We start from the raw sequence: 137,543 nt of genomic DNA, 5'->3' as shown, positions 1-137,543 counted from the left end.
GGTGTGCTTTTCAGGTTACCTGGGTAGCCTTACTTGATACTTGATATGAATATAACCTAACCTAACCAGAAGAACAAACTGGAAGTATTAAGACATGCCTTTAAAGCTGCCTTTTAATACATTTTGGTGAAGAGCAATTGAACGATTGGTAATGGTTGTGAACATTATCTTCATTTTTTACTTTTAAATTTGTGTTGCGGGTTTTCTTCTGTATTTTATTATTAATATGAGACAGTTTATTTTTCACAGTCAAGTCATTGTAAGTAACTCACTCTTCTCTAAAAAGACACTAGGGTGATGTTTTTCTTTTACAAGTATCAATTGCAGACATAAACAGGGAATACTGGTTAAAATGTTTATTTAACTCTATAAGTTTTGCTTTCGCTTTCTAATAGAGAAGACTCTCTTCTGGGCTCTTATTGATTTTTAGTTTTAAGGCTTCTCTGATTATTGATTAGTAACCAATTTCCAGCAATGAAAGTTGAAATATGATCCTTCTCAGAGAAGATATAAAGCACTGAAATTATTTTTCAACTTTTATCTGCAGAAAGGCACTTAAGAAATTTGTAATGGTGTATTGTAATTTTGTTAATATTGTATATTATTTTAACTGAGTTCAGTGTAACTGTTTCAACACAATCATGTAGAGCTTCATATATCATAAACAGTATTTTTTAATACATACTGAACTTGACTGGAGACCACCAGATGTGTCCCAATGCATTGGTAATATGTTCAAATGTCATGGTTGTTAAAATTCATTAACTAAAAAACATTTTTACAAGATACAATCATGAGATCAAAGGACTAGCGGTATCAGAGGAAAGTACAGTACATTACGATTATCTATCCTTGATATCACAAAAACATGGATTAGTCCCACAATGACTGCCAGAGAATATATTTGATCTTGTCGATGTTTTGTAGGTAAAGAAAAGATACCTTAGTGGGATTTCTAATATGTTGCTCTAAGGACATAAAACGTTTAAAATTAACACCTACATTCTCATTTCAGTCTTCCAGTTCAGGAAACTATTGTCATCTGTTTTTTCAGAATTTTAAAACATCTATTCATTAGTGACTTGTGTTCTGCATTTTCAACTTGCTTGACCTGAGGTTAAAGTTTTAACAAACCACTAACTCACCAGGAGACTACATCCTGTCCCAAGAGCTCTTAGCTTTTCCTTTTTGTGCTCTCTAAAACATATTGTATTAAACCTAGCCAGTGTTCTCTAGGCTGCACGGCTGTCTTGAATGTCTCTCACTTTGCCCAAGCCCTTTTCTGCTTTATCTACCTGTCACTGTTATCGACGTATCTCCACCAGTCGCATTATAATATTGCTAATCTCATGATTAAGTTCTCCGTGCCACTTTCTACTGTGGACAGTATTATTCCAGATCTGGAACATTTTTCAGCTTGCCCTAACTTTCTCAGACCATCCATTTAAAAGATGCTCTTAGGGGCCATTTACAACCATGGCCTTTTGGGATAGAAAGTGAAAAGCTCTCTTCCACTCCACTAGTCCTCTGTCAAGGTTTCTTTTCTCTCATACAGATTATAAGGATGGCTGCAGACAATCTACTTTACTCTTTCTCTGCCAGTACCCAGTGTTTAGGAGAACTACACCCTTTCTCATTCCACCACTGCCAACCTGACAGAATCCTCATCTATCAACTCTTTTTTGGTGCTTTTTCGGCAGGGATGCCTAACCATAAAGAGATTCAGCCTATCTTGCATCACAGTGACACAGTGGCAGCAGGCATTATGAACCACTGGAGCTTTATCTCTTATTTCCTAGAAATAGTTCTAGCTGAGCTGCTTTTTTAACTTTTTAAACGAATAAGTAAGGGATTTCCACATGAGGAGTTTCTCTCACTGAATTCTCTCTGCAGAAAGAGATTAAAAAGCCAAACTCTACAGAAAGCATTAGTATCTTTATGTGACTTAAGGCAGGGCTACAGGTCTCTAGGCCTCTTCTGATGCAGTCTTACTACAATAAATATAACAAATACAATTTGTATGAGAGTACACAGTTTCCTAACAGCAACCTTAGCAGAGTTGCAAATATACAGTATGTATATTGATGACTTATTATGGATCACTTTCACTTTCTTTGCTGTTACCTGGAACAGTGATACACAGCTACTGTATACTGTTTTTTCAGCCAGAAGTAACACTAAACTCTTGCTCTATTTTAGAAAGTTAAAAAAGTATACAATCACAGATCTTCAGAAATAATTATGTTTTCCTATATGTGAGATGTTTCCTGTATGTTTGTGGTTATACTGTAGGTGAGGTGAAGAATCTAATAATTCTAACTAAAAAAACTGAGAAGTCAATAGACAGTGCAAACAGACAGTGATGCCATTTAGCAGGTTATGTTCACTAGATCTGTACTGTGCTATGCTTTTAAGGTGTTTCTTTGTTACAAGCTAAAATTTCACTCTTCCATCCTGTTAAAGAATTAAGAATCACAGTAAATTATCAAGGACTAAAATAAGTTGCAATTTCCTTACTTCTGTTGAAGCCAATAAGCTTTCAGCTGCATACATCGCTCATGATTATGAATACTTTTGTACAGTAGGAGGGTAAATGTGAGATATTGTGGCTGTTGAGAACAATTTTATTGAAGGACAAGGCTAATAAACATTTTCCTAGGTGGAATAGCTGGAGGACTGTTGCAAGGCCAGGGATTGGGAAGGGGAACATGTCAAATCATAGGCAGTGGTTAAAGGGTGCTTTATAGATAGAGGGCAAATTCATGTCGAAGGGTCTTATTTCCAAAAGTTTGAATACGATTAAGTGTATTACCTGCATTAAATGCTTATTGTACAAAAAGCAGTTGAAATGTGCTGAAATGATACTATCATGTGGCACACAGTATTTATTTGAATGTGGAAGCACTCATTAAACACAAAGAAACTAGCAGCCTATTATTAAATGAATGTTAAAGAAGAAAGGTCCAAAGCATGAGTGCACTGGTACTGTCAGGATGGCCAGTTGTTAATTCAGAGAACCTGCAAAATAAGACACAGCTGCTCTTCATGAGTAAGAAGTTCTCAGAGGGAGTGAAATACCGCATGAACAAAGTGAGTTGGAATAGGCTCTGTGTGGAATTAGCCACACACCTGAGCTAATGAAGAAGAGCTACTGTAGAAGGAAAATAATTTCAGTCTATTTAGACCTCCAGGTGTTAGGAGAGGGTGAGAGAGAGCTGAACTGTGGGGGAATTCATTAGTAATGGACTGTGCTACTGTTGTGACCTGTAGGACTCGGTGACCTAGGGATTCTCATGGAAATACAGCTTAGGGCTGTACTGAGGGGCATCAATCATGGCTTTGCCAGGCTCAATAAGCGTGAAGTGTGCTGCAGAGGAACAGTGTGGATCAGCTGAATCAGGTCTGACAGGAGGCATTAGGACCTGAAGGAATTGGGCATCGCTTGTCAGTGAAGCAGCATACTTTCCTCTCATACTGTAGGTAAAAGAAGCCTAGATGAGTTTGAAACATGTTTTAACATCAGCAGATGTTGAAAAGTGTGATGGGTGAAAACAGACCGGCTGCTGCTGTGTCAGGGGGCACATGTTTTGATTATACAGGTCCCTGGCCAAACAGGATGGGATCCCTCATTATAAGAAAAAATAGTGTTTGGCAATGAAGATCAAGAGCATTTTCTTGTTGACAAGTGAGAAAGAAATTGTAGTGTAAAGTGAATATCAAAATCTGGGCATTAAGGATTAAATGAAGTTTGTAACAAATTTTCCACACAAAGAAAATGAGATGTCCATTAAAATCAAAAAAGGTCACAAGAACATTTTTCCTAATGGAATTCTCAAATGACACTTAAACAGTCTTTGCCTCCGTTGGTGCTTATTACTTTGAAAGTGATACAAAATCTTTTTTTTTTCCCCAACAAGGACATTGCGGTCCACACTATTTTTAGTTTTCCTCATATTGAGACTGAAATCTAAACTGCTGTAAATTGGTTTAATTGGCAATGCCTCAATTCAATCCATGCCTCTTATTTGTTTCCTTAAGAAATATACATTATATTGTGTAGTGTTGTACTCAGGCAACACATTAACACCACAAATTTACCAGTTTACCTCATACTATGGAAACCTTCCCAAAATGCATTGACTGTTCCAACTCTAGCACTATTAAAAAAATAAAATTTAGGAGCAAATCGCTAAGGACTGAGCTATTGTTTCCACATGGCAAAGACCCCTGACAGTACCTTGGTGAAAAGGTACAATAGGGGGTGATTTTTGGTACAGTCCATGTCATAGATTTAAGAATTAATTTGTTATATTGTTTCACACTTTTTGAAAGCTTTTTTAATATGGAAAGTTGCACATAGATTTTCCCCAAATTACAGGATTCTCCACACGTTTAAGGATGATGTTGAGACTAATGTAGCAAAGATTTAAAAATGGTTATATAAAAAAACTATTAAGCTTCCTATCAATCAGTATTTCACAGATCCCCCTTTGGCCTTGATAACATAAAAAAGTACTTAATGTAAACATTCATGTACAGTACATACTGTACAAACTATGATTATTATTATTTTTATGGCACATAAAAGAAGCATGGTCAGGCTAAATCATTACTTATAAAATGTAAATAATTATATTTAAAATAATACTAACAAGCAAAGATTACATGAAAAATTTGCTGCTAAAGAAATGGGACCATTTCATCTAAATGACACATTTGCAACATAGTTTTATTACTTTTGTGCCATGTGTCCACAGTAATGCTGCTCCCTTGCACACGAAGAGGAGCATAGCTGCAACTGTATGCTGTATGTATGTATGCTATATGTATGCAGTACTGTATGCTACTGTATCTTCTTCATATGTTCCCAGTATCAGTGAGCCTCTTATTTTCCAAAGGACATTCCATACTGTGACTGCACAAGAAAATCAGGAATGCCAAGTAGGGATAAGTGATGTTTCATACTTTATTTTTTATGTAATTCAACATAGAACAATATAATTTATATGGTACTGAATCCTATCTAATTTACAGTATGTGAACATATGAAGTTCCTTTCCCAAGGGTACAGCAGCAGTGTCACACCTGGGTTGTGGTCTGTAGCCATGACCTCTACTCTGCTCCTCTGTCTTACTTTAGTTTTATCAGCCTTATTCCCTGAAACCATTCTTTCCCCCTGCAGTCAAGAAAAGCTAACTAAATGGATATAAGGTCAATGTGGATGCAATAGTGCTGTACACCTGAGACTCTGACCCTTTTTTAAGCGAAGACTGGGCCTTCAGGCCTTCAAGGTTAGTCTTGCTGTTTGTGGGTTTGCAATGTTGGTCCATCCTCTGTTGCACCATTGTAACTTTACAGCTACATTATTTCAAGTGCAGTAAAAGACATAAAAAAATGTGGGTTTTCAATAAAGGTTAAAATCCAATAAGATGACAAACCATGACCTTACAGTATATTATTCAGAGCTTGCTGGGAGCTTGTATTGCTGTGTGTCTCTGACAAGTGCAAACTCTTGGTAGGCAATATGTTGGGAAGCAGTTTAACAGTGAATGGGTCAGAGGAAACTGCACATACTGTAGTAGTGGTTCCTACCCTGTTGGTGAACGTGTTGTAGCAGAGAACTAGGATGAGAAACAACTGGGAAAAAAGTATAAAATAAGACACACAGAATAAAAAAATAACCAAATTAATTTCCTGACTTCAGAGTTGGGGTGCCAGAACAAAGAGATACAGTATAATTGGTGGCAACAAATAAGCTACGGATAAACATAATTTAATAAACAACAAAAATAAATAACTGCAACAAATGAAGTATCCATACATTTGCCCGCAAAACAAACAAAAATAGTCTACATTTTGTGTGCTTCATGGGATAAACCTTTTGATTTTTTAGGGTTTTATAGTGTAACAGGAAACGTCTACCTATACTGTAGGTAGTGAACCATTACAAAAATAACAGACAAACTCCAAATCCTGGCAAGACTTTTATAATACCACAAACAAGTGAAGATGAAGTATTTACTATCTGAAATGGACAGGTGTTTTTTAGTGAGGAAAGGAAATAAGGTACTGCAACATTGTGATGCACAAGGTGCTGTGATTTTTGTTTGATAATTGAGACTGAGTTTATCTCTTATCTTAACCATACAGTAAATTCTGAGAACATATTCTATAATACAGGGAAGGCCGGTAGGAAGCTGGGACTCTGCTCTAAGCTGTTTCTTATACTAACCTACAACATGCTATAGATTTATTTTTCCTTCTTGTTAAACATGTTATTGTTATTTGCTGACAGAACAACAACCACTTTGAGAGCAATGATACAGGTACCCATATAATATAGCTGTTAAGAATTTAAAATATAAACGGATAGACTACATTTCCATAAATGTTGTTCATGTCATTTTTGATTTTTTTCTGTCTCTGTCACAGCTTGTTTTTATCTGTTTCTAAAACTATTAGGACACAAGATGCGCTCATTCATAACTAGCTTTAGGCAGATATTGTTGAACTATTAAGAAAGGATGAGAACTCAAAAATAATAAGAATGACAATTGAATAACAACATTAAATTAAAATAAAATAGCAAAGATATTAGTGTGAGTTGTGTTGATCACTGTACAATGGATGAGTGCTGATGACATCCCATCACCTTCATCCAAACTTACCCACACTCAAAGTGCAAGAAAATGGAGAATGCTGTCTGTAGTCACTACATTAAAACTGACCTTTGGTGGACACCCCTCATTTGATGTTTAAATACATTGCTGACTAATGTGAATTTCATATTTCATTTACAATACTTTTTACTGCTGTTAACCACCAATTTAGACAAGACTTCACTAAAACAGGCAATATGAATAAACATACTTGTTAATCTTTCCTATATACAGTAGACTAACTAAAACATTTTTGTTGTTTGTTCACAGGTGCAAACAGGAGGTTAAAAGGCATAAGATAAGTGTTTTGTTGCTTAAACTACAGTAGTTCTGTTAACAGTTGTAACCCAGAGACTGTCTGTATCCCTGTCTTTTAATGCTTTATGACTAATTCAATTACAATACATACTGTACTTGACTACAATAATCCCAAACTCTCTTGGCTCTGTGCCACATTTCTCAATTCATTTCAAGACGTTGTCTCTGTGTTATTATTTATTGAATTAATTAGTAGGATGTTCCCCGAACAGTAAGTTTTATTTGGAGCTTTACATTGGAGCTCATATTAACATGTACATTGGGACAGAAAAGAATATTGGAAAAAGGCCATTCCATAAAAGCCAAAATGGAGCCTTGTAGGCACAACAATTATGCACTACAGCTTGTAAAGCTGCCCAGAACTATTATAGTTGCTGAAAGGATCCCCAAAGACTTAAATAACCATTAAATTGAGTCAAGGCTTTTTTTCTGGACTGATGGTTAATGGTGCTGGCTGACTCATGTTTTAGTGAAAGCTGGCAGCACGTAGAGATTAATATGATCTTAGAAAGGTAGTTTTCAACATCACTTACAGAGACAGGATGTTAGCATCTTAAAATATCCTGCATTTCTAAATATTTTATATCAATCAGCTCAGAGCAGGGATCTTTATGTTGCTTTTACTCTCTCCTTTTCTGCTTCTTCTTTGTTACCTCTCCATTCTAACCCCCTTTCAGATCATGGGACTAATCTGGGATTCTATGAACCACATTCTTCAACCACTTTGAAAATGATAGGGTAAAATTGTGGAAATTGTATGTGGAAAACCCGATTACACATAAGCACCTGGGTCAAAAATAAAAGTTCAACTCTCTACATCACTGTACACCATGCTTTTGTAGGCACAAAGAAATGAAAACAATAAATCCCCATATTGGCCCTCAAGCAGGTGATTAGCAGTTCTTGCAACATCTGTGAAAACTGACAAAAATGTCAATTCTAGTTGAAAATTACATGCAGAGGGACCCAAGGAGCACTTCATAATAAAAAGAAACTGTCAAATTCCACTTTCCCTAACTGTTAGAACACCAACAAACAGAAGGACAGAGAAGTTGTTCATTTTGTCAATGGAGGCAAGATTCAGCAGTTTGTCATTATAATGCCTCCAAATATCATATCGAAAACAAGTTTGCTCTATTTAAAGACCTTGTAGTGCAGGGCAAGTCACTAGTCACAACATCCTAAATAAGTAATAATGCCACCAAGAATGTGAGAAAAGGGGAAAGTGGAGGTCATTTGATTCTTTGTTCTAAGGATCACCACAAGTGAAATAGACTTCAAGGACTCTGAAGTAGCATGCTGTCTCCTAGGGCTGAGCTGTCAGCCACTTTCCAGAGCAGTTCAGGTGGGTAGCTGCGTCAGCATGCGTAGGCTGCAAAGGAACAAGTAATATGTTTATTCCATGATGGAAAAAAAGAAGAAAGAAAACACAACGTTTCGACCGTGGAGCCTTCTTCAGGTGTGAGAAAGACAAGGCAGTAAGCAAAGGTAATGTAGCAGGAGAACAAAGGCTGGGAGAGAGGAGGAGCGCGAGGCGGGAGCAGGGGACAGAAAGAGAGGCCAATTAAGAGGTGTGAAGTCAGAATAGGTGTAGAGGTGTGAAATGAAACTTTCAATAAATGGAGAAAATGTAGAAGAAAAGTAGTCTGTCGTTAAGAGAAGGGGAAGGTGTGATCCTAGCTGCAGGATAATTTTGGTTTCTGTAGTCTTTCTGATGTATGAGTTCGGAAGACCGTCTTTGAGAACACAGACGGAGAGATTAGAGTGGTCAAATTTTCTAAATTTTCTCCATTCATTGGAAATTTCATTTCACACCTATTCTGACTTCACACCTCTTGACTGGTCTCTCTTTCTGTCCCCTGCTCCCGCCTCGCGCTCCTCCTCCCTCCCAACCTTTGTTCTCCTGCTACATTACCTTTGCCTACTGCCTTGTCTTTTTCACACCTGAAGAAGGCTCTATAGCCAAAACGTTGTGTTTTCTTTCTTCTTTTTTTCCAGCATGGAATAAACCTATTACTTGTTACTTTCCAGAGTAGACAGGTTCCTGGCATAAAGGACAGGTGAAGACCCAGTTGTACTTGTTCTTGTTCGGACACATGAAGATTGTTTAAACAACTAACTTTCCATAAGAAACACATTGAAAGACTTTTGTTAGACTAGATAAAAACCACTAAATGACTTGGTCTTGATGGGAATTTCTCAGTGATACCGAAGAGAATAAGAAATTATTCAAAGACCCCAGCTAGGACATTGCATCTTACACTTAGAATGGGATCTGCACCCATAGATTGGAGAACAGCACGTTTAACACCAGTTTATGAAAAGGAAGACAAAATTGAACCAGGAAATTACAAGACAAATAGTCTTCTGTTAGAGGTAAAGTTTTAGACACAATAAATTAATCTACATTAGAAATTAGATTAAATTAGAAATCTGAAAACAACATTTTAAGAGTCAAACAACATGGATTTAGAAAAAGTTCCTGTCAAACTCACTGAAGTCTTAGAACAGGCATCGGAGATAAAATTAAAGCAAATAATGAATATATTGTAAACTGCTGGAAAGCTTTTGATAGAGCTCTCAAAAAAGTCTGATTCTTTAATCAATCTAAAGTAATTTATGCATGTGGATCTTGCAGCTTAAGAAATAATTCAAAGAAGTGAAATAAGACTGGTGGCTGATTTCAAGGGATTGTCATATCCAGACAGGTTAAGGGAAATTAATCTCTTTGGTCTAAGACAAAGGAGATTTAGAGAAGATTTGATTTAACCATATAAAACTATAAAGATTATAGGTAGGGTTAACCCAGGGGGCTATTTCACACTCAATAATGAAACAGAGACAAAGGAGCACAATTGCAATCTAAAAGGAATTTCATTTAGAATTATTAAGGAAGATTAAGGAAATAGAGATTAATGAAACTATTCCTTGTAGAAAGAATTGTGTGCATCTGCACCATGTTTCACAGCCAGGAGGCTGAGGCTCAAACTATGAGCACTTTTAAGAAACCTCTAAATGAAATTTCAGTTTAATTTTCAGTTTCACATAGCTACTAAACTATCAAACATGCAAGGGGCTCTGGAAGCACCTTGTACCCTTGAGCAAGGCCACCAACTGGATTGTTCCAGTCAAATGACCTACTGTACAAAAGTGTGCAAATTATTTTGGTGTACCAAATAAATTAATAATGATCGCACAGGTTGTGCGTAAAACACTAGGGAGATCAGAAAATTAACTTATAGACATGCCTAATGATTCCTTTCGTACTCAATTTGTCAGAGCACCTGTAAGAGAGAATGAGTCTATTGAGCTAGTCTTTTCAAATTACAGTATCAACACAGAATAAATAAAACAGGCCAGAGAACCATTAGGGAACTGTGATTATGATGTGGCATGCTTCAGAAAGCAGAAGGAATGAGACAGATTAAGATACATTATTTGAAATAGAACAGATATATCCCGCATAGAATAGATAGAATAGAATGGAATCAGCAGAGATACTTCCCTAGTGTAAGTAAATCAAAGGCTAGAACACTAGAGGCCCAAATAGGTTAGGGCCTTTGTTAGGAAAGGTATAAGGAGAAGGAAAGCATTGTATAAAATGACTAAAAAAGAAGAGCATCCAGTTAAAGAAATTAACTGCAGTAAATTGAAGGCATATTTTAAAATGCCAAGAGAGAAAGAATAGAATATGGCAGTGAAGACTGAAAAAATTAATAAAAGGTTTCTGTATTATACACAGCTAAAGAACAATAATGGATGAGGTGACTCAGAGAAAACAGTAGGAATGTTTTTGATGAAAGGAAAATAAAGGAAAATATCTAAAATATTAAATTAATATTTCACTTGGATATTTACCAATAAAGATGTTGAAAGCCTGTCAGAAACAGAAAGATAATTAATGTAGCATGCATCCATAACAAATGACATTGTAATGTATTTACAGACTTTGACAGATCATTAGTTCAGAACAGTAACAATTTTTTCCCTTGACTTGCATTTCAGAGCCTGCATCATATGGTCTCATATATGCTGTATCATGACAACATCTACTGGTTTGTGTATAATGTAAGCATACTGTTCTGACAACTGATTGTGTTTCACAACTTCGATGCCCACTCTTGTCCTGTGCAGCACTAACAAGGCTCTTCACTCCACTATAACTCTCAGATTCCATAGGAAAATACCCTTTTTATAAGTTTTTTGTAAATGTCCAAACATGTAACCCCTTAGTCAAAGCTAACAACATGCTGGAGGAGAGGCTTAAAATACAATAATATCTTCCAGGACAACTATAAAAATATCCATTCATCCATTTTCTTTCTCCAATTCAAGGTTGTGGGGGAACTGCTGTCAGTGATATTCTCCATGTTGCATCTCTGCTGGAGTCTTGCTGTAATTTAAGTAGAATATAGCATAGATCTCTATGTAGAGTGATGAACCTTTTTCAAAAAAAGAATCTACCTGCGTACCCAAAAAATTAAAAATAAACACCTAAAGCTACATTTGGAATCCAGAAATCCTGTAAATCTCTCAATAAATGTCATTGTGCCAAATATGGGAAGTGCTTGTTGTTCAAGATTCAGACTGGATAGTCCTGCTTAGATCCTTTCAGTAAACTTACAGTTTTTCAGCTTCATTGGTTTGTGCTCCTCATTTTCACTTTTCAGTTTTGGTGCATGTACTGTATGTGGCACCATCTTTTGTGCCTATTGGTCACCTTGCCTAAGCGGCTCTTCCACAATTGTTGTTGAGTGTTTAAATCCAACTCTTAAAGATTCTTACAATCGTATTTATTTGCTTTAAGATTAATCCATTGGCAATTTATATAAATCTGCTGGCGCAAATTTAATTGCGTTAATAGCCTGTGAATTCCAGGAAAACAAATGAACGTCTAATCATGTAAGCAAACATTGAGTGGAATGTGTTTGCTCGACACCCTAATCAAAAAGTATGTTTTTTCTGAAGACTCCCGAGTGGCTCCAGTCGGTAGAGGTGTTAATGGATTAACCTCTAAAGTACAGACATTGCCCATTGTCCTCGAACCTAGACTAAACACCTTGATTTATGATACAAAAAGGACCATTGCAACTTACTAGATGTCTGTGAGCTTGTACAGATATCAATGAGAGCCACTTCACTCCTCACAGCTAAAGACATGAAAACTGGAAAGTTGCTCAGAGGAGTTTGCACAGGTAACATCTTTCCAGTGCTTGAGATTTGGGACAGTTAAACAAAAATGATGTGGAAATATAAACAGGGAGTGGCAAGCTGAACTAGATTTCTCTATCAAAAGATGGGAAGGATAGATCATAGCATTCTCAGCCACACGTTGTCCTAGAATATACAGCTGAGTATGGAACACTAAAAACGTGTTTCAAAAGTTATCAGAACATCTTTGGAAGAGGCTCATATTATTGCATTTCTTCAATCGGGATCAATTAAATCTCTGCTCCAGAAGTAAGTAACAGCAGCCTTATTGTACTTTCTTAATCAAATCAGTCTGAGCACTATAGCTTGCCCTTTCAGATATAATGACTGTGGTGGGATAATGCCTCCCATATGCTTTTAACACATTATGGCATGTCTATCCTCAGATAGGATTACCACCTCTGTCTAGCACTTAAAGGCATTTGAAGGGAGCAAGAGTTACAGGTGGAGACATGTAAACTGATTACCAGAATAATATTTAATAAGTTAGTATCTGAAGTGTTTTTTGTAACATAAGGCTCAGTCTACAGTCTTCCAAGTGCTTATTGTTATACTGTATATAAGCATGTGGGGGATGAGATAAAGTAGTCAGATCAAAAAACAAATGGATAGAAATGGCCAGTGTGTTGCAAAACGTGGATTATTATAAGGTAGTGCAGAGAAATCAAATGAATTTCTATCTTTATCCAATGCTTTATCCAATGCAGGGTCATAAGTGAGCCAGAACCTTTCCAGTAAGCAACAAAAAAGTACAAGGCATGATGCGCCTTGGATGGGCCGCCAGTCCATCGCAGGGCATAAACAGACACACACTCACTCACATTAGGGCCAGTTTTCCCAGAAGCCAATTAAGTATTAAATGTCTTGGGAATGTGGGTAGAAACTGGAGCACCTGGAAGAAACTCAGGAGAGAACATACAAACTCAACAGCCATGCAGATAACACCTCAGGAAGCCCAGGGCCCCAGAACTGCAAAGCAGCAGTGCAAACCACTGAGCCACCATGCCACCTGAAAAAAACTCTAATTAATCACCCTGTCTTTTTCTCTCTTTTCATCTCTGATGGTCTATCTCTTAACTCAGTGAATCTGCTTACTGTCCCTAGACAGCAGATAAACATTAATTACCACACCAAGAAGTCTTCGATTCCTGCTTCTATGTATAATACTTAGCTGAGCTTTTGTTTCCCTCCAACAACTTCAGTGAGAACAGGTGACAGATCATCCCCATGGATTTAGGGAATACATGAGATTGTAAAGGAAGAGGTAAAGAAGAAGAAGGCTCCACAGCCGAAACATTGTGTCTCTTTTCTTTTCCTTTCAGCATGGAATAAACCTTTATCTGTTCCTTTGTTGCCTATGCATGCTGACGCAGCTACTGTACTTACTTGAACAGGGGATTGTAGTTGAGGCAAAGACTTCCAACTTGCCTTGCCACTTTAACCTTCTACATATCCCTCATGTTCCTGAGAGAGACCATTTATTGTCTCCCTCAGCAATTAAACTCTCTCCAACAAGCTCCCCACTCCAGAATGAATGCATTAAAACAGAGGGGACTGGGCAGGAGCACCTCCATTCCCTCTGGGTAGTGAGCCCACCTTATCAGCTGGTCTATTCCCCATAAGTCTGGCTGTAGGATCATAAGCTTCCGACATCAAACTTTCTCAGGCAGCCTCAACAAGATAATCCATCCTTTTAGGATTCAAGGACAGCAGCACCATCCCCATGTTTTACTGATGAAGATACTCTTTCTGTGTAGTTGGGGAGTAGCATCCCATTAGCTAGGTGTGGTAGCGACTCCGTGTTGACCTCAGGCCTTTCCTCCAGTTAAGGCCCAGTCAGCAGTGCCCTCTCATCCCTTCCAGCCTCTTATTGCAATTCTGCAATTCTCATTGCAACAGTGGTGATGACACCTTCTCTCTTATGTGGGACTCTTTGTAAAACTTTATTTACATTTTCTTCCCCAGAATCCCCTGATGTCTTCTTTTACTGTTGTCGTCTTTTTCAAAGGGACCTCTGGAGGTTGTGCTTTGATTGTGCTTGATCCTGCCAAGGTTTGTTTAATAGCTAGTGACATACTGTACCTCCTTAAAAAACAAATAATTACAACTGACTTGTGAAGAATGACTTACTTAACTTTCAAGCAAGCATCATATAATTGATTTGAATAGCATATGTTGTATTTAATCTAATGGCCATTCACAAATCTCAACAGCTCTAAATACATCTATGGGCATGTGTCACAGATTTTGCTAAGAAATCCAAAGTAATAGACACAATAAATTCATAGGGACACATCATATAGATAATTATATTTGAAAACATGAAAACATGAAATCGTGTATGAATTGGCTTCATCACTCTGTTCTCCTCCCCACTGATGATGTGTGGTGAGTGCACTGTCGCACTATGGCTGCCGCTGCATCATCCAGGTGGGTGCTGCACATTTTTGGTGGTGAAGGTGAGTCCACATTATCGGTTGTAACGGAGGCCTTCTTTCCAGACCCTATGCAGACGACACAATCCGGCATAGAGCGAGTAAAACACAGGGGGGGAAAGCATGCAGGAGTCGGGAATGAAAACAGGGGGCGTGTCCAAGGTGCGCAGGTGTTCTCGGGGGTGAATCCAAGGCAAACTGTCCAAAAGGGAGTCCAAAGGGAAATCCAAGACGTAGCAAATGTCCAGAGCCAGGGGGTCCATCAGAGACAAAGACAAACGGAATTAAAAACCAGAGTGGGATCCGGTGGAGGGTCAGGGGGGAAGGGGACCAGACGCTACAGGTCCCGGACTCGTCTGGTACAGGAACCAATGCAGAGCCCAGAACAGAGTGAGCGTCTGGCGTTTAAGGTGGACTGGACAGCAGGCTGGAACAGGGGGCAGGTGCACAAAATCAAAACAGAAGTGAAAGAGCCAGAGCGCCCTTAAGGGGGAGGGACTACAATAGTGACACCTGTAAAGCGCTTTGAGTGGAGTGTCCAGAAAAGCACTACTGTATATAAGTATAAGAAATTATTAATTATTATTTAAAAAACAGAAAACATAATGTTACATTCATATTTGCAGGACATGTACAGTATTCAGTTCCAGAAGATATACACAATATCAACAAACTACTACAGTACATGTAGTTCATTTAAAAAGAAATGCACCATATTTCAGACTGAAATACAATCAATAGCATAAGCTTTAGTTGTGCTTCCTGTTAACAATTATCAAAATAATTTGTTTTAATGATTATTATATAATTATTTTCCCATTACTTGCTGTACCTTTAGTCATCACTGACTAACAAAGACAGACTCCTTTATTATTTGGATTTGCATGAGCTGATTCAGGTAGCTACAGCTTTTCAACTTTTCACCAAGCCTTCATTTCACAGGAGCCTCATAAATAAACAAGGAATAAAAGCATTTAGCTCAGATACAAACTTTCAATCTGATTTATCCTAATTTATGAACTACATAACTTTTTACTGTTTCATTGTGGTTAATGTGCTGATAAATCATGCTGAAATAAAAAGAAGAATGTTCATTAAGCAAAATACAGTTATCTCAATGACCAACTAGGAAGCAAGTGAGAAATGTAGGATTTTCATATATGTGCTTACTGTATGTGTTTCTTTTGACACCTGTCTAAATATGTTTTTTTCATTTGCTGTTATGCTGAGAAACCATGTGTGACAATGTGGATTGTGGGTACAGGGGTACTAGTAAAGGTTACTTTTATCCTGAAAGCAGAAAGCCTTCTTCAGGTGTGAGTCCAGAAGCCTTGACAGCTGAAAGGTTGTGTTTCTTCTTTCTACTTTTCACTGTGACATTAAGATGTACTTGTCTCTCTACAGTCAATGCACACTAATGGCACTCCCCACCCAAACCACCAAAGTCTGTATTCCTTAGATGATAACTTAAGGCCTGATCTCTCTCTGCAGCAAACTCAAGGTCAAATCTCATATTTTTGCTTTTCCTCTCCAGCCCTTTTATTTCTAAATTATCTCTGGCACATGCTGTATTCTAACACTGTTCTTTATGCATGGCCTATTTTTGCTGCTCTATGGGGAAATGTGTTCTCTGTTCTCCGTGCTGCACAAGACCATATCTGGACAAACAGTTCTAAAATTTTCAAAAGCTTCTTTCCATTTGCTAATTTCAGGCTTCTATTAATTTATTTTTTATGTAAAGGGTAACAGACCATACCTGAAAATTAAGTAGTTCAGTTCTCCTTCTCTAGGTGAAACACACCTGATATTGCATACAATGAGATATGACTTGCTAGTGCCAATTGTAGTTCAGAATTAATAAAAATGCATTTCTTTCAGAGTGCTGAAAATCTCCACCTATATTCTTTCTACTTTTCCCCAATGGTTTATTTTTACTTCCTGCAAAGTGCCTTCCAATTTAATGGCTACTGTGGCTTGCAATAAACAGTTGCACACTACAGCTTTACCATTCTGGAGCAGTCTTGTTCTCTTTTTCCTCAGATTGTAATCGATTGTTAGCAACCCAAGTTCATTCATTTTGTGTTGTTAAAGTCATCTCTACTATATTCTTTGCATTAAGGGAAATTCCTTATTTTCCTTGTGAATAATATGTGCCACTCATTGCTTTTTGCACAGACCAGAGAAAACGTCTGTGCTTGATGTGCAGGTGTAGTTGATGTGCTTGGGGGACAACGAATAGTGAAAGAGGCTGATTTCATAGTTTCTGCAACTAAAGAAGTAACTTTAGGTGCTGTGCACTGGTACACATGCCATGCAATAGAGCTGTAGTAGTAGTCCAGCAATTGTCTAATATTGGAAGGATTTATTTAATTAATATGCTGCTTGTTCCGTGCCACACATGGTTAGAACTATCATACTTGACATATACAAACACCACATACAATTAGTCACCTGTTTTCAGCAGGGAAAGATTTTAGTTGAGGTTCATGCACAATCCTGAATAATAATAATAATAATAATAATAATAATAATAATAATAATAATAATAATAATAATAATAATAATAATAAAATTATGGATAATTGTTATCTTTACACTTATATAGCAGTTTTCCACAAAACTATCACTATACAGGTAATGGGGACTCCCTACCACCACCAATGTGTAGCCCCACCTGGATGATGCAACAGCAGCCAAAATGCGCCAGTAGACTCACCACATATCAGCTATCTGTATGTATCTGTTGTTGAGATAAGAACAAACTAATGAAGCCAATTCATTTGGGATTATTAGGAGACCATGAATGGCGGTGTTATACCCCCACTCCTTTCAAGAAATGCCCAGGAATTTTTCATGACCACTGAGAGTCAGGACAATGGTTTTACGTCTCATCTGAAAGATAGAACCTTTTTTACAGTATAGTGTCCCTGTCACCATACTGGGAAATTAGGACTCACACAGACTGCAGGGTGAGCGCCCCCTACTGGTCCCACTAACACCTCCTCCAGCAGCAATCTTAGTTTTCCTAGGTCTCCCATCCAGGTATGCAGGCCAGGCTCACACCTGCTGAGCTTCAGTGGCTGCTGGCAACTATCCTTAAGGTTGTGGTATTTCTGTCCAGGGTTTAATGAAAGTGTTGCAGGGTCACTTTAAAAAGTGCAGACATAATTTATGAATCAACAAAATGGACATTGCTTGAAAGAGAAGAATACTTAGGAGAAGGTAATTCTGTTACCTGAAGGTAATGCTTTGTGTTTAAATTTAATTTGTCAAGTGTCTGTTTATTTGTATCTATGTTTATTTACTTTGTTTAGAACAGTATTTTTATTTCAGATTCAACAGGTTTGCTATGCCATTTTTTATTCAGTTATTACAGTTATTCAGTTATTGCATTATTCACCAGGGCTCATCAAGCAGGAGCAGTGACTCTGTAGCTAAGGGTCTGTGCCTGTAGTGGAAAGGTTGCTGGTTCAAATCCCATGGTTGGCTGAGGATTCCTACTCATGTGGACTCCTGAGCAGGGCCCTTAACCCCAACTGGTCCAGGGATGCTGTATAATGGCTGGCCCAGTGTTCTTACCCCAAGCTTCTCTCTGTCTGTGTGTGTATCATAGAGAGCAAAGAATTCCTAATGCAAGCAATTGTATATGGCTAATAAAGTTATCTTATCTTTACTCAGGAATTCTATTTTTCAGTTTCAGAATTAATCTTCTTTTTAGAAGTCAATGAAAGACCTGCTTGTTGAAAAGAAAACTAAGATGTTGGACATCCTTTCCTACTGTACATCCTTGCTTATTCCTAGAATACCATAAATGTCTAGTTTAGTTCCTATTTTTTCATAGTTTACTATATATTTACTAAAAGTGAAATTTGTTAGTTATTGTTTAGTTTGTATCACCATTTTTATAGCTTTGTGTTATATTGCCATTTTTGTTTTCTATTTGTTGTAATGAAGTGCCAACTGAAACATCCTAATTTAATACAAGCCTTCTTTTCATTGAGGACAATTGGGAAAACCAGGCCAAAAGCATTTGTTGTTAAGTATTCCTATATCTTGGTTATTCCTACCTCCTTTTCAATTATTATGACATTGATCGGGATGGAGTAAAATCCATTTTTAGCCAGAGACATTAAGTTTCTTCTTTATTAAACACCCATGAAAACTCTTTCATTGGTCTGCCATTTTTTTGCATCCCTTACAAATTGCATTCACTCATAACTCCTTGACATAATACTATGTGTTACTTCTTTGTCATTGGCTAATGTGGCTGGTTTTAAAAACAGAAGATTAATAACAATGGATCATCTCAACTGGAGACGTTGTTACTAAAGTGCGTTCTGTAAAAATAATATTTAAAAGTGTTTATGAGTTGTGAAACATTTTACCTCTAGTCTTTTAAGGCAGCAATATGATTGATCTCTAGGGGGCGTAAGAAGGCTACAGCAATTTGCTACAGAAAAGACAAGCACTGGAACTTTGATGCACATTGAAAGTAAACAGCAGATCGTGATTTACAGTTCCTACTGAATTGCAGTACACAATCACATATGTGACAGGAAACTAATAAAGAAGCTGTTGTTTGTTTACATGATTAGACGTTCATTTGTTTTCCTGGAATTTACAGGCTATTAACACACCTAAATTCGGGCCAGCAGATTTATATGATTTGCCAATGGATTAATATTAAAGCAAACAAATACAATGTAGTTATAGTTTCCCCCTTATAATTCAAATGGAATCAAAAGAAAAACAACAAATTTAGCATTGTTATTAAAATAACAGATAATGTTTATACATACAGATAATTATAATTACAAACACAACAGCCATATACTGTACAGTATGTGCAAAACGTCATTCTGCATTCTGGTCATGTAATATTTTTTGGTTTGGTTTCAGTTTTAAATCAGAATATATGAAAACTGTACTGTGTATTATTCTCTTCATTATGTTTTAAATGTCTTGTGAAATTGCAGTTTTTTATCTAAAAAATATTTTGTTGGTCCTTGTTTTCCTAGTTTTAAAAGCAAAACCATTTTCTTGTAACTGTTATATTTCAAACTGTATAAAAGCAAAGTTGATAAGGCAAACAGGTGGCACAGTGGCTTGCATTTGCTGCTTCTTAGTGTTGGTGCCCCGGGTTTAGTTCTGGATCTGAGGTGCTATGTGCATGGCGTTTGTACAGTATATTCTCCCCAGGTATGTGTGGGCTTCCTCCAGATGCTCTGGTTTTCTCCCACAGTCCCAAAACATACTGGTAGGTTAAGTAGCTTCAGGGAAAAGTGGTCCTGGGTTTCAGTGTTTGTATGTCTGTGTACAGTATGTGTTTATATGACTCCCTTGTGATGGATAGGCCCCCATCCAGGGCATACCCTGCCTTGTGCCCATTGATTACCAGGCTCTGGCTCCTCCACAAATTGCGATAAGCGGTTAGAAAATGGATGGATGGTTATAGCAAATATTAGTTAAATAATATAAATTAAATAATGTATTTCTGGAATCTTGGGCTTGGTTAAAAAGGGTATTTTAGCAGTATGGGTCCATTGCAATGGGTGCTTTGCAAGATTACTTACTGTATCTTGCAATGGGCTTACTGAGTTTCCTGTGAAAATCCATAGGCTTGAGATTCAGCCTATGCCTTATCTTTTCTGCAGTGCAAATTCAGAACAACTAAAGAAGCATTCTTTAGAAAGATTTTTTTGCTGGGGTTCTGGCTTGAGTCCTGAGAGAGGGAGATATTGTAACTTGTTGACCATAGAGCAGTTCACAAAGTGAAGAGTTTGCATCCCGCAGAAGGACAATACCTTGGGGATCTCTTAAAGGGAGGTAACAATAAGTGTTGACTGTAAGGTATCCAGGGTGTAGAAATCCCTACAAGAGAGGACAGGCTCCCTGCCAGGAGCCAGATGCCTTGGTCTACATTGAAACAAATGACGTACTGTACAGTAGGTAAGGGTAGGATTATTCCATTAGACAAAAATACGTATTTACTGTAGCTTGCAAGTGCAGAAGCAGTTGTCCTCTCACACTTTCTAGCAGTTTGGTGGTAGAAAGTCAGACAGAGAAGAAGGACTTAGGTTCAGGGGATATTTGCAGTCTTTCTGGACTAAATGAGACCTGTGCAAGCAGGGCACTTGTTTTTGATGGGTAACCCCAGAAGTAGGAAAGTGTTTGCACAGAATACTTGACAAATATTTCAACTAGGAAACAGGGGGGCAGTGATTACAATAGGACAATTCAGGTGGGATCAGGAAAGCCCATGGCAACACTAAGGCCATTCTTAAACCAAATAATATACTGTACCCATACTTTATACAGTATATTGATGTGGGAAGCATAACAAGGAAACTTTGACATTATGTGAGTAACTGAAAAAAAACTAGGGGAAGATGACCATAAAATGGTGTCTGGTACAGGCTTTTCTGCCAGGTGTTCTGGGCTCAAACTCTGGATTCCTTAAAGGCACTCAGCTGAACAAAAGTTTAAATTACAGTATTTGCTAAACTACCAAATGAGCAAGATTAGCAAAATGGACTTCTCTTGTTTATAACGATTCTAGTGGGCATAATTTCAAAGCTTAAGAGAAATATGGACAATTTGTTGTATCCGATTTCTTAGTTAAATGAAAATTATAATTTTTTTGGGACCATTTAACACTTGTCAAAGATCGTCAGCTGCAAACTATTTAAAAGACTTAAGTTGTCTGCACCACAGATGTTGGATATGAATATTACATTTTCACAGATTTATTGTGCCTGTTGGTATCGAAAAATGATTCTGAACAATTTAGTAGTGTTCTGCAGAGATCTCATTTTATATAATTTGTGTGTGTGTGGGGGTTACACGTAATTTTGTTTTATTTTCCACCGTTCTCATTAATCCTGGAAAGCATGATGCATATCAAAGCAAGTTAAAAAGCGCATTTGTAGATATAAACGCCATGGTGAAGTTAAGAAACGTATTTTTCTTCAGTGCTTTCAATCATTTTTAATCAATCATTGATTAACAACTTGTTTGCATTACATTTATTCCTATTTCTGATAACCATGACCTGCAATACATTTAAATCACCTGCTGTATTGTGGCTCATCTCGTACAATACTGTTGATAAAAAGTACCTTAAATTAACAGATGTAAGAGTAAAATAGTGATTTACGCAGTATCTGATGGCACACATTGTTGTTAACTGCACGCAACACTATTGGCTGCCAGCAAAGCAATGGAGGTATTTAAGCCAAAAGAGGGAATTGGCCAAATTAAACGTAACAATATTGGTACTGTTATATCATAAACACGTGCCTGCTCCGTTGATTGAGCGGACAGTTGGTGGCCTCATTCTTTTGCGTTTGTACGCTTGGGGTTTACATCCCGGAGTTAACTTTTATTCTGCACAATTCAAAATGAAAGAAAGCTGAAGTACCGTTGATGGACATATTCGTGGGACTTTAAAAGGAAATGCTAAAGTTCAGCTCTTAAGGTACACTATTGTACTAATTTACTAATTTAATCCCTGGCTATGACCTTATCCCCTACGTGGTGAACCTTTGTGTTGTGAATAATTTTGTCGAAAGACTCTCCTCCTCTCGTTTTCTTAACCTGCTGTTATACAGTAGTTGCTGGCTAGGATAATAAACAGCCCTCGGTGTTCCCACGCGTACAATTGTGTACACAATTGTGATACATTATAACTCTAAATTGTAGTCTGATTCATTCTTTATTCTGAGAAGGTCCTGGAAATGATTTCAGCAACAAATGTATTGGACATTCTTGGTTACCACAATAAATCCTTGAGGTGTTTCTGTCTTGCACTAGGACTGCAGTAAGAGTACATCTTTTTTTTTTGTCTCAGTGGAATAAAATGTGAATTTCTTTTTTAAACACCGTTTAAAAATGTTAAGTGTTCGTGTGAGATTTACATGTATGTTTTGAAACCTCAATACATTCAGGAGAGTTGGTTTTATTTTAGTGATTGGAGCGCGACGTCCTAAATGCTTGGTGAAGTCCAAGAATGCATTTAGCCAAGGTCTCCGTCTTAAAATTTGCGGCACAGAGTAGAACTATTAGGTTCACACATGCTGAATGGTACACAAACACTCTTTTCCATTATACACTTAGTCCTAATTAAATTGCTAATTAGCAGTCCAGACGGTCGGTAATAAGGCAATCGGTATTATTTTAGAAGAAAATTGTTATCGCGAGTAATCTTTAGCAAATCATTCTAAAGGTAGAGCAGGCCTAGTAGTAGTGAAACTTGAAGTCATAAATTGTGGGGGAAAAATTAATACTCCTATTTTCATGATTAAATGAAGTAATAGAAGTGGACAGCATGTGTCAAGTAACATTTATAAAACAATCTGAGAATTTTTAAATTTACACTGTGGAATATTCTGTTAAGTTTACAATATGAAAATAGAGGGAGTCCAATAAACATGGAAATCAGGATTGACATAGTGGTGGTTGGACAGGAATCAGTAATGATGTGGCACTCACATTTTGTTTATTCATTAATTTAAAAAGCAATTGGGAGCTGGAAAGGATCAACTCAATTTTCTATTGAGACATGGTTTCTGATTCATAAAACATGGTTTCGGATAAACATAAAAAATACTGATTTTTTAACTTCCACCACATTTTGTGATATCACCATAGAAAGAAGTTTTTTTTATTACAGAACATGTTATTAAATAGAATTTGCAAAACCCGAAACAGACTGACCTTTAGTCTGATTTTGTTTCAAAGCAACACATCGATGCCTTACTCATTTGTTCGTAATTTTGTAAAGCATCAGTGACAGAGCTAGTAATCTCCTACCCACTGGGATGTGAAATGACATTTTGCAAATTGCTTTTTACATGGGGAATATTAAAAAAAAGAGCTTGATTTAAAAATATAAATAGGTTGTTGATTCTTTAAAATTAAAAATATTTTTGCTACAGTACATTACTTAAAGTTGTGAGACTTTAGTTGTCAAGGTATGAGACTTGATTAATGATACTGCTGAATAGATGTCAAAGCATAATCTTTTATGTTGATGTAGATGTTTTTTTTTTGTAGATCTGCTTTGCAAATGTTGCCCTTAACATTAGTTTTGAGCTCAGGTTTTACTTTGATCACAGTGTTCTAACTTGCTTCTTACATTATTTACCATAACATTGTGATGATGCACAATTCTGGAAGGCAAAACTGACTGCTAAAGTTTGCTGTTTTGTGAAACCTACATTCCACTGAGGCTTACTCATTCAATACAGTACTGTCAGGTATCAAACCTCTGTATCTGGACATGCAGTGCTTTGTTTTTTACTGATTTTACCTAACTATTTTCCACAAAAATAGCATATCCTCAAATTCTCGACTGATGTGGAGAATTGTGAAGACGAATGGTTGAAATTCATGATACATTCATGTTGTATGTATTACCTTACAGATTAGTTAGGGACTACATACTGTATGCCATCCATATACTGTAAATGCATTGTGATTTTTGAAATTATTAGGATTTTACAAAATCTAATTTATTAATGTATCTATATACACTTTGTATATATTATTTATCATTATTATTATCTATTTATATATTCATTTCATTCATTATTTATGTATAGTCTTCTTTTACTTTCACAGGTGCTAGCAAGGATTTGCGTATCAAGTAGCACAGTACAGAACATGGTCTCAGTTGAAATGCCCTGCCTGAGTTTTAGATTATCCCAGTGAATCGAAAGCAACTAGAATAATTGGTGGTCAGCGCAAAGTCACTGTCACTGAAAATGAATTAAACAAAAGTGTTTAAAATATTAATTTGAATATTCTTATAATTCTACTTATCAATACGTACAGTATACTGTTTATAAATATTAGTTTGTATTAAATTATTGGACATTGTGCATGTCGGAGCTTTGAAACAGATGGCCATTTTTTTTAAACCGCATGATGTAAAAAAGCTTCTAAAAATGAAATGTAATATTCCTGTAAATGAGAATGAGTTTTAATCTGGTGTGAAGGGGGGTTTCTCTGTGCTGCCTGCTGTGCCCGGTGTGTTGTGCCCTTGTAGCAGCCTGGCAGTGAATCATGGTGCATTGGCAGGCTAGCACAGCCCTACTCTGTCGGGCTACGTTGTGTTGCGCAGCCGCTGAGACATATTGTAGCATAAGGGAGCGCGACTGGACGAGCGCTAAAAATAGCTCGGAGTGAAAACATTCGCAGCAGCTCTGACTAATGAAGTTGCTCGTCTCGCCGGCGCTTCACGGGAAACATTAATTAAGAAAGGAAGAAAACACTCTGAAGGAAGCCACCTTCCTGCAGTGAAGGAGAGACTCCTCGCAGTCTGCGTGAGTCAGCTGGGCATTAGATTTCAGCTCCATCCCGGAGAGTTAAAGGGTCGCCTGAGATCAAGAAGATAATAAGCTCTGGCACGTTTTTGTTATTAAGTACTGGAAATGGTCAACACGATTCAAATACTGTATGTCGAAAGAGCAGAGTTTTTTTTCCCTTAAAAAGCATTGCTAATGTAAAGCAGGATATTAAATTGGTTTATGATAATTTAGTTGCTCACCACATTAGAGAAATTGACAATTGTGATGTGTTTTTTTTTCTGAAAATATTTTTTCAAGACATGCAGTTTATAATTATTAGTATCTTTTCATCTTGCATTTCCAGCATGCTGGGTAATTGCACAAAGTGTATTTGGCAGGGATGGCAGAAAGTAGTAAAAAAAAAAAGTTAAAATATGTTTGCCCCTAGTAGAAATGGGTAAACTGTGATTTCTGGACCTGAATGATTCAGGGGACATAGGTGGTCAAAACAGATCCATTTAGGACCCCCTAAATTCTCTCTCTTTCCTAGCGTTAATCCCACATCAGCAGGGTCCACTTGTCGGCACACCAGTCTCCATTTGGTGGTTTGAACCAAATCTTTGAGCTGACATTGCCATTAACTGCGACCGAGAAATACTCCAACCCACGTCGGAGTGGGAGGAGAACAAAGTAATGTAGCCAATTCATAGAGGGGGATTATTAGGAGGCATGGGCCTCCTAATTTGGCCAGGATGCCGGGGTTACCCCTACTCTTTTCGAGAAACACCCTGGGATTTTTAATGACCACAGAATGTCAGGATCTCGGTTTTACGTCTCATCCGAAGGACAGCACTTATTTACAGTATAGTGTCCCCGTCACTATACTGGGGCATTAGGTCCCACATGGACCGCAGGGTGAGCGCCCCCTGCTGGCCTCACTAACACCTCTTCCAGCAGCAACCTTAGTTTTTCCCAGGAGGTCTACATCCAGGTACTGACCAGGCTCACACCTGCTTAGCTTCAGTGGGTTGCCAGTTGTGAGTTGCAGGGTGATATGGCTAGTGGCTTCAAACAACCTTCCTATTTCTAATGATTTAGGGTGGGACTGCTGCCTTACAGCACTGAGGCCCTGGGTTCAATCCCTGACCTGGGTGCTGTTTCTGGGGAGTTTTTACTGTTTGTTCTCTTTATGTTCATGTGGGTTTCCTCCCACAGTCCACAGACTTCCAGTCCATCAGGTTCCAGGAAAATGGGCCCCGGTGTGAGTGGTTGTGTGATTGTGTTTGTGTGTGCCCTGTGATGGACTGGCATCCCGTCCAGAGTTTATTCTGCCTTGTGCCTGTTGCTTCAGCTACCCCATGACACCATATTGGATGACGAGGCTAGAAAACGTATGGATAAAAAATGATTTGTTTTTACCTCCATTATCTCAAAATGTCTAAACTCAGATAATCATTTTTACATACTCATAGATTCAATTCTTGTTTCCTTCCCCAGAAGTTGAATGTGTCACCATTGTTTGAGACACTGCAGATGCTTGAGTATAGAGTGTGGGATCAGGTGTTTGTTCAGGTCAGATGAAGTTATGTGACTGTATGACTAACTCTTTAACCCATCCCTTTGCTTTGGACCCACTGTTCCAGAGATTTTAATGCTCTGCTCAACTCTTTTGGAGTCACACTGTATGACCTGCCTAATGCTATGTCTTGTTCCACTGATTTTAGACATTTCCCAAGTTTATAATGATTTCATTAGGACAAGTGGGGAAAGTCAGTTATCTTGAAGGTGCTTTTGGCTATAGGAAGTCCACCTCTATTGCATGTTACCTTAGATTAATAGCCATCAACCCAAGCCACCAATCCAATCCAAATCTCTGCGATACATTTACAGTCCTGTCCGAACAAATTTGGAGGGCACTATAGTTCTAATTTGCACCTTATGAGAATATAAAAGGTTCATATAGGGCTTCTGTTCAATTCTTAGCAAAGACAAAAGTCATAAGATCTTCGAAGCTCTCAAATATTTGGGCAGCACTGAAAACCATTTAACACTTGATGATGTAATGGTTTGATTTTAATTACCATTTGTCTTTTTTATTCTATCTTCTCAAAATTAGGTCTTATATTTTAGAAAGAACTAGCTTGTGTTATTTTGTTTTGTAGCTTCAGCATGGTATTGCCATCAAACCATGGGTGTTGGGGAAATGATAGAAGCTCCTCTCTATAATGTTGAAGGAGCCTACAACCGCAGGTAACACAGACCAACAGACCAACAAACAACTCTTTCTAGCAAGCAGACTTGGAATTTCACAGTTGTCATTTTTTATGACGTGTATTTTTTGTGGCATTTAATTGTGAGTATCTGCTCCTGTTTGAATCATAAACGTCAGCCTTGTGCCCAGACTAACTGGATCAGCTCCCTCTTGAGCGTCTTGAAGAGAACTGGACTGGAAGAGTTACGAGCTTACTTTTCAAATGGTAAAAAAAATTAAGACAACCTAGTCTTGATAACATAAAAATATGCAAGGTATTGTGTGATGGCAAATTCTGTCCACTTGTAATGGACAAGTCAAAAACAGAAGTACATTTGTGTTGTATATACTGTAGCTCATACCCAGTTGGTGCTGCTCACTGTGTGAGGCACCCACCCAGATCTGATTAGGATCCCGTGTGCAGCTGCCTTCTCTCCTGTCTCCTTCCCTGCTCTGCTCTGCCAGGCTCTGTCCTTCACATGGCCTTGAGTGCCAGAAAGCACAGATGTCAGTTGCATGTGGCTCAGCAGGAGAAGGGCACGTTTGTCATCAGGCATCGAGAACCAGTTGAAAGGCGATGGCATTGATTTGCTGCCCAGGCACCGGGAACCTTTTCAATTCCCATGCTTGTGAATGACAGCACTTTAAAAAGGTTTTTAGAAATTATGAAGGCCCTGCTTAGCTGTGTCTACACTGAGTGGCACCCACAACTTTCCATCTCAATAGTGTAGACACAACCTCACCAAAATCTCATGTACTGTAGGCAACAAACTGACAAATAATAATGAAAAACACAACCCCTCCCTCTCTGAGCTATGCCCATTTAATTTTCAGGCAGGTTGTGGCATTCCAGCAGAATAAAGTAAGCAAAGTGAAAATAACAGAGATCAACAGCAGTGTCACCTCCCTGCTCTGACAATTCGCTCCATTAAGAAAGCTATTAGCAATCTAGCTACTTCTGCAATCCCCCTACAGCCAACTTCTGTTAGCACAAATTGTCCATTAGACACATTATGCAAGGTCCCACCTTGTTGCTACCATACATAATTAATAATTAAAAAAACTGACAGGGAACAGCCGTGGAGTAATTGTTAAGGGAGTTGGATGTTTATGTGAGAAAACAAACAATATGCCAGAAATCCTATTAGATGTTTTTAATATAGTTATGTGGTTGTAAGGTTTGTTCTACCAATCCTGCTCATTGTTTTATTTCAAGGAATCAGTTTAGTTAAGATCTTCAATGAGAAGAATTTCAGGTTTTATTGTAGCATTTTTACAACATATTGTACTGTAGATGTACAGCTAAAACTAATCACGTTTGACAACCAATTAAATATGGAATAAGGTTATATCAACTGCTTTAGCAAATTGCAAGACATTTTTGTTATAAAATAGCAAATACTGTACATTTGGGATTTTATAAGATGTAAAAAATAAAACAAAATTTGAGAATACAAGCTTTTGCTACAGGATGTAAGATTTTAAGTGATTTAAAAACCTTGTAAATGAATTATTTTAATAGAATCACACCTTTTCCTTGCCTTAATTAAGCCACTTCCATGCATCTCAAACAATACTTAGAAGATCTTCCTTTACAGGTGAGCAGTTCATTTTACTGTCAATCTGAGTCATCTTGTTGGGTGTGAAATTTCAGCTCAGCAGTCTCAGGTGCAGGAAAGAGGCTGATAGAGGTCCCAGTGAAGGCTCCTTCCACATCAAGAATGACTTTCACTACAGTTGTCATGATAAAGTACTTTTCCATAATAAATAAATTTACCTTAAACTTCAGAATAACATTTCAAACTCTCACCTAAAACTATATTTCAGTTCCTGTTTTTGAAAAGCTGGGTTGCATGTTCAAAGCACTGAACTCCTCATTGTTTTCTAAAGGGATTAAAACAAGTCATAAGTGTTTTAAATATAGACCCCAACATGTTCAATTAATATCTCTAGTCCCTGTAGATGTTACACTGACACTGCTGAAAGTAAATACTTTTTTGTATCAAATGTGAAATGTTTTCTGCGCATTAGAAAGGTTACAAATGAGACGAGGCCATGTTGTCCATTTAAACCATTTGGTAACTAGTAGTTGATAGGCTTGAGGATCTTGTCCAGCCATTTCTTGAAAGACACCGGGGTTTCAGCTTTGACAACGTGGCCGACTGCTTGTTCCAGACTCCTACAACCCACTGCTTAAATACGTGCCTCCTGTTCTCAGTTTTACATTAACTTTCATAGTCTCCACTTGTTTCATTGTTGATTCCCACTGTTGTGTCCACTGGGTTGTCTTTTTCAGTGGCATATGGATAAGGTGCTGACATAGTCAGACTGAATAAATGATTTCCCATAGGCTGAAAACAAGGCATTTGCCCATGATAACAGTCAATTAGTCAGTCAGCATGAAGGCCGCTTGACCTGCTACTGTACATAACCTGTTGGCTTCTATGTCAAATAGTTCTCATGGATTTTTTCTTTTAATGGTGGTCTGGGCATTTTTATACATGCTGAGCTTCAGCATAAATTGCAATCTAAATTAATATGCATTTATATCTTGGGGATGCTTACAGTATATTATTTTGAATGCCCTTAGTAACCTCCTAGCATAGTTTTGTTTCTTTATGAATCCCAATCTTTGTGATTTAATTTTTTGTATAGCATAAAGCATATGACAAGATGCTTGTTTAACCTGTGAAATAATTGGAAAGTTTTCTGTAAAAATCACATGTGAGACAATTGTAAGCATTTTATCATTTTCTTTAATCAAGAAATTGGACTATAGTACTGTATCGTGTTGGAGATCTTGTTGAAGAGCTACATTGTACCTGAAGATGAGAATTGCATTTATGGCACAATCACCTAAATGTTCTTAATAAAACCATAAACAATTAGTAGTAATACATTTATTTAAAAATGGATATTGACAAACACATGCTCATCTTTCCTACCAAGCTGTTTAATTTTAGCATTCAACAGTCTTTCACTTCTAATCAGACTTGTATAATCAGACTTCTTTATGGGACCACTCTTGACGGTTCTTGTTCAGATTTGAAGCTGGTCTTACTTGATGTTTTGGACTCGTCCCAGCTATATTAATTGCACCTGTGATCTATTGCTTATCACATTCAGCTGCTAGTAGTAATCCTCTGGGTTTATATCACTGAGCTGCTACCAGCAGATTAATCTTCCTAATAGGGTCATCCATGCCTGCCACACTAAAACACCTGCTCCTGAGCCATCAAGACTATTGGCTGCTTCCTGCACGGGGTGACAGTGTCAAAAGTCAAGGGCATCCACGGCCAAAACCCTCCACTCAGACCCACGAGTCCCATCGGTGTACAAGTAGGCTGGGGAACCTCTGACAAGGGATTCCAAGAATGATACATTCTGGAGCCTTAGTGGCCACTTAAAAGCTGCAGGAATCCAAGGTAATTTGGTTTAAAAGCAGATAACAGAAGGAACATAATGATAAGGAGAATTTCCTCTGGAACCAGGAAATTAGTGGGGTCCCACAGGGATCAGTTCTAGACACCCTGCTCTTCTTCATACAGTATACATCCATGGTCTAAACCCTGGTGTAGACATTAAATTGTCATTCACAGATATACAGATGGTACGAACATCGGTAGAGATGCACACAATTTAACAATTACAGAATACATACAAGGGGACTTGCGCCACATTTGACATAAGTAAATTCAAGATACTACATGCAAGATGCAAAACTGTGAGATTTGAATATCACATGGATTAAATTAAACTAGAAGAGGCAACAGATGACTGAAGGAAATGAATCATTTTAGTCTAGAACAGAGGAGATTATGTGGGGAGTTGATACAGGCATTCAAACCTGGAATTCTTCTAAAATGAGCAGAGCTATAAACACCCAGGAATACAAGTGGAAATGAATTTTAGGGGCATTCAAGATCCCAAACAGGAAATATTGTTTCAGACAAAATTGTGGGAGTCATTGATTGAAGCTGACTTAGGGGAATCCTTTACAAAAGGAACAGATAGAACATTAAGCTACTAGCAGCCATATGAGCTAGATGGGCTATATCAAACTTTGAGTAGCAAATTCTGACACCTTCAGAAAGAGCAGGAAACACCAACAGGAAACAACTTCTAAATCCTCACACAGCATCAATGACACACCATGTATTTAGGAGGCACCATTCTGCAGATGAGACATTAAAAAGGTTCTGAAAGATCCCTCATGTTACAGTTCATAAGAATTGGTACTGTACTGTAGGTTATCCTCTGTGTCTTGGCTTAATTTCAGTCTAAAAGTTACCCCAGAATCCTCCATAATTCAGGTGGTCATTTAGTTTCTCCATTCAGATTGCAACCAACAAACATTGGAATGAATCTGGCCTTCAGGAGCCTACATCTGAACACGGAATACATACTGTAGGACACTCACAGTGTCAGTAAGTCATTTACTATATACTGTATGTCCAGAATAACTGAAACCAAGAAACTTCAATAAGAAGTTTCTTTAATAAGAACAGATTCATAATATTCATAATACTGGATCAAGTCTAACAGTCTGTTAATATAAGCAACAACCAACCTGTAATTTTAAGTAGGTATACTTCCATCACATGCTTTTTGGGTTTTTACCTGGTTACATTGGACTTGCATTTTACGGAAACTTTTCTAATCTAATCTGGATTGACTATTAAAGATGACACAAGTGCTTATTAAGCAAGTAACTCCTGACATGGCTTAATTACCCCTCCTTTTATGGATAATTGGTAAATCAATATACAGGTAAATATATAATTAAATATTTATTTATGGATATTTGAAGACAGTTTTAAAGTCAACATATTGAAGTTTATTTCTTCTGTTCATGTTTTTCCCGATTGTGTCAAGCTTGGTAGTAGGTACCTGATATTAGAAGGACTTTGAATCATTGTGAAAGATTAGTGTGAGGGTTTTGTAGTTTTAACACTTACAGCAACCACTGTATCTGATATGCTACAGAGTTAGTTTGATCAAGTAACGTGACCGATGTTGAAAAGAAAAATCATGTTTTCTAGAATATCAAATTTGAAATTAATAGTTACTGAGAGGCATTGTTTATACTTGACTGGTTTTTCCAGTTTTGCTCATGGCATTGTAATGCCATTGCAATTATTAATTGTGTGAACAAAAAATAAATCTAATCGACAAATTTAACTGCTTCTATTCCGATGTGGACCATGACAGTTTTTGTGGGCTCACAAACAGTTTGCATATTTGAGTGGTGTTTCTAGGACAGCAGATAGTGTGCCCTGGTTATGTTTCTTTACTGATCAGAGATAGTGTCTCGTAGTTTCTCCTCTTTGATTCCATGGCTGTGCGCAGGGAAAGAAAATACCTCTGCATCTTGACATAGAACACAAGAGGTGCTTTTCCAGAGGCGAGTATTACTTACCGTCTTCTTTCATTGTGGTGTTATCTTCATCTTCATTCCTGTTAAGTGGGGACTGCCCTGATTCCTCTGTTTTGATGAGCTTTGTTTTTTCCTTCTCTAAAAATGTCAACATCAGGACGACTGACAGCTCATGTTTCATATTAATTGAGGACAGTCCCATCCTCCTCCTGTCATATATTTTTTTAGGGACCGTCTTGTGCTTATATTAATTACCTTCATGTTTAGTTATCTGGTTAATCTCCAGAAAAATTGAGCAACAAGTATCTTTTTTTCCAGCACAATACTACCTCTTTTACTGTACATCTGTGCTACTAAATCTTAGAGCTTTTAACCTCTGGGTTTAAAGTCTGTAGTTTTGTGCCCTTTAATCTAGTGTGAAAGAGTGAAATGGTTAAACACATTATTTGTGTTACTGTTTTGTAAAGGGACCACTTGAGGTTTCATGCTTCAGTTATTCTTGTGTTTTGGTAGCCTCGGTATTTGAACTCACTAAGTAAGTTAGATTTTAAATATGATTTTCAATTTATTGTATATTTTGCAAATCAGAATTTGTTTTAGAATAGATTGTGAAAAGGACTAATTAGTAGTTTTTTAATAGTAAATTAATATTTTGATTTTCAAAATAGTGTAAATGCAACATACATTTGCAACATGGGTTCGTTTATTTCATATAATGTGACCACTTATAAAGAAAGAAGGTCTAGAACTATTGGATAAGGAATACAGCCAATTTATAAATGTATAAATAAATACAGTTAAATGTTGCAATATAGCATTTAAAAGCTTTATACTTGTTATACGTTTCATATTTTAAACAAATATATCAACAACTTGTATTATAGAAGGCAAAAGATAGAAGGATAGTGTGTTCTTATTAATTATAACACATTGTATGTTAATGACATTCTCACAATTCTTGTGAAATATTTTTAATAGTTTGAGCTTAAATATTTGAATATCTGTGGGGTCTTTTAAGAGCTTTATGTCTGACAGAATGTTCTAGTGTTCATCATTAAGGGAGCAAAGCATGGTCTGAGTGCTAATTATAAAGGTGGCAGTGTTCTACTTCTTATTAAGCAGCAGTATTAAAGATCTGAGTGGATTTTATTAGGGCTAAGAAAATAGAGAAAGGAATTTAGAATGGATGTTTTAGTATTTACAATTAAGACAATAGTGATTAGTAATTGGTAATGGAGACCCTTAATTTTTACTGCTGTTTAAGCAGTGCCAAATGACTGAGAAAGTAGTGTTTAAGTGCTTATCCATTCATAGGTTTTAGGTGAGATGACAGATCTTTAACAAATTGTATATAATACTGCCAATACTTCAAACATGAAATGAGAGAGTAGGGTGCATTTTGTGTTCATTATACAGTTGAGATGATAGTGCTTGAATTTTAAAGGCTGATTTTGTTTCATTGATGAATAATTGGTATATGTGAATGCCTGTACACAAGCGTTTGGATCAGGCTGAAATGTTTTTCATATTTCATATTTGATTTCGACTGAGAAAAAAAGGGACTCAGCTGGCCTCCTGTGGACATCCTAGGAAATACAGCATCAAAGTAGATCAGGACACCACAGTGCTACAGGTATTAAAGACACAGTATTACACAGCACTGCCCTGTGTAATTTTCCATTTGTCACTCACACAGGGTTTTCTGGATAGGGGCACCCCTTTCTAAAATATGTTTTTTTTTATTTAAAAAAGCCCCAAGGACAAATACATGCATCAAACTGTAATAGGTGAGGGTGGAACAGTGGTGCAGTGGTTGCCATTACTACCTCACAGAGCTGTGGCCCCGGGTTCAATTCTGCAGTTAGGATGTTATCTGCATACTGTATGTTCTCCCTGTGTTTGCATGGGTTTTCTCCAGGTGCACCAGTTTCCTCCCAGAGTCCAAAGACATACTTCTACTGTAGGTTCTGAAAAAATAGGCTCTGGTGGGTCATTGTTCATGTTCGTGCCTGCGATGGACTGGAGTCCCATCCAGGGTGTACCCTGCCTTGTACCTGTTGCTTGCCGGCATAAGCTCTGGCTCCCCTGTCTCCCCTGAAATGGAAGAAGCTGTTAGTAAATGGATGCAAGGATGAAATATGTGATTAATCCTTCAATGTTAGTATTAAACTTAAAAATGCTGAAAGTAAAACTGCACATGAATATTCATCACAACTAAACAGAATATCCTAACCTAACAAATCTATTATATCTTTACACTTAACACCATATAATACATCAAAATACTGTACATCAAAGTATTTTATAAGCTTATTGTATCTGTACACTTTCTAGTTGAAGAAAGGATCAAGTCTGCTTAAGCTTCAAGATCATTCTTATTTGCCACTTCTAGCTCTATGAATTTTGTTTTCTATTTGAAAGATACATTATTGTTTCCTGCATGTATTGTTATGTATGTTACAGTATGTATGTACTGTTAATATGTATTGTTTCCTGCAGGAGCTTGCACTTTAAATTTAAATGGCCAAGTGTTTGTCTAGTTCTGAAATTTGTATAAGCCATTTTCTGTTTGGAGACAAAGATCACAAGCTATTAGGTTTTTATAAATCAGCACAATAGCCTAACCAAATCTACTATCCTATTCAAAAAGCACAAGATTAAGAATTTTCTTATAAAAAGAGAACTATGCAGAAATCCAGAAAACTGAACTAACAACAAAGCAAATTATATATCACAATGTCTGGCTTGTCTGGCGCCTTCAGTTAGTAAACATGTCTGCTTAGGCAATACTGACTGGCAATTTATCTAAATATCTAATAAAGATTAAATTGAATAAAACAATGTACACATTTAGGATATGCAGGTACCTTCAGGTTTAATCTTTTAATGTTTATTTCAAAATGTGTATTGGAAAATATTTGCTCTGCAGGCATACTGCCTAAATCATTAAAACTTTATTTTTAATGTTTTGGTATAATAACATTAAACAGGTATAATAATGCTAGTTTGTTAACATAACCAGTGCAACCATGTTAGACTGAGCAATCACATTTTCACTTCTGTATTCTTTATCATGTACGTACAGTACTTTCCAGTCCAGAGACATTACTGAATATAGTTTATTGATTGCTTTTTGTGGGTGGAATCCTATCCTATCTAATCCAATTTTTTAAGCTTAGAGTTCAAGTCATTGGTGACATTTGGAAATCTAACACAGTGCGAATGCTTTGGTGGAAAAAAAAACAGGTATAGAACTGAATGCTGGTCCTTCATTATTTATGGTGACTTACCCATAGCCTCTTCAGCATAATATACAGCATCCTTTTCAAATGAAAAAAAACTCCTCCATAATTGTGAAGTAAAAATAAGCTGTATGATCTTTTTCCTAATCTTTCATGGACAGTGATACAACTGAACTCAGAATGATGGTAAAACAAGGGTGCATTTGAAAATAGAGAATAGAAACCACACATTATGCGAGCCAAATGAAATGCTGAAATCTACCTCCTAAAATGAAGAACCCAAGTCTGACAGTTTGTCTACAGAGGTAGAATGTCAAGACCAAAGGACAAATACATTTTTACTGAAATAGCAGAATGTCTTTCATTTTCTATTTGAAAAAAGATTTCCCGAAGTTACACATTGCCATTTAACCATTTGCAATGCTAACATGTCATAGCATATTGTGTAATATCTCTTGCACTGACTCTACTGTTAAGTCAAAGTATGGGTAATACTTTTTAAACATAATCAAAAACATTGTTTTCTTCAAATGATACAAGACATGTTAAAAGAGCTGTATCTCATTAGAAATGCCCATCTTAAGATTTCATTGTTTTTGACATTAAGCAATAAACCATAAAAACAGTCAAACATTTTCCAGTCAGAAAGGTTTCAACGACAAGGTAGCTGATCTGCAAGGTGTAAGTGTAGTTAACTAGATAATGTACATATTTTTGGTTTTACAGGGCAAAAAAAAACTTTGAAAAGGTGCAGAAAGGTTTTGAAATGTGAAACATTAAAAAATAACCATGTTAGACGCAGTATATCAGGCCTTTAAAGATAAGATGTATCATGACTAAGTTAAACTAAACACACTTTATGCTAACTTGATCTAAAAAAATAAACTAAAGTAGCAGCTTAAAACCATCAAAGAGGTGCTCATTTCCTCAATTCTGTGTGCCAAATATGAAAAAGTATTTACAAATACTGTGTTGCAATATGAATTTACTATTATAAACTATTATTTGCTTGTATAGTAAATGTATACTATTATAGTAAGCATAAAAGTTTCATAACTTGCATATAGTTACTGAACAATAAATGTATAAAGCGATAAGATTCATTTTTAAAGTGATGAACTCTAACATATGCTACTCTCTGTTCAGTCTGAAGAAGATGGATGAAGATAAGGTTCACCTGTTCAGTCCATGTGCAAATTGAGGAGCCCACAAACAATACATCTCCAATCAGCATGATCAGGGTCAACTCAGGCAACAGGCAAGCCAGCCTTCACTCCTATCTTGCTTTTAAACACTGCCACGGGTATGAGGTGTGTGTCTCTCTGCGTAAGAGTATGGCTCTGGTTACGCTCCAGCATAGGGTTACCAAATCGAAGCTTTAATAGAGCCTTAGCCATTCTGATCTACTGATTATCATCCTGAATCACAAGGGAGCAGTAAGGTCTGTGCTACAGTTGTCTCAGGATTGTTAGGATTGTTTGTCAAGGTGGTCATTTCAGGAGTTTTCCCAAAGACTCAGGTAAGCCAGGAGAAGTGTAGAGATAACAGACTTTGCATGGATGGTCATTGGATTATTACAAGTGCTTTGTAGTAATTATTGGCTTCATCTTGTATGCAAAGTTTTCTACAACCAATACTGCAGCATAGCTATCTTATGCTGTTTTATGCTGTCACTGTAAATGAGTTTTTGCCCTTCCCATTGATGTTTTAGATAAATAGCAAAGCATTTGTTACCAATATATGGCTTTACAGATGTCAACTATCTTTTTACACATGATGTCCATTAAGCATGCAGAAGAAAGATACAGCGTAACTTCAATATATGGTATGTTTTACAAATTATATGTTCCAAAGATAATGCAATGCTTATGTCTTGTTTATTTATTAAAGAGAGCTGTTTTTAATTTATATTCCAAATTAATTATTTAACTCTGCAGAAATCCTATCTTTGCTTATTGCAAACAACAACACAAACTTCGGTTGTTGATAGATGATGTCATGCTGTTCATTACAAATAACTGCTTAAATATGTATGCTTAAACATTACAAGCTTAATCTGCATTGCAGACATAATTAACTGCAAATTAAGGGAATTGCATTGTGTACTGATGATTCCAGATCATAGTTTAGAATGTGATACATTTGAGTTCATAATAAAGAGAGAGTATACCAGTCTGTCACTTTCACTGATTAATTCTTCTCTTTGCAATAATTGCCTGTAATATGCCATACAAATTTGTCAAGTTGTCTTTCAAGATTATGTATAAAATGTAATTATTCACAACCATAAATCAAATACATGGTTATAGGGTATACAACGTACCAGTGTGAAATAATTTTTGCTTTACAATAAAAAACCATTTAAATATTCAGAGATATGTGTAAAAGGCAAAACAAACAAAAATGTAAGTTATATAAAATGTATGACTAAAGTGACACAGTGAAACTACAAATGTTGAACCTTTATAGTTGTGATTATGACAGTTCATGGTATGTGGATAATGTTTAGAGCAGGTCCTAAACACATGTTTGAGAACATAAAATTATCTGAAATCTGGCCTTTTATTATTGCATGGTCAAACATATTTTTCTCAATGCATCACTGAGATATTTTATATCAAAAATGTAAATTGAGGGCAGCATGGTGAAGCAGTGCTTAACATTGCTGCCTCACAGCCCTGGGGCCTTGGGTCACTATCTGTGGAGTTTGTATGTTCTTGCCCTGTTTTCTGGTGTTTCCACCAAGGCGCTCCGGTCTTTAGGTCTGAGTGTGTGTGTGTCTGTGTTTGTGTGTGTGCCCTGTGGTGGACTGGCATTGTGCCTTGTGCCCCTTGCTTGCCAATAGGCAGATATGAAGTGACTGGATGGATGAAATGTAAATTGATCACTCACTTCACAAATATATTTCCAAAATTCACAAGCATGCATTTGAAAGGAAATGACATTTAAACAAATAAATCAATTTCATTTTTCAGGTCTTATTTTGATACTTGAAACATGTTTTTTTGTCATGATTTTAGATTTGTTTTTATTTCTGATCGTTTTTCTTAATACCTATGCATCATGCTAAGATTTTGAACACACAGTACAGTATATGATTAGTTGTAATGCCTCAGTGCCTACTGTATGTTCATGTGCGTGTTTTCTGAGTGCTTTGATTTCGTCCCACCTTCAAGAAACTAGTGTCTGTATATGTGCGTATGGGGGTGTGTATCTTTATATGTATGTTCGAGGTGTAGCTCTCCATTGCCTCGTCTGAAGACAGATCCAGGCTTCACTGTTACCTTTCTGATAACAGATGGTTGGTAAGATGGGTCTGTATATTAATGTTTCCAGAATGACATCAACATGAAAGTACAGTATGAGATTTGCCTTGAAACAACAGGAAGGTGTCCTAAAAAGTGAGCAAACTACCAGGATGAATGCAAATTAAGTATTATTGTAGGTGACACTGTTTTATATAGAAGTGTTTCAGTGTTTCTAGTGTTGAGTTAAATTTACCTCAGGCTGTCTGAACAGGACTGATTGCAGTGAGTGTATGACAGTGTATGTGTGTTTCACCCACATGTACAGTATATGTATTTTGTTTCCACTAAGTGGCCTTCCTATGTGCTAATGACATACAGTATGGAGAGAAATAAATCACTCTGCACAACTCATATGGACAAAACCGCACAGTCACGAGTTGCACAAAGAGCAGAGGCCCAGGGCCCTGGGTTTACACTGAGTTGGCTTGATAGCTCCTACAATCCAGGCCGAAAGCTTCTGCTGTCAAGTTAACACTTGTTTTTTTTTTCCCAAGAGTAAACATTACAAAAAATGGGGAGTGGTAAGTCTTCCCTTTCCTATTTGTAAAGTCAGTAGTTTTCAGTTTCTGTTGAAATGAATGGGTGGAATTCAGAAGTCCTGTGAGGCCCATCAGTCTGTGTATGTTTCAGTCCAGACTGAGCATAAGTTATATTCTCACTCCTCTTCCTCTGTCACATCACTTCCTCTCTTTCTCTGTGCTGGAAGTCCCACACCACTTGACTGCATCTGAATGATGGATGATGACTCACTTGGTTTCTTTAATTAAACACCTGCACGCATCTCCTTACAGCTTTCATAGTGTGAGGTATGGTTACTGCCTTCAGCCAACCCTGAAATGTACCTTTTTTCTGCTCTATCACACATGTCACACATAAAATACAATGCGTTTAATAAGCCAAATTGCCTCAGAATGCAGAAGAGAAATTAAATAATCATTTCAAATATGAAAAGGGATACAAAAATAACAGCACATCCCCAAACTGTAAACTTGGCACAGTTCTGAAAGAACTGCAAAATAAAAACCATATGTAAAAAAAGAAAATAAGCTAATCAGCCGTATACCAACAATTTATGGTTATCAATACAGCCGTTCTAAAGACAGCTCTCAAAATGCAATTCTAATCTTAAAGAGAAACAGAAGGAGCCTCTTGCATCATCTTATCAATACTGGAGTTTACATTAAAGTTGTAACAGCAAAATTCTGTGCAAATTGTTATCAGGAATAATATAACCTAAAGTATAGGAACTAGAGAGAAATACTGTACATCACAACATGATTAATTCTGAATTTCACTAGGAGCTAGGACAACTTATAGACAGGTTACGCAAGTTGTAAATTATGCAGATTATTATTATTATGTTGTTATATATCTTAATATAAGTTACAAGTAATATGTTTATTCCATGCTGAAAAGAGAAGAAAGAAAACACAACGTTTCAGCTGTGGAGCCTTCATCGGGTGTGAGAAAGACTCCACAGCTGAAACGTTGTGTTTTCTTTCTTCTCGTTTCAGAATGGAATAAACCTATTACTTGTTCCTATGCATGCTGACGCAGCTACCCACCTGATCTACTTAATATAAGTTATATGTTAAATTAGAGAATGTTCCTGTAGAATTCTAGAAGCTTATTTTTAACTTAACTATAAAAACTCTAAATATGTTTTTATAGTAGTCTAGCTAAAATGTATTGCTATTTCAGAATTATGGTTAGAACAAGGATCAATAATACCTAAGTGACAATGCAAATAAAGGTAACAGATTTGTAGTTCTTGGGTACTTAGATTAATTGCAGACTGTGTTGCCTTCTGCATGGATTTTTCATGTTCTCTCCCTGTCTGCATTTTTGTTCTTTAATGGTTTCCTATATGTGTACTCTTTGATGGACTGACAGTGTAACTCAACCAGTAATAAGCAGATTGCTTATAATGGATGGATGGAGGACTAGAGATCACTTTCTCTGTAACTCTAAATAGAATTGAGAAATTGGAAACTGGACTAAAATATTTATTAGAATGGAATCTCAGATAACATTTTATTAAATTTTATTAATAGCAACCTTAAGAGAGTTGGGCATTTTACATTGACATCTATGGACAACCACCAATAACTGTACTGTATACAAATGAAGTAATCTCTGTTGTAAATGGAATAGATGCTGAAATAGAGTCTCAAACAGGGGCACTCAAATTGAAGCACTTCTGATCCATTCCCCTTTAGTACTTTGATACAACCTGTTCCTTCGTTTTTAATTATCTAATAATCGAGGAGTTGATGCAACACTGTGTAAAGGGAGTAAATTAGAGAATTGAAGCAGATAAAGTTTGTAAGTTTGCCACATGATTTGATCATGATTCACATCACATCAAAATATAATCACAAAAAAAGATTGTTCCCGATTCAGGAAATTCTCAATATAGAAGTGATTTTAATACATTTTCACACAGATTATAGCCCTATAATATTTGTACTGTATGCTACTGTAACTCTACAAATTCAGGTGAGAGGCTACTAATTTGAGTATTTTTTACTGCCTAATGATTTTGTGAATAAATCCACTCGTCAACAGATTATCTCACAGAGGACCAGGGGATCTTTTTTTTCCTTTTGCATTAAAAACACTACATAAATCAAATATTTAAAGTTATATACTGCTTGTGCATAAAATCTCTAGGATTTGAATACACACGGCTGATTTTCAAACATTTCATGGGAAAGACCACCATTTCCTTTACACCATCCTCCACACAGCTGTGCCATACTTTCTCAAACATGCAGTACATATTTTTCCTCTTAGAACGCTAGCATGTACAGTAGGTTGAAGGAGAAGCGTCATGTTAGCAATAGTGTTTTTATCATACGTCTTCCTATTGGGCGATCACAAAAGTACAAACAAAGCATGTTAATTCTTGACATCTAGTATGTGCTGGATTCTACATTTATACCTGCCACTATGCTTTTAAGCTTTCCATCATAAATCTCTTGGGAATTTTGTCGGCCATTTCCCAAAATTATGAGACACTAGGGTCTCTTTAATGCTTCACATTTATCATTTTAAACACATTTTAAACAAAATCCATAGGTATATCGCTCTCAGTTTCTGTTACTTTTTTCACATTCAATCTCTCTTGTGCTTTTGTTTATAAAGTATGTGATTTGATGCCTACTTCATTGCTTACATTAAAACTGATTGAGTGATTGTTTTGTTAGTTGGATTTTGTCATCTTTATTCCACTTTTGTTCTCTTAAACTACATACCACCTGATGTTTGCAGATAGAAAACATCTTAAAGGTTATACACAAGAAGTCATTTGGCCCTATTTGCTAATTTGACTGCTGGTAGATATTCCAAAATCTTATCAAGATGCCTATTTAATTTCCTTTACTGTTGTTACGGTTTTAATCACTCTTCATGTTTCTTTCCATCACCTGAAAATTTAGCATGTTTACTGTAAGTATTCAGGAATCTAGATTATTATTATGAATGAGAAAGAGCAGTGGCACTAAAAGAAATCTCAAAGAGTCAGTTTCCACAGCTTGCCTGGTCCCTTTCTTTTAGATAGCCACTACACTTTGTTTAGACATGTGTCTCCTGTCTCAGCACCCATAATCTCCAGATCTAACTCCTCTCTGGATTTTGATGTTTGATTCTTTCTAATCCATCAGGTTGACTTTATCACTACCATTCAGGATTTTGAAAATTATAATAAAAAACTTCTCAAGCTCTTCACTACAAACAGATTCAGTTCCTTTAGCTTTCCTGAATCTGTGTAGGAATTTATGCATATTTTTGCTTTAAAAATTCACCTTCCAGTAGTAAGACATTCCAAAGCACAAGGCAGAAGCTACTGTGGAATAAGAAAGTAAATGTCCAATGAGTTGCCCAATCAAAGTCCTGACTTGAATCCTATTGAAAATCTGGGGAAACACTTATGTATGCATTAAAATGGGTGTACATTAAATTATACATACCTTAATGCAAAAATAATTAGATTTAAATGTCTTTTGTTTTAGTTTGATTAAACGGGTCTCATTGCAGCATGTTCTTTTCACCAGTGTCTCTTAGGCTTCAGTGTTAAGTGCCGACAGCCACTCCTATTTTATAGAGGCACTGTTTGCCCCACTGTTGTGTCAAACACAAAGTTACACTTTCCACTGTTGTCACCACCCTGCCACACCTCTACTCAGTATTACTGAGAGATCAGATGATCAGAAAGCTAACCCTTTCAAGAACCTGTCTGTGTAAACCAGTAACAAATACTGCGTGGTGGACTGTAGATAATTGGGAAGACTAAAACAAAGAATGGATTTTGGTAGAGTAGTGTTAAATATAGTTTGACTTCAGCCTCTTATCCCCAGATAAAAGCTTCTCAGGAATGCTGGTTTTCTCTAGTCATGCCAGCTCAAGCAGATTCCATGTTTAAATAATGAAATAATTCTGATGCGCACAGCCAGGAACCCAGACAGATTATTGCCGTGATGTACAGGATAACAAAAAAGAGGAAAACAGTAGTGCTATTATTAGCACACAGGGAAACTCCCTGTGGGGCCACAAAATCAGATCTCATCTGGCTCTTAAAAGCACAAATGGAAAAAGGCAAGTTGCCAATTTCATTCTAGTCTCTGAAATTCCCTCTCAGTCCCTATCAAACCAACTAGGGCTGTCTAAATCCTTTGCCCTTTCTTGAAATTTGTGTGATGACACACATTTTGAAAAGGCATCATGTCTCTTTACGAGAAGGTGGAACCCATTATTGTAGACTTGTAGTCATTGTAGAATTTTCCTTTCCATTATACCTTCTTAAAAAAACATTTTTTTAAATGAAAATACATATCCTGGAATATATCTTAATATTAACAAAGTTCTCAGAAATCCTTTAAAAGATAAAGGAATGATCAATACATAACCCCCTTTGTGAGGATGTATAACAAGAAATAAAAGGGCAAAATAGAAAGTGCATTGAGAAAGGGATATAGAATCTAAAAAACCTGAACTGGAAAAATCATAAAATAAAAACATGCTGCACAGATTTTAAGGCATTTCCTTTTCTGCATTCAATTGCCAAGAATGGCAATATCTCTCACTTTCAGTGAATGAAAGCTGGTTTCCTCTGCTGTTTTAAACAAACTACACAGCTCTTACCCATGTAAGTTTGTGTGCTTGTAATGTATAACAGGTTGAGCTGACAGTAGCTCCAAGGCTCTGGGGACATCCTGGGTGATGTAGTAATTGACTGCGGTCTCACTCCCACAGATTAATGACAGGCTGAAGTGCTAAAATTGTACTCTGCTTTTCTGATGCAATGTGTTAGCTGCACCCAGTGTTGCTCTGAATGGTTATTTTCTGTCCTTTTATATTTAATATGAAGGTACTATTCTTGTCCCAAAGCTGTCAGCCAATATACCTTTTTCATATTTCTATACACTGTTTAATTCATGTAAGTCTAAATATATAACTGATACTTAAAGACAAATACATATGTTTAATAGCATAACTGTGACGTTACGTAGATAATGCAGGTTCTTTGTATGTTATTTTTAACATGATTCTCTTTGGACAGATTCTTAAATAGCTTAAGGACGTTTCGTTTGATTTTATTAAACAGGTTTATTTTTATGTAAACTGGAATTCTCGAATTACGGTTTAGCAAAATATATATATACAGTACCACAACAATAACGTTCAACATATAACAAACCTAAATAATTCCTACTTTGTATTTCTGTTTTCAACCAACTTAATGCATAATTAAATCATAAAAATTATTTTTACAATCGCTTTTTGTAAGAGAATGCCACTGTAAAAATCTTGTATATTCTTGGCTAATATTGAAATTGTAAACCCCTCAGCTCACCAGAAGATACTGTGATGGTAGCGTCATAAGAAGGCTGCACACTGGTGACCGACAGGTGATCTCTGAGTCATCCGGATAATGTACCACTTTCCATCATACATCCTTAAAGCAGCAAATTTAAGATACCCGTGGTTCCCAATGAGGCTTCAAGTCACTGATTCTGGTGATCTCATGTGTTGCCTGTCTCAATCAGGGTCCAGAAGGGTTTTTTTTTGCATATAAAGAAATGCATTTAATGGTTGAGTATCAATAAATTACATCTAAGCTGCAAATCCCCAATTATGTTTTACCTTAAATTAAGTGGAAGCTTTTCTATAATGTGGATTTCAAGTGATACCTTAATGAAAGAAGACAGTCCAACAGGACCTTACTGTCCTTTGGTCATTTTAGGAAAATTAATAAAATGAGAAAAACATAAACTGGTAAAATGATTGTATCTCATTCACCAACAATACTGAAATAGATCCTTAATGTTTTGTAACTCTCTTAACCCTCATATTTTCAACCGTGTATTGTTTTGGAGGACTAAAAGAAAGTGCATTTGAGACTATGAATAAGTAGAAGAAGGAAATTTGAGGAAAAAATCTACTTAAAGTGATGAGACAAGGATGGCAGCAAAGGCCAAAGGATGATCAAACAGACAATGTGAAACAAGCAGGACACATTGACATAGTGGCTGAGACGTTATTAATTATTCAGTTCCCAGTTCTGTACTAGCCACTGGGAGCTGGTCCTGACAATAAAGTGGAGAAAGCAGGCAAAGGGTAAGACTTGCCACAGGACTATGGACCATTCTTGGAAAACATACAAGGAAATTAGATGACAGATCTTCACTGTGCCGTTTCCCCTTCTTTTCTTCTAAGCCACTCTTCACTGTCACAGTGGGCTCTTTCGATTTATGCTCAAGGACCCATGGAGACCAGCATGCTGCAGTTCCTATGAATTACCATCAGGGTTAAGTTTCTTTGTTTGGAAACTTGTCTTGATTACATAAACCCTCAATTAATTCTTTATCCATGTTTTAAATCCACAAAAACAAACCTCATGGGTCATCCTGATACTTCCTCTTCCTCTGTGTGAGAGTTTGTCTAAGTGTTCAGAATGTGACTCAACTTACAGTAGTTTTGATATTTTGAGTGGGTCAAGTATCTAAACTGAGCAGAACAGCATTCTACACAAAACCAGGCTCAACCTGGTAGATACTTGGATGGGTGACCTTAAAGGAAAACCAGTTTACTTCTATGGGTGATGTTGATACAGTATGTGGCACTCTTCCTTTTGGAACACAATTTCCAAACCACTCTCCCACTATAAAAACAGCTTTGTAGGAGGTGGTATCCTGTAATGTTAAATCAAACTCTCTCTATAAGAGTAGAGGTATTAAACCTGTCTAAATTCCATTTTTTGCTTTCACAAGTGGTCTATGTAAAATTTATTTTTAATTTATATGATAAAGGCACTTCTAACTTACTAAGATAAACCACTGATACTCTCCTATGAAATGATTTGGGTTTCTTTAAAATCACAAGCACTATATAAATGCATTAAGGAAATGTAGGTAATAGGGAGTATCTGTAATTCCACTCTCTATATTACTCTGGTTGCGCTATTTATTTTGACTTTTGTTTCAGACAGACTAACAATCCTACTTACAAATTCTGTTCTGCTTTAAAACAAATTTCTACCACTACTTTGTGCTTCTCCAGCTAAAAATAATTACTACTGGTTCAGGTTAACTATAGTCTATATAAACTTGTCCGTTCTGCTTATGTCCATTGGTTTTAACTTCCCCTTTTTGACTTGTATGCAATGTGTTCTTCTGTGGCACTTTTATGTCTAAAATCTCAAATCGTTTGCACCTTTCTGCCACATTCATAAATTACATTCAAGCCCTGCTTTTTATAACCTGGCTTTTAATTGGTCTTATGTTTTACCCCTGCCAAAACCTTCTTCTTTTGTTCTCTTTCAGTTTAAGTGTGCTATACTGAGCTACAGCTCTCTGGTTTAAATTTATGAACAACAACCTTCTGCATTCCACACCTTACCTATTAACGTAAGGTATTTATTTTTAGGGCTGACATTCACAGTCTTACACAAGCTCACACAGAACACACATATATTGTCTCACCACTGCTGCCTCCTGATTATTTCTGAAGAGACCTTGGTATCTAAGGAACGAGTTATTGGGCACATAAGCATCTGTGTACGTCACATCTTCAAGCACACCAGTGCCTTTCTCTGCCAAACAGTCAAAAAACAAATCCTTACGTAGAGCTTACACATGTATCCTGAATCTTTTTCTTCTCTTTGTTTGCAGTTCTAAGGGAGAGACGATCAGAGCTCTGGATTTCTCCTCACTGGTGCTCAGTTTTATCATATTGCTTCTCTTCTGTGGAGCTTTGGATCACTCGCTTTTTTATATATTTTTAGACACTTTTTTGCTGTTTTCTTTACTGATTCTGCCACCCTGGGCTGGGTAGGGCAGCTGATATGTGCAGCTGGAGGGTGATGGAGGTTGCACTCGTAAACTTTGAGAACACCGATGATATCGAAATTGGGATGGGTGATTCTGGGGATCCAGAGTACTCTGGCTACATGAGTGAGAAGACGGCTCTAACCACTAGCATCCCGGATCAGAGCCATGGAAACAACCATCTACCTAACCAGCAACCTCAGTCATCACAAACCACGCAGTCAAGGAGGGGGCGACCCAGCAGCGCCAGCCTCATGTCCAACTGGAAACTTCTCTTAAATAGTGAAGGCACACAAAATGAAACCATCTTTAGCAGGCTGGCCAAGGAGTGTGGTGAAGACTTCCTAGACAAGGGTGGGTTGGATGATGGAGATCAGAAAGTCATTATCAACATTGCTGGCTTGCGTTTTGAGACACAGCTCAAAACTCTAGACCAGTTCCCAGAGACCCTGCTTGGAGACCCCCAGAAAAGGATGGAGTACTTTGACCCCATGAGAAATGAATACTTCTTTGACCGCAACCGACCCAGTTTTGATGGAATTCTATACTATTATCAATCTGGGGGGAAAATTCGCAGACCTGCCAATGTCCCAATAGATGTTTTTGCAGATGAAATAATTTTCTATGAGTTAGGTAATGAAGCCATGGATCAATTCCGGGAAGATGAAGGTTTCATCAAAGATGTAGAGGTAGCTTTACCCACCAATGAGATTTATCGTCAGTTTTGGCTCCTGTTTGAGTACCCGGAGAGCTCGAATGCAGCCAGGGCTGTTGCTTTGGTGTCTGTTTTTGTCATTATTATTTCTATAGTGATCTTCTGCCTGGAGACCCTCCCCGAGTTCCGTGAAGATCTGGAGTTTATACCCAGAGTTGTGCAGTTGCTCAATCAGACCCAAGAGGAGTCTACCTCTGCTCCGTTCCCCAGTGCCACTCCTAAAACCATCTCAAAGGCTTTGTCAGATCCCTTCTTTGTCATCGAAACAGCATGCATCGTCTGGTTTTTCTTTGAACTTTGTGTGCGCTTTCTGGTCTGCCCCAGCAGGCAGGAGTTCTTCCGCAACATCATGAACATCATTGATATTATTTCCATCATCCCGTACTTTGTCACCCTCATCACAGAACTTCTAACAGATCCAGATGCCAGTGCAGGTCAAAACATGTCCCTTGCTATTCTTCGCATTATCAGACTGGTTAGAGTCTTCCGTATCTTCAAGCTGTCACGACACTCCAAGGGGCTTCAGATTTTAGGACAGACCCTAAAGGCCAGCATGAGGGAGCTGGGTTTGCTTATCTTCTTCCTCTTTATTGGAGTTATCCTTTTCTCCAGCGCTGCCTACTTTGCTGAAGTAGACGAGCCCCAGACTCAGTTTACCAGCATCCCTGAAGGCTTCTGGTGGGCTGTGGTTACTATGACCACAGTGGGTTATGGTGACATGTGCCCCATAACTTTGGGGGGTAAGATGGTGGGCACCCTGTGTGCCATTGCTGGTGTTTTGACCATTGCTCTGCCTGTTCCTGTCATTGTCTCCAACTTCAATTACTTCTACCATCGTGAGACAGAGAATGAGGACAAACCATCCCTTCCTTCTGAGCTAGAAGCCTCCCTGAAATCATCCGTGACCGCCAAGCAAGGGAGCACCACCTCCCTCAATAAACCCAACGGCACCTGGATGAATGATAAATCTAAAAATGGCAAACCATGACTAACACTCTGTGGATGTCTGATGACGGACACATAAAACCTATATAATCTAACCTCCATGTGGTTCTATTTGTATCTTTGAGTCCCCTCTAGAGACTATCTAGAGAAACAGGTAATTCATATTAAATTTTATATTTGTTGCTTGTTAAATCTCTGCTTGAGTGTTCTGATAATAGAAATGCTCAGCTCCTTCTAATAGGAGTACGGTTGTTGCCTTTGATTAGAGTTATGGAACTAATCAGAGGGTATATTCATTGGATTTCTGCACATTTATTTCCTGCTGGCTGAACATAAAATCAAAAGAAGTTATTTTAGTGAAAGGTCTATTTTAGATTTAATTCCTAATTATATTAATCCTTTTTAGTGTATTGATTATAACAAATGCTAGTTCCAGTTGTCAGAATTCTTCTCAGATTTCTATCTGGGTTCATATGAAATGTTTGTGCATTTTTCCCACACAAAATGTATGTATTAAAAATATCTTTAAGAAAATAGATATGCTATAATGGACATCTATTAGTTTGTGAATCAAATTATATAAGTCTTAAGAGATAATCTATAAAAAGTTGGTATAATATTCCAAAAAAGGGTCATTAAAACAGAGGTTTGTTCAAATGTTTTAAATATTTACACATCTGTTGAAATTAATGTTCTCCCTGTATACATATTTCAGATGTGGTTTGTTTGAAAAAATACAAATGACACTCTGAAATCTACAAGTTGTGTTCCATATGTTCTTTTTGGATGTGTATTTTTCGCCATAGTGACAAAGAGTCTTCAACTGAGTCATGTGTGTTTCAGGGAAAGTCAAATGTGAGTTCTTGACTTCTTTTTAATTCGAATTTTCACATTTCTTTTTAGTCTACAAATACTCATTATTTGTTAATAATGCAAAATAAATCCAGCATATTCAGTGTTACTTTTTAATTGTATAAGTGCCTTTTTTTGCATAACACAACAGAAAAGGGCAGATGGTCAAAATTGGTCAAAGGCTTATATGACAAAATATAATATACTTTAAACTTTAAAAAAACACATATATACAGTATATGCTGTATATATAAAGGATTGTAATACCAGACTCTTAAAGGAAATATATTTTTAATGAAATCCAAATTCTAAATAAAATACATTTTAATTAATTAAAAGCAATTCATAAAAAATAAATCCATTATGAAATTGTTTTTGGCTTTTTTGTAAAACATAATGTCAGAATCAAATCTTATAATAACAGAACAAGACAACAAATATAAAGGAACAGTGTACTTAATACCTTGGTATTAACTTGCTTGGCTGAGGAAATAACAGTGTCGTCTGAAGATCAGAGCTGTCACAACCCCCAAGAATGAACCAGGGAGCTGCTGCAAGGGTGCAGCAGTTCTGGTGGAGGGAGAGTGTTAGACAAGATGTGCAAAGAGTTGTGTGCAACCAGAGTATTTATACATTTTTTTATAGAGAACAGAAGTGCACATTAGAATTTTACCTCTTCCTGAACTGCTTTTTAAAAGCATTCTACAGTACATGAACAACTTATCCCAGCAATATACAGATTTGTCTAACAATATTCTTATATTTTTAAAAAGTAGAACTGGGACATTCTGAGAGTTTATTTTGTCAGGTCTTTCAGAGCAGATCAGAATGTATAGTATAAAAAGCTTCTACCTTCCCATGAAATATGATTTCAGCCAACCGTATACTTACAGTAGGTAAGGTCTTAGTTTTTTTATAAAAGCAACGTTTTCATACAGCCATTAATGAAAAAGGCCCCAACTAGCTCTGTTGGTAGAGCATGAGACTCATAATATCAGGATAGTGGGTTTATCTCGCATGTCGGGTGCCAGGTCCTCCATGTTGGAGGTTGGGCACAAGGCTAACAACCCTGTCCTGTAAAAAACAAATGTTACGGAGATAGCAACAGGATGTTGCTGCCCCTACATGCCATCAGGCATAATGGGCAAACATCCATCCATTAATGAAAGAAAAAGATTTTGTCCATATTGTAATAATGGGGTATGTCATGTGCTATTACGCACCTGGTGTTATGGAAAGCTTTTTTACACTGCAACTGGAAACTAATTTTGAATGTATCTGCATTGTGGTACATTTAAATTTGAAGCACCAAAAGAAACTGAAGGCGCTGCTTCTAATAAGTAAGTGGAATGGCCATGTTTTGAAGAATTATATTACTTAATTAAATTAATTCAGTTAAATTCTATACATTTCAGAAAATGCAATCTTTTGTTCATAATCCATAATTTCACAGGTGTCTTGTCTAAATTAAAATACATTAAATTCACGTCCAAACACACACTTTGTCTGATAATTTCAGTTGACCTGTTTTAAAATATGTAATAAATCTATAAAAAGACATTTAATTTTCTGACAATTACTTCTGTTATTTCATTGCACATATACTGTAGTACACATCTGACAGAGGCTGTTGATTGGATGACAAAAAAACATATTTAATACAGGCAAATGGGAATTGAACAATTGAATATAATCTGTGCAACTAATATATATGGCTTAAATAGTTAAATACTAAAATACTTTAAACATCTCCACTTGCTGTTATTTGAATGTATACTGTGATGTTACTACTACTCTAATTATTAAAAGTATTAATAGTAATAGAAAGTCACCTGTTGTGTATTCATCAGTTGCTTTTTAGAATATAGTTTTTTGAGTGCGTGTTTCTTTCCATTTTTAAAACTAATCAATGAGATATTTCACAAAGCTTTTCAGTAAGGAGGTAGCATTTGCTCTTTTATTGACACCAAAGTCTTAAATAGAAACTGTAAAGTTCTGAATGTGTGTTTAACTTGGCTGTCTATGAGATCAGACATAAAACTATACAATTAATTTAATAAATGCCAGGACTTTCTGACAACCAATGCACAAAAAAATGCTTGAAAAGAGACAAAAATGTAATCGACATGTATTTCTTTGAAATCTCAATATCAATTAAGTGTTAAATGTTTCAAAAACAAATCTGTAACATAAAAAGAATGTGCAGTTTTTCTTATATTTTTGTTTCCTTTAAAAACACAAGTGGACACAAAACACAAAGCAATATTTTCAAGGCAGCTGTCAAGTGAGGAATTTGTAAGTAAAACATTTAAATAATTTTCTTGCGATTCTCGTATAAAACATGTTCATCCTATCTTTTAAATACTGTATGTAGAATTATTTTTGGCTTGTAATTATTGGCAAAAAAGGTTGCCCAGAAATTCCCTTGTGTTAGGTGTATTTAATTTGAATAGTGCTATTAATCATATGTATATATGTACAGTATGTATATGTATATGTTGTACTGTATATGTTGACCTCAGAAAGCATTATAGAATTGTATTGCATTTACTTCAAAGGCCTAAACATTGACTATTCCTGTGCTGAAGAAGATAGACTCAAGAGTAACATAAACTTATTGTACTGCAGCAAACTGTATGTAAATTCCTCAATGAATGTTAATTTTCAGTGTTCAACTTACCTGTACTATTATGACGCTTCAGTTCTCAGTGATTTACTTTAATTATTCCAACATTCTACTATAATAAACCTTCCTGAGTCTGTCAGTATTGTTTATTTCTTTACATTTTCATTAAAACAAACCTCAGACACCTCAAGTAAAATGAAAGTAAGGATACATTTGGAGGGATCAAATTTTATGACACTGTTAATGCCAGCTAAATTAAAGAACAAAGGAATAGAGGCAAATTTTCTGATACCTGGCTGCTACAGGACCTAAGACTGAACTGTGACTTATAAATAAATGTAAAAACTATATGTATTTCCATTATGTATTGTGCCTTTGCATTTGTTTTCTGAATTGTCCGTGAGTCTTTGCTTTTCTGCTTCTCCACCTGTTTGCTGTAGACTTCAATTCACCAGACTTAAAATAATAGTTGATACATGCCTGCACAGAGAAAACCTTTAATCCTCCAACAGTAGTGATATAAAGTGCTGTATACATCATATACTGTATATGCTTTACTTGTTTAAATATTGCTGCAGTATACAGTACAAATTCAGATTTTTTTTCTTTCTGGTGAGTAGCATTCTTCAGGTATTTTCTTGGTTATGACACTCAATTAAATCTGAATGTGAAAATATTTTTTTTTCAAAACTGATTATGCAGTGCACTGAATAGGTTTTCACCTTTTCAGATTTTGATGAATTATGTGTAATGTAATACCTTTTTTATTTAAAACTGTAATGATTAAACTGAAGAGTATTATATTGGAAAGAGACTAAATATGAGCAAAACCTGCAAAAAATATGCTATCCAGTATTTATACTTATTATACTTATATAAAAAATATATAAATATTTTTATATACAGTATATTATATGTGTAGGTTTACAGACCTGTACTGTATGCGCCACTCTGGCCACAATTATTGTCTTTTAAAAAGCTCTAAACTTACTGTAGATACCAGCTTTGCACGGTATAAAAGTGTATTTTTATTAATTGTTCCTGGGAAAATTGCACCAGTTTTCATAGGTTCATTAGGGATCTTCAGCTTTCACCGTACATTTTCTATTGGATTCAAGTTGGGACTTCAATTGGGCCACTCAAGAACATTTGAGTGTTGAGTGTTGAACAAGGCTCTTCATATATAATCAGTGAGGCTTTGGCCTTGGACTTCAAATTTTTGCCCAGCTTTAATCTGAAATTTTCACCATCATGCCTGAGAGCTGTAATGGAGCTGACTGGATGATATTCTGTGTTGGATTTGTTAGACAAAAAATGTCATTTTTGTTTGATCGCACGCCTTCTACAATATCATGGAGATGCTTTTTTTTCAAGTTCTATAGAACAATCCACATGAGTTGCCATTTCAGGCAACTTTGTGTAGAGACTAGGATATTATCCTAGTACTGTATGATTATTGACTTCCATCTCAGACACAATACTTTGTTAAGTCACTATTGGCAACCCTAGCTAGTTTCCTGCTTGCCCAGCTGCTCAATTTAAAAAAGGTGTCTTGATTTGGAAATGTTAGGGTTGTGTGATATGCATGCTACTTCTTAATGATCAGTGACATTGTAATTTACTTTTAATCTGTGCTTCTCTTCCACTATATCTATACATTTTCCAAAAGTTTTTTGGTTTTCATGGTTGGGCTGTCGTATCATTATCTGAGTTGAAACTTGAAATTAACTAGCTATCCATGGGAACGTAGTGAGACAGATGCATTTAATTCGTAAACAAGTTTAATCACATTGATTCATAAAAGAGATCATTAATTTTGTGACTTTTCAAACTAATTATTTGTGCCTGAATTGATTTAGATTTACTGGACAATCTCCCCATGTTTGGAGCCATATAAGGAGGACATATATTGTATAAGAAGTTAACAGTTCACTATTATAATCGGGTGCGAAGCTATTACAGCACTTACTAGCTCTAGCTACTGCATACCTGCAGATGATCGACATGGAGACACAGAGAAGACACATCTAAACCTCACGAGACTTTAATTTGACAGGTAATCAGCATTTTGGCACAGTAGAATTCACCACTCCGAAGAGACTGGCGTTGGCTCTATGGTGGGTGATTTTCAAATTGCAGAAGCAAAGATAAACCCTGTCCATTCCACAGTAGCATAAAAGAACAGTGATAAACTGTTCATGAATTTACAAATTTGAATTATAGCAGGAAAGAGCTACTGAGCTTTAATTCTGGTGTCTTGCATGAAACGTCATGTTTTCATGCAAGATGCCAGAATTCTTTCATAGACTCATTTCCCAGCAGCATGGCTCTTTGGATCTTAAACTTCTTGATTATCCAAGGCACTCTTTTAAAAAATTTCTAAGCAAAGGAAGCTGGTGCCAGTGTGTTGCTTACTGTGTTTCTGCTGATGCAATTAGAGTGAAATGAAGCGAAAAGAAGCATCAGTGATTTTCTAGTTAGCGCTACAGTGACAGTGTTAATTAACAAATTCTCACCTTATGTTCTATTCCTGACTGTGAATGGAGTAAAGTGAGAAAGTGCTGTGATTTCCAGAGCAAACAGATATGATAGGATATGATAGGATAGGAACGTTACTGAAATGACCGTGTTAATCATTCCAATCATTTAAGTTGTCCGTTTTTGCACATCCATCATATATTCCCATTTTGATCTCCCACCTTTTTCTATTCATAGAACTTTTTATATTTTTTTCTAGAGAGTTTCCTGGTTCTCTAGTCTAATCATTTGTTGCACATCAAAAATCAATACATCGACTTTTCAAGACCTTTGTCAATTTCTGCTACAGAGAGGATGCCTTTATTCAGTTGTGCTGAAATCTCTGTGGAGAAGTTCTTCTTTAATGATGATGGCACAGAGGCAAATTAAGTCATCTGTCTGGTCCAAACGTGTAACTGCTTGCTGCAATGTTAATGGTAATGTTAAAACTGATCTTTTGGTCACCTACAATGAAGCCATCTCGAAAGCTTTCCAATGGTTATCTCATTGTCATCTCCAGAATAACGTTAATTAGGATAGGAGAGATTACACATTGTTGTGGTGTCCAGGTCACCCATTGGAACCGTTCTGTCAAGGCTTCTGTGACTTTGACGTGGTCATCTGCTACACAATGCAGTGGAAATCCATACTCAAGCACATGGAAACCCCAGTTTCTCATGATGTGCACTGTTGGAATTTTTCAGGAAGTGTGCAAAGGTTAAGTATGGTGAGTTCCTGCTTTTTTAAAAATTATTAAACACTATTGGGACACACCCCACTCTGAAATTATCCATGATTTCACTTCAAGGGACCTGTTATTTAAGATGTTTACTTATACTGTATCTATTTTGCCAATACTAGAAGTTGTTGGTGGCCATGTTTGCCACTCTAATGGATTTTTACCACAGGAAATGTGATATAGTATAGTAGATTTTGTCTTATCTTATTGGTTGAATCTGTTTTACAATACCGACATAATTTCATTATGCTTTATAACATTTTACTCTATTTTTTTCCTGGGATACCTTAGTAAAAGTCTACAGTGGTATCCAAAACCATTATCTGTATTTCTTGCACCTAGGAGGGTGCAATTCTAGATTTACGCCTGCAAGATATTTTGGAGAGAGCAAATCCAAGCCTTTCTTTGTGAGACAGCAATCCCAGTCCTACAATTGGTAGAGTGAAATCTCACTGCTTCATCAGGAAGAGCACAATCGTATACCTTCTTTTTCTCTCTCAGCTTCAGAGGCTTAATCATACTATTCACTCTAATGATTAATATGAATTTCCTCATTGAATGTGTTTGCAGATGGATATCTGATAGTGTGAACTTGGAAACATTTGAAATTCTTTTCCACCATCAGACTTTCACCGTTCTATATCTACTGTATGATGAGACTTAATTCACTTTCATAATTTTGTTTTAGTGGATGTACATGTTCTTACTTTGCATGTGGACATTGTAAGTGATAACTGTGATTTCTTATCCATTGAATCTTTTTAAAACCCTGTAAAGCACGTTAAGCTTTTAGGTATTCCACATTCCAGATACTATCGTCTGCTATGTAATGCTATCATATGTCTTTATAACAGGAGAAGGCTTAAATTATATGACACAAATACCCTTGGGGAATCTGAGCCAGGGCTAAAGCTATTTTTCTGCTATTTTGTCTCTCATTCAAACTGATCGAATTGCCTAAATTGCTTAACCACTTTTAGCATTGTAGTCTTGCCTTGCCTGGATTTCAATCAGTTTCTGTTTGAAATTTATTAGGTTTTTGAAACTTATCTCCTGCCTCATTGCACTTAACAGTGTACAAATGTGACCTTGGAAGACATGAAGCACAATATTATTGAATTCTAAGAATTTACTCATTTGTCAGTTTTTGGTCTTTGAACTGCAGAACTAAAGACCACAAAATACCCAACACCCCTGTTTTATGTGGGAAAAAACATTGATTCAAGAAAGAGTAAGGTCACATCACATAAAAAAAACCCACATTATTCAAAATAAATACCTTTGAGCAATAAATGCAGTGTAGTGTGAGAGGAAAAATAAGCTATTCGCAGTCATGTGAAGTATGGCCTTATGAAGATTATTATTTAAGAAAAGCATGTGTGTTTTTGAACTTGTATATAAAATGTGCTCTCTTTATAACCTGTACACTTTAACTCAGTGGTTAGGGACCTTAACTGGCAATGAGAAACTTTTAAGGTCTACTGGAAACCTCCATTTTAAATGATAAATCTTTATTTAGATACTGCTTATATCTGGAATGGTGAAAAGCCTTTACTAGCATTAGAAAACAATATATGTTTCCTTTTTATTTGGCCTTTAAAGGGGGTTCCATTTTCCCCAAGCTACCCAGCACTATAAATGGGCTCCGATATCTAGGGAAGAACCATACATACTGCTTGTGTCGTTCTGATCAAGAGAATCCCTGAGGGTTTCTGAACATTTGAGTCATTTGAGTGATACACAGGCAGCAAGGCAATCTGTGTCTTAGAATTTTTCCTATCAACGTTCATCTCACATTGTCTTATACTTATTAAATATATTTACAGTATAATCTATAATTTATGTGTCTATATCTATATATCTTTATCTATATCTTTATGTCTAAACCTGTATCATTTAACTTCATTTTCTTTGTATCTTATGTTTGAAATTGTGTAAAACCTAAAATAAAGTCAGCTGCTTTGCATGTGTAAAATTGTAGATTGGAATTAAGGTAGAAGTGGAGAATCCCATCTTGGAATTAATAGGTATCTGATTGGTCCCTCCCTCTATTTTAAATTCCTTTCTGCCATCAGACTTTCACCTATGTACATCTACTGTATATTATGGCTTCATATATGATATTTACATTCAAAATAGTAGATGTGGAATAAATATGTAAAACCATCACTGTCTTCATATTCTAGTGAGATCAGTACAGTACAGTACTGCCCATGCAAATATACTGTAGCATTCCTGATTTATTTATTTTCAGTATGGTCGTTCTCAGTTTTGAACAATGCATACTGTGTTCGTGCTGCAATAAATGTTTAAGAGGTATTTATATATCTGCTGTTCCAGCGACTCACAGCCTTTTGGAGAGAATACATTGCAGGGCAATCCATCTCACTTTAGGAAGTGCCTTTATATCAGTAGGTTGTATTACTGTGTGTGCAAAGCAAAGTGACCTTCAGGATGAAAATAAGATGTCAGTTCTGCAACTGAGTCATAGCTGGAAATTTCCCAGGAAAATCAACCAAAGCTTTTTTTTTTCTCTGCACTGCTGCAAAGCATTTGATCCAAGGTTATAAGCAGAAGGAAGCTATCAGGCACTGGCAGGAAATTTGAAAGGCACAGATATCTACAGTATTTGAAAGCTATTGGAGGAAAATACTGAATTGAGAACTTGAATTAAATGTAGAAAAAAGCTTAACTAAACTAAACAATGATTAAACACTTGAGCACCCAGATACGGTGACATTTCTATTAACTGATAAAAGTATTTCTCATTTAGGATGTTCAGATACATTAGAAAATTATTTAAAACCCTGTAGAATTCAAAACAAAGAATTCCTGAGCAATCCACAAAGAGCTTTAGTTTAGAGCTTCACAAAACATACCCTCTGTTAGGATGATTTGTTTGCCAACTTGTTTGTAATCCAAACAGTCATTGCTTGATTTCGATTTAAATTGCCATAACTCTCTGAGTTGATTTGGTTTAACTGCTGGTATATTTTAAATCAATAATATACTGTACATTTTCAGCTATTTTAAATCAATAATATACTGTACATTATCAGCTATTATGCACCTCAAATTTTGTCAGTGATTTAGTACCTGATCTGCTGCTATTTTAGACTAGCAGAGGATGAAAAGTGGAAATGACTTTCAAAGTGATCCAGCTATAAATAAATTAGATCTGGCTAATAATGTAGGTCAGTCTTAATGTTGCACTCTCACAGATGCTGGAGAGGGTTTCTTCCATTCTTCCACTTTCACAGTGCTTTATACTTCGAGAGTCACTGTGTGTCAGAGCCTAACCTAGCAGGTAGGGGGCACAAAGTGGGACCTGTATGGAATGAGGTCATCGTTGCTGTGTGTAAAATATTAATGTGTGATTTTTGCTCCCCAGATATTAGTTTCAGCATTTGTGGGTTGGTAGTCAGTATAACATCTTGTCTTGGGGAGCGGAATGAGTCATTAAGATGGAGGCTTCTACTTACAATCTGACTGCATTATTGGCCAGCTGCAGCCAGGAGCTGTTGAGAAGCTGTATTGATTGGAGAATCCTAGGTTTACAGCAAATAAGCTCCTTTAGTTGTTTGTGGGAAAGCAGTGCTTTTTTTCTGTCTTCCCTCTAGTACCTTACATCTAACCATCATTGGATTACAGTGTGGCAAACAAAATGATACATTGCCACAACTCTCAGAATTAACTTGTCCTCACTCCCCCTAGGCAGATCAAAAGTTGCATTTAGATGTGGGATATATCAGATGTTTAATTTAGCTTAATAGTCTAGGACACTGGATATTTTGTGTTGACAATAGCCTCAATTAAAAAAAATAAAGTACCTTGACATCAAGACCCTTTTCTAAGCTCCACATGGTCTAATTATAACTTTTCAATCTTGTAATTTCTAGTGAGGTTGTTTACAATATGATGTATATTCTCATATTATTAGCCACATCTCTTTGTCACAGAATCATACATCATCTGTAATCTTTCAGACCAAGACAGTGGTTTAGCTTTGTTGTCACAGCTCCTCTTTTCCTGTACAGTGCAGGAAATATTCATGGACAGCAGCATAGTGTTTCACAACCTGAAAAACACATGTAGTAAACACTGTGAATTATTGAAGGGACTTCATGTGAGAAGTAACACATTAATTGCTGGAAATTATACCTGCCCCAGTGTGTCTCATTGAATGTTGCTACCAGCAAGCAAAGGGTGCAAGGCAAGATACGACCAATTTTCCCACAAGTCAATTAACCTAACAGTATGTCTTTGGAATGTGGGAAGATACTGGAGCACCTGGAGGAGATCCACACAAACACAGGGAGAACACTACATAAACACTACACAGATAGCACCCCAGGTCCACAACTGAACCCAGTGCCCCAGTGCTGCAAGGCAGCAGAGCTAACCACTGCATGGGTAGTGTTTTACTTTTGTACTATGAATATTACATTAGGCCATCTTGGGTTTACGTTTTTCCTCAGTGTTGAGACTGTAGGATGAACATTTCCTCGAATCATTAGTCTCACTGGGTTTGCTTGGTCATACTCTGTGGGTGTTGCATCACAATCTTTTGGCTTGGAGCCTTAAACCTTTGCCGTTAGATAGTGGACAGTACGTACTAGAGTTTTTATTATTAAAGTCATAATTAGTGGTAAACGTCCAATTCCAGGCCACTTGTTTCAGGTTTCTTGCTGTCCAAATCTTGCTGGTAAAACAAGATTTGGCCCTACATAATGTCACCAAGCATTAAGACAAGCAGTCAGCAGCAGTACTAAGGACATTTATCCCCTTCCATCAACACAGATCAACAGCTGCCAGCTGTCATGGCTGCTGGGCACCGTGTGGCGATGAGTGGTCCTTTGTGCTGACTTGGCTGGTTTTCATTGCAGTGCTGCAATGACAAGAAAGTCTGTGTTGCTCTATGCATTTGTTTCAACAGTTTGTTACATCCTTCCAATAGCTAATGCCAAACAAGTTTTCCACATCTGGCTTTACAGTATCTCCGTGGACTCTGAAACAGCAATACTGTACTGTATTTTCATTTGCTCTTAGATTTGAACGCTTGTAATAAAGTGTCATCTAGTGGTCACATACAGTATGTCTTCCTGCAGTATATTCTCCACAGTACTTAAAAACGTGCAGTGAGATATATGAAAATTCCCAGTAAAAGTTCTGTTTTTTTCTTAATCTAGGTGTAGTGTTACATTCTCTAATGTCATGAGTGCCACGTATATGTGGTTCTGCTCTGTAATATGTCCAACAAGGCATTGGGAGTGGATACTCTGGGACTACAGACATAAGGTCCAATGAAAATGTCACGGGAGCCGGGTCAGACTCCCGTGAAGTGTGTATTAAAACCCTACGCGAAATGGTATAATCCTGAAGTCACTGGAGTAGGACATCAGGGAAGACACAGCAGGATCAGGTCCGGTAGAAACACAGGGGGTGATGGTGGCCGTGATCTGGTGCATGGGAGAGCGCAGGCGAACGAGTCTAAAAGGAAGTCCAATGGGGGAAATCAGGGAGCCATCCAAGGTCCAGGTGTCGGGATATCAATGTCTTCTGTGTTTGTAAGTCAGAGAAGTACAATATCAGCATGGATGAAATATAAACCCCATTATTTCAATAATAATGTGAAAAGTAATGTACAGGATTAAATTTGATGGGAGATATTAAAATATATATAGAGATATAGATATTTGTACTTTAGTTTTTATCTTTCTTGATCAACAAATACTTATAGGCAACATGCTGAGCACTAACACAATCTGATCTCTCTTGAGGGGTGGAAAGAGTTTATTAGCAAGTAGTGGAAAACATGAGAAAAAGAACAAATACAACTAGCAATGCAGCATATAGATACATGTGTGTTTCCTTGTTGCTAAGGAATGACGAAAAGGTTTAAAGTTGGTGAACTTTGTGATTTAATGTCATTTTGCATAATTCTGACATGATTCCTATTCCTGCCGATTTTTAATGTTACCTCTGATTTTAAATAATTATTCTGCACTGTATATTTCATTCATGTATGGGGGGAAAAGCAGCTCTGTGACTGCTGCCTAAAGCAGAATTATTGTAAGTATTAAGATGGTTCAAACACCCAGGTATTGCATTACTTCAAAAAGTACAGCAATCAATATGCATACTCATAAATCACAGCAAAATAATTCTGTTAAAAACATCATAACCCTCAAGAATGGACATAGTAAGATGCAAAGGAACAAGTAATAGGTTAATTCCATGCTGAAAAGAGAAGAAAGAAAACACACCTTTTCAGCCGTGGAGCCTTCTTCAGATGTGAGGCCTTCACACCTGAAGAAGGCTCCACGGCCAAAACGTTGTGTTTACTTTCTTCTCTTTTCAGCATGGAATAAACCGATTACTTGTTCCTTTGCAGCCTACGCATGCTGACGCAGCTACCCACCTGAACTACAGTAAGATACAGATGAATACTGTTCTATGTACATAAGCATATACTGTACAGCTCCTGAATCTTCAAAATATGGTAATAGAAAATATTACACTTTATACTAAATAGTATTGGCATAATGTGTTAGATAGCTTTTCTTTATTTCATCAGTGAAAAGTAAGTATATAATCCTGAGTAGCAATTAATATAAAAATCTTCAATAATCTCAAGAAACTTGCTTTTTAATAAAGAATATTTTTTCTGAGTGTCTTAAAGAGTAGAAACACTTGTGTACAGGTATGTGTAGAAATGCTGAACACTAAAAGTGTTAGTTTCACCATCCCTGACCTGTGAAAGCCAGTTTCCCTCACCTATGGCTTTTCAAAAGCTGGTCTTTGTTACAGACAACTCCTTAATTATTTAATTGATCTTTAGCTGGCTCAATTAAATAATTAAGGGGATGACTAGATGGCCAGCCTTAAAGAGGCTGGACATGAAAGGGTCTCATATTAAAGTATCTTGCTCTCAAATATTTAATGACCTAAAAACCCATGTTAAAATGGTATTAAAGCTAAACCTTTTTGAAAAGGTACATGAATTCAAATATGGAGTGTCTGAGATCTGCTAAAGCGCTGTGAGCAAAGGAGTGTCCTGTAAAACTAGATATTATATCAAAAGCTCTGAAATTCCAAGAAAAATTAAGATTCCATTAAAAAATGATGGAATTAGAAATTGCTTTTCTTTTTATGCATACTCACAAACACAAGACATAAAAATACACAAATAACATTGGAATCAGTTGTATTATCTTTGACGTCGGGCAAAAAAAACATTTCCCAGGTCATTGTGTTGGTTACTGGAGATTGCGTGGTGTGAGATTTCAGCTGGGCAGCGACTGGAAAGAGGAGATCCATTTCTCAAGACTAGAAGGGACAGTGAAAACATAATGAATGCTACTTTGACTGTAAAGCACAGGGGAATGAAAATGTGTTATTGTTATTTATAATGATAATAGTTATAATGCTGTCTGTCTGAAAGGTGCACCAGGTTTACAGCCAAAGAATATGAGAAGAAATGTGAATGCACTGTTCATCTTGCTATTTGTGTCATTCTTTAAGCCCATAAAAGATACCCATGTAACAGTTCAAAAGCCTCCCAGAACTAATACACAAATATATATCCATATGTGCTTTGGGCCTTAAACCTACAGTTAGACATTGAGGTAACAGGAAAAAAATATATAAGCATAGACAGTTTATTTCTTCCCCTTCTTGACTGCAATTTGCAATGCTATTGCTTTCATCTGGTAGCAGTCATCAGAGCACTGCAGTGTTCGTGTCAGGGTCAGTCAGTTTTTTAAACCTGCCTGTGGAATATTTCTAGGACAGTAACTAACTCTAAGAAGTCCAATTTGGGTAATCTTTAGAATTAAATTGGTGATTTTTACCTCAGTATTTGTCTCTTGTATATTCAAAAATGACCATTTTCTTAACACAGACTATTTGCTTTTTGATGTCTTGCAAAATGTTGCAGTACACGAGAAATGCACCTTATTGCACCAGTACTAAGTGGAATACGTTCTCTTGGCTGTTATTTAATATTTGTATTAATTATGCTAAAATTTATTAATTCATTATTATGAATCTATGGAGGGATTGGACAGAAATGAAATGCTATGTGGTATAGTATGTATGACTGTACAGTATGTGAGCTTTTCTCTGGATACACAAAGGGCTCTCTACTTTAGTTGCTTCTTTCTTTGTTTGGTCTGCCCTCTTGTGGTCTTGTGTAATGGTACTGATATTTCATTATTTGCTTTTTGAAGAGAAAAAATGATATAGCTGATAAAAAATCTAAAGTTATTTGTGCATTTTAGTAAGTGAAATATGTTGGAGGATATATCATATTTTAATGTTGTGATTATTGTTGTGTTGTGGTCAGGGAGGGCATCTACCTCAGATAGTGTTTGTTTGTTGCCAATTTCTACGAAAATGACAAATAATGAAAGAGGGGGGAGAGAGATAATATGTCTGCTTGAAACTACAGAAACAGCTACAGCTAATTTGTCTAGATTGGCAAATTTTCTGTCCCAGACATACTGTACTGTATGCTCAAATGTTTCCTAGCATAGCTAGAACTGGACAGAGTCATGTAAGGTCCCAGTATTACTTAAGTGATAAGTCTCTTTTTTATTGGTGAACACATTCCATATTAAAACTTGCCCCTTGATACTGCAGTAAAAGACTCAGAAAAAGGACAGTGCCAGCTTGTGCCTGGCTGCATGAAGGCTAAATTGTGACAGTATGGTCTCTTCAGGAGAGTGAGAAAGCCAGCACACAGGGGCGTTGACCTGTTCCTCATTCAGACAAGCTGTTCGGAGATTAACTCCCAAATCCCCAAACAGATTATATGGCGCGGAATACAGTTCCTTTTATCGAACTATGGAGACGGCTCTGTTTAAATACATACAGTATATTAGACGTAATACCAGCAGTAGATGCAATACAAAGCCCCACCATATTAAAACAATCAATTTTGATTTAAAATATGGTCAATATGGAGTGTCACTGGTGCAGTGGTTAGCACTGCTGCCTCATAGTGCTGGGGCTCTGGGTGCAATTCCCAGGGTGCTATCTGCGTGCAGTTTATCTATTCTCCCTGTGCTTCTGGGAAAACTGGCCCTGATGAGAATGTGTGCATGTCTGTGTCTGTGTGTGCCCTGCAATGTACTAGCGTCTCATCCAGGGCGTATCCTGCCATATGCCATTTGCTTGTTGGGAAAGACTCTATCTCCCCCAGGACCCTGTATTGGATAAAGAGATTAAAAAATAAATGGATTTACTCAATGCTTTATTAGAAAAAAAGAAGCACACACTGTATACTGTAGTTAGACTAGCATCATATGTCACCATTGTACATCCTGAAAGGACTGATGTAGAGACATAGGCAGATAACTGATATTTATACAGCTAGTGAAGACTGCTGTGGGAGATTGACAATTCCACTGTGTTTGAGGATACTCATTTTACTCGGGCATTACTCCACTATACATCAACTGCTAAAGCATTACCATCTAATAATTAATAATAATTGCTTACACTTATATAGCGCTTTTCTGGACACTCCACTCAAAGCGCTTTACAGGTAATGGGGACTTCCCTCCATCCCACCACCAATGTGCAGCACCCACCTGGATGATGCGACGGCAGCCATAGTGCACCAGAACACTCACCAAACATCAGCTATCAGTGGGGAGGAGAGCAGAATAATGAAGCCAATTCATAGATGGGGATTAATAGGAAGCCATGATTGGTAAGGACCAATGGGAAATTTGGCCAGGACGCCGGGGTTACACCCCTACTCTTTTCGAGAAACGTCTTGGGACCACAGAGAGTCAGGACCTCGCCAGCAGCCATGTCAGCCTGCAACTTACAATTGGCAAACCACTGAAGCTAAGCAGGTGTGAGCCTGGTCAGTACCTGGATGGGAGACCTCCTGGGGAAAACTAAGGTTGCTGCTGGAAGAGGTGTTAGTGAGGCCAGCAGGGGGCGCTCACCCTGCAGTCCATGTGGGTCCTAATGCCCCACTATAGTGATGGGGACACTATACTGTAAACAAGCGCCGTCTTTCGGATGAGACGTAAAACCGAGGTCCCAACTCTCTGTGGTCATTAAAAATCCCAGGGTGTTTCTCGAAAAGAGTAGGGGTGTTACCCCAGCATCCCGGCCAAATTTCCCATTGATTCCCATTTTGGCGGAGCGATGGCAATGGCAACGTCAGCTCAAAGATTTGGTTCAAACCACCAAATGGAGACGGGCGTGCCGACAAGCGGACCCTGCTGATGCAGGATTAACGCAAGAATGAGAGAGAGAGAGAGTCAGGATCTCGGTTTTACGTCTTATCCGAAGGACGGGGCCTTTTTACAGTATAGTGTCCCCGTCGCTGTACTGGGGCATTAGGACCCACATTGATCGCAGGGTGAGCGCCCCCTGCTGCCCCCACTAAAACCTCTACCAGCAGCAACCTTACTTTTTCCCGGGAGGTCTCCCATTCAGACCTCTAGGATAATAAGAACCAATTAAGTTATCAGATATTAAATTGCTTTCAATATATAATGTTTTCTTTAATCACAGCCTCTTGATTTCCTCTGTTACACCTATTTTCAATTTTTTTTTCAAATGTAGTAGAAAAATCATTTACAATGATTGTTATGAAAACAGTTTGAATATTAGGGAATTTATAGATTAAAAATTAGTTTATATTTTGAAAACACAAAGTTTAGAATGATTTTTAATTTTTAATTAATTGTGTAATATTTAGCTAAAAATCACAGAAAATATTTCTCGTTTAAACAATTGTGTTTCTTAAATTGCAAATTGCCCTGGTCAAAATTTCAAAATGCACTCTGTTAACTTGTGATCCAGGGTTAAAGAGGCAAGCACCAAACTGCGGTGACTTCTTGTATCCTCACAGTTCAAATTATTGCCTTTGGTTTTACTTTAGTTAATTTAATTGATTCCAAAGGCTAATGTCCACCTCTGATAACTTCTAAAGATTGCATTTTTAGAGCCCTTTAACATTTTGACAAATCAGCTTGCATGTGTCTCATAAATAGCTCTTTTATAACCTCAATCATTTTTATTGTGCTTATAATTATGGATTGGATATAATTCCAAAGCATGGCCACAACAGATTGCACGTATCCACTGCAACTTACTATATGCATTAAGAGAGTGCACATAATTGAAACATTACTTAACTATGATCACAGAATAGATCTGTATGTTTTTTATATTACTTTAAATGTAGCATACGTCTCACAACAATTATCATTAGACTGATTGCATTATTTGTGAAAATGTCACACGACACACAACCCTAATTTTCATAGCTCCCAGCATGACCTAAACTGGAACAATGTTTTGTTTCTCAATGCAACCAGCTGCTTAATGTGGCCTTTATCACAAAGAACTCTTATTAAAATTCACAGACAGGTTCCTTACAGTACCAAGCATATAAAAACACCAGCATGTGAAATTGAAAGTTTTTTTAGAAACATGAGTGCATCTGACAGGACTAGGAACTACGACTGAGCATTACTCAGCTTCACAGTGCTTTAGTCAGGCCCACAACCAGAAATGGATTAGCTGATGAGACCATTGAGGTAGTAATTCCTTCAAGTCCTGTCTACAGACACAGGAACAAGCTGAGGCTAATGTTGTGCTAAAATGTATAAAAATGAAGAATGATGTCAAAGAAAGACCAAGAACTGCTCAGGGAAGGAGTACTGGGAGATATGATGACAGTCACTGTGTCCTGTTCAGCACAGGGATGTCATGGCAACTGTGTGTCCCAGCAGACACAATGCAACAGCCCATGAGCTGGGTCTTCAAAATATGAGGCTGAAGAGATATACAGTAATTCCTGGAATCAGCTTCACAGGTAGTCGTTCATTTTTCTCCCATTAAATGCAACTGATAAAAGCCAAGCATGAAAATGGAGGCACCCTGCTAAACATGTAATGAAACATTTGTCCAGGCGCACAGGAGAGCAGGTTAGTAGTGTAACCTTGCAGAGAGGAGTGTCAAGAAACATTATGACTGCTTATTATGGTAACACCCAGAACCCTTGCAGTGCAATGTCAATCAATTCCTTTTGTGTTTGTAGTTAGTTGTTGCTATGGCCAGTCTCTGGTTCTCCTAAGTTGGATAGCAACACTGTTTATGTGCAGAATAACCAACAGAAGAAACAACATACTGTACCATTAATGCTACGTTAGACAGGTGTCCCATTCAGGGTTGAAGTTTTCCCTTGGTATTTTATATGCTTAAGAACGCCCACTAGGGGACACTGCTGACAATACATATACTATAGAGAGGAGAGGAAGGAAGTGTAAGGGAGAAGAAAGCAACCGCCATGTTTTCAGTAAAGGTTATGTTCTCCTTCTTATGTTAGTCCTTCTTCGTTATTTCTACACTGCTAACTACACAATAAGGGTTGGGCCTACCTTGTGCCCCTTGCTTGGTAGGAAAGTCTCAGGCTTACATGACCCTGTAATGGAAGAAGAGGATAGAAATCGGATGGAAGGGTGTCATATACAGTACCATTAACGCTTATAGTTATTAAACCAGTATGTTAAGCAAGCAGTAATAAATATCTAACAATGTATATTTATACTTTTATTTACACCTGCTGCTGCTGCTGTTGTACCCTTGAGCAAGGTTCTTCACTTAGATGACTTCAGTAAAATGCCCAGCTGGATAAATGGGTACAAATTTATGTGTCAGCCAAATAAAATATTAAGTTAAAAACACACACACAGCAAATCCAACTGCCAGCAATCAGTGATGAGGAGAGGTTACAGCAAGAGAGATTCAAATACATTTCCCCTTTCCGAGTTTGCTTAAGCTGCAAGAAGAAACCTTTAGGGTGCCTGAGCCTCTCTCTCTCACTGATGCAAAGTACTCACTGATGGAAGTGCTTTCAATATTCTGAACTAGTGACAATGTGTTTGAAAACTGGTAGAAGTAATTGTTTACTATTATTTATTTTCTATTCAATAAGACAAATGCAAAATCAAATCTAACATACGTCATCATGGATTGTTAAAGTACCTTTGCTGCACTGGCCAGGGCATTCACCATACGTAAACCTTATTGGTCTCTGATGGGACAAGATGAGCAACGCACAAATCTACAGTATGATGGGCAAAAGGTGATGTGACCTGGAGCAATTCCAGAGCTGAGGGGAACATCATAACTTTGTTTCCTAGAAATCTTTTACATCTGCATTTAGAAGTTTTTCTGTCTTCACCAACTGTAAATATGCTGATAGGAATCATGGAAGAGTCCCTGTTTGGTAGGTCAAAGGCTAAAACAACAACTTGCTCAGTTGGGAAGCAGTGTCAGATTGAAGTACTCATTCTAGCACACAGTACTCTAAAAGAGCTTACTTACCCAGTAACAGCTGCAGTTAGTTTGCCTTAATAACTTATTATAGTATTTCCCATTATTAGTCAGCACACACAATAAGACATGACAGAAATAATGGTCAATAATAAAACTGCTCACTAATGCAATTAAATCAGGAGTTGGACATCTTATCTAAATTCATTTTTTGCACAATAAAAGATCTTGGTAAAGATAGCCAACCGAATTAATTATGGTCAATCACAATCTATGACATATTATCTGTGACTGTTTATAATTAGTAATTGTGGCTAAACATTGGTTTTTCACTAATGTGTAGGTGTACTATTACAGAAGTAAATCTATTATTTATATCGCTTTGCTTAAAAGTAAATTATTCAATAATGTTGATTCAATTCAAAATGATCCTCTTTCTGAAATATATAAAACAAGAAGTAGCTGAAATGAGAAACCAGGTAATGAGAAGTGACATTTATATAAACTGGTTTTATTATCCTACTCTGCTAATTGCTTGCTATAATCTTTACATTTAGAAACCCAAAGCAGAAAACAAGTAGTATAGCTGAAATATCCAGTCTTCTTTGGTCTTGTCCCCTGTATAACACAATAAATAAATGTATTTAAATTAATTATTGAAAAATATCCCCTGTGCCAGGGTTTGAGAATATGGGCTCACAGCAACAGTCAGCACATCGAATGGCTGTCCTGGTTTCACTCTGTCACTCACACAGTGTTCTTAAGCTGTCAACACACTCCTCTGCTGGTCATTATATAAGCAAAACCTCACTGCAGCGGAAGGACAACAGGAATGATAGCTGGAAAGCAGGGAGTAATAAGGTTTTATGAGACAACATTGATATAAATATTAAAGACCTATAGGAATATGTGTCTTAACCTTAATATTACAGACCCATGTCTGAAATACCACAATTGTCTCTCTTGTTTCAGTTAAAATTCTGAGTAAGATACAAATAAGGAATTTTGTTATAAAATGCACGGCATTAAAAGCACCTGCTGAAATGTGATTATTATTCAAGCAAGCAGTTTTCTAAATATTCATTTGAAAAACAAATTAGGCAGCTATACCGGAAGCTGATGCAATATACAGTATTCTAGTAATTCTAATAGTATTGCTATTCCTTTGGTCTTACTAATATCCTAGTAAGCCCTCAGGTAAATAGAGAAATGCCCACATTTACATGGTCTGAGGTTTTATTTAAAGTCTGGAAAGTAGTGCTTTTTTTACTCATGTTTATCCGGAAATCCTTCTGAAGACATTGCTCCCTGACTGAAGGAAGAAAGTCCAAGTTCAAACCAGGACTTGCACATTGGAAACTTCTGCATTGCTTCCACTGTCACTACTTGTTATGAATAATCATTTCCATGCATGAGTCTTGCGTAACATACTGTGAGTCGAACACCTCTGTGAGTCTAAAGATTACTGAATTCCAGCAAATTGAAAATATTGTAACTTGACGTTCCAGTAAACCAAGACAGCTATTATGACTGCAGAACTTGCTTAAAAGCCTGTATAACAGCTGTTTTTTTATTTGAGTTTTACATTGGTACTATTCTAGCAGTAGTACATATATAGGCACATTACTACACACTTGCAATTTTTGTAATGTGAGATTCTCTACGTAGAACTGAGATGGTAACCTTCACTGATTTAACACAATCAAATTTAAAATTCCCATTAACTTTAATAATAATAATAATTGCTTACACTTATATAGTGCTTTTTCTGGACACTCCACTCAAAGCGCTTTACAGGTAATGGGGACTCCCCTCCACCACCACCAATATGCAGCATCCACCTGGATAATAATAATAATAATAATAATAATAATAATTGCTTACACTTATATAGCGCTTTTCTGGACACTCCACTCAAAGCGCTTTACAGGTAATGGGGACTCCCCTCCACCACCACCAACGTGCAGCATCCACCTGGATGATGCGACAGCAGCCATAGTGCGCCAGAACACTCAACACACATCAGCTATCAGTGGGGAGGAGAGCAGAGTAATGTAGTCAATTCATAGAGGGGGATTATTAGGAGGCCATGATTGGTAAGGGCCAATTGGAAATTTGGCCAGGACACCGGGGTTACACCCCTACTCTTTTCGAGAAACGCCCTGGGATTTTTAATGACCACAGAGAGTCAGGACCTCGGTTTTACGTCTCATCCGAAGGACGGCACCTGTTTACAGTATAGTGTCCCCATCACTATATAGGGGCATTAGGACCCACATGAGCCACAGGGTGAGCGCCCCCTGCTGGCCCCACTAACGCCTCTTCCAGCAGCAACCTTTGTTTTTCCCAGGAGGTCTCCCATCCAGGTACTGACCAGGCTCACACCTGCTTAGCTTCAGTGGGTTGCCAGTTGTGAGTTGCAGGGTGATTAAGAACATTGTTTGATTATTTCCCTTTGTATATATCATAAATATATCTTATTATCTAATGTTATTGCAAGGCTTCTCTTTTTAAAAGCATTTCACTTTTAAAAAGATTCACTTCAGGTTATTAAAAGGTACAGCCCCTTAAGAAATGCATGTGATATTGCAAGCTGAAATACATATTCATCGGTCAACAGTGGGACATTTTTTGGGGGATTGGGATTTGCTTTTTGAGGCAACAGGACACGCTGATAGAGAGGCAATCTCTAAAACTTCTACAGTCTTGAATTGTATTAAGATGCACAGTTGAGGAGCCTCCTTATTGACAATAAGAAAAGGTGCACACCCAGTGCAGGCTGAGCTCTAACATCATAGGTTTGAACTCTTGGTGTGTTATCAGCCAACTGTGACTAGGATACCCAAAGCAACAGAGCATAATTGAGCACTGTCAATGGCAGGACAGGATTAGCTGGCTGAACATCCAGCACAGGGCTCTGTTGACTGCGATGTGCTAAATGAAGGATTAAAGGTTCCTTGTTCTCTGCTGTGTGCAGCCACAGGGTTAATTAGCCATGAAAAACATGCAACTCGTGATAACAAGTTACTGTAGGTGGGACAGAAGGATGCTTATACCTGGGATTTCCATGATACAATACCTATATGGTATATGATATTCCCCTTTTCAATTCCTCTGACCTATTCTTGCACTTTGTTCCTTTTGTTCTTCTTAGCTTCCAGTCTCACTCAAGTTCCTGCTCTCTTCCTCATTCCTCCACATACCTGAAACTCTAAGAAGGCTGCACTGCTAAAATATAGTTTTTCTTCTTTCTTATCAGCATGAAATTACTATAAATTATAGATGATCTCTGATTTTGCCAATCCTGTTGACTGGAGTACTATTGAAAAATCCTGAATTGTGGGTTATTGTTTTTTTTTTACTTTTTATTTTCTATATTTAAGACTACAATAAAACCATTTATATTTCTTAGGTTTTAAGAAAGTGCAATCCTGATATATAATTATAGTGCTGGACACCACCGCATGAAGCTACATGGAGAAGTGTTGCATTTTGTCAGTGGTTTGTACCAGTGGTCTGAAGGAGTTTGCAAATGTAATTTAAAAATGGAACACCACTGACTACATTAATCTTTGTGGCCACAAATGGGACATCAATTTCCATGTTACAAATAAAGAAACTTAATGTAATTTTAGAAAAATAAGTATTAACAGTTTTTACACGTGTAAGTTTGTCACATATAATAGGATGTGGGAGCAAGGAAAACTTCTGCACATCATAATGTTAATGCTATGCAGAGGATTTACATTAATATTTTTTTTTATTCACAGTGAGTTGTATTAAAAGTAGCTAGGGTCTTATCATTAATTTGTACGTAATTATTCAATTTACGAAATTAATTTAATTTATTTTTATTGCCTATATGTCTGCAGAAATTACAAATTTGCATATCCAGGTCATACTTATTTAGGGGAGTTCAAATTCTTATTTCCTTATTGGAAAATACATCGGTTTAAGTGAACTGACAAACACCGCAAAAGTCCCCGTGACGCTTTTTACCTTAAATGTATACCTCCGTACGTGCGCAACACCTGGTGACGTCGTAGTTTCTATGGTTCTCCTTGTGATTGGCCTGCCTTTGTGCGCCCTGCCTCCTCTTGTTGTTTTTCCTACAGGTATGTCTTTCTGAAGCGCATAAACAACACGTTGATCATTACTGGAGCTGGGATAGTCTAGATTGAGAGAAGATCCCAAACCGACACCATTGGCAAAAACAACGAAAATCCAAGGGTTTTCACTAATAAAAGCACAGGTAAGCTTGGTGTTTGTACATATGACTTAATGAGGGAATTTGGTGTCTCTTCCAGCGTTTTAATTATTTTGTCTCAGGTTTGGTACTTTTAGATGGTAATAAGGATTTTTTCTTTTCTTCTATAATGTGTCCGGAATCCTATTGAAGCTTTTTGATGTGTTAGTAATTCGCTTTATATTTAATTAAAATAACTCAAAAACAGGTAGTAATTACATAATATATTACCACTACTTGTATTTGTTGTGGGGGAAGTGTTATACTTCTATATATGAAAATATATTGCGATTAGTTACATACAAATGCAAATATTATTTTCTTTCTTATATACAGTTGATCAGTGAATTCAGTCAAAGACCGTTTGGCTGGGTCTGTGTTTGCTGATGTTATTTTTTGTATATTTGTATGAATGTTGAAATAATAGCTTGCTGGTATTTGAAGTGTAGCTGTGCAGTGCTGTGCTGCACTAATATCATCCATGCAATTTATGTGGGTCTGGTGAGTCTGATAATTAACAAGTTCCACTAATTTTTAACTAAATGAATGTAGTTTATATTATCTGTATTCAGAAGTTATGTTAGAGCAAATATGTCCAAGTTTCATATACAGTACAGTATAATGCTTTCAAACTCAGTCAACGCTTCTTGGCCGTTAAGACATAAGTAAGCTTTCGGTCTCAGAATTAAAAGGAACTAAGCGGTAAAAGGGTGGAACATCCTGTTGCTTATGTCGGAAGACGTTCTTATACATACTGTATGTTAATACGGAAGAGTTTGTGTGCTTGCAAGTTTCACATTTTTAATTACCCTCTGTAGTCCATGACTCCCTTAAGAATACATTTTTCCAAGAAAAACTCGAAAGGATTCGAAGGTTCTCAGGGCGTATTTTCTAAATAACAGTACCACATCATGTCAAGTTTTTACCTGAAAGTTGGAAGCGATCCCGAAATCTGTAAGTAGCAACAGAGCTGCCGTTTCCTGTTTTGCCTGCAGATATGCGAATACATATTTGTGACAATTACTTATAATTTGTCAAGACCTGCAAAATTATTTGACTTGCTTCTTCTAAAAACTGAAATACAGACGTTGAGCTCTGATTGCAATTTAAAACGTTCCCCTGTGTTTAGGGATAATGACTTTAAAATTAAGCTGAAGGTCTCCTTAAAATTGTGTTCTCCATTCTGTTTCTATCCAGTCGCGGTTAGTGTACTTTACTTTGCAGTTTGTTTCGACGTGGACAGGTTAAATTTTTCTTTTACCCTAGATACACTGTTAGATCCTCAAGAGTTAACCTATAATTACGTGCAACATGGTGGTTTCAGTGGAGATTTAAGATAAAGAATCTGCTAGGGACAGTTGTAAAAAACAGGCAAAACAAAATGTTGCCGTTGCTGAAGGTATTTTAGTAAAGATTTCTTCATCTGTTTTATGACTATTAATTATATTCTGGTGGGGGTTTTTTTTGTTCCTCAGTCCATTGTATTCATGAACCTCGTGTAATGTGCTGGGTTATTTTGCACTAATAGTCTGGAAATACAATGTTTAAAAGAGACATGAATCGCTTAATTCAAATAAAACATGCCAATAGACAATAAACACACCTAATCACCATCACCACCAAACTACAGTAGTTACTGTACATGAACTGAACTCTCTGCATAAAAAAGTCTCTGCATTCATCTCAAGTATCCCTCTTCCGCCCCACCTTTACCTTGCAGCTACCCCTTAAATGGGGTTTGAGTCTCCTTGTCCTGTGGCCAGGAGGCTACCCATTAACCAAGCAGGTTAAACCTACCTTTTCTCTCCAAGTATTTAAAGCATTAAAAAAATCCATGGATGGTACTGTCCCTAGTCAGTTGGTAATAGTGTTGATTCTACCATTAAAGGTGATACAAACAAACTAAAAAGGCATCTAGAAACCAGTCTTTCAGGAACCTGGTAAGTTGGTGACAGTGTATAAAACTGATTGTTATAACCAACACAAATATGAGCAGGAATGCTCATATTTACGTATTCCAACCTAGCTTTGCAACCAGGACTCTGGAGCTCTGAGAAAACTAATGATCATGCCACCTTTTTCTCATTGTGTGCAACATGGTTCTTTTGTACACAAAGATGATTTTGCTTAACTCTAGAAAATCAAAGAAAGAAATTATCTTCGGAGGCGGAGGTGTATACATAATAGAAATATTGATTTTAATATAATAGCAATGTTAGTTGAAGAACTTACAATTTGGCTACAATTTCTTTACTTATATAATCTTTTAATGGGAAAAAACTGCACCATATTTGGTGCCATCTGTTTCCTATTGTTGTGGGTTCATACTGTATCTCATGCTTTTCTTGTAGGGGCACCAGAATGCAGCACACTATGACCAGAGCAACGATGAACGGCCATTCTGTGAACCCCCAGGTGCTCTCGCTGGGTCAAAAAGATGCACAGAGAGTTCTGGAGGTGTATGTGAGGCGTAGCTTGAGTCTGAATGAGGGAACTCTGGACAAGCTCAAGAACAGAGTTCGCCGGTGGGAAACGACAATGGGGGGAAATGGTAGAGTACGAAGAGCATCTAGTGATACTTCAGTGGATTTGGGACCTCCGGATAAGCAGGACCCAAAGATGGCATCTGAGCCAGCACAGTCTGAGAGTCCTGCAGCCCCGCAAGAGAGCTCAACAGAGCTGATAAAGAAGCACAAGAAGGCCACCAAGAAGGGGAAGAAAACCTCCTTCCTAAAGAGTGTTATTAGTTTATTCTCAAGGAAGGGAAATGAAGAGAAAGAGGAAAAAGAGCCAAATTCAGAGGAAAGGTTGGATGCCAGCATGCCACCGGAGAGCCCCTCTTCTCCAGTTACTTGTCTGCCCATTTCCAGATCCCGCAGTGGCCAGACCTCTGCTTCGCAACGCGGCAGGAGAAAGAGCACCCTGAAGAAGACATTTTCCTTCCGGAGTCGTGTAGCTGATGAAGGGATTCCCAAAACCCCTAAGAAACCATCTTTCCTCGCTCTCCGTACAACAGTGCACAAACCAGAAGGTCTGTACTGTATGTGCATGACATTTTATTATCTCTTTCTGTGATCTTGGTCATTCTAATGAATTCACTTCTAAGGGGGTAAAAAGTCCTTGAACTTGTCTTAGAGCATACATTTTTCACTCTGTACATCTAACACAAGTTTCCCATTGTGTTGTTTCTTTTGTCACTGAAACATCAGTGTGCTTTATTTTTAATGTGGTACAGCTAATATCCGCAAAAAGTAGGTTTCTTTTTTCTAGTTAAAAAAGAAGAGAAATTCTGAATGATTCAAAAGTTATTCCATTTTTGTCTCTTTTTTTTCTGAAGGGCTGTATCATCTTTTTTTTTTTACACAAATATCTAATTTGGAGTGCTTGCATATAAAGTCATGAGATGAACTCTTAATTATTGTCCTGATTGTATGTTTGTTTTTTTATTTCTAGCTGTTTCATATGCAGGACCCAGACAGTTGTACTATGAAAAGCTGTCTGAAGAAATGGTTCGGATAGTGAAGGAGGTGAAGGACATCCCTGATGAACCAATAACTAGCACTACCAAGAAAAGCAGTAAGGTAGCAGATAAAGGCAAGTACATTACTGTTTTCCTCTGTTTTTATATTGTATAATCCTTGCCTTAGATTTGAAAATCAATCACTTGTTGTAAGTGGAATGAATTTGTTATACTTTTTGTTGAACATCTTCGCTTACAGTAGGAACCCTAGTCCATTAAGACAACAGTCATCTTCCAACTAAAGCTTTCTGTTATATACTGTGTATATATATATGATCTGACTTGGATATAGTCATTTTTTGTATGTACTGACAATCTTTTTAATCTCCTAATAATAAACAATTCCTTTATTTGATTTTGATCCAACAGATATACAGTACAGTTTTAGACTTCTCCAGTTCACTAGACCTTGTGTTACTGTGTACAAAAGTCAGTAAAGTAGAAACAAATGTGGGCATATAACTATTCAAATCAGTATCATTGTGTTTGCATATAAGCCAAGCTTTGTGTTGATTAAGACCTGCAGACTTAATCTAACATCCTTTCCAGGAAGAGGTTAGAAAATGGAGGAATGGATAAAAAGACTGGAATTGAAAGGCATATCTTTCACAAGTAATTTCTATACGAACTGCAAACAAATTTAATAAATTTAAGTTTGTTAAATGTATACATTTAAATTTTAAATGTATAAGAGTATGTTTTATAGTGTCTGCAAGACCTTTAAAAATACACAACGTTTCGGCTGTGGAGCCTTCTTCGGGTGTGAGAAGAAGGTTCCTCACACCCAAAGAAGGCTCTACAGCTGAAATGTTGTGTTTTCTTTCTTTTCTTTTTAGCATGGAATAAACCTCTTACTTGTTCCTTTGCAGCCTATGCATGCTGACACAGCTTCCTAAGTGAACTACTTTAAAAATACACTTCTAGTCTATTTTATTCCAGGAGAAAGACTGTGTATTCTGAGGGGAGATCAAAAGTAAATATGTCAATAATAAAACAAGAATATAAATAAAATCTAGTAAAAGTGTCATATTTTGTAAATCCAACAAGACCACTGCTGCTAGGAAAAGTAGTGCTTTGCATTCATTTTATTTTCATTTGTACTTCCAGATGAAGAACTCATTAAAAAGATTGTCAGTATTCTTCAGTCGGAAGGAGATCTTATCGATGAGAAGGTGCGTAGTTTTCATTGATAACAGAAGAGCAAGAGCTAAAAAGTAAAAAAAAAAAAAGAAATGTGACAGAGGTAATGGGGTTTACACGTCTCCAGCTGATTTTGATAGACCTGCCAAAGCTGTTCGGCAAGTTTTACAATGTGGTATTTGCAAATGTACAAGAGCTCTTATCTGTAGTGCAGAAACAAAGGACAATATTGAACATTGTAGTAACTATTGAGATGAGGTATTTGTTATGTGTGAGTTTGTACCAAAATGACTGGAATACTAAAAGCTCTGGTTAAAAGAACAGGTGACCAGCAATTTGAAAACATTTACAGTTGAGAACAGAATGGTTGAAAGAGAGCAAAGAACACAAACAACTTACCTTCACTCCCACAGTATGTAATACTTTTAATATGGGGATAGCACATAACAAAAATGGAATGCACAGTTCAAGAAGCAGATAAATATAATTTCCAGGGAGAGCCCAAAATCCACACCTTTTTGAGGTTTTGTTAAAAAATAAAAAACAGAAATCAGTTTGGACAGGTAAAAAAATATCTAAACATGGAAATCCGACAACACACTATAATTCACAATCTTGAAAGTGAAGAAAACAAGTTTTTGATAAGTATTTTAAAAACAATGAAAATGTAGTCCTTAGTGCTTTTCCAACTCTCCTGAAATAATTTAGAGTGTAAGGATATACAAAACAGCAGGATTTAAAGGTCTTACATTTTAATGTAGCCAGTAGCAAACAAAAATATAAGTATTGTTATTTAAATTTATATAATTCAATATACAGCATATACTGTAAATGCTACACTAAATACCTCTCCTTCAACCCTGTTCTCTTAAACAATGTAAATTATTATTTGAAATAATTTTCCTTCGGCAGAAACATTTTCGCTCCGGAAGAAACCCTTCCTATATTACTGTATGGTCAGTATTACTGTATGGTCAGTATTAGAACAACAGAAAACCAAAGACCCTAAAGATTTCTGAATAGTAAAATTTGTGTTGAGGTGAACAGGAACCAGTGATTAACTGGTAACACTTGAATAAATGAAATGGGCATCTAACACCTGATGTTGAAGACATTGATGCATAAACAGACCTAAACACTACATAGCAAAACAATTTGGGTGTAAAGATGTAACTGCATTTAAACTTCATGCTGTAAAATTTAAATTAAATTATATACACACAAATAAAAACTTAAAAGTATAAAGTTAGGTATGCTTTTTTGCTGATGCTAGTTGTAAAACCCCTCCAAACTGTATGTTGAGATATGATTGCTACCTTTTTAAGATTTGATAACTTTTGCTTGTGTATTGTAACGGCTCTGCTTTGTGCACTAATACAACAATGTCCCCATTTATATCATTAGAAAACGAATTACTTTTTGTGCAATGCCGGTAACTGTTGTTTTTTGTAGCTCAAGGAGAATGTGACGATGAGCAACTTCTTCCAGAGAATGAACTACAGCTCCTTCCGGGAGCTAGCTGACCAGTATGTGGAGACGGAGACTCCCAGCCGGCGGCCCCAGGGCAATCCCCCGCTGGAGCTGGTGAAATTTGCTTTCGCTCTGGACTTTACTGCAAAGGTAGCTGGGATCTGCAACCACACAGTGAGCTGTGTCATGGGCTTTGGCAACCAGTACCTACAGGACCGCTTCACCCAGTACCAAAACAGTGGGAATGTGGTAAGGAGGGCAGAAGCCAAATTTCTATACATCGGATTTTCTTTTGTACTTGTTAATCATGCACCTTGTGTCCTGTGTGTCTTGTTTTGATTTCCTGCTGCTTAATGCTATGTTAACTTTCAAAATAGGCTCACATTTTTTTGAAAAGCCATTTCTTTTTCCTTTCTCCTCATAAAGCTACTGAAGTTTAAGAATTTAGTTTAACTGTGTTCTCAGAATAGTTTATAGTTACACCTCAGGATATTAGAATTAGCTTTTGTTCCAGATTGAAAAGGTTTAAAAATCTCAGTGTGTGTCTAGGAGCATGATAAAGTTTGATGGCCGTGTCTCTTCATAAACTTTTATGAAAGGCTTTTGGGGAAGTATATTGGTTCTGCAGAATCTCTAATTATTCTTATCATCCATAGCTTTTGGTGAAGTATATTAGTTATGCAGGATCTCAAAATATTCTTATCATCCTTAGCTTGTTTTTGTTTCCATCTTTTTGCACTTTAGTGAACGATGGTTTAAACAGAAAGACAAACAAAACGTCACAGAAAATAGGAGAGGATACAAATAATAAAGAAATAACTAGATTGAGACAAAGTAGATAGTAAAAACTGGGTACAGTATATGACAGGTTTTAGTGTTTCTTGTACAGTTTCCTTTAGCCTGTTTCATGTTTTTCTCTGCAGCTTTTAAAAAAAGTGTATGCATCTGTTTTAGTTCAGCAAAATAGAGAACCGCTGAAAGAGTGAGATACTTTTGCAAATAACTTTATCCAAATTAAATTGTTTCTAAAATATGTACCTGACTGGGACCTATACAACAGACATCAAAATTTTTATTGTAACCTATATGCTAACAGTTATTTTCAAATTGAGTTTAATAATTTCAAGGGTCTTTGGGCTTCTTTATTTAAATGTCTTTTTTAGAGAAACAATATAATGGACAGTGGTTTCCAAATAAAATCTTTTTTGTCATTTGTAAAACGTTATTAATATTAGAACTCTTGTTTGGTAAGCATGTATGCATACCTTTTATTTTTCATTCATATTTTGTGGGAAGCTGTTTGTATTTATTGTTCTTTTTTTTTTGCTCTTCAGGACACTGTCATAGCAGAAAATCTTGCCAGTCCCGACTGAGAGAGAGAACATTCAGTTGTGGACTGAAGTTCAGTTGCATGGAATATATTCTCAACACTCTGACATGACTGTTTAATCAACTACTGTACATCTGCACTAGTTTTTTCAACCAAAAAAACCTCATGATCATTCACAATGGCTGGCAAGAAAAAAAATAGACCTTCATGTTAATGAACAACGATTTAAAAAATTATCAGTGATCTGTGCTATGTTTACATAGATACTATGTAAATTAACATTACATTGTTTTTAAAGAAATCACCTGCATTTTTTTTTTGCTGAATTTTAAAAGGCACACAAGTAACTTGTAACAGTATTGGATTACTTTTAAAAAGTAATGTTGTCTAGCCCTGTGAAGGATGCTCTGGTTTGACGTGCGTGTCATCAGGATCCATTACTACTGTATGTACACTTGCCAAACTGTGGAATGACACTTTTCACTTAATTATTTCCCAGAAAATGATGAAAGCTCTTGTAATGTTGATTATATTGGTGCATGGTGTATACATTAGATATTGAAGTTGTTCACTGAAAAAAATGGACACCCTTGGTATTTAACCTCAATTGTTTTATCCTTTTAGTACTCCCATGTATCACAGACCTCCAGAGGCAATTTTCGCCTAGAGTGAGAGAGAGAGAGATCACTTTATTAGCCATATACAATTTCTTGCATTAGGAATTTGTCTTCCCAGCTTGCTCTCCATGAGACACACAGACAGGGAGAGAAGCTTGGGGTCAGAGCGCAGGGTTAGCCATTAATACGGCGCCCCTGGAGCAGTTGGGGTTAAGGGCCTTGCTCAGGGGCCCAACGGAGAGTTGTGCATAGAACAGTAACGGGCGGGTCGGACTTCTAACACTGCTTTGACATGTGCCTGTTGGTAAAGGCCAAACATTGTTTATTTATATTCTGACCATATATCACATGTACTCCGTATGCTGGAAATCCAATACCAAAAACCAAGGCACAACATATACATCACTTATGTAAAAGATTGAGTTTTTTTTCTAAAAGTACCAAATACCAGGAAATGGTCACAGTTATCTTACTGTTTTGTCAAATGATCAACAAAAAAGTTGTTGTCCTTGAGAACATGCAATAGAATCACAGGATCTTTCATGCTTTTGACTTGTGTTAATGTAATTTCATAGGCTTTAAGTAATGACTTCCAAACTGTGCCAGAAGGAAAGAAATGTGAAAATTAAATGTATTTTTGTAGGAACTGTTTTTAAAGTTTACCCTGCACTATGTGAACTGAACCTCTTTAAAATCTATTTTTTGTACAGGTCTAGCTTGTTGGTGGAATCAATATCTAAACATTAGCTTTTATGGTTTTATTTTTTTAATCTGTTTTTATTTTTCATTTAAAAATAAATTAACTGATCATGTACACATTATGATTTCTAGTTCTTGGACATACAGGTACATGCTTTTTGGATTAAAGTATGTTCGGATATTATGTATAATGTTCTATCATACAAATGACTACCTCCATTGTGTAAAATAAACAATATGATTAAGTGATTTTAATTGAACTAGTGTGTTTGTATATCATTTGCTTGGTATAATATAAATGCCAGATACTTCTTAATGTGTTAAAAAGGAAATAAAAATTGGGAAAGCTGAGCCAATATATCTAAACAAATAAAAATAATAACTTTTACACTGTAACTGGCATGTAGCACATGCACCAATATTGGAGCTGCATGACTCCTAAGGTTCAACAAATTTGTTAAGGCATCAAATGCACAGTAAGATTTCAGTTATTCTTTAAAACAAATTATTGGGGGTTTGAAGAATAAAGTTGCATCAGGGTTCCCTACCAAAAGTATGATTTCCATATCATTTACAACACTCTTTTCTTTTAACAATCAATCTACCACTTCTTCAGTCTATCACTCAGACTTGATTTATGTGTGTATTTTTTCACTATCGTTTTAAAGTCAGTAATTAAATACAGAGACACTCCAGGAAATACTCCGGTGAGTGATGCTTTACAGATTCAGATACAGTTGGAAAGATTTGATTTTGCATGACCTCTGCTGCGATGCTTCTCTGAGGTTGTGAGACTTCGGGTACGTTCCCAAAGCTCGCGTGATCACTGGTGAGACGTAAAATAAGTTGTCTGACCTCTGCAATGTCTTCTCAGGGGTCATGTGGGCTGTACTGCATACTAGATTTAGGTGATGAGTGTACTCTAAATTTTTACTGATTCTAAAGTCAATAATAAAATACAAGAAATACTTAAGTGAATCACGCTATACAAAGATTCAGATATAGTTGAAGAGTTTTGATTTTGCATGACCTCTAAAGTCACAGATCTGATTTTGATTTTGAGAATTAGGAACAGCGTTTTATTTAGATTATCTTCATTTTCTGCTGGGCAGATGTAGACTGAAAATTTTGTGGTCTTCCTGGAGCTCAAGAAGCTCGTGCCCATGGCATCCCAGGGCTCACAGAGTTTTAAGATGAGCAGGTCGAGTGTAGAGGGGGCAGCAATACATTAACCTCAACTCCAGGCTCTTGGGATGGATTCACTTTGTCTTTCTCACAGTGGATGCTTGGGAAACTTGGCACTTCTTCTAGACTGGCTTCAAACTCCAAGGGTAGGTTGACTGATGTGCGCGTCCTAACTTTCACTATCAAGTCAGTAATTAAATACAGAGACATTCCAGGAAATATTTATTTCAGTGAATGACGCTTTATAGAGATTCAGATACAGTTGGAAAGATTTGATTTTGCATGACCTCTGCTGCGATGCTTCTCTGAGGTTGTGAGACCTCGACAACATCCCCAAAGCTCCCATGACCTCTGCTGAGACATGTAAAAGAAGTTGTTTGACCTCTGCAACATCCTCCCAGGGGCCACGTGACTCTGCTCTGTCCCCAAGGGTCATGTGGCCTGTGCTGTGCACAAGACTTACCTGATGAGCGTACCCTAATTCTCACTTATCTGATTTTACTGAGAATTGGGAACAGTGTTTTAATTATGTTCGTTTTCTGATGGGCAGATGTAGACTGAATATTTTCTGTGGTCTTCCTGGAGCTCAAGAAGCTGGTGCCCCTGGCATCCCAGGGCTCCCAGAGTTTTAAGATGAGCAGGTCGAGTGTAGAGGGGGCAGCAATCCATTAACCTCAACCCCAGGCTCTTGGGATGGATTCACTTGGTCTTTCTCACAGCAGATGCTTGGGGAACTTGGCACTTCTTCTAGACTGGCTTCAAACTCCAAGGGTAGGTTGTCTTTGCTTTCCTTTAGAGCTCCCTGGCTGGGCTGCCCCTCCAATGCTAACTGCAGATTGAGCAGGAAGGTAAACTCAAGTGAATCGTGGTATACATCAGACTGCTCATCAGTGTTGTCCATGAAGGAGCTACTAGAAGTGGAGAGCCGAAGATGCAGTGCTGATTGCTGATGGAGGTCAGGGGGAATGCGGTTTCTTTCTGGCTTTGTCAGGAGATCCACCCCAGAAGAAAAGTCAGATCCAGCTGTAAATCTGCAAACAACACAATACAGACAAGTATGAATACTACTGGACTGGTATATTGGTAAATGACCATTATTCGGCAAGCTGCAAGACTAAAAGCCAGAGGCATCTAGTGTAATGGGTTTAGATGTAATCTGTATAAAGTTTAGACAATAAGAAGTAGTGAAAGAGTGACCCAAGACTAAACATTCTTCCTCGTTCACATTAATAATCGTGCCATTGACTGTAATGACTTGAAACAGGCAGCAAACATCATAAACCTGCATATAACATGCTATACAAAAAGTGTAAATGAAATTTAATGTTCGTAATTACAGTGTATTACATGAAAGTTAAGAGAAATGTGCATTACAAATATCACATAGGTAACTTGATGAAGCAACCTATGTAAATAATTTCTTGTTGTCATCTAGTAAATCTGGATGAGCTCTAAACGTGCGCAAGAGATGCTTGAATAAATATTTAGTGATTAAAGCAAGGAAGGTAGATTTGAGCACAATCACCTGCAATATTTTAGTTTTGGAAACTAATTTTCATTTTCAGTTTATTTTTCTAAACAATATTGTTTTGTTTAATCTGTCATTTGCTTTGTTTTTGCTTAAAATTAAAATTAAAAATTTAATTAAAAAATTAAAATAATTTAATGCAGTCGGCTGTGCATTGTTCAAGGGAGGCACATTGTACTTATGGAATAACATTTTTTGAAAGCATCATAATATCCATCCTACCAAGTGCTTTAGTTTTGTATTGGTAGACTTTAAGAATAATTCAAGGTCCAAAGGCCACTTATTTATAATGATCCTTTTTCTTTAGAGCTCTCGTTGGTGTTCTAGGTCTTACCTGTCTGCCAAGTTCTTCTGAAGGCTTCGGACTAAAATATTTTTGAGGAAATACGCTATCTGCTTCATATCCTCCCACAGCCAAAATGCTTCCTCTGGAAGATCTTTCAACTTGATTAGCAATCTAGTTAGAGAAAACACAAGGAACATATAGGAATCTCCAGTGACTCACAGATTCTAACAAGGCCTTCGGCAGTACTACTTAAACATGAACAGGAAGACAGATACACTCCATATTGCAGTTAACTTGTCTAATTATCCTGATTCAACTGCTCTCTGCTTGCAAACTGTCCTTTTCTAGGTGTGTTTGTCACTCAAGTCAGAGTACATACTGATTTGCACACAAAGTAGACAAAAGGTGGTTTTCCCATTTAATATTGTTTAGGTGCTGCTGTCCATTTGGATGATTCGTATTGTACAAGGATGTAAAAATAACTAGATTCCTTACCTGTGACTAAAGAAGAAGAACATGACAGCAGGAAGTGTGTAGGGAAGAAGAAGATAGGAGATCAAGCGCGCAGAGACAGAGCTGTTCTGAAAGCCCCTCAGGTTGCACAACAATGCTGGAACACATTCAGAACCAGTGTTACCATGTAAAGCCCCTGTTACTGATCGTTAATCAAACACACTGACAAAAATAAGAAAATTAAAAAGCAGAATTTCAGCTGCAGTGGATGACTATAATTCAAAATAAAATTTCCGATCCAAAATGGAGCAGCCATGATCTCAGTACCTCCTTGGGCCTTCCGTTTCCAGTTCGGGCTCCTTGTCTTACAAGGAGGGGTATCTTTCTGATAATGCATGGATAAATCTGTTTACACAGTTAGTCAAAATGATCGGGTATTTGGATAACTTTACTAATCTCACCAAATAACACAACACATGCAAATACAGTATATAACAATACCCAAATGATCCAGAAGTGCTTTATACATGGATACAGGATCCTAACACTGAAGAGCAGCACCCACTCGGGTAATACGCTGCAGGATTTACTTGTATGTGCCAGCAGCCCTAACGCATGACAGAAACTCCTATGTCAAATAATTACAGGGGAATATCAGGAAGAACACATTCTGCAAGCCCAAAACAAAATTTAACCAAGACGCCATCCATGGTCAATTTGGATGGACATCTTGTTAGGATGCAGTTGGAACAGTGGTGCAGTGGTAAGCAATGCTGTCTTGCAGTGCTGGGGCCCCGTGTTCAATTCTGGACCTGGGGTGCCATCTGTGTGGAGTTTGTATATTCTCCCTGACTCGACTCTAAACCGCATTGGTTAACACTGCTGCCTAACAGCACCGGGGCCCTGGGTATTCATTCCTGGGGTGCTATCTGTGTGGGATTTGTATTTTCTCCACGTGATCATGTAGGTATATGCATTGCTTGCTGGGTTAGGTTCTGGTTCACACCTCCTCCAACCCTTTACTAGATAAAGTGATTGCAGAATGGATGGATGTTTCATGGTGAAGAGCAGGAATAGCACCACCTACCAGACCAGAAACACCACGTGCAGAGACAAATTGATTTTCTCCCACCCCAGTACCTACCTGACCCAACTTTGCTTAGCCTCTAAGATCTCATAAAATCAGGCTACAAGATAGGAACATTAAAACAGGTCTCAATAAATACAAATTAATTAGATCCAAAAAATAAAGCACACCTCCTTGCAGCCATGCAGGCAGGCTGCAGTACACCGCTTGTTCCATTGAGCTCAGATTCCAGCTCCAGTCCTCCAGGGCATCCCGGTATTCTTGTGTATCAGAGCTTCCTTCCAGGCATGATGGCGTACCCGCTTCTTCCTGCTCTGTCTCCTCCAGACCTCCCAGGTGATCCCTCACACTACCAGAGCACAGGCTGTCCAGAGACAGGGAGCCACTCGCCTGAGGGAGCCGATTTCCCATCAGATCTATGAATATGTACAATATGAGGTGGCATTTTTTTTCTGGCATAAGTATGGAAGTGAAGGCTTTAAAGTCTCAAGGTACATAAAAATGAAGAAATTTGATTAAAAAATGTAATGTTTTGTATGCATTAAACCTTACATTTGTCATTTAGTCCTTATACTGTATGTGGTACTTTGGGGGTAATGATAACAGTCATACAGTACAATAACATGTGACAGTCAACATTGCACATATAAAAGCTTTAGCCCTTATTTCTTTATAAGAATGAAAAATGTTTCACAGTGTAAAATTAACTTCTGATGTTGCCAACAGAAAACAAGATTTTTGAAAAGTGCAAAAGATAAATAAAAGATAAAACAAGTATGGAAATTTATGCTGCAGATGGTTTTACTGTAAATTTAAGCCAAGAAAATGATGCATTAAAGTTTTCCTAGGAATGTACTGTGATAAAGTCTTGCGAAAGGGTGATAGTGAAGCAAGAAAGCAAGAAAGAAATTGGCAACAGCATTTACAGTATGCATCCAAAACAAATCAAAGCAGATTTCTCTTCTTGTCAAATACAATTAATAATTTCATAGTAAATGAATGAAGTCTACAGTAACTTGCCTGCATCTCTGAAGTGTCCTTGTCACTGGAATAAGCTCAAAGAAAGGAGTAGGTAACCTTGTGTCGACCTCCAGTTTAAACCAGAGGTCACCTGACTCTAAAGGGGCGTGCTCATGCATATTTTGGAATATGCCAGCAGTGACTTTGTTTTTAGAAGAGGTGTGAATGCATGTGACAGTCAGAATCATGGGCCATGTTCCCAGGTTCAGTCATTTTTAATTGGAAAGGTTCCCATCTCTGGTCAACTGTCACTTTAGGTAGGGCAGATTCTATCACTTTTTTAATTCTAAATAATACTAGCAAATAGTATGTTTTTTCTGTATTATCCTTACAAAACAGCTACTGTAGGAGCTACTGGTGTATCATAGTTAAACATTAATATTCTAGTTTTATTGTACACTCAATGTAGGATACACCAAATATAATCCTTGTATATAATTATTTTTTTCTATTGTTAACCTGTTGTTCAAAAATGATTTTTTCTTACTTCTAAACATTTGTACACATTGCAGAACACCAGTACACAAAGGAAATGTATTTTAAAATTAAAACAGCTCAAAAATCTGTTTTCACCATACACAGTACTGACAACTCTGATCTGTAAAGTCCTTAGTGACCATCAATCATTTAAACTTGCTTATCATTAAATATAGGACAAACCCTCATAAAAAATACTACATTCAAACAAATTCTACATTGATGGCAACAATAAGAAATTTTAAATGTATCATGTTTATATATCTGAATATGTTCATCTGTGTTGGTTTGTGATAAATGTATTGAAAATATGGAAAGATTTTCAATTATTGGTGAATACACAATTGAAACAGTAATACAGAATAAGCACAATTATGATCCTACAATTAGGTTATGATCCCTGTGTTTGTAAAAAAAAAGTTGAATATTTTCAAATTATATTAACTTCAGATAATAATATTTGAATAGTTTCTGATATTGCTGAAATATGTAATGTACAAAAAAAAGATCAAACGTAACTCAATTTGTCCTAGGTCTATAATGATTTTAATACTATCGATTTTGCAGTATATAGCAAACTGGCAGACACCAGTGCCATGTCATGTCATTTGCCAAACTGCTTTATACCATACGGTGTTGAAGCCGGAGCCTAACTGGCAAGCAACGAGCGCAAGGCAGGGCACACCCTGGACAGAGCACCAGTCCACTGCAGGGCAAGTTCCAGCCAATCATACATGGGGACAATTTGTAGGCCAAGGGGAGAAACTTGGCCCAGACACCGGGATAACTTCCTACTCTTATCTAGAAATGCTCTGGGATCTTTGACCACTAAGAGTCAGGACCTTGGTTTAACGTTTCATCCAAAAGACGGTACCCTCTACAGTACACAGTACAGCCACTATACTGGGGTTTTAGGACCCACAAAGACCACAGGGTGGGTTCCCCCCACTGGTTCCACTTACACCACTTCCAGCAGCAACCATAACTTCCCAGGAGTTCTCACATCCAGGTTCTGACCAGGCTCAACCCTGCTTAGCTTCAGTGGGTAGCCAGTTGAGAGCTGCAGGGTGATATAGCTGCTGGCACAGATACTAGTGTTCTCAGATATTTCTGCCTGTGCCCTGCTTGTGTGAACTTTTACCAATACATTCTAGAACAATAAGTTCTAAGGATTCTAGAACAAATGGAGCTTTCTTCTCTCTCCTTTCCTTCACACAACTGTCAAAGACTGCTAAAAAGGGTTCTAATGATTTAAAAAACGAATTACTGTACGGCGGATGTATGAATTGAGGCATATACAGTAATTGCCCTTTTCTCAATTTTCATATGGTAGTTATAGAGTGCTGGTCTAAAGAAGACCTGCAATGAAACCTTAGGATAAGACAGATCATTTGGATCTAACATGTTGTTTACCATTTGCTTGCAGAAAGAATACAGCATCCTGGTATCCATGGTAATATGCCTTTTTTAGTGCCTAAAAATGAGAAGAAAAAAATATATACCAGTACATATAGTACAGTATATACATATAGGTACACACATTGAAAAAAGGGTATGGCATTGAAAACCAGATTCACTGATTTATTATGTGCAAGTAATAAGTAATGTTTTTGTTAATGAAACAGATTGTTTATTTAAGTTCATTCTTCCCAGTTATGCACAGTTTGGCTTCAATAGTCATATATTTGCAACAGTGTGGACAACACATTACAGATACTGTATCTTTTGTATGTTATAGAGTTAAAATGCATAAATGTCATTCATACTATTTCATAGATATACTGTACTGTATACAGAAAACCTATATGGGCTTATTTGTAGCCTATTGTTACATTTTAATGCTTCTCATTATCTATCTCTCTAAGGTCTGTTATTCACAAAGCAATTCAGACTACTTATATTCTGAGGAGCCGAGCAGCATATACAGTAAATCAGTCTCACTTCACAGCAGCAAGAAGCACACAAATCCATTCAAATCTGATAGATACATGTAACCTCTCCTTCATGTAAAACATCATTGTTGGGCTTTGCTCTCTAGCTTAGGTAACAGAACTCACTAAAAGCTATACCTTACCACTTATGCATTATTAACCGTGCACTTCAGCACAATGTTACTAAATGCCTCCACTTACGTAAAGCAATTTCTGACAATGCAGTAAAGGCAGTTAAGTCAAATGCATTCCTTCATGTGAGATTAGGACCACAAATAGACAAATGTTCATTAATGTGGGAAGGGTCAGTGTTTTGTTGTTGCTAGCAAGGGTCTGAAGCCCTGTTTTATACATTGAGGCTATAAGAAATAAAGGGCTGGTCCGCCGCAGTGAACCAACTGTATGTTTTCCATCCTGAGTACAGATTAATTGCGAGGCAGTTTGCTAAAATGGCTAGAGTGAATATGCTTAAAATAATAACCCCAATACTTAACCCAGCAACAAACATCTGTTTGGGATTATAAAACTCACCATCTAACATTTCTGTAGTAAAAGACATCTGTAGCAAAAGGTAAAAGGCTGGTCATCTGTCATTAAGTCTGATTGCACATATTACTGATAGCTAATATTAAATGGCTGCTTATAGAATGAACAGCTTAGGCAAATTTCTATCGCTTTACTTAAAAGCAACTCTGAGATTAAAACAGGTTAAAAAACTGTAATGTTAATATCTACTATATGTACACAATTAATGAATTTGCATAATTATCTGTCTAAATAAACATGTTTCATATTTAAAAGAGACAACATATGGGGAAGCAGTGTAACAGTCCAGAAATATTTATGGAGAGTAGGTTTGTCACTGAGACAACTGAAACTTATTTTTATATGTTTTGCTTTTCCAGTATCTTATAAATGTATTTTTACAGTTCCAAGTGTAAATTACAAATCAGAGGAAATCATTTTGCAAACTTGCATGTTTGGCTGCTGTTAGCTTAAACAAGAATCCCATCAATTCATTTCCTGAAGGAACCCAAAATGTCAGCTTCAATAGCATGGGAAAGGGATTCGTTGCAGACTTCCTTGACTCTCTGTATAACAGATAGTCTATTTTTTCTGTCCTGAATGATTTCAAATTTCCCTTTGTTTCTGCATCCTTGATCTGCGCTCAGTCAGCCAGTTTCTTTTAACATGGTGAATGAATGGACAATCTACTGTAGCCAATTGCATCTGAAGCAGTGACCTTATAACCTATCAACAAAGTCTCTTAAACAATGTTAAAATGGACCTAATTAATATTTCTGACCAAAGGAACAATGGTTTCAATGTAAAAAGCTTTCCACATCTGTTTGAAAATGGACTCAGGGTGGCTACCTTTTTATCACTTTCATCTGCTCACAAAACACCCAAAACACTCCTCATTTTTGTACTTCCAAGATATCATGACCTGTCTCACTCACGGCAGTCCCTGACGGCTTGGCAAAGCATCTCAGATGATCACACATAAAGTTTGGTGAGCTCAGGAAGACATAGACATCCTTAACAATTATGCAACCAAATACCAATACTGAAATGTACTTAAAGGAAATGTAGCCCAGTATTCATGGTCTCTTCAAATCACTCAGTTGATAAAGTATGTTTTGCTTTAATATGAACAAATACTGTATATGCATGTAAAAATCCAAAAGTAAAATATATTTTGTATTGTACTTTCATTCAGATTAGTGAAATGATTCAAATCTCATGATCATGTAAAACAAAAACAACAGTTTTGACTTTGCTGTTTCATACATTTGGAGGCTACAGACATGCATTATCAGTTTTCATGAGAGGATCTTACCACGCTGGTAGGGGGGAAGAGCGCGTCCATCATTCGGAAAAAGTTTTGCAGTGTGAGCTGGAAGTTAAAACTGTTCACGTGCACATGGTAGAAGCTGGGGGGCTGGTCGCAGGGGCAGATGTCCACCTCACCAGCAAAAGGAGACACTGTTAGGGTGAGGCTGGAGTCCTGGATGGGCTGGATGTTAGTGAAGCCTCCATCAATGTAATGCTATGCCCAAAATCACAAATAAAAAAGTTTGAATGTCAGCTTCACCTAAAAACAATTATCTGATATTCTAGAGAATACTATTGAAAATATTTATAGACTAGTAGAACAACAGTAGTTTAGTCCATTCATTCTTTAGTTTAACAGTAAAGTATGTCTAAATGTAAACAGGCTAATGTTACACTGTTTATGATAGACATAATGGATATTTCACAATGTTTGTAATAAATGTTCACTGTATTCTATTATCAATTTATTCTACTAAAATTGAAGCCAAAGACTGTTATTATTACAAAACCCACAATAAGAAAAAATATCTGGGATTTGGGAAATCATACATCCCCTAATGTTGTCAGCCTTGAGCCTTGACTATGTGTTGACTGTTTGAGATGGCCTGTAGTAAATAACATTTCAGAGGTGCAGTCCTATGGACTTGAGCCTGAATCCAGGTTAGGCTCTCTCAGAAGTCAGAACTGCCACTAAAATAGGAAGTTTAAAACTGAAATTTTCCTTCTCACGTCATAATGTTAAATCTAATTTTGAAATACATTTTAATAACAGCAAAGATTTTGTTTTAGATTTTACTGTCACCACCCCAAGCCTGTATACTGTATTTAGCTATATAAATTATTCACCAAGCAGTCTGAAATCACAAACTACTACTTCAATGCAAATTTTAGTTGCAGCTATAGTAGAGCAATTGGAATTTCAGGAATCCTGTCAGTAAAGGCGAATAGCTATTCAATTCATGCAACACATGGGTAAGAACGTGATGTGCATAAGAAGGTCAATAGAAACCGTTCAATGGTCAAGGCCATCTGCACAGACCTGATGGATTACATCTACAGTAAACTGGAGTGATGGAGTCGAGGATGGACAAAGCACAGCAAGACGAGGAATTCTGAATCTCACCTCTCCGCGGAAACTCGGGGGCTTCAGCCCACAGTAGAAAGGAACAAAGCAGCTGCATAACAGTGCCTGCAAGTGAAGACGTAACACTTAAGGGAGAAATATTTTCTTACAGTGCTTACTAGTCGGGAGTACTTTCTAGTAGGAGAAAAATATTATTAGAATATTATTAAATATTAAGTCCTCTCTCAAACCTATCATTTTGTACTATAATTTCACTCTGCGATATTCATAAGAATAAAATGCATGAATGCATTATAGTTACTGATTTGATGTTGATTAGCAAGTCAATGAAACCTTCAAAATCCTTGTCAGAGACGGCAAAGACATGGCTCTGATATGAATTATAAGCCTTTGCTTCGATCACGGGTCTTTTCTGGTAAGGTGGGACGCAAAGGTGGGATGTTCACAATTTCCATATACAGGTAGTATGGAAACATTCGAGTTGGAAATTCTGCAATGTGAAGGTGTTTTCAGGCACAGAAACCTAGATGAGTGAAGGGTTTTAAAATCTATATGGGTCAAGTATAACAAACCTTCAAAGAGTTAAAAGTAAGCTACAGTCCACATCATTCTAATACCAACTCCAGAACTGAGGAGATTTTAACTAATGTCATGGAATAATAACAGCTGAAACTAAATGGTAGACAAGGCAGAGCGCTTGCTAGAAGGAATGTCTGCATTTTAATACAATCAAGACCAAGTGAGGATAACAGGGGTGATAGCACCATTAGTGAACAGTTATTATTAAAAAATACCATATGGTACAGTATATCCACGCTTTATTGTAACTATTTCCTGACATACCTTCGGGATTAAAAAAGAGAAATGTAATTGGACATTTAACTTCTAACCATTTTGTTTTGAGCATTCCAATAATGATATACTCTCTATTTGAAAAATTGCATGAAATGCAATTTATAGCATTAAGCATTAACTCTTATTACTCAAAAAACAGTCCTTCTCTTTTGATTGGAAAAACAGTCCTTCTACATTTGATTGTAAATCATACAGCTCCTCTCACTGAGCTGTTCTTTTGAACTCACACAGCAATGTGGCCCACCTGTGACTGTTAACTGGGATTTTCATGTGTGAGATTTTCTCTCTCTGAAGTCAATCATAATAGCAAGGAAGAGCTTAGCTCTACTGAAGGAGTTGGAGGTTTTATGTGGATTTAGGAGGGGCTTTCAAATCAGATGACGATAAGAGAGAAAGGCAAAAACATGTTCAAATTCTGTCTGGATCCCAAAAACAAACAAATGAAAATCTCATAAAATGATCAAAAGCCTGAGAAGGATTCTTAAGTGTAGTAAAATAGAGAAACAATGTAAAAGTATTAAGATAAATACACTAGAAGCTGGTCAGCATGACAAAGTGATTCCAGGTGCCAGGCATGTCCTGTACTGGTGTCTTACTCATTTCCTAATGACCTAAACCATGTCATTATAACTGCAATCAAACTCATTTAACTGCTTCTTCCAGCTCTTTAGGCTCTGATTGTAAAGAGCACACATCGTACCAGCCCTCCAAGACCAGGACTGGACTGCCCTGTTTAAAGCACTGTGGTTTGTACAAACACATCATACAGACATTCACTGGTGAAAGGAGGCTGCCAGTTGCACTTGGCATAGAACTGTTAAATGTGCCACAGATGTCTGAGATGTTGACTTCCCTAATGCTGTTACTCCTACAGGTAAACAAATGTATCTTTGAAACATTTCAGCATTTATTTAAAGAAAGGGAAGAAAATGAGGCTCAATTAACAAAGCAGACATCAATCTATATTGATCCTAGGCATCCCTCTTAAAAGGCTGTATATTAAATAATGAACTGTCCTCTTTTCTAATACCACTGAAACCAGTGGACAGTGTTCACCTGAACAAGCTCTTCTTTTGACATGAAGTCTGACATCAGGATGTTCTCTCCATCCATCAGGCGGGTCATGGAGATGTAGAGGCGCCCAGTGGCCAGTTCGTGGGCATTGTCTGGCAGACTCCGGTGCAGGCAGCACTCCAGCAGCTTGAAGACATTGAAGGAAGGGTGCAGGGGACCCAGCAGGTGCTTCCTGCTCGCCCGGGCTGTAGCAAGCATTTCATCACGCATGCACTCTGTACCAGAGAAGACGTGGTCACAAACTGAAAGCAGAACCACTGGAGCACAGAGTGGAGTGCAGATATTATGGAGAATATTAACATCTCTCTGTACTAAATTACACAATAAATTGCTTTTATGTCAGCTTCATCAAAAAAGAAATTAACAAATACAATACTGATAATTTGCAGAAACGTTTTTAAAATAAATTGTTATTGTAATATTATATTTAACTTCAATTAGAACTGAAACAGAGAAAACCCTATGATGGTATTTTTTGCATTTACAGAAATTAAAATGACTTCCAAAAGCACTGGAACAGTGAAATACAAAGTGGAATTTGCACTATTAACTGACAGAGAATAGAATTCCTAGACATTTTATTTTAATGTCTAAAATAAAGTCAATTCAATTCCACCTAATTAAACTGCGTGTTGATCTTTATTTTGAAGGAGCAAATGCTTTAAGACAGCTGAATAACAGGTGTCTCTTGTTGGTCAGGTGTCTGTTGTTAAGTAATTGGGTACTTATGAAATCCTATCAACCTATCTTGCTTTGCCTTCAGTTTTTGAAGTTTATAGTTGAAAGCCAAAATGAAAACCAAAGCTATTTCTGTTTAAAAAAAGGCAGGCAATTTTGAAACTAAGAGAACAGAACAACTCACTGAGGACCACAACACAGAAACTGAGCACATGGAAATAATCGATATTGGAATATATTGAAGTAAAAAGAAACGACAGGTATAATTACTAATCAAACAGGAAAATCCTCCTCAGCTGACGACAGAAAAATGATCAAGATTGTCAAAGTAAACATTAAAACAAACAAATTTCCCCAATAGAATAATAAAGCTTGAATTGAATTTAAAACAACAGTCGGTGAAATCGTCAAAAACCTCACAGGAGTGAAGGTATCAAAGCCGCAGTTCCTAGAAGACTAAAATTCTACAATTACAAGTTCTACACCACAGCATAGGAACCTCTCACAAGCAACAATAAAGAAAAAAAACAGACTGGAATTTACTGATAAAAATACAAACATGAGCCAAGAAACAAGGTTTATGGCTGGTTGAGACCAAGATAAACCTTTACCAAAGTGATGGAAAGGCAGAAATGTGGGGAAATAAAGAAATTGCAGATGCTCCAAAGAAGAGATGAAAGCTGTCTGTTTTTACTTACCCATATTTGCTCCGCAGACAACGGCTGCTGCAGCGAGCGACCCCGCGGACGCGCCGAACACCTTGGGCGCTGCGTGTATAACCCCAGGGGCCAGGTCAAACAGACACTGGGCAGCACCAAGCTGGTAAACCGCCAGGAACCCAGAGCCGGAGAAAGAGATGGAGAAGGGCGGAATCCCAGATTGTACACTGCCATTCCCAGACATCGGTGGTGACACTTTCAAACTCTCTTGACTGCTCAGGATTTAAAAAAAAACGTCCTCCTGTTTACGGTTGGTTAATTACTGGAAGTTTTATTCTTTTCTACACCATTAGGCCGCCATTAAAAAGAATACCTAACCTGGCCGTTTATTAACTCTCCGTTTAAAGAAAAAAAGTCTTTAGTAATGAGATTGTCAGCATGTTTGTTTTGCATTATTTTCTTTTCTAAATGAAAGGACAATTAGTTGAATGACTGGTGTTGCGTTTAACACATTTCCTATAATACATCAATAGAAATATATTTTAAAAAAATCACTATGGTGCTGCATATAAAAAGAAATATCCCCCAGCTTCTATCTGAAACATTAAAAGGCTGTTCTTTCATGTGCATGCTACGAAGTCACCAGAATAACTATCTGATATGCCGGTCAAGATCTCCTTTTAAACTGGCTGCCTTTACGGTCATTAACATTGTGATTAAGGGGAAAAAATGACAGCAGTCTTCCTGTGATATTGTATAATGCTATACACACGCTAAACCCAATTAGCCGCACTGCCGATCTAGTGGCAGCTTGTACTATTTTATGTTGTTGTTTTACCTACGCTAGTAACAAACTGCAATGACTCAAGAGAAAAACCTGGCAACGCTACTAATATTCCCTAGTACAGATACTTATTATACAAATGGCGAAATGGGTTTTAATGTTCTAATGTTTTTTTAATATTTCACGAAAAAGAACAATAATTCAATCTTTTTTTTTCTCCCTCATTATTCCTCCTACGCATTTTGATCGACTGTGATTCGTCAGGCTGTATACGAAAACTCGAATATGGAAGAAAAAGGAGAATTTAGAATTGGCTTTGCTTACTTCTCCCATTTGAACTGAAATGACACCTCCTGAATTTAAATCAATGTTACTTTTACTCTCTTTAACTTAGCTCGGAGTCTCTCCTGACACAATAAGAGCTCAGACCAGCATGCTAGGGCTAAGGTACTGTATACGCTTGTAAAAAATATAGTAATAGTATTATGAAACCATATTTTTAAAAGCCTATTGCATGTATTCCATCAGAAGTCTAAATTTTAATGTATTGTCTTTCAACTCCTATAAGATGCCTTCATTTGAGTAAAAACAGACGTATCCGTAAAATAATAACTCCCTTTGTACAAATTCTAAAGAGTTAACAGAACACCCTTAAAAAGGTTTGTGATGTACAGTATATTTCATTAGCCCCGTTGAGTTTTCCAGAATACGTTTTTTTTGTGTGTGCTAAATCTAAGAGTCTGTAAAAATCAATTTGGTAGGAGGAGATGCACTTTGTAGCAGGACCAATCAATTTAATTTTATTTCCTTTAATTCATAACTGATGAACAAACAGCATCTGTCTTCAAAGTCTCCTCCAGAGTAACGGATTGGATAGGGAAAGTAGGGTAAACCTTTTTTGTGGGGGAGAAAAACAGCATTAATGTGTCACATGTCTGCATCTGGAACTGTGGAATAATTTCCGAAGAACTGCATTTAAAAGTAAGCAGTCATAATACAGTTTCTCAAGAAGTATTGCACTTCATGACAAAACTTTTTTTTCCTATTTTGTTGCTGTTTTGTATTTACTGTATTCTGTAGCAATCCAAAACAAATACAGTTTTAAAGCTTTAGAACTGCATTACTTGCAATGTTGTTTGGGATCTTAAAACAAGATCACTACTAGCAAAATAACCAATAACCAAATAAAACACACCAAAATCACAGCTTTATAAATCTTAACAATGGCAAAGCTTGGCAAGGCCATTTCTTAAATGTAACAATCGTTTGAAATGACCCATTTTATTGGTATGTTTTAAAGCTTAAAGTTTCACTAACAGAAAAATCTTAACATTTGATAGGGCTTTAATATACCAATTTTCATTCAAACACTAGTACAGGTATTCATCAGTTAGCAATGTTTTAACCAACACAAATTTTATTAAACTTGATTTTTGAATTTCGGCTCCCACATCATCCCATAGTGGAAGAAGCAATCAGAAAATGGATGGATGATTTTTGGAAAAACTCCTAATCCCCAGTATACATGCTCAGTTGAACAATTTTTGAACAATCACATTATGCTCTGGAAAGGGCAACCTGTAACAATGTAAGAAGTGGTAAGGGCCAGAAAATGAAACGTACTGGTATTGGTGATCATAACAACATGATCAATTATTCAGCTGTGTTTTTTCAATCTTATTCCTGGATTCCTCTTCTGCTTTTTGCTCCATCCACGTTTTTTATCACAGTATAAGTTATTTCAGTTTTCTACTGCAAGCTTATTTTGCAGTTTGCTTTCAGCTCTCAAAATCTTGAATGCAATGCGGAAGTGCTTTGAATCCTGCGTTAGCGAGTTTTGTGACTGTTATCATTGAAGTGTGCTGGGTGAAATATAGCTAATTGGATTTAGGCACAGATTCACTGCGAGAGCTGCCTGTATTAGTATCATTCCCACTTGTGTCCTTTCATAGAACTATTAAGAGCTGTTTAGTCAGAAATAGAGGACCAGGTAGAGGAAATAAATATATATGTGCTGAAATAATGTTCTTTAAGGAAGTTCTAAAACCAAGGACTAAACAGGAAAAAAAAGTCTAAACTAGCTAGCAGATACCAGCATTAATTAGCACCGGTGATTAATGGCCCAGTTGGAACAAAAACCTGCAGACACAGGGGTCCCCAGAGCCAGAATTAATAACCTCTGATTTAGAGCACAATGTAATTGTGAGCAAGCCCTTTTAGAACAATGACCAAACAATACTGTCAATGCTACCATCTTAAATTAAGCAGAATCATTGGTAACACAACTGATACCATGTGCCCCCTCTCTCAGCTGACATGCCCAAATTTCAACTTAGTTTTGTCATTATTTTTCTCCATAAATGACATTAAAACAAAGTATACATAAACAAAACATGAAAGCATGAAGTAAAATGGAGTCATAATAATAGCAGTAAAATTTAAGATTCTTTTGAGTTGGGGCTAGAATACATGCTCCCTATTTTACATTGCTTTTTATGGGAAATGTCTAACGACTTCACTCTACAGGAGACTTATCTAGAATGCACCAATGGTGTTAGTCAGGAAATCCCTGTAGTAAGAAAATAGAGATGCACACAATAAGATTTAAGTTTAAGGCTATTTTTGAAAATGGGCAAATGTTTATTACACTAGAACAAAACCACACACCAATCAATTCAGGAATTCTGGTTAGGCCGATTAACCAGACAATTTCTCCTATGGCAATTTGGTGTAATTAATTGCATAAAAGGGTAATTGGACAAATACATTATAATCTCTTATCAATAAGAATCTCCTCACTTTAATATCATATTCAGCATAATCTAACCAGAAGAAATAGTTGAATCTGGAAATTTACAGTTGTCCAATTTAGTTTTCTACTCTTGTTCCATTTTAGATTGTTATAACCTGCAGCAACTCATTTTGACAATTAACCATACAAAATGCATAGTCAAATGTATCCCACAAAAAATCAACACACCTTAAGTCAAGCTGTTCAATACACTTAATGGTGGACCAGATACTTTTAATCTTGCCTTGTACACTTTTCATATTTTGACTTTTCCAAGACCCTTAGATTATGTCACTTGCAGCTATTCCATGTTTTTATTTTTTAAAGCTGGTTTAAAATCACTGCATCCCACATTATTTTAAGGAGAAGAGTTAAGAGTATGTCTATTGTTGCTAAGTGAAAATCAAATGCTTCCAACAGCCGATTTTCCTTTAATGCACACATACATGTGGTCACACCTATTCCACCATAATTGCTTAAAGGAACAAGAGTTTGATGCAAGTGTTATTGATTAAACTCAGAAATGAACATTAATAGAATACTATTAACAGCTATAGACAGTCTACAGAAAAAAAATGCAAAGAACAGGTACAAGGCATCAAATTAAAACTGAATTGGGATTTCATTAAATTTAGCCTTCACTGATTCAGTAATATCTCTCCACTAGTTACAGCTTTTTTCAAACTACCCAGATCTTTAGTAGCTGACAAACTAAAAGGATGCACTTGGACTTTGAGTCTATTAGTTTTAGTTTTTTTAGAAGGTTGTAAACTGCCACAAATACTGGCTGTCATGTTTTTCTTTCAAATCTACGTTTAATATGGTCTCTTAATGTACCAACACATTAAATTCTTGCCTGAATTTAGCTAAGAGGATGTGAAAACACTGGGGCAGAAACATTCTGAGAACTTACCAAACAGAAGCTTTTTATAACTTAAAAAGACAGATGTCCAAACACACCTGGAAACCCACAAACAGCTAGGTATGCCTGGTTTAAATGAGAAAAGGGTAAATAAGATGTTTAAAAAAATAATAAGAAAAGGGCATTTCTTGATTTTTACTGTTTTTATTGCTTTTTCAATCCTCCAAAATACAAAGATGTCTAATCAAAGAGGCCAAATCCCATGTCTTCATCAGATTCCTCTGATTCCTCTTTCTTCTCTTCCTTTTTCTCCTCAGCTGCAGGATAGAACAATATTTTGTTAGGATTTCTAAAACAGTAAGGAAATGTAATACATTAACTCCCCCCACCTCCCCCACTTTGAGGATAGATTTGTAACAACATAAAATTGTTAAATCACAGTAATTAAGATGCTCTATTTCAAATTCTCTTTTCTTATAAGAGATGTGCTACAAAAGTCTGAAAAAAAACCTTCAAACACTTTAACAAGCAGGGTTCCACTCGGAGGTGAGCAAAAAGTATACAAGGAAGGAAAAACCACAAAGATAGAATCTGTTCCTGACTGAACTCAATATTCTTAAAGAATAAAATCCACAGAACAGAAATGTTATGTACTAGCCTTCTTTCGAATGGCCAAAACTAAACCTGCTACTGCGCATTGTAATATGAGACATCTTATTTCTGTACAATATAGACCACTTCATCAAGACAATAAGAGAAATGTTTTCCTGCCCTCTTTTCATGCCATCACATCAATGGCTGAAAAAATTGTTCTTACCAACAGGAGCAGCTCCAGGTGCTCCACCTGCAGCGGCAGCAGCAGCAGGAGCAGCAGCAACAGCACCACCTGCTGGCACGGAGGCTAACTTTGACAGGCCTGCGCAAAGAGCAATGCCAATCAAAACCAGAAATTACAACTGGCTGTGACAAGACAACTGAGACAAATCATACAAACACCCAAGTTCATTTTTGCTTTCTTTTCATACTGGTTAACTTTTTTAAAGTTTGAAATTAAACATGTGCATCCAAAGTATTAGATTATGAATTCACCTGAATTTTACCAATAATCTGTTTTACTCATACAAACGCAGTAATATTATTTTACAAACATCTCAAGAGGAAAAGAACATCTGCCTCCAACCAAATTGAACTAGAACACAAAGCTGTGCAGCAAATTGTGAAGATCTGATAAAAGAAAATCCCACAATCACCTGCATTCATGACTTCATTGACATCTTTTCCATTAAGTTCACTGATGACCTGGAATTAAAGATAAAATGGTATCTAATTATTCAGTGCAACCCAAGTCACAGGAAAACTCCACTTTCCACACTTCCAAGAGAGGCTCATCTTCCCTTCACTTTTAAGAATATGCTGAACAATACTTTAATACACTTTTTAGATAATTTGGTTCTCATTATTAATTATGTCTTTTTTAATCATAGGTTCCACCATATGTTGCTCATCAATATTGACTTCTTTTTAGCTTTCTTTAAAAGTACCCTGAAATATCTTATTGCAAGTCACAAAATATTTTTTTGCTTTGCTCGAGTGTAAACGTACCATCTCCCTTTTAATGTTTAAAACCCATATGTCCAATTTTGGCCAAAAAGATATTTCTGTTGCTTTTTTAACTTCACGAAAACCACCTGTTTTAAATCTAGCTCCACTTAGAGGCCAGTCACAATTTGCACTGTAAAAAGTTAACATACTGGCCCCATATGATTAACCGCAAAGTGCTCCAGAACTCATGGAAAAAAAGATTTATGCACCTTACTGAGACGCTCATCATCAGCCTCAATCCCTACGCTCTGAAGGATGTTCTTAATATCTTTAGAGGTGGGGTTGTTGTTGCCACCAAGGACAGCCAGGAGATAAGCGGCCACGTAACGCATTCTAGACCCAGAAAAACAGCATTAATGTCCAATGTTATGAAACCTAGATTCATTACACAGTCTTTGGAAAAAAGCAGCAACACTAATTTCAAAGTTACTAAAAGAGATACTGATGCTCTATATTGCATTTTACTCCAAATTATGTCAGTTAAAATTACCGCCAATTACATTTTGTTTACATTGGATAGCTGAGATGCGGTCAGCAAAAGAAAACTTCATCTCAAATGGCAAATGTACGACTCGTATTTATCGTGTGTAAAGCAATAGTTTTCTGACAGCAAACACAAAACGTTATGGCTTATTAGCAAAAGTGGTGAATATGCACAGGATATCAGGACAGGAGTTTTTTCAACAATCCCGTCGAATTCAAGCACAGCTATAATTTATTTTGATGTTTTAAAATGTATTATTGTGTATTGTATAATGGCACAAGGGGGGCTGCTAATGTGGAAGTGAGGCCCATTTTTATCACCACTCCATCACAAAAATATTACTGGCTACAAAAAAAAGAAGTTTCAGTAACAAAAAACATACCAAAACGTTACATTTAAGTTGGATAACAAGGCTTTTATTTATCAGATCGGGTCTTGCGAGATTTAATCTGGTTGTAAATACTAAAACTCATTTCTATTAAATACTGTCTAAATGTATTAAAATTATTAATGATAATTAATAAGCACTGTTTACCCGCACTGGTATTCTTTAAATTACTTCTGCAATTTAAAGTTGTGTTTTGGCTAATTTAAAGCGGATCTTGTGCAAAATGTAACCCGGAGCACATGTCAATATGTCGGCAGGCGTCTACAGTCAAAAACTGACGCAGGAGTGAACTTGACACCCTAAGGCACCACAAAATAATTAAGACTTGTTCCAAACTTTACACAACTCTACATTCAAAACTCTAATCCTCAAGTACATTTAATACTAAAATAAACGTCTTAAAACAATAATACGATACCCACTTTAAGTCTGTAAAAGACACGAAACGTAGGCTTCGCTTCAGGTTCAGGGAGAGAGGGCGGATCAAGGGCCGGATCTCATTTCTACGTATTTCCGAGCCAAAGGTCACAGATAAAAATATTTTCCAAAATCATTTATTCATACTTAATCATTAATATTATAATTTAAATATCATTTGAATGTAAATACCTTTAGTGTTGTTAACGAAAAACAAAAATAGAAACATGTGGAATCACAAAGCCGTGATAAAGGCGTCATCTTTATGTCATACGTCATAACATGCTTTTTAAAGGAAAGTGTAGTACGTAAAAAAAGTCCAAATGTATTCCACTAGATGCTGACTGAGACTGCTGTTGTTGTGTTTCTACATATCTTGTACAGAAGGGGGCTCCATCGTTCTTAATATTGAGGACTTAATTTCGTCAAATAGGTTTAGAATAAAACAGGATAATTATACTGAACAAATATGTAAGATGGAAATCACACATAAATACTAAGCAAACCGAGGAATATGGCACTATAAGGATTCAATCTGGAGTTTAGACAATGTGCTTTGAATGAAATACATTTCATTTTAAAATGCGAAAGGACTGAAAATATACATATTGCAAACTTTTGTTTTTAAGGAAGACAAATAGTTTTGAATGTTTTTGATTTAGACTAAATTTGAATCTGCAACAACGATTCTCAATGTGTTTGCATGGAAAACAATATCAAATTAGTCTTCCTTAAATTGAAGAAAAATACAATAATGCAACACAGGTAGAATGATTATTTCAATAACCTTTATTAAACTTGTCAAATATACAGTGCTGTAAAATATGTAGAGTATTTGTTTCTGAATCCTTTTCAAGCCTCACAATGTTAGAAAGGGAAGGCAAACGTGGAAATGAAATAGTCCTGAACAGACTGTCTTGCCAAGGCTGTGTGCTCTTGTTCAAAGTAGTAGCTTTCTGGATGAACATTATGTTTGGACCTGCTGAGACAAACGTCCAGGTACATTACTTCAAGTACTTCTTCTGTATTTGTATTTCTAATCTGATGCACATGTAAGGAAGAACAAAACATAAATTCAGTGCTTATTAATATACATTTTATTTTGATTTGTTTTAATGATAGAAGTGTACAAGTTTGATGAGAGGTGATGAGGGAACAGATATGAGCAATTATGCCTTTCACACTTTTATAGGTTTCTTTGAAAGATTCTGAGCTCTTGATAAAACTGTGAGAATGAGATCTAGCCTGCTGCACTGCCAACTCAAAACACTGCTAAAACACCATCATGATCCTGATGTGTGATCAGGTAACAGAAAACCCTTTGAAACTGAATCAGATGGATAGAGATGTACAGTAATTTTACACAATTATCTTGTCCAAAATTCAGCCATTTATTTATTTATTTATTCAGACATTTTCTTAAACATCCGCAAACTGTTAGCATACAATCTTAGCACATAATCTTCGGTAAATCCCTTCATGACAAAGTTGGCATTTTAATATGTACAGTATATCAAAATATAGGTTTCAAGACATTAATATTCAAGGACAGACAAATAGAGAATTACAAACAATTTAAAATGACTGGCAAAATCAGAGAACCACTGGATTCTTACAACAATGAAAAATGCCATTCTTAACTTCTATATTTACAGCTGCTTTGTTTAATATTGAGTATAGTTATTTTTCCTTCATTAAATACACCACACTTAAACAAAAATGAAAACATAAATCCTGTTAATTCACTTTTCCATAACATTTCCAATTGTATTATGTCAAACATTATGATAGCTTTGTTTTCAACACTGAAGTCTCACAACCGTTCCTAAGAGTGCGGATTGGGGGTGTGGGATTGAAATCTTTTTGCTGAGTCTCACAGTTCTAGCAGCTCTTCCTCTTCCTCCTGGGTGAAGAAGAACGTGACCACTGACACCACGGCTTTGTACAGCTCCTTCCAGTTTGTCACGTACCACATCTTATAAGCTGCTTCACCAAGAAGCACCACCAGGAAGATAGCAAGAAAGACCAGGAAACCATGATCCACATAGTAGAGAAACTTCTCTTTGACCGTTCGCTGTTCCCAAGGCAACGCAGCCCGTGCTTCGCTGTAGTGGGCAAACAGCATCATAGAAGCTTCATCCTCATTGTAGCCTTCTTCGGCCTCTCTCTCTCCTTCAGTTCCACCTTCGGGCATTTCTTTCCTCTCTGTCTCTCAGCACACAGACAGACACAGTTTGCTTTTCAACACTTTTTCAATGTTCCCTTGCTGATATTTGGGATCACAAATTCAAATACTGTATCACCGTGAGGCAAGCTAACTGCCAATTAGGTTGTAAAGGAGACAGAATGTAGTCAAATCCGTCAGTCTCGCCCAGTGTCCTCTTTATTCCTGATCCAGAAGCTGGAAGCTTTCAAAGCTTTGAAGGTGACTTGCGGTCCAAAGAGTAAGCTTTGCTTTATCCTTCCCTTTTTACAGAAGAAGCTTCTGTCATTGTTTTTTGTTGGGTTGTAAGTTAAATTAATTGAGAGCTCTGCATTTGAGTCTGTTTTTCATCCATTCCATACCCTCTCCTGTTTCCATATGATAATGTCTCCTTAATCAGTGAATTCCATTGTTTCAGCTGTTAAAATCAAGAGTTACTATGATACTACAATTTAGAAAAAGTGCTGTACTTTGTATTTTAGTTATGCTCTCCAGTATCTCTTTTTTGTCCTCTCTTACAGTCTCCTTCTTTAGGTATGTGGTGATAAAGGGAGTGAGAGAGATCTGGGAGGACAGATTAGACTCTGTTCTTTAAGGAGATCAGAAGCTGAAGAAATGGACTCAGCAAATTTAAATCAGATCCTTAGAGTGGGAGAGAAGTGAGAGAGGGAGAAGAACAGATGGAAGGTAAGACTATTGTAGAGCAAGAGAAGGGGGAGGGTGAATTATTTTTTATTATAAGAAAAGCAGATATTAAATTATTAAATTGGTTCTTTAAATGGACCCTACAATTAATTTGATAGAAAACAATAATTTACAATTTGTAAGAATCTTGCATCTTTCTTTCAATGGACAGCAGGCAGCAGTGGGACACAAGGGCTCTATGAGTTAGGGTTCACATCCCAGGTAAGCTGCTTTTTATTGTCCCCATGAGCAAGGCACTTAACCCAAATTGTTCCAATGCAATACCCAATTTAAAAAAATGCACATGTAAGGTTTGGATAAGTGTCAGACATACAAATGAATAATTAGGTTCTAGACCCAGAGTAAAAGTAAAAATTAAAACACGACAGCCACAATACACAAATACAAATAAACAAAAAAATACAGTTTTCCAAGTTAATTAATATTAATTAACTAATAATTAATATTATGCCTAAAATATGTTCACAAGCAAATTTGCTCTGATTTTAATTTTTGTATTACATCTAAGCTCATTTTAAAAAAAAGTGTTTCTATGTGTCTTTTGTTAAAAAAAACACATGCAATATGCAATTTTAAATTTGAAGTCACAAGTCACATTGAAAAATGCAAATATTATTATATTAGAAGTCTTAATTACAAGTTAGCAGACTCCTGTCATTGTTCCTGCTCTTTTTCTAAGTATTGGATACCTACTTAGACCTGCCTTTTCCTGTTTATACATGCACAATTGTTGAAACCTTTGTTTTATTGCCTTTGAATCTTTGAAGTGGTGGTATGTCACCTGTGGCCTGAGGCCCTGTGACACACAAAGAAGCTACTATTTTGATCATGAATACCACAAACGTTTCTTTTGCTGAAACTATTTAAATAATACAGAACATATTCATATACAGAGAAGCAGCTGCAATTGACTCCTTAAAGCACTTATCCATTTTATTAGTGCAAAGCGATCTGTACAGGATGTAGAAACATAGTGTACTATGTACTACATGTATTTGAAACATCCAGAAGCTGTGTATAAAAAGGATCTCAGTGTTTATGTTGATTATTCTATGTCCTTTTAAACTAAAAATGGAAAAGCAAAAATAATGCTTAAATATAGAGCAAAAAGAATGAGATTTAAATCAATTGAAATATTACTCAAGCTATGCTTCTCATTAGTTAGATCTCTCCTAGAATATTCTGTTCAGTTTTGGTCAGCATATTACAAAAATATTATAGCACTAGAAAATTTTCAAGAAGAGTAATAAGAATAATTTATAGTTTTGAAATTGGCATATACAAACAGGTTTAAGTAACTAAATCTCTTTAGTTTAAAACAAAGAAGATTGAAAAGAGATTCGATCTTAGAATATGAAATTGTTTAGTGTCAATGAGGGAGTATTTCACAACTGGAATCTAATTAGCTCTTCTTTACACAGAGGGTCGTGGATGTGTGGAACATGTTTCTCAGCCAGGTGGTTAAGGCCTAAACTCAGGGCTCCTTCAAGAAGGGGTGGGAAAACGATTCGCTTAGCTACTGAACAACCAACCAAACAAGATCTACCAAATGGACTCATTTCATTTGCAACCTTCTTAAGTAAATAATTTAAGTTGTATTTGTGGTATACAGTATTTACAATATCCTAACCTGTTAACAGTGTTTCTTTACACAGGCCTAACATCTATTATAGTAGGGGAACAAGTACTGTAAATGTTTATTCCATGTTGAAAAAAGAAGAAAAGAAACACAACGTTTCGGCTGTGGAGCCTTCTTCAGGTGTCAGCACAGTCTTCACACCTGGAGGTTCCACAGCCGAAACGTTAAGTTTCTTTTCTTCTGTTTTCAGCATGGAATTAACCTTTTCTTGTTCCCTTGCAGCCTATGCATGCTCATTTTAGCTCTGTTCACATGGGGGGATGGTAGTGGATTCCTGTACTCAAGAAAAGTAGAGTATAAAAGGTGGGGTGAGTTATCCAGAGTGTAATCAGACATTGCTGTCTTCTAAATCCTGTCTGATATTGTTATATACAGAACAATGTGGTTCACTTCTAAGATGCCCCTCCAACTCTCAATCGACTTTTGTACAGTGGTGTCCTGTCAAAAAGCGCATCTCTTGATTACCAAGGGATATTTTGTACTTATTGTGCCTAATTTCTTATCCTGTTTCTAAAAGTGTTATCACTCTTTTCTTTTAGTACAATAAGATAAATTAAACAGATTGCAGCAGCAATGCTCCATAATAACAATAATGGACAAAGATCAATGTGGGATTACAGTGCTCTTTGTTAACAAGGCCACACCTACAGCCAGTCTTGCACAGGTTGCAGAGCCAAACAATTTGACAAAGTGTGTGTAAACTGCTGAAGGAGGCATTTGCCAAGCAGGAATTCCCCCCCAGCCAGTCAGATGACACAGGGAGGTATTATATTTCAAGATGAAGGAAATAGCTGACCACAATAAGGAACTGTGTGTTTATGCTATCACAGCATGTCATTGCTTCCTGGATTTTATATATACAGTCTCCAAGATGACTAATAATATAACATAATTTAAAGTTTTTTTCTTTGTCTCGTGTGCATTTGTGAGTTAAAACATATCACAGCTGACGCTCAATTTAAAACTTTAGTTCCAAATCCTACAGTTGATAACATCACTCTGTCGTTTATTCCTAACTACAGACATGCTTGAAATACAGTAAGTGAAAACAAACAAATCTTTGACAATGTACTTCTTGTTTTTACAAAATGTTTATTCAGAATGTGACAAGACGAAGGCTCAGTTTAGAAATAATGTAAAATATTTACACTCTGACAAAAGAAACATCATTACATTCACATAGGAAATGGGACAGTGCATTTTTTACTGATTCTTAAACATTAATTTAGTTTTAGTTTCTTATGTACAGTATGTGTCCAAACTGTAAATAGTATTTGTTAAGGAGTAGCGAAAAATGCTGTTATTTTTTAACACCTATCAGTCTTTAATGGGGCTAACTTCAATGCTTTACACCATTTTCTATCAAATAATTATTTTAATAATAATTCTACTTTCTCTGTAAGTCAAAAACTACAAATTCAACACACACTCAGCTGAAATCAACATGTGCTTAATACGTGTTAATATGTGTTTGTCATATTTGAATAAAAATGACTTTGAAAAGTCAAAATTAGACCATAGGAGTTGACAGTTTTAATTAAAAATATTTAACTCTCTCAAAATAATCTCAATAGCAAAATCTTCTTCAATAAAAGAAAATGTGACTAGTGCAAAAGTTTAAAGGTTTAAAATGGCAGTCAAACCAAAAACTGACTGCTTAACCACTAATGGAATGAAAAGTTATGTTAAAAATACCTGAGCATAAGACGTAAGTAGCACAATCTTAAAAAAACAGACTTAAGAATTCTCCCTTTTTATGTACAGAGTCCCTTTAAGCTATGTTGTTGAGATAACAAGAGTATTTAACTGGTTGATGTAATCTTACAGCATAAGATGCCATTATTGTTTTTTTTTTAAATAGGAAACCATTAATTGACATTTAATTATTTATTTCAAACCTTTTAGTGTTTTTTTTTTGTTTTTCACATGCTGATCTGCATCATTTATTTGACACAATAAACCATTGAGCCACGTATATCAACATCGGTACCTTCAAAGCTTTCTGTTCCACATTGATATTGTCATCATTTTTATTTTCTGATTGCAAACAAAAGTCCAGCTAATTTTACAAACGAAATTGATTTTTTTCCATCTAATTAGTTACATTTGCATTTTTCTTTTCAGGTAATTTGTTAACTGAAATGAAAATGCGGACATAAATATGCACTTTATAGCTATGTCTTGTTAGAGTTTTACCTTTAAGCATTTTTTTGGAAATGTAGAGATTCTTCTGGATAACAGGAATCACTGTCAATTCCTTTGCAGTTAATCTGTTTTTGCAACTTTTCTTCTGAGGAACAGTTATATTTATTATATTACTATGTCTGTGCTTTGGAGCTGTTGAGCAAGAACAGTTTTGAGTTGGGTCAGTGATGAGAGGGGGTCACAGGGGAAGTTGGGGAGATCAGAGGGTCTGGGGAGACCTCCAGGCCCTCTTCTCTGTAATCAGGGGAGTGTTGTTCTGGGGAATCAGGCTGCTCCAGACGATCAGCTCTATTCTGCATTATCTCCTCTGGCGTCTTGAGAAACCTTTTTAGAAAACAACAAAAAAAACGGAGAATTTAAAAACCTTAGGCTGAAGACATAACTTTAATAATACTATATTAAAACATGTGTCTAGAATAAGCTGGGTGAAAATAAAACTTGACAGGAACTCACAAAGACCATCCATTTTCTAACTGCTTTATCCAATTCTGGGTCACAAGGCAACCAGAGTCTATCCCAGCAAGCAACGGGAACAAGGCAAGATACATCCTGGATAGAACATCAAGGCACACACAGACAGAAACATGCACTCTCTCACACCAGGGCTAATTTTCTCAGAAGCCAAGTAATCTGCCAGTTTGTCTTTGGACTGTGGGAGGACACCAGAGCAAACAGGAAACAGCCCACACAGACATGGGGAAAACATACAAACTCCATGCATAGTGAACCTCAGGTCTGGAATTGAACCAGGGAACCCAGTGCTGCAAGGCAACAATGTGTGCCGCCTCCAACACAGCAATACAACAAAAACAAACATCACCAACAAATAATTATTGTACATTATTGTATTGTACAGTACTATGTTTCTTTCTGTATTTTCAGATTATTATGCAATTTGCTCTGCAAATAAGATTTCAATTTCCAATATAAACAGAGTAACTTAGCTATATTGCTCTTGGTGAAGAAAGGGTATCCGACCCTTATTGAGCAACCAATGCTTTCCTTAACCAATGATTTATAACTTTATTTCTATGAAAAAATAAAAAAAATCAAGTATGCCATTTTCACTGACCAATTAGCTTTTCCTCTTCTAAATCCAAGAATTGCTTGTATAACCTTGTTAAACTTACAGAAAGTAATATTACTTCTAGAAAGTAATACTAGTAATATTACATTAATGTGGCTCACATGTTGTACAGTATATGCCGCAACTAAATACGTACATCTTTCACTTGAAACCTGGTCAAGGAAAGTTTTTAAATATTTCATGACATGTCACCATTTCCCTGAATTTTACTACAAATTATTTTAATACATGCTGTACCTGTGCAGTATTTAAGATGACACATTGAGCAAACACATAAAAAAAAAGTATCCAGGTATGAGCGTAATCATGCCATGGTTATGTGCCAAAGAAAGAGCGTATTCAAGGTGTCAATGTGTTACAGCAAAGGAACAAGACAGATGGATCAAGGTCACATACTTCCATAATCACTTTCAGACAACAGCTGCAGAAGAATTAATACTAAATTGTCACCAGAGAATCAATTTACAGTCATCAACAGATTATATGAACATGGCATATGCCCCAGTGACCATGAATAATCCAGTATTTCAGTAACATCACCTTGTAGCTTGTCTCTGATAGTGCAGACAGCACTTATTTAATCCTCATCTTTAATGAGGGAACATCTTTTTTTCTGACAAATATTGATTTCACTGACAGCACAGTGATGGATGAATACTATGCACAGGGCTATGTGGTAGAGACAGGATTGGTGGTGCTTCTGTAATAATCTAGTATGGTATAACATTCACTGAAATATCAGGGCTACCGATCATTGATTGTAACCCCAAAACAGAAGAATACACTGCCAAAATTCTCAATCCAGTCTTCATTCCCTTCCTGCAAGTTCACAGACTAGGTCTTGTACCACAGTCGCACAATACTCGCCTTTACACTGCACACATCATCTGACCATTCTTGTAACAGAAACATACTTTGCTAATTGGCTAATTGGCCAGGTGGGTCTATGCTCAAACAAAACTGGCATCATCACCACCTCATGACCCCCCTACACAGACATTTCAAGTTCTGTGTGGGTCAATATTTGGCCTAACATTCCTCGAGTATTCCACACCAATATCAAACCTTCAATGAGGTGCTGATGCCTTGCAGTCATCAACACTAATGGTGGCCATAGAAGATACTGATTTTATGACTTTCATTAGACTACCACGTGCAATGTTCTAGGGCCAATATGTAATATCCATTACTTTTTTCATTTGTTGTACATCCTAACCTAATTTACCTCTTTGCCATTCTATGCATTTTTTATGTAGAGGGGCACGTAGAATACACCATCTTTTAATCCATTATCTCTTCAAAGTATTAATAATTAACACCAGTTACCATTTTTATTAAAGTCATCTCAATTAATTGCTGGCTCTGCTTTACTGAGTTCCTGTGACATAGATTTTCTATTTCGGCTGAACCCCAGTTTTGGGAATCAAAGACTTTGAAATTCTTTACCTATTGCAGCTCCGACCCCTTAACATCGCTCCCATTTAAAGGATAGTGAAAATACTGTACGTTTGTAAATATAATTGTGGGCCTGCTGAGCATTTACCGAAAAAGCAGTTTCTGTCCTGGCTCTTTCTTGATAATGTTGAGTTTGTAGTAATGGCGAAGTGCCCGGGACATTTTTTCATATGTCATGTTAGCTCTGTTCTGTAAAAAAAAAAAAGAGGAAATATTAAGCAATTTATCTCTGCCTCTGCTATAAAGAGGAACAAGGAAATGACAAGACCATCAAATTATTCCAAAACTTAATTAGAGCAAAGAAGTTGTCTATCAATATCCAGAGTAAGAAAGGTGATTATTTAATTGTTGTCTATTTTGCCCAAATAAATTGTTAAAATAGCATTACAAATATAGTGATATCCTATATTGCATACACTGTGAAAGGAAATTGTGAGATTAATGAGGGAACCATTAGTTACAAATTTAATTTCCAACCATGCCATTGCCCAGCCTGACCACAACATGTAGCTCTCTTCCACACCGGAGCTCACATGGTCGTGTCAGTCTCACCTTGTGATTACCCCAGAGACGAGCCAGGCCATTCGGATCCACAACGCGGAACACCATGGTCTCCCGGTCCTCCCAGCGGATGTAGGGTTCATAGCGGCTATCTGAGAGCAACTGGTACACGTAGTCCCACAAGAGACGACAGTCTGATAGGAGGAAAAATCATTCCTGTCTTTTATGCCTTCATTTCACTTGCCTTGGTCCATCTACTGCCAGCTAGGTTATTTTCAATGCAACTTGACGTCTTTGCAATGAAATTATTTAGCTGTCACACAGCATGCATACTTAAAAGGTACACCATGATTAATTCAATCTAAGTAACTCTATTTGAAAGAAACAAGAAAAGGTTTATTCCATGCTGAAAAGAGAAGAAAGGAAACACAATGTTTCGGCTGTGGAGCCTTCTTTGGGGGTTACACTTCTTTGGGTGTTTCCTTTCCTGGGTGTTTGCCGAAATGTTGTGTTTCCTTTCTTCTCTTTTCAGCATGGAATAAACCTTTATTTGTTCCTTTGCACCTTACGGATGTTGGCACAGCTACCTCCTTGATCTATTTGAAAGATACACCATTGAAAAGCATGCCCTGCTCTAATAATCAATTAATATTTGTGGTAATGCAAATCTTACCTGCAATCTTGCCATTGGCTTCAGTGAGTGGAGAAGAGGAGTATGAGCAGGGGTTTTCCACTCTATTGGAGAGGTTGAGAGGTTCCTCTTTGCAGCGCAACACTGTTGGAGGGGCTGGTGGATTTGATTGACAGATGTCATTAGGAGGGGTAAAAAAACGGCTGAGGAGATGAGTAACTGAATCTCTGACACAGGCTGAGAAAAACTTCTAGAAAGTCCTGAAACAGCCAATGTGTGCAGTTTTATAAGCGGACAATTGGATTCAAAGTCTGTTTTGTTCTAGAACAGGAAGTGCGCCCTGTTTTATAATATACTAAATAAAAATAAACTTTACTTAATGTAGTGCCTTTAAAATCAATGATCTCAAAGCTCTTTAGAATCCATAAAAGGCACCTAACACAAAATGAAATTAAAAATAACCACAATGCCAAGAAAGCAACCACAAAAAAGTTGGCTGAAAAAGTACGCTTTTAGGCCAGACTTAAATGCACCTGAGGTCTTCCAGAATAGTGATTCAGAATCGTTGGAGTATTTTGAATCAGTAGGAACACATCGTGAACCTGAATGATCTGAGGAAAGGCCATGTGCAGGACATTGAACTGATAACATATTTGCCAGATAATGTATTGAAAAGCCAAATCAAGGAGAGCCTTAGATGTCAGGAGTATTTCAGAATCAACTTGAAATCAGCCAAGAACCAATGCAAAGACTTTGAAAGAGAAGTCCTTTCCTGTTTTCTTAGGCACCCCTGTTAGTACGTAGGAAGGCCGTTCCATTTTGAGGGGACAATAAAGGGTCATTTGGACTATATAAGGCCTGGGTTACGGGGGTTGCCGTCTCCCTAAATGATAGTTCATGTGATAAGTGTCGTAAACAAATGTTTGTGCCTTCGCTTTGCTCTGCCACCTCACTATGTTTGAGAATCATAGAAAGCAGGCAGAGCAACACAGAAATCACATCATCCATTTGGCTGGTTTTCATGCCTGCTGACAGGGGAGCGTTTTATGTTTTTATTACAATCGGTGGCTTTTTACAATTAACCCCCCACGTTCTATTACAATAGACAGTGCACCCACATCAGCTGCCACAAGATTATTAAAAACTTTCAAAAGAGCAGTTTTGGTGTTTTGTAAGTGTCTAAAGCTAAACTGAAGGCTCAATGTGGTACTTTGCACTGCGTATAGAATGTAAATACAGTACAGATCACTGCTATAGATCACTTTTGAAATTATTTTCTCCCAACATCTTGTTCATATTAAAAATGGACAAGTATCTTGTAACTGCCATGAATTATTTGTTCTTTCTAAAACTAACTTTCCCCAACACTGACTGCAATGAACATTGCAAAACCATTGTCCTGTTTACCTTAGCTGTGTCAGAAGAACACATGTGCAGAAATAATAGGGCACAACAAAGAAAGGCTATGTTCTTCATAGTCTGTTCTTTTCTTGTTTGGTGCTTTGGAAATTGCCCTCAAAGGTTACTTTATTTTCTAATTCCAGATATTCCTGTTAGAATAACATTAATTACTTCATGTGACATCTCAAAACTTTACTATTGTTAGTAATTAATAGTATTCCTATTATTAGTATTATTTCTAACACATTATCTAAAGAACATGTGAATGACGTAGCACAGCTGTCATTTAATTCAAATTGCTCTCTATACTGTATGTCAATATATGTTCTTTCCTCTCTGCACCTCCAAAACAGTCCACTCTCCCACTGCACAGGCTGTGATATCAGCTTAATTCTGAAGACTGCAATCTTGACATGTGCCAGGACAGAAATCTTTGATATACCCCCTCAACACACACCCTAAAAATCCTAGCACCCTCTCAAATCATCAAGAGGACAAACGCTTATTTAAGACTGTTGAATAATGATAAAGTTATGTGCTTCTATCAAAATCTATTTGCAACAGCTCCAATGACATAATGTATTAATATTCCTCTACATTTAATATATGACATGAAAATGTACACTGAAAACAATAAACAATAAATGAAAGTTATCACATTAAATTATTAATTTCCCGACCTCCAGCTGGACCAATAAGTGGGAATTGTTTTTAACCAATTGACTGGTAAGGGTAAATGTTTTCTTTTCTTGATTCATACACTTCAAAGAAATTTGAAATTTGAGCCCAGTGATTCCGAAACCTTACAACATTAACATGAAAAGCAAATAAATGTAAGAGTCCTTAATCTGATAAATTGTCTTATCCTACAGCCAGCAAACCACACTAACACTTGTACCAGCTGTGGCGAGTAGGGTGACACAAATATCTGTCTTAGATGCAGTAGCATTTATGAAACTCAGAATCATGAAAACAAAAAAGGTACTTTTTTCTTAATGTTAGATGGAATGGAATAGGAGGTGCTTCTGATGTGTTCAAACAAACATTAATACACTGTGCAAACAATCTCCATGGATTAATACCTGGATATAGCTGGGTCTACCCTTTTTCACTAATTAACTTTAAGAAATTTTGCCAAACTACAGAATCCAGGATCAGTCAAAACAGGCCCTGCCTTTGATGGTTTTAGAGGGGGAGGTGGGACTTCTTTTCCCAAGTACAATTCCAAAGCTCACAACAGGGCATCCTCAGTGGAGCTCAATCACAGAAGCGTAGTCATACCTGGGTGGATGTGCTGTCCAGGGAAGGTAAAGACAGGCAAGGGGTGATCTCTGTCCTGGTTCTGGTCAGCACTGCTGGTGGACACACGAACCATCGTCACTGGGGAGTTGTTTGGAAGAGAGTTGGTTGGGCACATGGGTACAGTCCTGTATGAGGGGCTACAGGGAACTGTAGCCACAGAGCACAGAAAACAAGACAAAGAGATAGGTGTTGGGATGCCCACCTTTAAGGAAAGAATAAATTAGATAATGTCTCATGAATATGCTCATCTGTTCATTGATAGACTGTTTTTCTGAAGGTTCACATAACCACTTCTCCATAACACAAAGCACACTGTATCACTACATGTAAGATAGAATGCTGTTTCTGTGAGATTTCTTTAACTCCAAAGCTCACTTTAAAACAACTTATATATGTGTGTATCCTCATCTCCATTCAAGAGTACTTCTCTCTTTGCCTTACAGCTCTAAATCTGATCTGATTTAAAAATCCAGCATATTTTTGGTTGACACGAACAGAAATAATTCTTGTCAGAGGAATCCTGAACAAAAGACACTGCATTAATAAAGAAGTTGAAAAAAAAAGTCTCATTAGCTAGTGTAACTATGAACATCTATAAAACTATAATTAGCATAAGTCTGTATTTCACAAAAAAAACTAAGTTCAAACATCAGCATTTTGTAACTACCAACTCTTTGAAATGCTCAGAGTGCACAGTTATGAAACAAGCAATCTGTTAAACCGAACTACTCCTTCTTTGCTATGCTTTTCTGCATTGCATTTCTAGCATGGATTCCTAATTATATATATTTTTACCTGCAAAGGAAGTAAGCTTACTTGCATTTCCTTATACAGGAGCAGATAAACCTGCTCTTGTTCAGACACACCTGTTGGCACAGTCTCCAAACTCAATTTGAACCTTGCCAAACTTCCCATGTTTGAAGCTGATCTGGAAATCACCTTCCCTTCAAAAGGGGCTGGGTGTGTCTCTGTTTGCATGTACGTGTCAGAGGAGGCTGAATGGGTGTTTTTGTTGAGAACATGGCAATCTCTTGTCCATATGTAAAATTTGGTAAAACATTGCCAAAGATGAGAAAGTAGGATAACAGCCATCACAAACCACAGTACAGTAGAACTGAAGTGTACTAGAAGAAACACATAAAAATTGTTGGTTTATTTTTTTTCTTACCGAGGGAATTTTACCATTCTGTGAAAGTGGTTAGTGCATATTTTGTTTTCCAGACAAGAGAACGTACTAGTTCCAGAGTAATGCTCTAAACTTCTCCACAGGATGTCATATGTCTTCGCAAGCATACTTTAGTCATTATTTTAACCTTTTGTTAACTGAACTCTGCCTACACACGATACCTTTACTCCAATTTACTGATTTACCTTATTCTGATAATCAAGGCAATGCACACAAATATGTTGAATTCAAACTCCCTTGTTTAGATCTTAGCTATCTAACTAAAAGCAGTGGATCAAAATACATTCATCTTTGTTATGTTGAATTTTAAATGTTTTGCGTATCCTGTGTTGTGTGATATTTTCAAATATTTTCAAAAGTAATGTGTCAGGGGTAATGTATGAATAAATGTGTGTGATATTAACCAAGTGAAGAACTAAAGATGATTTCCAGATCTTATAGATAACCATTAAAGCTGTTTGGAGTACCCTGAACTGTTATTAAAGAAGTGAAACAAGAAAAGACAATAGAAGGACTGGAAAATTGAAGTAAACTACTAATTCTCAAAAGCAATCTAAAGGTTATATTTTTTAGAGGTAGTTGGAATGAAGTGCTTAGAACCCATAGGTGCATTAAGTCTAAATTTGAGATTTGAGATTTTTTTGGGCAGTAATAAAAAATATATATATATATATCCAAAGAAGACAGGCGAGGTCTTAAAAAGCTTCAAGGTACAACCTTCCAATGTTATTGAAAAAATAATAATAATAATAACAACTGAAGAAAATTATGAAGGGATTCTCCATCAATGCACCACGCCATTTGGAAAATTAATAGGTCAAGGATTCACTTTGCAGTATTAAAACAATTGGAACACTATTGGCATAATATTAAGGGATTTTTTGTCTAAGTCTGAAATTAGAACATCTGAAATTAGAGCCATACCCTCCACAGCATCCAGATCTAGATCAAATAATTAGGGATAATGTTGACAAACCATCACAAGTCTAGAAAAAGGGAGAAGCTTTGGAATGTGCTTCATGGTATTTGAAACAGATTTGTAATGCCAGCCATTAAAGTAGATACAAGAACTGTGCGAGTCAAATCAGTCAAAAAAAGCAGACAGTAAAAATTACTATAAATGGAAAATGTGTCGTCATTTTAAATCTGCCTTTTTGTTAGTTATTTCAATAATTGTAATCTCTTGGTAGAGCTACCAATGTTTGTGAAGTGCCATACCTTGTTTCAGTATTATATACCAATATGACAAAGATATTGACTTTTGTGAAAGTCAGCATCCATTCTAGATGTTCTCTAAAAAAAATTTGAACTAATTTGAATGTTGTGATTTTTCACTATCGAGTGTGAAGTGCAGGGCAACTTCAACAGGGAGACTAGTTGTATTCCTCTGACAAGCTGCCACAGGTTTTTTGTTGCGTTTGAGTTATTCCCCTGATTCCAGGACTGCTGCCGAGTGCCACACCAGGAAGTTCTCTATGTAAAAATGACACTATTTTCTGGCATTGTAGGGGAATACCATAACTTAATTTAACGAACACAGAAAAGTAGCAGTTTCACAGGCACTCAGAATATCAGAAAGAACACAAGCTAATTAGGCCAATGAAGCTCATCTGGTTTAATTTTTAATGCTGAATTAATGCTGAACTGATGTCCCAGGTAATTATTCTTAGAGATACAAATATATTAGTTTTGTCAGTCACTGTGCTTGATTTGTCACATCATCAAATTTCACGTACTGCTGAAAAATGAAAACACACAGGTGGCGATTCTAGATTAGGTGGGCAACAAAGGGGAGTTAAGGTATAGTGAGGGGGACACAACATTGTGTTTTCTTTCTTCTCTTTTCAGCATGGAATAAACGTATTACTTTTTCCTTTGCAGCCTACGCATGCTGATGCAGCTACCCACCTGAACTACTTCAATATAATAATAAATACTCTACAGCATTTTCACTGCCATTTTCTGGACACATCAAACCACTGATCAGCCCTTTAACAAAGAGAGTCACAGGTGTACAGGACTTTAGAGAGTCTTCGAGATATGACCAGGTACTCACCCCCCCTGACTGTGAGCTCTCTGTGTTGAGGTGTGTGGGCAGTCTGGCCTCCTAGAGGTTTGGGGAGGGAGTTACAAACCATGGCTCGCCTCTGCTGTTTTACATGCTGGAGAAGCTCGTATAACACATCTCCTGCAACATGGGACAGGACAAAAAAAAAAGCTTTGCTAACCAGCGAGAATATCAAATAATATTATTGCAAATACACACAAACAAATATTATATATCCTTTTTGGTTTGCAGTTTATTATACCATAAATCAAATAGTCACAGTTAAGGTTAATCATCTCATAAAAATAATATAAAATACACACTTTCTAGAACACAGCCTGTCTATATGAAATCTCTTCAACAACTGCTTAGTCCAAATATGGTTGCTGTGTCAGTCAAATGTATTCCATTGAATATGCATATTCATTAATATTTTGTTTTGTTTTTATCACACATTCCAGGTGTTCATAATCATAACATAAGAAATGTGAACATCACAAGTGATAGCAGGCCTTTTAGCCTATCTTGTTAATTTGGCCGCTATTAGCATAACTATCAAAGAATTGCATCTAATATATCTCTGTCTGGAAGGATCCCAAGGAGTCAGTTTCAACTACACGAGAAGGGAGAGATTTCTACAATGCAACAATCTTTTGTGCTTTTAGTCTAATATTTACAGTTTTTTCTAGTAATAAATAAGATCCTTAAAAACAGAATAATTAATTATATTGTCCCTTTGATCTGAGAAAGCTTTACTTTTGGTTCAGCTTTTAATAACAATCAAATCAGAGTTCCCAGACGTGGTACAGTATCAGTTTCATCAGTTTCTGTGGTTAAATGTAATTTTTGTGTTACCATTGACATGAAACAGCAACCAGTTAATTGGAACACTGGTTGTTTATGAAATGTTTATGACTGCCAGATAAAATCACTTATAGTGATGGTGTACTAAGCATTTAAGTAGATTTAAAGTAGGAACTTTCAGGAACACAGGACACTAATGTGATTCTTAAACTCCTTTAAGGCTAAGATGTGATATGAACAAAAATGTAAGTTTCCCAAAAAAGGAGGTTTGCTGGAGGTTGTTAATTTAGAATCAGCAGTGTAGCACATTGGTAAGGGTTCTGGTTATATAACTAGGAGGCTGTGTGTTCAAATACCAAGTATGACACTGCTGTCATACCTTTGATCAAGGTTATTCACTAAAAATTCTCCAATGGAATACCCAGTTGTATACATGGATGCTTTGGATAAAAGTGTCAATCAAATAAACTAGTAGGTAAACAGTTATTTAGTGCTTTGTCATCATAGATCTTATGTGGTAAATGTGTCTTTTGTAATGTGCGTTAAAAGACCTACAGTACCAATGGGTCCCATACTTAGAGTTTGTCTCCCTGCTCCTAGGAAACCCTTCTGGTCCACTCCCATTTGTCTTACCTGAGCTTGGACATCGCAGACGGAAGTCCTCCTTGGTGAGGAGGCAGAGTGCCTTGCCGTTCATCTCAAACTTAGACTGATCTGTCCTGCGTAGAGAGTATTCCTTCTGAGCCCAGCGCAACCAGTGACTCACATCATCCTTTCCCCATAAAGAAGGGTTAATCCCTGAGGTACAGAAGACAAGACCTAAGAAGCAAGTCTGAAATACCCACATTCTTTTTTACAGCTTCCCAAATCTTCTTGGGAGGACTTCCTGTCCACCGTAAGCCTTTGAATAGCAAAGAAAAAAGGAAAAAATGGTTTCAAAGCTATTTTGTGCATATTTTTCCTCCTACAAAAACAAGTTGTTTTATACTACCAAGTGCATTACATTTAATACACTCCAAAGTTAAACATGCATGCTGTTTAAATATATATTTCACTAATCATCATCTTCTTGTTTTAGTATTATTGTCATTTGCTATGAAGTATACCCGTTACACAATTATAGATTGTGACTTAGCCATTTAACACTCTGTACTATTTAACCAATACATACCAGGTGTAAACACAAATGACTCAAGCATACCACTGTCTGAGAGACTCCTCTGTGGCTGGTGAACTATGCACACTAGGGGTTGCAAAGAACACTCTAAACACATGTACACTAATGGGCAGAACTGAAACAAGGAATATTCTAAGAGGTCAGTTATAGTGGGCTAGGAACATAACATTAGAGCATTCAATTCCAAACCACATACACTGAACCTCTTTCCTTGGAGTGGGAATCAGAATTAGGTCAAGAGCTCTGTAATGATGCCCAAACAAAGTTAGAAAATAGCAAGATAAGAATGAGTAGTGAGTTCATGAAGGCCAGTGTAGCATAGAGGAGTAGGGTCTGCCAGACTCTGCCTCATCCTCCAGAGCTGGAGAAGCAAGACAGTCCCATCTTCTTACAGATGAAACATCAGCAATTGGTGTGGCAGAAGTATTCAGAAGTATTTTTTCTTTTAGGTTTGTACCTGCTCATTGCATCTCCCTCTCATCAGCTGCATGATACACTAGGTGTGCTTTCATTACTAATGAAAGTGGGTGTGTTGTCCTGGATTACCAACATGATCTATGTAGAAACTGTCACATCAGCACATCTCAGTGCACTTTCACAATTCAGGTCAAACTACTTGTCACGATCCCTTTATCCCACTCTACCCATCAGGAGTTTATAAATTAGACAAACCCCAAAGCACTTTGTCTTGCACTTAGAGTGCATTACTATTCCACCGAAAAGGTCTTGGTACCACTTGTGTCTGAAGTGATAACTTTAAGACATTAAGGTAAGAAAAAACGTAGACCCTGAGGTCCTATGACAACTTAAACATTCAATATTTATGTAACACAGTGTGACTCAATTTTTAGGGGAGGTATATTTATCAGATATTGTATATTAATTGACATCATAATACTTGTGGTAGAACATCAGTTCTCAAGCTAATTGATTAATTTGATTTAAACCTTTTGATTCTCAAGATGATTCACTGCAGCAAAGTGAAGTCATATGGAATGTACTCACTGAGTCTCCCTGGCAGCTTGCAGAGCTCGTCTTGGGCCCCTGGGTATACTGGGGTGAGGGGACTATGGGGGACCACTAGCGCCGGTGGACAAGCTGGAGGGCTGCCACTTACACAACATTCCTGCGGCCATCAACAACGGAGAAAGGAGAGAGAGTGGTGGGAAAAAAAAGCACTTTGTTTAGTAAAACTTTATCAAAATTAATATGACCTTTTTCTGACTTCTCTGGTGCATGCATGTTTAAATGCATACCATTTGGGGACAAATTATACATAGATTATAGGATAATTATTCAAGGAAAGCCTATTCTTTCCATTTCTTTTAATGTGTTTCAAATGAGCCCATGAAATGTCAAAAAATAGTATCCAAGAAAACTTAAAATAGCATAAGGAAAAAAAAGCAACTGCATTTTAATTAAAATCACCGCATTGGGCATTACAGTATGGAACCGCAGTCTGGTTTATGAAAACAACTCTGCAAAAGTCTTGGAAAAAATAGGCAAAATCATATGTTACAATATATGCATATTATGAGCATCAAAAATTTACTTAAACGTGCTCTGGTGTTTTCTACAATTATTACAAATATGATTATATTTCAACAAATTAATAACAAAACAAGTTAAACTGCAAGTGACCAACGTGTCAAAGTGTTGTAGTAGCCAATCTATTACATTTACCAATCAGGTTTAATGGACTCAGTGCCCGGTGCTCCTAGTCATTCATTAATACATGTTCCTCTCTACTCATCTTTAAATCTAAAAGGGTACTTTACCTAGAAAACACGTTTGCCTTTAAACTTATGGCTAAAATTTCAGCAGAAGATAAACGGAGAACTGTTTGTTTTCATAAAGAAGGAATAATACTCAGTGAAAAGAGTAGGAATATGCAAAATGTTACAGCAGTGTAGTCTGTTTTTTCGCTCATTTTGCATTTCAGATGGTCTGTTTTCATCATAATGTACCTTATTAGAAAACATTATGTGCTATTTCATTATTATAAATAGCCGCGTCCAATAGTAGTCGTCTATATTACTAAAAGGTTCATTTGTAGTGTATATCACACCTAGTATCCTAGCAGAATTCTCAGCGCAATACGCCATCAGAAAAAAATTGAAATCATGTTATAAATGTAAAAGCGAAAGCAAAGTACACAACTTTTAAGACAAAGAGGATGGGAATAATAGCTTTCGAGACAAATTTTTTATTTCAGAAATGTGTAGTTTAAACTTCAGTATTAGCGATATGTTTGAGATCAAAATGAAGACGTACTTTGCCACGTTTCAATCATGCAGTCTCTGTTCAATGTAAACGTACAGTGTGAATTAGAAAAAGAGAACTGCAATAGTCATCGCTTCCTTCTGTGCTGTTTCTGTTTTAAATTCTACTTTTATTTTAATTTCAATTTCAGTATATTTATCCATATTACAATTATAGTCTGTTCAAAGCTCTCCGAGTTTTAAGAGCATAACTCTGAAGTCCAGGTGTTAATCTTTTTTTATTAATCTGTACTTACCTTCAAAGGTGGTGGTGAGCAGCCGTCACACATGTTTTGTACCTGGAAGAGACTGGGAGAAAATCAAAACAAGTTTTCCAAAATCTTGGAAAGGAAATTAAACTCTGTCCAGACTGCGTGGAAAGCTTCTTGTGTAAACACTGAGTAAAATAACTATATGTAAGCCGAAAAGAAAACGTCCATGTTATTAACTTTTAGATAGCATGTTATCTTTTTTGAAGTACTCTTCCGGGAAACGAAAACGAAAGGGACCGGATCTGCTTATTGAATGTGTGGGGGTGTGTATTACTGTATGTATGTGTGTGAAGCAGAGAGTAACACTGACGGACTACGGGAGAGCGACAGCTGATGCAAACTCAACACCTGTACAATGTACAATCACGGTTGTGTGTGGTCTTACTCTTCACCTGTCCTGCTAAATAGTATAGTTTATTTCTGTGGTTGATTATAGAGGAGTATTATAAGAAAAAGCAACGGTTTTTTATTTCTCCTTTTTATTATTTAACACCATTCCCTGATCTAGCCTATGTTTAAATGAACCTGAGAAGCCACTGTAGGCCCTATTATTAACACGGGTTCAATTGCTACAGTATATGCAGTAAACTGACTTGTTTTTCATCATTGGAACACACTCTCATTTTTAAATATCGATAGGGAAAAAGCAGTCTTTTCCCCTTTTATTCTCTGTTTAGTTTCATGAGACAATCTAATAATCTACGAAGTCCGTGGAACGTTTCCAAAGATCAAACTACAAAAAAGGCAAAAAAACAGTTGCATAAAAAAAGCCAAAATCATGTTTTGCCTCGTGGTTTGGAACAAATCTAGGTCTATGCTTATACTGTAAATCCTGAATATGACATGCCTATAACGAACTTTGCGCTAATTGCAAAATACTCAAATAAAACATGACATAATGTAAGGTAATATTAAAAAACACAACAGTTGATGGCTGAAACTGAAAGCAAGGGTCAGCGTTGGTTAATATGACAACACTCATCTTAATATCTTTACCCGGTGATAAATGATGAGCCTTCAGACAGAATTAGTCTAATACCACAAGATAAAAATATGGACTGACAGTTAATCTTTAGAATACTCCCAATTCACAAATGTTAGAAATAAGATGTTTGGATATGGTCAGGTTTCGTGCATTTAAAATCTGTATTTTTTTTTTATCTCGGAGGTCACCTGGTAATACTAAATAAACTGGCAATTGATTACGCTAAATCATCAGTAATATCGATTCATGGTAATGTTTAATGTCAACATTAATTGATGTAGATTTTGCTATAAGGTCAGTTATGTGTCAACTATTATTTCTCATTTTGTTTCCTTTAATCTAATTAATATCGAGATAACATTTTCATTATTTGTGTCTGCTCTTAATATATTGGTCATTTAGCGCATCCTTTGCTAAAATCCGGTCCAAAAGCGCCTCCTTTCGACTCATGAGAGAATAGCAATAATCAGAAAGATGTTCGCAACAATAAAACTTCCATACGAAGGCTCATACTTCCTGGACGTTATTATCTTTTAAAATAAAAGCAACTTCTCCGAAGTAGGCTTTTTATGATTACGTAGTTCAGGTGGGTAGCTGTTCAGCATGTGTAGTCTGCAAAGCAACAAGTATTAGGTTTATTCCATGTTGATAAGAGAGAAAACAATGTTTCGGCTTCCTCACACCTGGAGAAGGCATCACATCCAAAAACGTTGTGTTTTCTCTCTTTTCTTTTCAGCATGGAATAAACCTATTACTTGTTCCTTTTTATGATTAGGGTTTATTATAGTTTAAATATTAAATTATTTTAATTGCTTATTATGCTTTGCGTACAGAAGTAGATTTAGTAGTAATCACCTCTCCACAAGGGTCAGTATTGAGCAAGCTAGCTAGGAATTAGTTGATCTTCGGTATGTGCAACACAAATTAAATAGAGAGAGAGATAAAGTAGACAGCATGGTATAATACATTTGCATATTTTATTTTTAGTTAACTGTTAGTAATTCTTTGCAATAATTTAACACTTTTTTTCCCCCAAATGTAATATCAATTGACTTTTCATCATGCCTGACTGTGAAAATTGAGATTCAGGAGATAGTGCCCCAGGAGTGCCATCAGTGTGCAACAAGCAGGCACATACTCTCTCACAGACCATTTTCCTGTCTAGTGCTCACATGTGGTGCACAGACGATAATGGCTTGTTTTTCTTTGCCCAGTTGATTTGGTTTTACAGCATACCTAAAGCTGAATGCTTCACACACCGCTACAACACCCTTCACCCATAGTGTCTGCAGTAGTTCATCTGTCAGTATCCAACACGTGGAAAGGAATGGTAAAAGCAAGTCAAAACACTGGTCCATTGCAGTAGGCAGAGGTTTAACATGGCACCAGTAAGAATGAACACATATGTCCTTGGATTGAATGTGCATAATTTTTCCTTGTATTTTAAATAAAAGTATTTCACCACTGTATAAGCAGAAGAAGAATCATGTTGGTAACTTTCATATAACACATACAGTATAAAAAACCTGGAGTAAAGCATCTGTCTCAGATGTACAGTGTAGCGGTGAGGCTTATTAATAAGGCAGAATTAAGTGTTTCTGAGCTTTCCCAAATTAGGCCTAATTTCTCTGTTCATCTCTGTGGTGCAGCCACAGAGAAAGAATTCATGCAAGCTCATTTAAGATGTTTTCTTGTGATAAGAAACCAGCTCCCAAAGGGGGATGCACTTAGCTAAGCCTGGCTATCATGATCAATGGTCATCCATTGGCGCCTATCTGTCTAGGGAGTGCGAGTTGGACATCTGGATTGCATTCCTAAGTGTCAGGAGTAAGTGACTCATATCTCACCTTGATCAACCAATCAGGGACTGGTAGGGCCGAGTAACCCAGGTGGGACTCTGATGCCCATGGAACTTTCAGCCAATCAATGAGCTGAAGTTCCTCCAGGTAAAAACAGGCAACACAGAGATTCAACAAGATTCAGAAGGGATTCTGGAGAGGATTCTGTGGACTGTTCTAAAGGGAATTCAAAGGAGAATTCCAGGGCAGGACGGCCCAGGAGCAGAAGGCTCCCAAGGGCAGGACATCCTCGCAGCGCGCCTCCTGACCATCCTGAGACTCAACCCGGACAACTACGGAACGGCCAGTGTGTCCGAGTGCCAGAACTTTCCTTTGTTCTAAGAGTCTAGAGTGGAGGTTGCCAGAGAGTAACCAGCAGCAGGCCTCGTGAACAGGTCGGAACTGTGGACAGCTGAATCACTATTCAGAACTAGCTCTTCATTAGGAACGAACCGGTCCTCTTCCTGACTTGCTGGGACCCACAGTCATCTTTTCTCCTGTGCACAAACTTTGCTAGTTAAAGCCAACACTAACTAGCCGGACAGTGAGCATCAGCAGCGCACCGTCGCAAGCCGCACAGCACAGCCTGGCACCGAGCCAGAGAGCGCGGATTGGACAGCAACATCCTGCAACTGTTTCTTTGTGCCCGCAGGAGATCTGAATCCCCAAAGATTGGATGAGTATTCAACTTCAATGCATTACAGCTCAAGAATTCAATTGTTATCCCAACCAGTTGATATCAATTTAATTCCTAAGAGTTATGTACTTGTTTCGAGTATCTAATGTAGAAGTTATAACCAAGTTCATTTATGAAACGGTCTTAATGAATGATATACTGAACGTATGTCCTCTTGATATATGTAACACTTCGTAACTGATTGAATATATATATTTTGTATTCTGATAACCCTCTCGATAAGATCTGTTAGTTTAAGGCATATTCTATGTATTAATAAATGTATCCTCGTGTATTAGTACCTGTGTGTGTGCGTTGTTTGAGTTATGTCGCATGGTTGGACTCTAAAGCCATCAAAAGAATCAACTTTGTGATTTACTGCTACAATTAATAATTGTCTCAGTAAATGCCCAAACCCTACAGAACTGGTGCCTTCAGAGAGCCACTACATTACATTTTGGCTATGGCAACGTTACATATTTGGCGTCCCTGAACGGCTATGAATCACTACAACAGCATGTATTACTTGTACCAGTGGCCACACACACTAATAGTCTGAGACTCTCACAGTAATGTTGTTTTTATAGAATACAGATCAAATAACACATTGTATCAGCCATCAAAAGAAATAGGCAGCAAAATGAAACCTGATGATACCTTAATTGTTAAAATCACTACAGATAAAGTTGAGGAAAGCAATATAAAAAATGTAGAAAAAAGAAAAGTGGCTAGCAATTAAACATTTGGTGCTAGTGAATGGATAACACTGCATTTGTCCAAGGAAATTTGCATTTGCAAGTCATCAGATAAAAAGAAAAGATTGATGGTGGCCTACAATATCTGCCAGGAATGGTATTATTCAGTGAGTGGGTATTCCCATTCACAGCAGAGATGAGTCAGATGGATATACTTAATGCCAACAAAACGAGGAGTTATTTTTAAAGTTAAAAGAGATGACTTTAATTTAAAAAAGACTGAATATGAAAAAAAAATGAACACTATTAATAAAATGTTTTTATCTTACGACAATGTACAAAGTCAAGAAATACAGACAGATTTTATATATGGACAAAATGTAATAACTACTCATACTAAGACTAAATAGACAAACACTATGGAGTTATAGTATATCTTATACAGAGACTGAACACACAAAAAAGTCATGTTTTTGAACAGTTTTGTAACTGTTGAAAAAATACAAACTATTCAAGGTAAGACACTGGTATGCCTTTCAATACCTTAAAATGTATATTCTGTGAAGAAGCAACATTTGGTAACTTTATAAGGCCAATTCTAGTGACAGCAACATTCACCCTGACTAAGGAAGACTGAGGAAGCACTCAAAAGTGACTTTGTGGTAAAGCACTTTGTTGTGTAAAGGTTAGAAACCATTTTCTTTACCATTATGAAAAAATAAAAGGTTAGGACTTATTTAAACATCAATGTTTGCAGTGTTCATAAGAGTTGCTCATTTGAAATTTGAATTACATTAAATAATCCTTCTATCCTGTGCATTAATGTACATAAGCCCAGTTTTAAAATATATTGTAATGACCACGGGCTTCGGTATGTAATAGAGCAGGCGTAGGACTCGAGGAATGAGGTTGAACAACACATTTATTAACTCGAACCAGGGAAAGGTACAAACGCAGGGACAGGGGTTCCAGCGATTTGATTTAGATTATTAAGAACTTTATTTTCTTTTCACAAATAAATACAGAAAATCACAAAATAGAAAGCTTTACATTAATATACAGTGGTGTGAAAAAGTGTTTGCCCCCTTCCTGATTTCTTTTTTTTGCATGTTTGTCACACTGAAATGTTTCAGATCATCAAACAAATTTGATGATATATTGACATATTAGACAAAGTAACACAAGTAAACACAAAATGCAGTTTTTAAATGAAGGTTGTTATTATTAAGGGGAAAAAAAATCCAAACCTACATGGACCTGTGTGAAAAAGTGATTGCCCCCTAAACCTAATAACTGGTTGGGCCACCCTTAGCAGCAACAACTGCAAGCAAGCATTTGTGATAACTGGCAATGAGTCTTTTACAGCACTGTGGAGGAATTTTGGCCCACTCATCTTTGCAGAATTGTTGTAATTCAGCCACATTGGAGGGTTTTCGAGCCTTAACCACTTTTTTAAGGTCATGCCACAACATCTCAATCGGATTCAGGTCAGGACTTTGACTATGCCACTCCAAAGTCTTCATTTTGTTTTTCTTAAGCCATTCAGAGGTGGACTTGCTGGTGTGTTTTGGATCATTGTCCTGCTGCAGAACCCAAGTACGCTTCAGCTTGAGGTCACGAACAGATGGCAGGACATTCTCCTTCAGGATTTTTTGGTAGACAGCAGAATTCATGGTTCCATTTACCACAGCAAGTCTTCCAGGTCCTGAAGCAGCAAAACAGCCCCAGACCATCACACTACCACCACCATATTTTACTGTTGGTATGAGATCCTTTTCTGAAATGCTGTTAATTTTACGCCAGATGTAATGGGACACACACCTTCCAAAAAGTTCAACTTTTGTCTCGTCAGTCCACAGAGTATTTTCCCAAAAGTTGGGGATCATCAAGATGTTTTCTGGCAAAACTGAGACAAGCCTTTATGTTCTTTTTGCTCAGCAATGGTTTTTGTCTTAGAACTCTGCCATGCAGGCCATTTTTGCCCAGTCTCTTTCTTATGGTGGAGTCATGAACACTGACATTAACTGAGGCAAGTGAAGCCTGCAGTTCTTTGGATGTTGTTGTGGGTTTTTTTGTGACCTCTTGGATGAGTCATCGCTGCACTCTTGGGGTAATTTTGGTCAGCCGGCCACTCCTGGGAAGGTTCACCACTGTTCCATGTTTTCCCCATTTGTGGATAATGGCTCTCACTGTGGTTCGCTGGAGTCCCAAAGCTTTAGAAATGGCTTTATAACCTTTTCCAGACTCATAAAATCTCAATTACTCTGTTTCTCATTTGTTCCTGAATTTCTTTGGATCACAGCATGGCATCTAGGTTTTGAGGATCTTTTGGTCTACTTCACTTTGTCAGGCAGGTCCTATTTAAGTGATTTCTTGATTGAGAATAGGTGTGGCAGTAATCAGGCCTGGGTGTGGCTAGAGAAATTGAACTCAGCTTTCCAAAGATGTGATAAACCACAGTTGATTTATGTTTTAACAGGGGGGGCAATCACTTTTTCACACAGGGCCATGTAGGTTTGGATTTTTTTTCCCCTTAATAATAAAAACCTTCATTTAAAAACTGCATTTTCTGTTTACTTGTGTTATCTTTGTCTAATATTTCAATTTGTTTGATAATCTGAAACATTTCAGTGTGACAAACATGCAAATAAATAAGAAATCAGGAAGGGGCAAACACTTTTTCACACCACTGTATATATACTTAAAACAGTATATATGAACACATCTCATTATGTTTAGACAAGGTAACAGTTACATAGCAACAATTTATCTTGTGCAGGTGCATTTTTCCAATTAATTTTTAATCACTTCAAAACAGGACAAATCCCATTCTTTACTTTTACATGATAATGTTTATCACAGATTCTTGAGGTACCGTCCTATGCCCTCTATTATCCACAGATTTTCTGCTTCCTCCTTCCCTTCTCTCCACAGATCTCTGAGGTGATAGTTCTCTTGGGTAATGGACAGGGCCAGGCTACCTGCTGCCTTGACTGGAAACTCGATGCCTTTGAACACCCCCATGTTCCTCACTCTCCACAGGGCGTCTTTTCCACTGTTCACCACAGCCCAAATCCTGTCAAACAGGTCAGAAGAAGTTTGACAGGAGAGATACCGTATATCATGAAAGCAGCGGTCAGGAATAGGGTTAAAGCGCTGCTCCTACACTAACACACACACACACACGAAGCGATGAGGCTGTCTCCCAGCCTCAGTCCCACTATATACAGTCCCGTATTCCCGGCCCCGTGCGCTGCTCTCAGCCCGCCTTGTGTGACTTTTGGGAACCCCAAAAGCCCAACCCCTTTTGGGACTTTTATTTTGAACTCAAAAGTCAGCCTGGAGCCAAGGAGCGGCTTTATAAAAGGCACCGACAGTCTGATAATGATTCAAGTAGCATGTACTGTACTAGAATATAACATAATTACAAAAAGTGGTGTTTCCAACTTCAATTGCTGAACAAAGATAAGGTAGGTAAAACTGTTTTGTGTTTTTAAGGGACGTTTTGTCTTTGAAACACTTCGTTTTTTAATAGCTTGGGAATGCAGTTTGTTAACATAATAGTGTTTCGAAGACTAAAATAGCCCAGAAAGAAATTAACAGTCTTAATAAAATACAGACAAAAGCTAGAAGAGCACAGGTGGTGCAGTGGTAAATGATGACCGGTCGTGGGTCTGGTCTTGATTAATGGTGGTGCAGTACAGCCTGGGTACGAGAAACTTTGGTCCTTATTGTTATAAAATTTAAATGATTTTATAACTAACTTTCAAATAGTTTTTACCTTTTCAGGTATGCAGTTTAAAAAATATATAGTGAAAGTCTCACACAAATTTCTCTGTATTACGTTTCAATACCCGAACAAAAACGGAGTAGTAAAACACAAAATGCAATATGAAAGTATCAGGTTTACAAAAGATGAAAACAAAACAAAAAAAACATGTTGGGATCATCTTCATATTTGCTACATAAACAAAACTCGGGTAAAGACGTGGATTTACACAAATAATTACTTGATATGAGTTATGTTGTCATTTTAATTGGCAAATATTAGGAACTAGTTCTCCCTGGCAAGTTTAAATAAGTTTAAAAAGGTTCAGTTTTTTTTAGAGTCCGTTTAGAAAAATTGGGGGAGGGGGAAAAGGTTTATTTCATATGGCTTAACGGCATGAAATTAGTCAAACAATTACAATATAACTGATGTATTGCAGAGTTGGAGTCACTTCCAAATTTAATTAAAATTCATGGGCAGATCAAATTTGAGTATGAACTGGAATTGTCAAAAACTTCAGAATCTTAGAAGTCACAATCTTTGTGAATAGAACCCCACTGATTCCTCTTCTGACTGAATTGAAACTGCTCAATGTCCATAATACCAATTCAGTCATTTTGATCATCAATAAAGTGCATCATGGTAAGCTGCATTTAAATGGGTTTTTCTCACGTAATTATTTTTTACATTGACCTATGAAAAAGAATGTTAACATTATAACAGCTTGCCTTGAATATTTAAAACTGGCTACTTCTGACAGCTTACCTGTTTAGTGTTCACCTGTTGTACATTTGGCTTTCTTCAAAGGAGATGCAAAACCAAGGGGAAAAAAAAGCAGCTTTGCTGTTAAATACTTGGCGAAGTCTTTCTTATCCAACACAGATCACTACAGAACAGTTCCAGGAGCAAATACGAATTATTGTTTTACTGAAATGAAACAATGAATAGTCTTCCTTAAACTATAGACTCAGTGATTTCTTGTCTGCGATGTTCTTAAGGGGAGAAAGATGACTGCAAGGTAGTCAAAGAGGACTGGAGACCAGAATTATACTGAAGCCACCTCAAGTTCAAGTATTTGGTAGTTATTGTATGGGCTTGGATGCTATCCTCCATATTGTACATTTTGCAACTCTAATGGTTGTGAGAAAAAACAGATGCATTCAATTTTACAAATTAACTAATCATTGATTTTAGGAAAAATGGAGCACATGGTCAAAGGTCAGGTTGCTGGGAAGGTTTAGAAATCTATTGAAATGACTAGATCGTTCTTGAGAGGTTAGTAATAAAGTAAGTAAATAATTCTCCATACCTTCCATCAGAAAAAAAAAGGAAGGAGAGCTCGATTTTGTATCCTTCAGCCAACTAAGAAACTGCACAGTGAGTAGACTCCCTCCATTCCAAGCGAGACAACACAACATTTCCCAGGCAATCTGAGCACTGAAAAATGATTTTCACATTTAGGAAAGGGACTGTTGTCTTATGTTTTGTGAATATTTACTTCCTTTTTGTGGTCCCCGTCAGACAAATGTCCCTTAAAGTTTGATGCACTATTTGGTACATGAAGAAAGATTCGGTTAGCATCTGTCTAGGGAACTGTTTCAACTTGAGTACACATGATTTCAGATGATAAGATTTTTTTCCTCATTTGCCGTAAAACAATTTTCCATGGGAATAAATGTCATGTGCAAGGCTTTCTGGTTCTGTAAAATGCTGGGTCCAAGTACCCACAATTATTGTAAATAATACTAGCAAAGATTGTGTGTTTCTGTTAATAATTGTAAATATTTGATTGTATTTTCAAGTCTGTGGCTTTTGTTTATTATTTCACTGTCTTGCTGTGCTGAGAACAGTAATTAATTGCAAACAGGTGTTATAACTGGCTAGCAAGGCAAGCTGGTGTCTGGACTCGTTTTTCTCTCTGAAATCTACAATTTATTTCATTTTTCTACATTCCCTGCTCATAATAATAAAAAGTGCCCACACCACTCTTTATTTGCTGCATCTAATTGTATTCAAATATACAGTATGCCTTTCAGCAAATATAGTATTAACTAAATCTGCACCAGACTTTTAAAAAGTGTATTCCACATTGACACGGGAGAAGATTTAAAATCATGAAAGTTACTGTAATTTCAAAAGTAAGATTGACAAATATCAAAGTCTAGGTAAATTTATAGACTGGAATACTTAAGAACTGGTATTTCTATGACACTAATATTTAATAAGTTTAAAAATGTGTTACAGGAGAGTGTAAAACAACATAGCATCAGAACAAATGAAGTGTCATGAACAGTTGGCAGATGATATAGAAGATTTACTGTAAGTTAGAAGGAGCTACATTGTCTTTGTCATCCAGAACTTAACTGAACAACATCAGAAGAAGAAATGATTGGCACCAACAAGCAGTGAACCCATGGAGACTTATAATGATGAGATAATTTAAAATATTTACAGAAATTGTTTCATTAACAATGTAAATGAGTTCCATTCTTACATTTAACAATATCCTTAAGTGAAACTATTTTATATCCATTACACATTTGGTAATTTACATCTACATTTCCTTTGTTTCTTTACAGGAATGCTGACAAGAAAGCTCAACCAACAGTTTGGAAAACCTGTTAAATCTCTAACAGGATGGATACTGACTAAGTTTTTCTTATGGCACAACCGTGTCCAGGAAGAAAATGCAGTAAAGCTTGCCGAGATTCAGCCAGATGACACGGTGCTGGAGTTGGGATTTGGGGTTGGACTGGGGCTCCAGGCAGCTGCTCCTCTCCTCACAGGCTTTAGGGGAAAGCTGTTTGGGGTTGATCATTCTGAGTACATGTTTAAAAAGGCCAGTGAAAGGATGAGGGCTGAGATTGAATCTGGAAAGGTTACTCTCTTCAATGGCAACGTCATGGCCATCCCCCTGCCTGACAGCAGTGTGGACAAGGTCTACCACTGCAACTGCTACTATTTCTGGCCTGATCTGAAGGCTGGAACCTCAGAAATCCACAGGGTGATGAAACCAGGTGGGCTGAAGTGTTTTATGAAGGCAGCTGTTTTATAGTGCTGGAATAAAGCTGATTCCAGATCTTAAAGAGAGGAGTTATGAACTTAGTTTTGATGGAGACTAAACACCTTAAAACCTCAAATAAAATGAGAAGAAACTAAGAGACAAAGGGATCCTTTGTTTGTTTCACCACCCACTGTGGTGAATGTTACATTTGATGATTGTAAATCCTACATTTAATTCTGTAATGTGCCATCTGTGATGCTGTTTTGGCAGGTGGTCTCATGGTGACAACTCTCAGACTCTCTACAAGCATGAAGGCAGCTTCAATGAACATTCTTCTAAATGATAACTGGAAACCCGAGGTCTACATGGAGGCCCTACGAGCCACTGGTTTCTCTGATGTTCAAATGGAGGATAAGCAAGACAAAAAAATAGCTTTCCAAGCCATTTTTGCCACGGCTTCTAAATGATGCTTCTAAAAAATTGTTTTTTTTTAACAATGCTTTCACAGGACAACAGCACCTAGTAGTTTATACTGCTAATGTATATTACATTTATGCACACTTGCTCAGATCACATTTGACTAATTGAGACTGGGTTTGTGTGAAGTTGATTATCACAATGGTATAGCATCTTCAATAAAAGACTGAAACGAGCCTTTCAAGTGTTTTTGTATTTGATTTTTACACATTCTACATATATTGATTGGAAGTATCTTTATTGGTTGCATTGTAAATGATTATTATGATTCCCATAATCGCTTTTAATTCATGTATTCCAGGTGTGGGTGTTTATAATGTACATCTGATAATCTTGCCATTCTTTTAGCTAATTTAAGAAATTGTTTTCTTGTTTCTTTAAACTGTTTAGATATGCATACAGCCTCCAGAACAGTAACGTTAATTTAATAATTCTAAACACTACTCAAATGCACCATGCTATTAAACAATGACAACTGCACAGGAATAGATACGAATCTGTAACTCTTTCAGATTTTTTTTTCTAAAAGAGTACATTTTTATTTCACATGCTATTTTACCAGACATTTGTGGGGAATTACCTCAAAAGACTGTCAGATGACTGGATACAGAAGGCAGGTCCTCCATTATGCAAACTGCACCAGATGAAAGGAGGAGACAGACTAATCAAAGACCGTTTTGGAGATAGTAAGCAATTTAGCTGCCCAACTACTAACAAAGAATGACAACATCTAGCTAGCAACTTAAAAGAGGAGGTAAGACTTTTGTGGAATTTGTTGACTTTGGCTAACAACAAGTACAGGAGTGGAAGACGCACCTTGAATGATTCAGGATGAAATTGAACATCAAGAAGACGGAGTACCTGGAATGCGGTGATCAAATTGATGGCACAATCGCAGCTGGTGGGGCCCAACTGAACAAAGTGACACAGTTCAAGTACCTAGGCTCATGTGTCAACTCCGACTCCACTACCCTCCAAGACGCGTGTCAGCGCCACTTGGATGAAATGGCAGCAGGTCACTGGAGTACTGTGCGACGAAGATCCCCTTTACGCCTAAAATCCAAAGTCTACCGCTCAGTGGTCAGACCAGTGGCCCTATACGGAACTGAATGCTGACCAACGACAAAGAAACATGAACAGGCACTCCATACGATGGAAATGAAGATGCTGCGATGCACCCTCGGCTTGACAAGACTAGACCATATCATGAATGAAGAGGTGCGAAGAACACTCAAAGTCGCCCCAATCACTGAGAAAATGAGGGAATCGCGCCTGTGATGGTATGGACACATGCTCCGCAGCAATGACACATCAATGGCAAAGACCGCCCTCGAATTGAATGTGGAAGGCTGCCGGCCCCATGGACAACCACTTACGAGCTGGCTGGATCGGCTGAAAGATGACATGCGCCTCGCAAAAGCCACCAGCCGAGATGCGGCAGACCGTACGAAGTGGAAAAATCGGTGCAAACAAGCAGACCCCACATAAGTGGGAAAATGCAAAGAAGAAGAAGTTGACTTTGGCTCACACTCTAAATAAAAGTTCACTATTATCCTTACCTTCATGGTTGCTTTATGTGTTTTACATGCTTATCAACT

At 36.9% G+C, this 137,543-nt stretch overlaps 6 protein-coding genes and 1 long non-coding RNA gene across 10 annotated transcripts; 4 read left to right on the top strand and 3 right to left on the bottom strand.

The window, feature by feature from the left end:
- Positions 1-47,281: 47,281 nt before the first annotated feature.
- Positions 47,282-52,690, top strand: LOC148658628 (potassium voltage-gated channel subfamily A member 10-like). Its single transcript, XM_088640037.1, has one exon. The coding sequence runs from the start codon at positions 47,435-47,437 to the stop codon at positions 49,118-49,120; it is 1,686 nt and encodes a 561-aa protein (XP_088496163.1). The 5' UTR covers positions 47,282-47,434; the 3' UTR covers positions 49,121-52,690.
- A 20,525-nt stretch (positions 52,691-73,215) lies between these two features.
- LOC148658627 (uncharacterized) lies at positions 73,216-82,399 on the top strand. Of its 2 annotated transcripts, none has more exons than XM_088640035.1 (6): positions 73,216-73,374; positions 75,720-76,399; positions 76,822-76,962; positions 77,996-78,060; positions 79,481-79,747; positions 80,833-82,399. In XM_088640035.1, the coding sequence occupies exons 2-6, from the start codon at positions 75,730-75,732 to the stop codon at positions 80,869-80,871; spliced, it is 1,182 nt and encodes a 393-aa protein (XP_088496161.1). In that variant the 5' UTR covers positions 73,216-73,374; positions 75,720-75,729; the 3' UTR covers positions 80,872-82,399. The 2 variants fall into 2 exon arrangements, with proteins under 2 accessions (XP_088496161.1, XP_088496162.1); XM_088640036.1 differs by lacking the exon at positions 73,216-73,374 and adding an exon at positions 74,099-74,322.
- A 1,139-nt stretch (positions 82,400-83,538) lies between these two features.
- On the bottom strand, positions 83,539-96,885 carry pnpla1 (patatin-like phospholipase domain containing 1). Its single transcript, XM_088640033.1, has 9 exons — positions 96,337-96,885; positions 94,943-95,175; positions 93,071-93,136; positions 91,952-92,161; positions 89,594-89,654; positions 86,854-87,099; positions 85,639-85,753; positions 85,192-85,314; positions 83,539-84,360 (listed from the first exon to the last, which is right to left on the bottom strand). The coding sequence occupies exons 1-9, from the start codon at positions 96,539-96,541 to the stop codon at positions 83,958-83,960; spliced, it is 1,662 nt and encodes a 553-aa protein (XP_088496159.1). The 5' UTR covers positions 96,542-96,885; the 3' UTR covers positions 83,539-83,957.
- A 4,033-nt stretch (positions 96,886-100,918) lies between these two features.
- Positions 100,919-103,770, bottom strand: rplp2a (ribosomal protein, large P2a). The gene is made up of 5 exons (XM_088640032.1): positions 103,631-103,770; positions 102,546-102,669; positions 101,985-102,033; positions 101,552-101,650; positions 100,919-101,051 (listed from the first exon to the last, which is right to left on the bottom strand). The coding sequence occupies exons 2-5, from the start codon at positions 102,666-102,668 to the stop codon at positions 100,975-100,977; spliced, it is 348 nt and encodes a 115-aa protein (XP_088496158.1). The 5' UTR covers position 102,669; positions 103,631-103,770; the 3' UTR covers positions 100,919-100,974.
- Positions 103,771-106,262: 2,492 nt separating this feature from the next.
- Positions 106,263-119,990, top strand: LOC148658624 (uncharacterized). The gene is made up of 3 exons (XR_015940113.1): positions 106,263-106,515; positions 106,685-106,734; positions 119,822-119,990. It is a non-coding gene; the product is annotated as an uncharacterized LOC148658624 (long non-coding RNA).
- etv7 (ETS variant transcription factor 7) lies at positions 109,245-124,756 on the bottom strand. Of its 3 annotated transcripts, none has more exons than XM_088640028.1 (9): positions 124,487-124,756; positions 122,974-123,094; positions 121,425-121,589; positions 119,997-120,128; positions 116,734-116,901; positions 114,094-114,207; positions 113,472-113,614; positions 113,008-113,108; positions 109,245-110,701 (listed from the first exon to the last, which is right to left on the bottom strand). In XM_088640028.1, exons 1-9 carry the CDS (start codon positions 124,517-124,519, stop codon positions 110,539-110,541), a joined length of 1,140 nt encoding a protein of 379 aa, XP_088496154.1. In that variant the 5' UTR covers positions 124,520-124,756; the 3' UTR covers positions 109,245-110,538. The 3 variants fall into 3 exon arrangements, with proteins under 3 accessions (XP_088496154.1, XP_088496155.1, XP_088496156.1); XM_088640029.1 differs by having other exon boundaries at positions 116,734-116,832; XM_088640030.1 differs by lacking the exon at positions 124,487-124,756 and having other exon boundaries at positions 121,425-121,692.
- A 7,253-nt stretch (positions 124,757-132,009) lies between these two features.
- Positions 132,010-136,120, top strand: LOC148658622 (uncharacterized). Its single transcript, XM_088640031.1, has 3 exons — positions 132,010-132,165; positions 135,044-135,481; positions 135,739-136,120. The coding sequence occupies exons 2-3, from the start codon at positions 135,046-135,048 to the stop codon at positions 135,933-135,935; spliced, it is 633 nt and encodes a 210-aa protein (XP_088496157.1). The 5' UTR covers positions 132,010-132,165; positions 135,044-135,045; the 3' UTR covers positions 135,936-136,120.
- Positions 136,121-137,543: the final 1,423 nt, after the last annotated feature.

The sequence above is a fragment of the Lepisosteus platostomus genome, chromosome 7 (genome assembly GCF_059453375.1).
Source record: "Lepisosteus platostomus isolate fLepPlt1 chromosome 7, fLepPlt1.hap1, whole genome shotgun sequence".
NCBI lineage: Eukaryota > Metazoa > Chordata > Actinopteri > Semionotiformes > Lepisosteidae > Lepisosteus > Lepisosteus platostomus.
This window is presented reverse-complemented; position numbering and strand designations above follow the sequence as displayed.

Bases quoted from the DNA above. Each gene is read 5' to 3' on its own strand.
- LOC148658628 (XM_088640037.1), top strand. From the start codon at position 47,435: ATGTGCAGCTGGAGGGTGATGGAGGTTGCACTCGTAAACTTTGAGAAC.
- LOC148658627 (XM_088640035.1), top strand. From the start codon at position 75,730: ATGCAGCACACTATGACCAGAGCAACGATGAACGGCCATTCTGTGAAC. The intron at 76,963-77,995 runs GCAAGTACATTA...TTGTACTTCCAG, and splicing joins CAGTAAGGTAGCAGATAAAG to ATGAAGAACTCATTAAAAAG. The intron at 78,061-79,480 runs GTGCGTAGTTTT...TGTTTTTTGTAG, and splicing joins GAGATCTTATCGATGAGAAG to CTCAAGGAGAATGTGACGAT.
- pnpla1 (XM_088640033.1), bottom strand. From the start codon at position 96,541: ATGTCTGGGAATGGCAGTGTACAATCTGGGATTCCGCCCTTCTCCATC. The intron at 95,176-96,336 runs GTAAGTAAAAAC...TCTCTGGTACAG, and splicing joins TGTCTGCGGAGCAAATATGG to AGTGCATGCGTGATGAAATG. The intron at 92,162-93,070 runs GTGAGATTCAGA...TTTTGGGCATAG, and splicing joins CCCCGAGTTTCCGCGGAGAG to CATTACATTGATGGAGGCTT.
- rplp2a (XM_088640032.1), bottom strand. From the start codon at position 102,668: ATGCGTTACGTGGCCGCTTATCTCCTGGCTGTCCTTGGTGGCAACAAC. The intron at 101,651-101,984 runs GTGATTGTGGGA...CTCTTTGCGCAG, and splicing joins CAATGAAGTCATGAATGCAG to GCCTGTCAAAGTTAGCCTCC. The intron at 101,052-101,551 runs GTAAGAACAATT...TCTATCCTGCAG, and splicing joins ACCTGGAGCTGCTCCTGTTG to CTGAGGAGAAAAAGGAAGAG.
- etv7 (XM_088640028.1), bottom strand. From the start codon at position 124,519: ATGTGTGACGGCTGCTCACCACCACCTTTGAAG. The intron at 120,129-121,424 runs GTAAGACAAATG...CCCATGTTGCAG, and splicing joins TCTGCGATGTCCAAGCTCAG to GAGATGTGTTATACGAGCTT. The intron at 113,615-114,093 runs GTAAGATTTGCA...TCCTCCTATCAG, and splicing joins AGCCAATGGCAAGATTGCAG to ACTGTCGTCTCTTGTGGGAC.
- LOC148658622 (XM_088640031.1), top strand. From the start codon at position 135,046: ATGCTGACAAGAAAGCTCAACCAACAGTTTGGAAAACCTGTTAAATCT. The intron at 135,482-135,738 runs GTGGGCTGAAGT...CTGTTTTGGCAG, and splicing joins CCACAGGGTGATGAAACCAG to GTGGTCTCATGGTGACAACT.